This window comes from Magnolia sinica, chromosome 19 (assembly GCF_029962835.1).
Source record: "Magnolia sinica isolate HGM2019 chromosome 19, MsV1, whole genome shotgun sequence".
NCBI lineage: Eukaryota > Viridiplantae > Streptophyta > Magnoliopsida > Magnoliales > Magnoliaceae > Magnolia > Magnolia sinica.
This window is the reverse complement of record NC_080591.1, coordinates 18321276-18465454: the sequence shown is the minus strand read 5'-3', so window position 1 is coordinate 18465454 and position 144179 is coordinate 18321276. Positions and strand designations below refer to the sequence as shown.

General features: G+C 39.6%; 3 protein-coding genes across 3 annotated transcripts; all 3 read left to right on the top strand.

The window, feature by feature from the left end:
- The first annotated feature begins 35171 nt into the window (after positions 1–35171).
- On the top strand, positions 35172–44915 carry LOC131235132 (ABC transporter G family member 25). The gene is made up of 4 exons (XM_058232271.1): positions 35172–35329; positions 35553–36384; positions 43050–43187; positions 43647–44915. Exons 1-4 carry the CDS (start codon positions 35219–35221, stop codon positions 44489–44491), a joined length of 1926 nt encoding a protein of 641 aa, XP_058088254.1. The 5' UTR covers positions 35172–35218; the 3' UTR covers positions 44492–44915.
- A 34631-nt stretch (positions 44916–79546) lies between these two features.
- On the top strand, positions 79547–95229 carry LOC131235571 (monooxygenase 2-like). The gene is made up of 5 exons (XM_058232777.1): positions 79547–79880; positions 85261–85326; positions 86067–86247; positions 93507–93738; positions 94427–95229. Exons 1-5 carry the CDS (start codon positions 79660–79662, stop codon positions 94981–94983), a joined length of 1257 nt encoding a protein of 418 aa, XP_058088760.1. The 5' UTR covers positions 79547–79659; the 3' UTR covers positions 94984–95229.
- A 20564-nt stretch (positions 95230–115793) lies between these two features.
- On the top strand, positions 115794–128685 carry LOC131235569 (monooxygenase 2-like). The gene is made up of 5 exons (XM_058232775.1): positions 115794–116143; positions 119736–119801; positions 120681–120861; positions 127036–127267; positions 128070–128685. Exons 1-5 carry the CDS (start codon positions 115842–115844, stop codon positions 128624–128626), a joined length of 1338 nt encoding a protein of 445 aa, XP_058088758.1. The 5' UTR covers positions 115794–115841; the 3' UTR covers positions 128627–128685.
- Positions 128686–144179: the final 15494 nt, after the last annotated feature.

The window sequence follows — 144179 nt, the reverse complement described above, 5'->3', positions numbered from 1 at the left end:
ATGTGATGGTGATGTTTTGTCGGTGTCTACGATCAGATGCTCATACGATGATTGTAAGGGCGAATGAATTCTATACATATGGGCATCCTTACTCTTCATCGGAGTTGGTTCACCAGCTACATGGAGTGCGATGGTGGATAGATATTTATGGGCAATGACAGTGTGTATAATGTTGTGGTTGTTGATACAGTGTGTATCAAGATATTTGATGGAACAGAGGGTACCTTGACTGGGGTGAGGCACGTTCCTGACACGAAAAAGAGCTTGATTTCTCTTGGTACATTCGAGGCTATATGGTGCAGATTCACAAGTATTAATGGTGTCCTTAATGTATCTAAGGGGGCACGAGTAATCATGAAAGCGCAAGGACTCGATAATGTTTACAGGTTGATTGAGAGCACTTCAAAAGGTAGAGCCACAGTGGATGTAGTGAATTCCACCTCTGCACGTGTGTGGCATGTTGGGCATGGTCACATGAGCGGGCAGGGCATGAAGGCTGAGATGCGCGGATTGAGATACAGAGCAGGTGTAGCAGCCACCTGTGAGAAGAATTACACATCATAATCGCAGGATATCGATGAGGTACATGGACAACTTCAATATTGCAGGGGATTCGTCTTCTATTCAGATGGCTCTAGGTAAGCCAGGTGCTAAGAAGTAGAAGGTGACTACAGGCGATGTGATGGACTCGTTGTACCAGATCGTCACATGGGAGCTGGTGAAGCTTCTAGTGGGCCGAAAAGTGGTTGGATGCAGGTGGATCTTCAGGAGGATACATCATATATACAAAGCGAGGTTGGTAGCGAAGGGTTATGCTTAGAGAAAAGGGATCAGTTTCTCAGAGATATTCTCACAGACGGTATAACAGGTGTTTATTATAATCGTGATTGGTGCTGGTTGGTGTTCACTCCCCAAGTATAGGGTTGTGATGTAGTAATAAACTCAGTGAGACCGAGGTCGAATCCCAAGGGACTGAAACCTATACGTAATCTGAAACTAAATAGCACTAGAACTAGAATAAGATGAAATCTAAATCGAATAGAATTTAAGGAATAATGGTGAAATATTAATCTAAAACTTAAAGAATTTAGAGGTAGGAAACTAGGGTGCCAAGGATCCACTTGTAGCAATTGAGAAGTTACCTTGCACTGATTCAGGGACACAACTGGAATCAGAGTCCTATCTTATCCAGTTGGTAAGAAGAGATTTGTCAGATCTCTGAACTTCTCATGAATCTAATCATCAACAGATAAGATTGGTGAAGATTTGGAAGTGATTCCGTCACCTAACCATGCCCAGGAGACTATGGCAAACAACAACAATTTACCAATCTCACAGCCAATCATGAGAGAATTGTGAAAGTTAGGAAGGGTTCCATCACCCAACCATGCCCATGAGACGATGGCGAACAACGGGGCCTCCTAAGTTCACAATCTCATAATGAAAATAACATACTCAAAGCTATTGCAGATCTACTGTAATTTGAGTCACAATAAACCATTAAAAACTAAAAGTATTCCTTAATAATCAAACTAGAATCCATAAGAGTTCAATAACCATGAATCAAAACAAAACTAACACCCCAATCACGCTACAAGCTTCACCTCTTAGCCCTAGCTAAGAGGTTTAACCTAACAACATGATTAGGCTAAATCCCTTAAACAAAAATAAAATAAACAAAAGAAAAACAAAAACAAAAATAAAAAAACTCTAATCTCTCTCTTGTGCTTCACGTCTCAGCTTGGATCCCCACGATGATGCTCACGTTCTCTCTCTCTTCTTTCTTATAGGCAGGGAAGCGGTGGAGTTACGTCGGTGTGAGGAGAATGGGCGTGCAAGTTACGCAGCAAGCAGTGTTTTGCAACGAAGAGAAACCCAGCTGAATTGCGTTTGGCTTGTTTTTTCGGCCAAAGGACGCTCCAAGTGCAAGATCTAAGCCGTTCAGGCTTCTTATCCCTGGACGGCCTCACCTTGGGAGTGATTTTAACGGTCCAGATCAACCGTCCGATCACTTTCATGATCATGCAACTCCCGTGAAAAGCGAACAGCATCCGGACGTACGAAACGAAAGATTCTTGCGCTGCAACGCTCGGTGGGGCCCACTTCGCTTTTGTTTTGAAAATCCACACCGTCCATTAAATTCATGACGAAAAGAAATATGGTAATGGTGAGATTAGATTGATTTCGGTGTGGCCCACGTGGTTTTCTTCTTTACTGTCTGTCTTGCATTTGGACGGTTAAAAACCGATATCTGCTATCATTTGAAATACCGCCACCTAGGAGATGGTAATATGGGCCATGATGGTCTAATGGACAGTCCGGAATGGACCCTAGAATCGTTATGGTGGCCCACAATAGAGGACCGCAAGTCCATGTTTCAAAATTCGCTGGCCGTAATGAAAAAGGAAACTCCTTCGGTCAAAGACGGTTTGACCGTCTTTGATTATTGCGATACGCAGTGGATGCGCGTGCACTATGTGCGCACCCAACTCCAGGTGAGGTCCATCGCGATGCTCATGAGAAATCTGATCCGTCCATCCTTTTTCTCATATCATGTAAACTTATCGAGACAAATTTTGAAGCATATCCAGATAGCAGGTGGGCCCAAAATTAATGGTTTATGGGCTGATCTGACCGTTGGGCTACTTCTACAGGGATCCAATGACTTAAATTCGACGTGTACGGTTAGTTTATGATCCTCAGGTTACATATAAAGTTTCAAGCCGAACAGATGGTGAAAACCCTGTGATCTTGCATTCTGGACGATTTTCGAGCCAGTTTAACGTGAGTGACCTAATTTTCTCGAATATCTGGCGTGTAATTTCTTCGATCTCTGTCCCCTGGGGTCCGTCCCTTGTCTTGGTGATTCTGGAGCGTAATCCATACATTTAACACCCTTTTTCAGTCCAAGCTCCCAAAGTCACCTTGCAACACAAACACGATTAAAATAGGCCGTTAAACAGTATCATGTTCGTAAATACAGGTAATAACTGAGGTCTAATATGCAATATTTGATCCTCAACAGTTGGCTAGTGCGATCTCAAGCTGGAAGGATGAATGTGGAGTCTGCACTTCTGCAAGGGAAATTGGAAGAGCAGATCTACATTAAGCAACCAGAGCGGTTCGAAGTTTAAAGGAGCCGAGAAAAAAGTTTGCAGGAGGTCGTGGTACAACCTGTCGCCTAGGCAGTAGTTTATAATTTGATTCTTTCATGGTGAGTCAGGAATTGTATGTTGATGACATGTATATCGCCAATCATGACTTATCTGAAATCAATATACTATAGACTTGGTTAAGTGGGACATTCAGGATGAAGGATTAGGGGGTTGCAAAGAAAGTTCTCGGTGGTGATATTCATAAAGACTGGAAGAGGAGCAGGTTTTGGTAATCACAGGTGGAATACCTTGTGTTGCTATTGATCAATAATGTGATGGACCAGGCAAAGCTGGTGAGCGTTCCATACGTGTCTCTCCTCATGTTTTCCTCAGGACATGTCCCAAAATAGATGAGAAAAAACAGGAGATGTCTCATGAGCCTTATTCGAATGCGGTTGTGCATGCCATGGTCAGTATTAGACCGGTTATTTCACAGGCTATCGGTGTTGTAAGTAAATACTTCGACAAACAATATTGGGTAGCAGTGAGATGGTATGAAGGACTACGTCTTATCTTTTGAGAAGATATGAACAAAGTTGGAAGGGTATGTGGATTCAGATTACGTAGGCAGTGTGGATTCCAGAAAGTCGACTTCAGGTTACTCGTTTGTACTAGCGGGTGGAGCAATTAGTTGGATGTCCATGTTATCCAACAGGTGCTTGAGGAAGGAGGCGTAACTCTGGAGAAGATTCACATTAGCATGAATCCAGAAGACATGATTACTAAAGTCGTTCCTGTAGAGAAGTTAAAGTTATGTGCAACTTCTTTAGGCTTGATGATGACGTAAAATAGAAGATGGAGTGTGCACGAGAAACATTGATGGAGCTATGATGCAATACAAAAATAAGAGAAGAGGTTAAGAAGTTACACAGTTGAAGATTGAAGACATGGTGAAGATTGTTGTAAAACAGATATCTTAAATCTTGGTTCACCGCGGTGCTCGATCAGTCGAGGGACGGGCTCGACTAGTTGAAGATCCCTTCGACTGGTCAAAGTCTGTTCGACTCGAAGTCCGGCAACGATGTATTTGAGATTTCCGTAATGCTCGACCAATCGAGGAATTGGCTAAACCAGTCGAAGCTCAGGCTCGACTAGTCGAAAGTTATGCAGACGGTGCGTGGTTTATACGTGGATTGCATAAATTTGAGGCGGTTTCTAGGGAGGTGCGTTAAGTGGGGTTTCCCCATCTATAAATAAAAGTCCCTAGGGCCATTCTCAGGTATGCTAGGGTTTTCTAAAGGGGTTCCAGGGGTTCCCAAAAGGTTTTAGGGTTTTTAAATGGTGTAGCAAGGGTGAGATTCGAGGTTGTTCGAATCGGGTAAGTCTTTTCTCTTTGTAATTTTTATTTTCATAGTGGAATTTTGTCGCTTTGTGCCATGATTTTTTCCTGAAAAGGTTTTCCACATTAAATCTTTGTGTTCTCTTGTGTTTGCTTGGTGACATTAAATTACTATCCTAGATTCATATCTGTGTGATTTCGCAGCACAAATCCCCAACAGTGTAACCATATGAACAAATTAGATAGAAAATAAATGTCATGGTGTAGTTTATTTGAATTTTAGACATGATTAATTCTTTAAAATATATTCTAAAATGATCTTACCAAATAGACCAACAATGTAAATATAATAAATACGTCATTCCAGGGCCTATATAACTTTGATATCTTTTGATCCATTCGTACAGCTTGGAGCTCGAGGAATCTAAACATAAGATCCCTACGAAAACCTGATTGTTGCGAGTAACGTATCAACAACGCCACCTCTTCTGCTTGATCAATATTGGTACTGCTACTAGTATAAGCATTGGTATTCTGATCATTATCAATAGAAATTGCCACACGCCTGGCTTTTCTTGATTGAATCCCATGACCATCTGTCGATTCTTCCTCATTTTCACATGCCATCTAAGTCAACGGTGATCATTATCAATATAAATTGCCACACGCTTGGCTTTCCTTGAACGAATCCCATGATCCTCTACTGATTCTTCCTCATTTTCACATGCCATCTAAGTCAATGGTGAGTGGTACACTAGCCAATCCACATCTATATTATCACGACATAAGTAGAAAAATAGACATATTTAAAATTTAGAATTACTTATTAATTTATAATAAATATTTATATTTTCGGCTAGATATTCCTAACCGATTTCGCTAAAAACTTCAAAATTTAAATTCTTGCGAGATATTTCCAAAAGCGAGCCTTGTTACGATGTCATCAGGAACATATAGCATGATTCTGGTAATGCAGCAAGGATCGATGCCGACTTTAGGTAGTGTCGAGGTACCAAAGTGGGCCACCGAAAACGTGTTGGAATTTAACAGTTATAATACAATCTTAGCACGTGATCTACAGGGATTTAGGAAGATAAAATATCTATTTCCGGCCACCCCTATTACCATAATCTCATCATGTAATATTTCCAACCTGTACCCAATACAAAAGCACCTGAGCTAAGGTGATTCGCGCGGCTAAAGATTGAGGATGACACGCATGCTAATGTGGCACAAATCTACTCGGTCTATCCGACTCATCAATTCGGGTCCACAGTAGACATTGTCTGGCCTAAATATCAGATTGGTCCGGTCATTTGATGGTCTACACGTGCATTGAATTTGAACATTTGGTTAATTTTAACCGTCCATTTATCTCATATACAGATGGCCCATTGGATGAGCGGACCAGCGGGCACGTCCATGAGGACCCTCCTGATGAATTGCTCTGATCGTGGACACGTGCGAGACCATCCACACCCCTTTAATCTCTCCACGCGTTTTTGCATTTGTGAAATAAATGGACGTTTAAATCCAGACGTCATTATTCTGGCATTGATTCTTTTCTTAGGGTAATTAATTGTCATTCTTTTGAGTTGGGTTGGAGGCTGGATTGCGTACTGACTGCTCTGTGGGCCCCATCATAATGTATGTGTTCTATCCACGCCTTCCATCCATTTTTTCAGATTATTTTATAGCATCAGACTAAAAATGAGATAGATCTAAATCTCATGTGGACCAAACCACTGGAAAGAATGATGATTTAATACTCACCATTAAAAATATCTTAGGAGCTACAAAAGTTTTGGATTAATCTGATTTTTATTTTTCTTTTCATCGAGGCGTTTGTGACCTAATCAACGGGTTGGATGATAAATAAACATCACAGTGAGCCCTAGGAGGTTTTTAATGGTGAGCATTCAATCTACACTGTTTTCTTATGGTGTGGTCGACTCGAGACTTAAATGTCTCTCATTTTTGGGATTATAAGGTCTGTAATGATCTGAAAAAATAAATGGACGGCCCGGATAAAAGATATATATATCATGCAGGGCCCATAGAACACTATCAGTAGCCACCTTGCTACTGACGCTGTAAGTACGCAATCCGCGTCCTGCCGCGTCATCCCATATCCCACCTAACACAAACCAACCAGCTTTCCATTTCTCTTGACTTCACACATGTGCCATCATTACTCGTGTGAATGATCTGACCCATTCATAGCCATGCAGCATACATGGAAGAAAATTCAAGCTGGCTCACTAACCCGTGGGTTAATTTATTTCTCATGTGCAAAGCTGTCAGGTATATATTTTTTAACTGTCCATCTTTTCCTTACATGTTTGGCCCTTCTGACAAATTTTCCCAATTGAATCACACATAAAATCATCTCTAATGTTGGGCCCACCTTATGCACGGGTCAGATGTCCCCTCATAGAAATGTATATGAAAGGAAGTGCACGTGGGAGTAGCAATGATCATGTACGTCCACTCTCTTTCCACTGAGACTAGCCTTTCAAAATCCAACACATGTAAAGTCAAAGCACGTTTTCTATTTTCTATTTTATATTTTCTAATTTTTGTATGGTCTCTTATCCACTACAGATAGGGACCGTCGAGCGTGGTCCAGGCCCACTCAACAACATTGGTTGGATGGATGTCTTTTAAACTCAAGAATGACTAAAAAATGGTGTCAGCTGTTGGCCATTTCACTAAAGTAAACGAAGAATAAATGAAATCAATACATAGATTATGATGGGCCCACATGCTTTAATCACCTACCAAGAAGGGAAAAAAAATAAAAAATAATAAAAAAATCCCATCTCCACTTAGTTCCATAAGGTGGAATAATCAATTGCAGATGGTCCTGGTCTTTTCCTTTTTCTCTCTTATTTATTTATTTATTTTGGATATATCTAAGATATTGCAAGGTCCAATGCATCACAACCTTAGTGTGATGATGTACAATTTGGTCCAAGTGGGCTATGGATAAATGATCCAGACCATCAATCTGATGGTCTCATCATGGACATGGAAATCATAACCCTTGAATCAGTGGCATATGATATGAGTAGACATGTTAATGAAGAAACATCAACGTTTAAGAAAGAACGGCCGACGTTGAGGCCACTTAGTTTGACGGTTCCTGTTGAATCATTTGATCATCCACCTGAGGAATCATGTACAAAATATTCCAACCTTAAGTTGGAGAATTCTCCAAAAATCCCCCTGATTCAACAATCTAACCCTTCTCTTGGTGGTCAGTAATCAGATGCTTATCATAGTTTAAAAGAGTGTACTACAATAATCCACTTTCAATTGAGAGATCTCGGTACAGCTGTACACTAGTTGAGTTAACTTGACTAGACTTGGAAAATCTTGACTCGCCTTGGCTTGAAATTAAATTTGGACCGGGTTAAGTTGATTTTTGGAGTTGGAAAAAATTCCAGCCAATTTCAAGCTTGCTTGAGTTCGGCTCAACTCAGACTGAACTTCAACTTGAATTGGCTTAGATCCAACCGATTCGGTGACTTAGTTATTTTGATATTAATTTTGCTTACTAAGTATTTGATGAAATGACTCAACGAAGTATTGTTTTATGTGTATATATTCTCTGCACGATTAGCTAGTGGCAAGGAATGAATGGATACGAAACAAATCACTACAGAAAAAATAAACTTTACGGTATAAAATTGTTATCCTAACCTGGTTTTTAAACTGCCAGCCGAGTGTGTGACGAAATACCTGTAAATTACTATTACTGTTTTACACTCCGCGAGAAATTAAAAATACACTTTATATATACGAGAAAATATTGCATGGGCTTAAACTTGGCGCCTACTCACCTGAGCTGTTGATTGAACCAGGCTGAGATGGCCAGTCAGACTCAAGAATCAAGTTGAGCCGAGTTCGAGCTGGGTTTACCATTGGCTTAGCCGAGCATAGCTGCGCCAAACTTGACTTAGATCGACTCGTTAACAGCTCTGAATTTGGGTGGCATGGTCATGCATACTGCGACGCATGAGATTGACGTTGAAGGCTGGTGGACAACGTGATATATATTTTGTTTGATGAAAGATAATCGTACTGTAAAATCCCGTACTTACTGATTTTCAAAGTGTCCTTGGGTTGGAAAGCTAGGGTTTTTTTTATTCACAACCGTACATTTTCTCAGTTAATTTTGACCCACCTGACTGGTGGACGGCAATGATCCTTGGTATATAGTGTTACCTTTCTGATGGACGGCTTGGATATCGCACTGGTGGTGTGTGCATTAGCTGCGTATGGGCATACCAGAAACACCAACCTATTAATAGACGGCTAAAGATTGGATGGCTAAGATCTTCCCATCTTGGACATATGTGGGGGGCATGGTCCATCCTAGGTGTGGACTTTCTTCTCGATACAAAGGTTTGCCCCATGGTCATTCCATGTACATGCATTGTATTGGCATGCATAGCATACACGTGTGAAAAGTGGTGCGCAGGTGACCCACGTAAGTGGCTTTGACATACTTTCGTGTCCGTCGTTCAACGAACGTGTATCCTTCTGTACATCTCACAAGGTGGCTTGCTTTTTTATTCTTTTATATATATTCCTCGGCCTACTAAAAATAGATACATCCAATGTAGCCAGGGAAGAATGCCAAGATACACAAAAAAGGCCCTTCATCGGTGACTCGCACCAATAATATTTATAACCCTAAAAAGAGTCCGGTTTGGTAGTCAGGTGGGCCAGTTATGCACAGTGAATATCGACCTTTAATTTTAAAACACACGAGTATGGCCCACTTGAGCAATGAACTGAATTGATTTTCAGGAGTTCAGGTATTTTTGCCATGAGACCAACTTGACAGAAGGCCCGGATACCGAACCGTTTATCAGATTATTTTTTTAAAAAAAAATCTTAAAATTTTAATTATACTTTTCATTTCTATTGATAAAATTTCATATATCCTGAACTTATGACCAATCTTACACACGATCACAGCAATGGAGAGGAATTTTGTAATTGGATTATATGAAGATAAGAGTGGTTGAAGGTTAGACCCCTCTTCTCCTTCGACAAAGACTCGGTATAGCTGTAGAGAGGAAACAAAAAAGGTAGCTAGGGAAAGATAATTTCTTTCAAATACACATGGTATGTATGCATTTACTTAAATAAATGTGTATGTGCGTTGGCCAGTGTTAAATACAAGGAACTTCTTTGTTTCACTCCAATTCAATTAAGTATAGATTGGATACACATGTATGTTAGTAGAATGTGTGCCTTGTTGAAATCATCGCTGTAGACTCTAAGATCTATATTAGCGTTACTCTAGGATATAGAACCGTTTTGATAGCGTGCCTTGATTGACCATTGTCTTGGTTGTTGAAGACCACGAAGGAGGAGGTTGCACATGAATGGAGAGAAAACGTGGATTTAATAGTGTGTGGAATTGGGGACCAACTGCACTATATATAGTAGGATTGGCTGTGGGAAAGAATCCACTCATCGTAGGAGTCTTCCTATCACCCGTGTCTCCTTAATCCTATTTTAGGAAGAGAAGGCATGTCCCAATACAACTCTATATAGAGTTGTCCGTGTACTTCATGTGTATAATAAGCTGTGTACATCTATCAATAATGTGGGCCCCACTATGATGGTCATTCAATTGATTCAAACTAATTATTGTATTGCCAGATGGGATCATGTCATACATGACCCATAATTCCAACATGCCTTACTCAAGGGTTGATTGAATTGTTGGTGTTTTCTTCACCAAGTTGAACATATTGGAGACTAAGATCAAAGATGTAGAGTCATCTTGCCCACCAAAATTGTACTTTGCTCAGGTGATTAGTGAAAGAAAAAGATGTTAATCCTTCCGAATGAGTTCTTTTTTGCTTTGTGACAATAGACGTATGTCTACGACCTTAAGGACTCGTTCTTTCATCAACTTTTTAAGTTAAAAACACTTTTCAAATAGACAAAGATATACATATAGGGCGTGTTTGGATTCACGATTTCGAGTGTATAGTATCGTATTAATGGGGTTGATGGGACATGTCCCTCGTTTGGAAATGAACGGCGGGCGATGCATTCAACGCGCGCGAATACGCCCGAGAACCACTTTTCATCATTGATGGGATTGTACCGCCCAACCGGTTGGACGTTTAGTCAGACGTAAACAGGAAGAAAACATTTTCTTCTTTCACCGTGTTGCTGGTAATGCCCAGTATGGCCGTCTTTTGACAAATCCACACCGTCCATCATCTTCCTCTCGAGATTTAAACCATGAATGGTGAGCTTTGATCATCTGATGATGTGGCCTACTGAGATAATCAAGCTGAAACAACAGCCGAACGGACTTCTTTTGATCATTGTAGCGATCATGAGGAAGTACATAGCCACGAAAGGTCAACATGTTTTTGATAAGTTTTTCTCCCTCTACCTGATGAACGGTTTAGATCCACCTTTCACTGTATGATGGTGGCCCACAACAAAAAGACGGAACCTCTGTTTCGCAACAGAGTCGACATACGTCGACTCTGTGAAGTTTGGTGGCCCACTTATTGAAGCTTCTTGGAAAATCCACTCAGTCCATTAGATTTAGGACGAAAAACCATCCGAAAGGATGGAGTGAAATCAGCGTGGCCCATGAGGGTATTTACTCTGCCGTCCATTTTATGTTTAACGGTTGAGATTCTGTAATAGTTTACATAGAAACGAAAGGACACCTAGGCAAGGGCAATGCCCACCCTCTGAAGTGAATGAACAACTCAGATCATTCAATGGAACAGTGAGTGGGCCCCACTACACGCACGTATATATATCGTGTGGCCATTATCCGATCGTTTCTAAACATTGATCTGACATGAAATTATATGCATGCTAGAGTAATACGTACTATCCAAACATTGGTTAGTGGCACGTCTCCACTGGATGTATTCTGAATATCGCCCAACGTATCCGTGAACAGTACCGGATACAATACAATACAACCAAAACGTGAATCCAAACACACCCTTAAATTAAATAAAGCTAAATGTTGCCAATTTTTATTAAGTATTATATAATAACGTCTGTTACAACAGACAGCTTGTGAGGCAACTAAATGAATAAATAAAAATATAAATAGACAAATACCTAATACACCCATTGAAACAGACAAATCAAAGCGGGAGTGACCAACCAAGGCGGAACTTAAAACAATCATGACATATACTATCTCTACTCCTAGAGTACTGCAATCGGAGCCGCTAGGCAGTAGCTAAATTAAGTTAAGCTAAGCAAAGATAAGATAAAATAAAAGGTAGATTGATGTGTTTGGCGGTCCCAAGCTCTTCTTCGATTGCTCATTTTATAGATCGTTGAGGTGGTGAGTTAGGGTTTCCTTGTGGCTTCTGCATCCTTCACACCTACATTATTGACTTTTTGTATAAGAAAACCTCCTTAGGAAGATCGGGTAACTCTTAATCAAGAAAGTCTCCAAACAGTCTGAGGACATCAGACCTTAGATTTTCATTCATGCACATATATTCTTCCCTATTGGACTCTTGGGAGTATCTTTCGCTCAATCACTGCCGTTCATCTGAGCAACCTGGTCTAGATTACTCAATTCCTGACCGAAGGAGTGGGCTTTGATACCTAATTTGGATATGTCATCAGTGATAGGCCAATTCATATCCTTCTTTGAGCCAATTGCCCGTTCTTTCTATTCCGATCAGAGCATGATTATAAACCTAACCTGGATGATGCGTCGGCTTCTCATAATGTGGGTCAAAGTCATAACTGGGTTTGCTTGGACACCAATTTGATCTTTGGATATCCAGAATCTGCTGGAATTCTACAGTCTTTTCGAAAGTCTCTGGGAAGATCTCCCATTTTGGAAGGGCCGTGAGAGATGGCTTTGCCGAGAAGATCATAGTTGGATTTGTAATAAGATATGATCTCTCGACAGCTCTCTTATAGATGTGGTAGACACACTGCCTCATTAATGGGCACGATAATTATGGCCATGTGGCCTACACTGATTTGTTCTTCAAAAGGCAGGGCTAAGGGTTCGTGCATCTGTATTTATCATCGAATGTGTATTGCTGAACGAAATATCAACGATGATACTCTCGGGTGAGAGTATGTTTTGTGCCAGTTGCAATTTCGTGGTGTTCACACGTGGTGACCTTTGATTGGCCCACGTCAGGGCACCAAAAATAAGTATAAACAATGCCCCCCGCGTCCCTTCGTATCGAGAGATATGATGAGATGTATGACGATCAAATTCCAGCGGCCGTTTCAACATCAGGATTGGCGTCCAACCATCGCGATTTAATGTAGACGTGTAAAATTATCGCCCGTAATTGGTGACGGCCTAAGCTTAACAACTTGGCTACCATTTATTGCCTGGGTAAGGATGGAAGATTAAATTTTGATCGGCCTTGTTCTTTAGACTATTGTGGGGCCAATCTTTGTCACTGCTCTATTCCCTAGTTGGGCTTGCTTATCAGCAACTGATTCTTCGATTATGGATTCTCATAAGGTCGGGTAGTGCTTTTTAAGATATCGATCGTTAATTGGATTTTTTACTTTCGCAGCTGTTTATATCTTCCAATAAATAAGAGTCACCACATAGGACCTTCTTTACTCGTAGTGGTCCTTCCCATGTCACCTTCCACTTTCCAAGTATTTTATCCATCGCCCCGATTAAAAGTTTGGTCTTTTATATAAGCTCGCCCTCGGCAAAGCCTTTTTCCTTCACCTTCTTATTGTAAGCCGTAACTACTTTGAGCTTTTGGACTCTAAATGCTTGTTTGGCATCTCTACTTTAATGTAATAAGAGCATTTTAAATAAGAGCTACTATAATAAGCTCTTTTTGTTCTCGCTCTTGTTTTAAATAAGCTATTTGGTAAGTCACATTTTTAAAACTATAAGAAGCTCTTATTTGAAATAAGCACATTTGGTAACATGTTCAAATAAGAGTTTTTTCAAGGGTTAGTTGATGTCATTTTTTAAGATTACAAGTCCATTATAAGAGCAATTTAGACGGTTGTTTTGGTTGACCGTTGATGTGGACAATCCATTATATGGGACCCACCTTGATGTAGGTCATCCATCATATGGGGCCCACCATCAATGCTAATTGTCCTTTATGTGGGGCTCCTCAATGTCCACTACTCATGATGTGGAATGCACATTTAATGCATTCATCCGGTGGGCCCCACCTTGAAGTGGGTTGTCCATCATGTGGGGTCTATTTTTGATGTCTGCCATCCGTTGTATGGGGTGCCCCTTTTATGTGGATCATCCATCATGTTGGGCCACTTTGACATGGGCCGTCCATTAGGTGGGGCCCACTTGATGTGGACAGTCCATCATGAGGGGCCACACTTTGATGTGGACCATCCATCATGTGAGGCCCACTCTGTCCATTATGTGGGCCACCTTGGTGTGGACCATTCATTATGTGGGGCCCCACCTTAAATATGGGTCGTTCATCATGTGGGCTCACCTTTGATGTCAACTGTCCATCAACCGTCCATCACGTTGGCCCACCTTTAATGTCCATCCTCCATCACGTGGATCCCACTTTTGATGTGGACTGCCTATCAACTAGGGCCCACTTAACGTGGATGGTCCATCACGATGGGCCACACTTTTATGTGGGCCATCCATCATATGGGGCCCATCTTTGATGTGAACCATGCATTATGTGGGCTCACCTTGATGTAGACTATTCATCATGTGGGGGCACCTTCAATATGAGTTGTCCATCATGCAAGCTCATCTTTGATGTCCACAATCCATCATGTGGGCCCCACCTTTACGATGGACCGTCCATCATGTGGGGCCCACTTGATGTAGATAGTCTATTATGTGGGGGCACATTTTTATGCGAGTCATCCATTATATGGGATTCACCTTTGATGTTCACCATTAATCATGTGGGTCCCACCTTTGTTGTTGACTGTTTGTAATAGACGGTCCAACTTTCAATATAGGTCATTCATCAAGTGAGGCCACATTTGATGTCAACCTTCCATCATGTGGTCTCATCTATGTATGCCACAAATAAACGATGGACCAAGTCTGTCGCAAAAATACAGACGTTTCAGTTGGCTTTTGCAAAAAATTAAGCTGGATTTTGTTCATCGTTCCAAAAATTGGCGATGGATATGATCCGTCGCGAATTTGCCTCTTTTTGGAAATCAGCGACGGATTTGGTCCGTCGCTAAAATTTCTTCAAATTTTCACTCTTTTTTGAATATGTTCCACCTAATAATCATTTCTTCAAATCAAATACATTACCAATCCAACCCTATATATTACAAAATGCAGTATTTTAGTGTAAAGTCAATCTTTAGTCTTTAATTACACCCAAATATTATTGACACAGGAGCAAACTTCTTGTTCTAAGTGTTCTAATTAAGTCTAAAATTTATAGATAAAAAAGCAAAATCTTACCGACTTGAGGCAATGAAAAGCCGGAGGAGAAACGTCCAAATCGTCTTCCTTAACACTCTTATTAGGGTAATTGCCAAGGTAAAATAAAATGTTACAAATCTCAAGAGAAATACATAGGTCGATTGATATTGCATCTCCATTTCCTTCAGAATCATCTACATGAACATTCAAGCACAAAAAAAAAAAGGGACGTCAAGTATGGTTGCCAAAAGAACATTTTTCTATAGTGAAAACCAAAAGATTCTGATAAAAATTTCAGTTATTTTTAGTTGGTAAATCTCTAATTTCAATTTTCTCTAAAACCCATTTTAGGATTCTTTCCCTTTGATTGACTGAATTCCATGTTGATCCAATCAAAATTTCATGGCAGACAACTGGAGTTGAAGAATGTAATATAAAACATGTCGGAAAAAAATAATCCTATAATGCATTTGTTGCATTTTGAATTTCTTGCACCTGATAAACAAGCATTTATTGTAAAGAGAAATGCATATACATACAAGTAAAAGATAACACAAGTAGAGGTTGACACCATGAAGAGTATGGGTAAGGTTTTGAGTAACACAAGCATGCAAAGGAACTGAAATAGAGAGCCAAAACATGGTGGTTATGGAGAACATCTTGACTGTTGAAACTTGAAAACCATGAAATTCAATCAGAACATCAAGAGTAGCAATAAGCAGGCATACAAACCTTGTCTGCAGTTGTAACAACAAATGCTACGTTGTCTCTATCCAAAATTTGCAGGCCTGAAATGATCTGTTAGGAGTAGGCCAATGGAAATGGAATTCGTTAGTACGGGCCATTTTTCACATTTGGCTGCTCGGAAACGGCTGGAGATAACTTTTCTAGAAGGTATTGACTCTCTCATGCTGTAGATCTGATCTAAGAATGATCAGATCTAATCTTTATTAACAACGAGGGCTCAGCTTTAGATTTGATCAAATCTGGTGTAAAACCAATCAGATCGAGTTCGCGTATCAAAATTATTTGAAGACAAAAATAAGTCCTAGAAGAATAACCATTTGTTAGTCTGATTCCAACAATAAACAAGTTCATGTGAAAACTAATTGAGCAAATGGAGATACCTGCATCTAAGAACATAACATTTAATGCCAAAAGGACTGGCAGCAGCATAGATGTAGCCCTTCATTTGATTAATATATCAAACACTCAATATGAAAGCTTTCGTGTCATCAAGACACTAGTGGAAAAGAAAGAACGGGTACAACATTCCTTTTGACCATATATCCAAAACTTCTCAAGTTGACACAACCAGAACAAACTTTGAGTTGAGTTACCAGTGGAAATGTCTGTCAAGATTTAAGACATGAAATTCGATTATTTCATCAAGTCTAACTCAAAAAACTTGATTGAGAAAGTAACTTTTTAGGTGGCAACCAAACAAGCCATGAGATGATAATAATGACACCAACAGGAAAATAGTTACCAAATGAAGAAAACACCTTTGTCATGGGTTGATGATAACTTCCTCTGTCCACCTCATCTTGTCCCTCCACATAACCTACAAACAAGTATAAACAAGCAACTACACTGATTATTGAAACAAATTACACTCACTATGCAAAGCAAGGAAAGTTGCTTCTTTCAGAATAAGTAAGCATTTACTGGATATACAAATATCTTTCAGAATGAATCTGATTTAACTGCTGAAGTAGAGTGACTTGGATCTGAGCTAAAATAGATTGAAATGGATCTATTAATAACACGACCATTATGACTGTCAAGAAAACTTCAAAAAAAAAAAATCCACTTAGTTTTATCAAATTCACAGGCTTGAGTTGCACATTGATCTCAAGTCTGAAACCTAATTCAGTTGAATTGTCCAGTTACTAAAATTGGTTTCACTCCAATCACAAATCAAATGCTTTATAAGATACAAATTTGTTAATCAACCAATACTTGTATGTTGCCAATCTTTGGGCTTGACAAAATTTATATCTTAAAGCCAGGTCCAAAGTTGGCTCAAAATAATCCATATAATTGACCTTAGTTCAAAGTCAGTACCTGTAACAGCTCAGTGCAACGAAAATAATATACACATGTGAGGACATGACATCTGCATGTCAATGATATATAAGCCAATCATGGAACGCTACCTTTTTCTTATACTGGCCTACTTTTCATTTTCACATAACGGACTTGTATATGTTGCAAAGAATGAAACATGCTGCATCATAAAGCACCTGAAAAGGTTCGTTTAGTTGCACGTAGAAGAATAGGTGAATAATGCAACTTAGGTTAATGTACCTTAGTAAGGGCAGGGCTTCTGAAGCAGTCTTGAGAAGGATAAACTAGCTATCAATACTTGACTTTTTCTAGCATTCACAAGTCCCAAAACCTCATTTGTAACTTTTGTTTGGCTTGAAGCAGAAGTGGCAAAGTACCCTATCTAGATTGGAAGCATATTGAACAAAGTTGTCTGAATCTCATGATATCTATGATAAACAAATTTTGGAATACCACACGCACTAGTACAGATGTCCTACACATCCCAGTTGGCAGATTTGGGTTGCATGTGGGGCTAGTAAACCTCTTGTTTGCCTTACCCTTGAATGGTAAAAACTACAGGTTCCAGCTGAACATCTAATGCATCTGACATCAAAGTTTCTTCAAGTCATCCTATGCTTGTTACACACATTGGAATTCAAAGGATGAAAAATGCTAGAAGGAACCCATAAATTATAACAGATTTCTTGAATATCGCCATGCCTTACAGTTTTTTGAGACTACTTGCATATGTCTTGACACCATTGTGATGTGATATATATCATAGGAGGCACAACAGCATTCATACTCAATTGTATGAAATCAAATGGAGAGTACAAAACATTAATACCATCTTATTTGGGAGTAGCAGATACAAATGCAATGCAACACTGGTTACATGCCACTCATCGTTTTGTAGCTGCATTCTTTTCAGGCACTGAGGTAGAAAAAAATGCTTCCAGGGATTTTAAGGAACCACATTGACAGTCCTTGGTGAGTCTACATCACCCAATTCTTCAAAGGGAATTCATGACGATTCCATGTCCCTGTCTGAGACTGTCAAATGAATCAGATTAGTTGCACACTCATTCACCACTGTATCTTTCAGGAAGACCAGACTGTGTGGCCATTTTAGAGGAATAAGGAGAAAAAATGGAGCATGGAAAAATCAGACAAGCTAAAATCATCCGATTGCACCCTTTTGTTCCTATTTAGGATGCATTGGATGCTCCAACTGAATTGAATAGTGATAATTCAATAGAATAAAATGGAATTGACCAACTAGGTCTAGCCCCACTAAATTCATTACTAGGAACTAGCCCCAGCCCACCCACATTGCAATAAAGAACATTTTAGGCACAATTGAAGTGCATGAAATTGCAACAATGGGTTGGGAGGTCATTAAGTCAGCGACACACTCAACTCGGTTATTTCTTTTACAAGGCAGGAGAAACAGGGGCTTCCTGCCTTCCTCACATGCAAGAACAGATCCCTCTATTGTGACACCCACACATTCTCCAGACACCACTGCACATTCCAACTAGAGAAGTTGGAAAAAAGTAATGATATGAGGCATGAATTGGCAAGGAAAGTTTTTGCTTCAACACTTGCAAAATCCTTAGAAGTGCATCGATGTGGTTATACCACCAGGCACCAGCACACATTAACATAGTTTGATGATGGTGCTTTTGGAAATGCTTAATAGAAGGCAATATCATCCTTTGAAGCTAGGTATCTGAAATGGCATCAACTTACATTTCCAAAACTGACAGAAGCTCTGTGACCTTTTGTCTAGCAGCTAGTTCAAGAGGAATAAGAGCATCTTGCTTGTTAATGCATTCCTGTTAAGAATTACCCAACTTCAACAACTGAAATGGTATAGGAAAGATAAGAGAGAGAGCGGATTGGGTAGGACTTCACAGTCATATCATCGAACAATCTATGTGCAGATTTCAAATCACCACTCTGCATACCTGAAACTGAAGTGGTTCAAGCATAAACATCTCTCACTGGCATTTCATCAAATAACTGGCGAGAGTCATCAACACACCCGCACTTCGCATACACATCCACAATCGAGCTTGAGATAACTACATTCGATACGAACCCAACAACCAAAACCTGCCCATGAATCTGCCGAGTAAGCTCCAACAATCGACTTTGAGATAACCACATTCAATGCTGCCCTCACATTCTTTCCTTGCAGTGAAAGATGAAATCGAAGCGCTAACCCTAGAACTGATATCTTTTTTACAGGAAGGACCTGAAACTAGAAACCCTAACCATAGAATAACTGCAACGAAGTAGAGACGATCCTCTCCCGAGAGAGAGAGAGGGGGGTTTTGAGATCGCTCTACACGAACCGAGTTAGCTCGCTCTACTGAGCTGATTTTTGGATTTCGAAAAAATATTTCGAGCCGAGTTCGAGCTTGTCCGAGCTCAAATCGACTCGGATCCAACCTCAACTCAGAATCGAACTCGGATCGAACCAATTCAGTGACTCGGTTAGTTTGATAATGATGTTTCTCACCAAGTATTTGATGAAATGACACAACGAAGTATTATTTCATGTGCATACATTCTGTGCTGGATTGACCGGTGGCGAGGAAGGTATGGGAAGGTATGGATATGAAACAAATCACCATAGAAAAAAACATTATATTATAAAACTACTCTTGTATCTTGATTTTGGTGTTATTTACTGTGTTTGATGAAATACCCGTATATTACTGTTGTTGTTTTGAATACCGTGAGAAATTAAAGGTGCACTTAATGTGTTTGAGAAAATGCTGCATATGTTTGAACTCTGCTTGAACTGACCTGAACTACTGACCAAATCGAGCCAGCTGGCTAGGCTAAGGACCAAGCCGAGCCAAGATCAAGCTAGGGTCAGCTAGCGCCCGAGCCGAGTCTCGGTTCGACTCCCACACAGCTCTAATTTAGAGAGGGTTTTTAGAATAGGGAATGGGGAGGGAAATCATGTGGGGCCCAACTTGAAGTATATTCTATATATCCATCCCGTCCATCTATTTTTTAATTTCATTTTAGGACGCAATATCATGGCTTAAGAAGATCCAACTCTCAGGTGGACCACACCACCAGAAACAGTGACGAATGGCCATTACAAACTTTTTGTGGGACATAGATGTTTTGGATCAAGTTGGTCTTTGTATTTACCCTTCATCTAGACTTTCTTGACATTATTAACAGGTTGGATTGCAAATAACCATTATGAAAATCTTATTATAGGCTCTTTGGAATTTTTAATGGTGAGGCACTCAAATGTTTTTATCCATATTCACCGTTCATTTTGATAGTCTATTTGAAGGCATGAGTCCAAATATAGAGCCAAATGGAAAGCTTGAGTGGACCACACCACATGAAGCGATGGTAACAATGATGCCCACCATTGAAACCTTCCTAATGCCAACCATGACGTTGATTTGTTATCCAACCTGTTTATTAGATCAGATAGATATGGATTAAAGGGAAAAATAAATACGAACTCAGATTCAACAATTATGTGGCCACCAAGAGGTTTTCAACTGTATGAGTTCCAACCCCTACTTCCTGTGGTGTGGTCGAATCAATGCTTATATCTGCCTCATTTTTATGCTCATGCCCTAAAATTGTCTGTCAAAATAGATGGTCAGCGTGGATTAAACAAGAACATCAATGTGGCCCCACAAAACCCACAAAGGACTGTTCATCCATATGGATTGTCTCAATTTTTTCAAAATTTTTTTTTCAAACTTTTCAATTTTTGATGGCCACAAAATCTTAATTTCTTTCTAAAAAAAATAAAAATTTCAAAATATTTATTTTTCAATTTATTAATTTTATTCAAAATCTCAAATTTTTTTCGAACTTTTACATTGTTTTTTCTTTCAAAATGTTGATTTTTTTTCTAATTCCACAATTTTGTTTTTTTCGAATTTCTCAACTTTTTTTCAAAATACATCTCAATTTTTTTTTTCAAACTTTCACTTTTTTTTTTTTAATCAAAATGTCAATTTCTTTCTAACTCTTCTATTTTTTTTTTTCTCCAAAATTTCATTTTTTTTCAAACTTCTCATTTTTTTTTTTTATCTTTCAGAATTCAAAATCTAAAATTTTCCAAAAATATCAATTTTTTTCAACTTATCCATTTTTTTTCAAAATTCCCAAAATTTTTCCAACTTTCACATTTTTTTTCAAACTTGTTAATTTTTCTGTCAAAATACAAAATCTCAATTTCTTTATAAAAATATAAATTTTTTTTAATCAAAATTTTTTTTTTCTCAAACTTATCAATTTTATTCAAAATTCTCAATTTCTTTCTAAATATATTATTATTTTTTAAATATAAAAATAAATGAACATAATAGATATACAATACATACATCAAGGTCGCCCCACGGTCAGGGCGGAACTGTGTTGGGTGAAGCCAGGGCGGCACCTAATCCACTCTCCCTTGGTGGGTGTTACTCTAGCCATGTAGGGCCCACCTTGATGTATTTTTTATAAATCCACACCGTCCATATAGTTTATCATCTTATTTTAGGATGTGATCCCAAAAATTATGAAGCTCGAAATCACAAGTGGGCCATACTAATGGAAACAATGATAAATAACCATTAACCGGACATTTCTTGAGTTTCATGAAGTCAGTAAGTTATGACGACATTTTGACCTAAAATTTTGGTCCCATTTGGATACCCAATTGAGCAACTCTATTCCACTCATCGAGCGCTTCTATTTGACTGGTCACTTTCCCGATCAATTTTTAGAAGAGAGAGACATTGGGTGGACAAGATTAATCAACCATTTGATGGGCCATATCTCGCAATCCTATAGTTAGATTTGAGTGAAATTTAATCTAAACATCTGAAATCATTTACTCTTCAATAAGGACCAATCAGATTGTCCAAAATATGTCTAGATCTAGACAAATTGATTCTACTCTAAAAACCAACTCAACTCGACCAGAACCCAATTTCAAGCTGGGTCGAGTTGAGTCGAGTCAAGCAAGCTGACTGAGCTAACTTAGTTCGTGTCCAGCTCTAATCAGAGTCACAATAAGTAGATAGCTAGAGAGAGTTATTGGAGGATAAAAAAAAATGCCCATTCTAAAGAGGATTTGAGATATCTTAACAAGCGAATGGGAGCATTGTAATGAGTTTTGAGATGTTAGTGGATGAATGGACTGAGAATGTTCACTGAATAAGTACTACGGAGTCTTGTGATGCCTAAGTAGATGAGACACCTAATAAGCTATTGATACATGGTATGATTCATGAGAAGAGCTCCTCGTTCATCAATCAAACACAGACTTTATTTCATAGGAAAACTGGCAGGCCGAGCTCCGAGATGACCAATATCCTTGTTGATATTGAGGTTATATTTGCATTGTCTTAGGAAATTTTCATTGGTGAATGTGCCACCTCAATGGCTAAAAAATACTTTAGTGGACCAAGATATTTAATGTGGAACTTGGTATGGAGAAATGCTTTTAAGGCAGTGATAGCAGATTGATTGTTCCCAGAGGATAATATCTATCACATAAACAAGGACCATAGTTAAGGAGGTGTCATTGGAATTAGTGAAATCTGAATAATTTACCGAGGGTTGATAATATCCATACTCTTTGAGAGTAAATGAGAACTTCTCAAATCAATTTCTTGACGCTTGTTTGAAATCATATAAAGACTTGTTTAGTCGACATACTTGTTGTCATATAGACCAGGTGGAATTGTAATATAGACTTCCTTGTGCAGATCCCCATGTAGGAAAGTGTTGTGGACATCTGCTTGATGTATTATCTAATGAAGAATAACAGCAATGGCCAAGAGGCAACATAGTGTGACAAGTTTCACAACCGGAGGAAATTCTCGTGGTATTCTAGCCCTTGAACCTGCCCATACACTTTTGCTACCAAACATGTTTTAAATCATTCAATTATACCGTCAGCTCGATGTTTGACTTTGCACACTCCTTTATAGCCAATAAATGTTTTCCTGGTGGTAAATGTTGTAAGGTTCATGTATGATTATGCTCCAATACCTTAATTTTGGTTGTCATTGTGTCAGACCAACGAGGGATTTAACATCTTGAGAAAAGGATGTTGACTCATAATAGGACGAGATGGAGGAAAGAAAAGTAATGTGATTAACAGAAAAATGATTATACAAAAGGAAGTTAGATATGAGATAGGGCGTTGAAAAAGACTACGAAGAAAGTAAAGTAGGAGAGGTGGTGGGTGGTAAAGTGGGACAGACATCATCTATGAGGTGGGTAGGTCAAGTGATTGGATAATGAGAATGGTGAAGTGTTCACACCCCAAGTATAGGGTTGTGATGTAGTAATAAACTTGGTAAGACCGAGGTCGAATCCATAGTGACTAAAACCTGTACGTACTTTGAAAATAACTAGAACTAGAACTAGAATAAAATGAAATCTAAATCAAGTGAATATGAGGGAATAATGGTGAAATAAGAAACTAAAATTTGGAGAAATCAAAGGTAGGAAACTAGGGATTCAGAGGATCCACTTCTAGAGATCAAGGAAATCTATACTTGATTCATGAACTTAACTGGACTTCAAGTCCCATCTTCATCCAGTTGGAATTAATATCACTAAAGCTCGATCTGAACTTTCTTGGATCTAGTTTTCAAAAGATAAGATAGATGTAAATTAGAATAGATTCCATCACAAAATCATGCTCATGAGACAAAGAAAACAACGGAAGTAAACCAATCTACAACCAATCTGAAGATATATGAATGTTAGGAGGGATTTCATCATCCAATCATGTCCAAGGGACAATGGTGAACAACAAGGCTTCCTAACTTCATAATCAAATTAAAGAAAAGAAAATACTCAAAGTCATCGCAGATATGTTGTAATTTTAGTCACAACAAACCATTAAAAGGTAAAAGCATTCCTTAATATCAAACTATAATTAAAGAGAGTCAACACACATAAATCAAAGTCATAGAAACCAGTCCATCACACTACAAGCTTCACCTCTTAGCCCTAGCTAAGAGGCTTAGCTCATAACAAACATGATGACGCTAAAATCTCTTAAAGAAGTAAACAAAACCAGGAAAAAAAGGAAGGACTTCTTGATGCCGGCGTACACGATCTCTCTCTCTCTCTCTCTCTCTCTCTCTCTCTCTCTCTCTCTTTTCTTTGGTCTTTCTTCCTACGTGCATGGCCTCCACGGCTTCCCCCATGCTCTCTCTCTTCTCTCCTTTTATACGCACGAGAGTCGGTGCTGTGGCTGTAGAGTTGTGCGTAAGAGGCTGGAGTCGGTGGAGAAACTCCTTGCGCAACGTACGCAGTGAAAAATGCAACTGACTTGCGTTTAGATGGTGTTTGTGGCGGATGCATGGCATATCTTTGGGATCTGACTTCATGGTGTGGTTCAAGACCCCCTTCTCCATCATTTGAATGGTCTGGACAATTGATTCGATCATGATTGAGATCACATAAGAGCCCACGGAAGACGGCAGCGTCCGGGCTCTGCTTGGACGCACGGCCTACGCAAGACCTGTGCTGGGCTGATGGTGGGGCCCATGATCAGCGTCGGTAAGGAAATCTACTCTGTAAATTAGCTCCTTGACGAGATTTCGAGTGGAAATAGATGGTTTTGGATTGATTTTGATATGGTTAACTGTATAAAATCAATTCGCCATCCATTTTGCAATTTTCGATGATCCACGTTTGTATGTATGTACGGGAACAAAAGGACACCTAAGTGAGGGTCAATCCCTTCCTTTGGAGTGAATTAACGGTCCAGATCATCCAATTGACTAATAGGTGGGGCCCACTAGCAAAAACGGCGGTTCGCAGTGCGTCCCTGTTTGAATTTTAAAAATTTGAGGAAACTGGTCGGTTAGCGCACGCTGACCGACCTTGTGCGTACTGGTGTAAGGCCAGTGCACGTGCACACTGTGCACACACAATGCACATCTGGGATCCACTGTGATGTTTCATGAAATCCGATCCGTCCAGACAATTTTTCATCTAAATTTAAGGGTTGAGACCAAAATTTAAGCATTTCCAGATTCTAAGAGGGCCTCAAATTAGGGTTTTAGGTGATGATCTGTCCTTCGGGCCACTTACACAAGGATCCAATGGATAAAATTTTACCTGTACGGTTAATTTATGATTCTCAGGTTATATATGAAGTTTTAAGCTAAACGGATAGTAGGAACCCTGTGATATTGCATTCTGGACAATTTTTGGGTCCGTTTAACTTGAGTGGCCTAATTTTCTCGAATCTCTGGTATGTAATTTCTTCAATCTTGGTCCTATGGAGTCCTTTCCTTGCCTTGGTGACTTCAGAGCATCAAATCCATGCTTTTAGTACCCTTTTTCAGTCCAGACTCCTAAATACACCCTGCAACACAAACACGATTAAAATAAGACGTTAAACAGTATCATCTTTGTAAAACCATACAATAACTGGAGTCTAATATATAATATTTGATCCTCAACATGAAGGTCAAATGCAATAGTAGAGGGTAGAGGGTCAAGATCAAGAGCGTTGAGGATTAGAGGTGATGAAGGATGATTAAGGGTTACCTCAAGGATTGACATGTGAATGACAGGAGAATGTGCATCAGAGATGGTAGTTGGGGGCTTGAATGGAAATGTTTCTTCAACAAATGTCATGTTTTTAGAGGTGAAGATACATAAAAGGATAGCTGGCAAAAAATACATTTAGAAGCATGTGGTGCAAATTTGTGTCGATGAGAAAAAAGAGTATGAGTATAATACAAACATCTAAAAGCCCGAAGATGATTATTGGATGGTTTAAAAGCCCGAAGATGATTATAAGATGGTTTACATTTGAAAAGCATTTCGTATGGAGTTTTACAATCTAGATTGGGAATAGGTATGCATTGATGAGATAAGTAGATGTTAAAACACATTCCCCCCAAAATGATAAAAGTAAATGTGCTTGAAAATGCAAAGCCTGGGCAACATCAAGGAGATTTTGATGTTTGCACTCAGCAACTCCATTTTGTTTTGGGGTTTCAACACAAGTTCGTTGATTAAGTTTGCCATTTTCTCCAAAAAAAAAAAAAGAAAAAAGAGTCTTACATAGAATTGGAGAGAAACTTAGTAATCGTCGTTGCGAATTTGGAGAACTTGACATTGGAAATGATTCATGACCATGGCATAAAAAAATTGACAAGTAAATACGTTCTGTAGACACCCCACCTAAATGCTAAAGATACTACTCTTTAACCAATTGGTTGAACCTCAATATAGCTACACCTAGAATTTGTAATCACTGTGAAACAACTAGGAAAATTTAGAGGTAGAACCCCTAACTCATCCTAGACAAGGTCATCAGACCCAATCCAAAGATTTTCAACTCCCGGTGCCTCGATAGGGGCCATTGAACAACACTCGTCAAAATGCACTATCTTGTTTGTACTCTGATAAAACTACACTTATCTTCCAAATAGGACTTTAAAAGTTGGTAAAAAAGGAAACTTTAAGTATAGGCTCTTCATTAAAACAAGGAATGGCATGAATCACCCGATCTATGACCCTAAAGCTCCAAATTAGGCATGTAAAAGCCAAGGAAAAAGGAAAATTATAACCATTGGACTAAAACAGAAGGAAAGCATACCGTTGACTCATCATAAGCCGACGACCACCTAGAACCCTTTCGCACCAACCAGGGATCAGGGTTCCCTCTAAGAGATCTTGTACACTCGAAATCTGCCAAGTGTCCACCATCGCCTCACCACGAGCTAACGGTTTTGCTCTATAAATTCGACCCTCAACACCCCATTTAGATAGCATTGGAGACCCTCGAGAGATCCAAAATCAATTCAAGATGCCCATTAAGAAAGGAGGTTCTACCATATAAGAAGCCAAGAACTACCATGCTAATGCCAATATCCTGCTTGACACGAAGCCAACTACCAAAAAGCTAACTTTTTAGAGAAAGTCAGCTAGTTCAAGAGTAAGGTTAGAATTAGGGATGTCTGATCATCCCTTGTGACTAAAAAGGATGTCTGATTTCCCTTTTTCTGTCTCACATCTTGATCAAGATCATGATGTACTCAATTCCACACATTCCAGCATATCACATACCGCTTCATGCATTTTAACTGCTTTTTTACTTTTACTTATTTGTATATTTTGCATGCTTGCTTGTGGTCGTTTGATTCCATATATTAAGGCTAGGAATTTTGTTTTTGCATGCCCAATCCTCCTACAGGGCTATGCAAAGCATGGCTAGACATACATCACCATTACAGATTTGAATTCTCTTAAAAGTTGCATATTCCTTAAAGTTGAGACCATACGAAATATGGCAGAAGAGAATGCCTAACCCCTTCCTCTTCTATAACCAAAACCCTTACCCAGACCTCTACAGTTGTAGGCCAATCACGAGAGTCTTTTTCAGGGCATGGGAATTTATGATTTTCTGACCCTAAGGTATGTTTGTGAACCCTAGTCGACCATAAACAAGAACAAGCATAATCAGCTAGTGCCAACTCCAAATATCCAAACGTACCATTTTGCGCTACCTTCGAAGGAATTACACAACCAAGTGTAGACACCCCACCCTAAGCTGATAAGCTGATTGAGTTTGAACAGATGGATGGTAAACCAAAACCCCAATCCTAAACTCTAACCCTATAAGCCTAAACCCTTGGAACCCTAATCCTAAAACCCTAAGCTCAACCCAATTGGCCTAATTATAAACCCTAGATCGTCGACTCAGCTCAACAATTAACTCACACAGTCAACTTGCTGAGTTAACTCACTCGGTCAGCGTACCCAGTCAACTCACCTAATTAAGACCAAATCCAAGTTTGAACAAAAGCTTAAAAGCAAGCCCAATTAGAGTACTATGCAAAACCTCAAATATAGCAACCTTCACAACATAGCCTCTACATACTTGGAGGAGGTTGCCTACCGAAGCAAGGACTCGAACTAGGGACCGACGGCAGCCAGCTTACCGCTAGCTATGTGGCACTCCCCCTCTTTGGGGTGGCGTCCCTCGAGCATGTGGAGGAGGTTGCCTGCTAGCCTCCACACTCTTTGAGGAAGTTTCCAACCAAAGCAGGGACTCGAAGTGGAGACCGACAGTATCCAGCTTACCGCCGACTATGTGGCACTCCCTCTCTTTGGGGTAGCATCCCTCAAGCATGCGAAATCTCACTTTTTCAGACCCTAATGTGTAATTGGAGTGTATTTACTCCGATACCCATATCATCACCTAAAATTACCATTTTACCACCTGATACAACTCATCAGATGATGTCATGTGGTAATATCTAATTTTAACCCATCAAACACCTTTTACCCCTAGGATCATAAGTAATTACAAGAAAACTGGGTTTGGAGGCTAGAAATAACTTACTCCCCTTCTCAATTCAGGCACCCCACTATATTTAGAGCATTAAGAGAGGATCAAGCATCCCTCCTCCTTAGCCATCTAGCCATCCCTCCACCAAAGAGAGTGAGAGAGTTTGGACCTGGTCTAGCCTAACCTAGCCAGAGCTTAAGTCTCCTGAGTTATCTAAGTATTAATCTAAGCCACTCGATTTAGTATTGCGATATTACCGTTCAAGCTTCAACCAAGTTTCATCAAATTAGAGCATTAGCATCATACAATACCTATTCCCTTCTTAACCCCTTTACTCTTGATATCCATCATCATGACATTGCATTCCATTGTTTTCTTGTATCTAACTAGCAGGCGTAGACTCTATAGCTTGTCGATATAATCGGAGTAGGCCCACCAAAAACCTTAGTCAGTTAAATGTCATTTTGTCATATACATTATATTTCATCATTTTCATGTATTTAATTGGTGGGGGTATGCTCTGTGGCTTGCAGATATAATCGGAGCCTGCCCACCAGAAACCTTAGCTACTTAGTTATCGTTTTATCATAAGCATCAAAACAAATCAAGCATTCCATACATCATTTTCTACACACTTTGCACCATGCATTCAATCGTTTCAAACATATGCTCTACAACTTGCTGATATAATTGGATCATTCCCATTAGAAATTCAGATCAATCAATCATCATTGCAATTGCATCACATTATATTTTCTGCACACGAGAACTAGTCCTGTTCCTAAAAAATTAGTATGATCTTGTGAAGTAAAAAACCGTACAGTTATATAGGCAGAGAGGGTCTAACACCTCCCTTCTTTATAACCGCGGTCCCTTACTTAGAATATCTGCAACTCCAACTCAAAAATCATCTTAGAGTTAAGGATCTTCGGGTTCTCAATCCTAAGTGTTTTTATAGGGTCTAATCGACTATACATAGGATCAAAATAATTGGTTAATAGTGACTCTAGTAAAATATAGTACCCTCTTACTCCCCAAATGAAAGCCCTTGAGCGAGGCAACTAATGAAAAAGCAAGCTAATCTCCCATCCCTTTGGGAAATCCCTCCTCCAATATCTACACCAAGGAAACGAGGTGAAATCAATTTAATCATGTACACCTTGCATCACAAGCAAAGGGTGGCGAGCAGGGGGGACTCCTCCCTTACTCCTCGCGATAAAGGGTCGAGCCTAGCGGGTAGCATTCATAGTTTTTGATGTAGAGCGGGTCGCAGACAGTTACATGGCCAAAATGGATCAGAAAAGGCCCGGTCGACGACAGAAGTGATCCAAACCATCGGACCTTAAATCGAGCGTATCTCGCAATCCGGAATGAGTTATCTGACGTAAAATATATGATTTTGGGATAGAATGAGCTACTTTAGCCAACTAACCCGGCATAGCCGGGTTACCCAAGCCGGATTTGAGAAATACCGCCAGATCGATGGTCGTTTCTCTATTTTAATTTCGTTTTTACTATAAATAGTAAGTTTTGGTTTGATTATAACTCTTCATCCGTTGGGCTTTAGGAGTTATGTCCAATGTGAAAAGAGCTTAGAAAAATTAGGAGAACGGTTTGGTGAAGCCAAATAGGACACTTACTATTTTTGGCCGAAAACCTTGCGCACTAGTAGACATCACGACTGTCTATAAATAGTAAGTTTACTATTTATAGTAAGTCACGAATTCTAGGAGTTTTAGTTGTAGTTTGATTCTGATTTCTTTCCCATTGCTTAGTACCCCTATTTAAAGGGTTGTGAACTCATTTTTATTCATTCATTAATCAATTTCGAATTTATTAGAATTTATTTCTATTTTCTGCTTTCTTTTCTCATGGATTTGAGAAGTCTCTGTAACGAGTCTAGAGAAGTTCCGTGGATTCCGAATAGTTATCCTCTTAAGGAAGATGGTGCTCAACCTCACGTCCTTCCCTGCGTCAGTTTTAGATTTAAAATGCATGAGATGAACCCAAGTATAACAAGAATAATCATCGATAATTTTGAAAAAATAGTGTGCACCAGTGTGGGATAATCACCCTAAATGGACAATGAATCCAATGAAATGAAAGTGTGCTTTGGAAAAGTATGACAAGTTTGTTTTGCCTTTTGATAAGCATCACAAGAAGAAAAAGATGAAAAAGTAGCACATGAAGTAGATGGTATTGGAGATAAGTGAGATGTAGATGAGTAACCAAGACGCATGTGCCTAATGTTGACGCTTGTAGGTTGAGCAACGGGCATGGTTGAGAGAGGCAGGGACTGGGGGTTTATGGTAGTGGTAAGTCCATCTTGTACTTCACCTACTCCAAGCAAATTTCTTGAGGACATGTCCTAAAAAATGCAGAAGGTGAGAAAAAAAATGACATGGCAATTTGAACTTTTAGTTAGCTAACTAATAAACAAAGATTAAAATAAAATTTTGGGATGCGAAGAACATCTTGTAGAACCAAATTTGAAGATAAAGAGATCGAGCCGACATGAGTGATAGGGTGACGTCTCTAATCGGTAATTTGATGGGTAAAACATTAAAAGTCTGTATTTTGTGAAAAACAAAAACAGAGAGATTTAGTGTCATATGAGCAAAACCTTCACTATCTATGATCTAGGTGGTGGGTGAGGAATAAATTGCTGAATTACATAAGAGATAAGGTGAAAAAGATGACATGCTAGACGATGAGATCCGACAATCGAATAGAGAAGATGGGTCAGGTTGGGTTGGGTTTTGGCAGCATTGCAACAACACTCCACAGAGATGGGCTTAGGATCGACAATGGTTGGTAACGTGAGCAATGACGCCAAAGACGGAGGAAATATGTTTGGATCAACAGATGGCAGCGACAACAAAGTGATTTTATGTTTCGCGGGTTTGGACAAAGGAATTAATAAAAAAGAACGAAATATGGATATATCCAGTCAAGAGCATGATTAAGAGCTTTGAATTAAAGGCTATGATATCATGATAAAAAGGAATTAAAATATTAAAAAATTACTTGTATTTTTTAATTGAAAATAATACTGAATTTATATAAGAGAAACGGTCTCAAAAAGCAAAATAACAATTAATTACAATCTAATCTCCCTAATTAAATTAGGGTCATTTGGCACCGTAGATTGGAAGGGATTTGAGGGGGTTTCAAATCTCCTGTTGTTAATCCACGGTGAGAGCTTGGATTACGCCTAAAATTATTTCAATAGTTGTATGTGTAACATGTGTGTCACTATAAACTATCATTCTATTGGGCACTTGACCCGCTAATGATGATCAGCACTGTCCAAACATTGTCCATGTAAATTTGCACCGTCCGAACATTGTCCAGCACCATCCAAACATTGCCCATATAAATCAACGATTAAAAATCGTTGGTTAGTCACTCAGACATGATCTTATGCTTGTGGCCCATCTGAGACTTGGAATTTCGTCATTTTCGGGCAAAGCATACATTTCAGCGGGCTTACCACAACCATTATGTCAAAAATTATATATCTCACTAATTAGAGATATTAAAATTGATTAGTAATTAAATTTACAAATCCAGGGGTTTCCCCTCGGGGCTCCGAATTCAGGTGGTTCCAAATCCAAAAAAAGGTAAAAATATGCAAAAATGATGAAATCTATCCTAATATAGTAAAATGATTTTGGGCTGGTGGTGAGTGACTCTAATCTAATTAAAGTCATGGCCCTCGATAAAGTGAAACGGTGGAAGATTTTGACCCGATGATTTAGCTGACGTGGTCTGGATAGGAAGCGGATTGCGTTCTGCCCTTGCCGGGACAGTCTTTTAAATCCTGACAGGGGCTCCATGGAGCCCACATTGATAGGCGGGGCCTATCGTAATGTATGGGTTTTATCCAAGCCGTCCATCCATTTTGTTATATTATTTAAAAATATAATCTAAAAAATAAGGTAGATCTGAAGCTCAAGTTAACTACACGGTCAGGATTCAGCGCCCACCGTTAAAACTTTGTTGCTACCTGTAGAAGTTTTGATCAAGCTGATATTCGTATTTTGTCTATGTGAATAACAGGTTGGATGGCAGAGAAACATCACCATAGTCCTTATAACAGGTTCAACGGTCATTATCACCGATGCTTCCTATGGTGTGGTCCACCTGAGCCTTGACTCCGCCTCATGGATGACGTGGATAAAACCCATACACCACTGTAGACCCACATAGCCCCGGCCAGGCAAGGCAGGACGCAATCCACTTCCTTTTGGATCCAGGATCTGTGGGGTCCACTGTGATGTAAGTATTTTATCCACGCCGTTCATCATTTTTATCGTATCATTTTAAGATATGAAACAAAAAATGAGGCAGGTACAGTCTTAATTAAACCACAAAGTGGGGATTAAACTTCCACCATTAAAAAACTTAGGGCCCGTTTGGCCGGGTGGATTGGAAGTGATTGAATGGGAATAGGGTGGATGGCATGGATTTCAAGGTAATGATGGTGTTGTCAGTGGATTGTCTTAAGATCCATGTGATTGCTGTATCAGTCTGTTTGGCATGCCCGGCCAATCTCAGGATTAAACCTTCCCATCCCTTCCAAATTTGAACGGATTAGGGTGGATTGGATGAGATTTAAAGGTAATGATGGTGTTGTCAGTGGATTGTCTTAAGATCCATGGGATTGCTATACCCCGGGATCAAGTCACCCAGTCTGTTAGGCACGCTTGGCCAATCCTGGGATTTAACTTCCAATCCCTTCCAATACCATCCAATTCCTTCCAATCTGCCCGGCCAAACGGGCCCTTATTGGGAGCCGGAGAAGTTTCGGATTAAGCTGATATTTGTTTTTTCACTTCATCGGTTGGATGGTAAAATAACATCACGGTGACCCATAGAAAGGTTTCAACGGTGGGTGTCATTATCACTTCAGCTTCCTTTGGTGTGGTCCAGTGGATCCATGTATCTAGTTCATTTTTAGGATCATACCTTAAAATGATCTGAGAAAAGCGATGAACGGCGTGGATAGCCCCACAGAGCCGGGGGTAGGACGCAATCCGCGTCCTTGGATCCAAAGCAATCCGACCGTCGAAGTCCGGCGTGGGTTTTAAAACGATAGGGTGTAGCTGTCGAGTAAGCAGTATGTAATGTCAAACGCACATGAAAGAAGCTCGCGGTGGAGACAATGGACCCGAGATTTTGAATCTGTAGGAGGACGTCGACGCCCGATATTTCGATTACTATTTTGAGGAAAAGTAAAACGGAACGGCAGACGGAAAAAATCACACAAGGCTATTTCCGTGATATTCCGTTCCTTTCCAAAGTGGGCAGCACGTTCCGCGCTCACGCTCTGAGCAGTAGACGCAGGACACGTGCTACCTTTTCAAGAGGTGGTGGGGCCCATACCCAGGAAAGGCCGAGGTCGACTCTGACGTGGTGCTTCCGGAAGCCAACACGAGGCTGGCCCAACTGATGCTTTGCATTTTTATTTTTATTTTTATTTTAAAGGCTAGAGCCGAAGAAATTGACGGGACAATTGCAAGCGCACTCCAGCGATTACACTTTTATTGGCATTTGCTACAGAACGTGTCAGCCTTTCACACGAATACCGTATCCAAGCCGAAGATCAGGTAAATCCCAACTTCTATATGTTATCCGTAGAAAATCGAATCTGGGCCACACGTTTAACTTTAACATAGACCCTGAACCTTGGCTCTTTATGCTTGTTTGATTTTCCGAATTCATTGCAAGTAAATGGCCAGTAAATAATTAATTATTATAATTTCACCTTGTTAGAAAATAGATTGGTATTTTTATTAGGGTAATTTTTTTCCAGTAGACTCGACCTTCCATGGGCCTCTCTGTTTTTTGACCCCAGCAAAACCCATCTTACCGGCCTCCAATAAAGGTAAAAATATCATACTTTTTTAGTTGCTTTTACCTGAAAATCAAAAATATTTTTGTCAAAATTTTTTTTTCTGTACCTCAAAAATCTACTTTGATAATATAAATTTTACTATTAAAAAAAGCATAAAAAGTAATTGCTTACCATGTTAATTATTTCTTTTTATTTCGAAAGACTGATTAAAAAATTGGCTTAAATTTGTGGCCCCATTGCGATGTATATAACATATCGGCGTCCATCCATTTTACTAGAGAACATTGTGAGATATGAGCTGAAAATGAAGCAGATCCAACATTAAGTAGGCCACACCAAAGTAAACAGTGGTCCCAACAAGTTTTTAACAGCGGGTGTTCAATTCCATTTCTCCTGTAGTGTGGTACACTTGAACTTTGAATCTTTCTCATTTTTTGACTCACGCCCTAAATTCAGCTGAAATAAGGATAGTCCACATACATCACGGTGGGCCCCACAAACATTTCACCTGTACAAATGTACCAAATTTTGGACAGGATATCCCCCCAGAGGCCTCAATGTAAACAACGGATCGGATTCTGCCACGCGATAGGTGAGCATTTAACGTATTCGAAGTGAAGAGGAAGGAAACACGCAATATTTTGGAGTTTTAGTTGGCATAATAGGGACACAAGGACCTTGATCTCAACCATTGATCTGATACAACCTGCTTTGGGACTATGCCAAAAATTTTGTATTGGAAAATCAACGAAAGACAGTATCAACCGTCTGTTTCCGGACCTATGCAGAGTTGCTCGACTAAGAACACCAGACCAACGGTTTGGATTATGGAAAGAAGGCGCCACTTCTCGGAGAAGAAGCCAAGTAGAAGTTTGCATGTCCTCGGGTGGAGTAGCACATAAATGAGCTAAAATATTAGGAGCATGGTGTCATGGGTTCCTTCCATAAACAAATGTGCTGCGGTGGGCCAGATGGCATCAGAGGCTGCCACGTAGCAATCTCACTGTGGCCGTTTCAGTTTGACGTGGCAAGCAATGGAGGTGAATGCATATAAATAGGGGTGGGGTGGGATCTCGCTTCCTATGTTATTTACTTCTCTAGTGCTGCATTTCTAGTGTTAGAGAGAGAGAGAGAGAGAGAGAGAGAGAGAATGCCTATGGTGGGAGAAGAAGGACAGGGGGTTACAAATGGGAGATGTGAAGAGAGGGGTGTTGGCTCTCTCTTCTCGTCTTCTTTTACGACGTATCCGATTACTGTCAAGGTATATATATATATATATATGTATATAGATATATATATATATATATAAGAAGAAAAAAGCTATCTTATGTTATTCTCTTGCCGGTATTAGAAAGAGTTTGACAACCGTTGCTATCAAAAGAATCAATGATTCTCTCTCTCTCTCTCTCTCTCTCTCTCTCTCTCTATGAGTCGCATGCAATCTATTTTACTCGTTTTTTGACGTTATTTTCTCTGGCTTGCAGTTCACAGACATCTGCTACCGTATAAAGCTCCAGGAAAAAATGGGGCCCAACAGTAGTGGAAGCATCAAACGGTTGCTGGGGGGCCGAAAGCCTGATCAGATGATGATGGAGGAACGGACGATCCTAAACGGGATCACAGGGTTAGTATCCCCAGGAGAAATCCTAGCCATCCTAGGACCGTCGGGCAGTGGAAAATCAACGCTCCTAAACGTACTAGCTGGACGTCTTCAAGGGAGCTACACCGGTACTGTTCTCGCCAACGGCCGTACTATGACAAAACCCATTTTGAGAAGGTCGGGATTCGTGACACAAGACGACATCCTCTACCCACATCTAACCGTCAAAGAGACCCTCGTCTTCTGCTCATTGCTTCGCCTACCAAAGACCCTCTCCAATAAGGAGAAAGTGCGGGTGGCAGAATCTGTAATTTCGGAGCTGGGTCTGGGCAAATGTGAGAACACGATTATCGGTAACACGTTCGTGAGAGGAGTTTCAGGTGGGGAGAGGAAGAGGGTTTGTATCGGGCACGAGATGCTGGTGGACCCGAGTCTGCTGATCTTAGACGAGCCAACGTCCGGTCTGGATTCCACTGCGGCGTACCGGCTGGTTTCGACGCTTGGGACGCTGGCCAAGAAGGGGAAGACGCTGGTGACGTCGATGCACCAGCCGTCGAGTCGTGTCTACCAGATGTTTGATTCAGTTCTGCTGCTATCCGAAGGCCGATGCCTCTACTTCGGGAAAGGATCCGACGCGATGGATTACTTCGCGTCCGTCGGCTTCGTGCCTTCTTTCCCCATGAATCCTGCTGATTTCATGCTGGATCTCGCAAACGGTGAGTTTCTTTCTATCTTCTTAAATTCATTTGAATCGGACCGAGTTGACTCGGCTCGAGCGTGTTTAGCCTGTCGAGTTAACTCTCCACATCTTCTAATCGACGAGCTTCTCCGACCCCACACGTGTGTGCAAAAGGCTCATGTACAGCGCACATACGTGCGAGATCCCATCCATCCATTGGGTTATGCCCACATTCTACATTTTTAAAGGGTAGATGTGGTGAGGATAGACCGAACCATGAACCTAACCACTTTCAAACGTGTTTTGGGTGCGCCATTTCAGAGAACGCCACGCGTCCCAATCAACTGTCACTCACCATCGTCGGCTCATGGAGTTTCCACTCCCATCTTTTTCTGGTCCAGCACCTAGATAGGTTAGAGAACTTCAGCCGCTCCATGGCTTGTCCCAGCAGATGAACGATCTGGATAGATCGAGATGGTTGTACGGGTCCCACACTTAGGAATCGCTAACTCAGGCGAATCCGAGTCGTTGAACCGCTGTTCTGAGTGTGCGATAAACGGCTGGATGTGATTGCCTTTCCCGGGTTACTGCCCTTAGACGTGAAAGGTGACGTTAGGGGATACAAATAGATGAGAGTAACGCTCATATCTTCAAGCGCCAAAGGGAAACGCATCACACGTACTAATCTATCAATCTTTTACCTGATCTGGACCGTTCATAAGGTGGACCAACCGTGCACTGAATTCTCAGGATGTTTGTCGAATCAATTTCCTAGTGCTTCGTAAATGGATCTTCTGGATTTAAAGGTGGGGCCACCGTACGTAGAAAGTTGCCACGTTGCCGGATGGTGCGTTTGCTTTTGGAGCTTGGAGATGAGGCGTTTGGAACTAGCTGTCCATGTTCGATTGATACGTACCCGTAATGGCGAAATATGGGTAAGTGGGAAATGATGCTCCGTTGCATTCCACGTGTCCCTCTTGACTTGCAGTGGACGGTCCTCGACGGACGGTCCCCTTCAGCCCTTTTTCCTCTTTTTGTTTTTTGGGTTTTTTTTTTTAATTTTTAATTTTTATTTTATTATGATAATGCCTGGATATATCATATATCCTTCCTTTTCCAATAATGGCACATGTGTCCGTATTTCTCACTCTCAAAAAGTAACACCTTTTGAAGCTATTATTGTGGGGCCCACCGCCCCTTAGCTCAATGATCCGGTTCATCTACACCATACACGTTTATAAGTCCATTTCGTCACCTACAAGGCTACAACTGCTCACGAGCCCCATTATTGATGCCTTGCATCTGTCAGATGATCTTAGTCATCCATTCTTTTGGTTTCCAAGGACTTTTGCATTAGTAAATGTAGTGAAATGCTCATTTTCAAAATAATAATAATAATAATATATAATAAAACCACACACACCCTAAACGAAATAACTCTCCCCATTTTGCAATGTTTGAAAATTTTACTTTGATTTGAGAACTTAAAAGTAAAAAAATTATTTTTTATCAGCTTATAAAATGTCCACTGACCAAACGTTTTAATCAAGACCATGATCCATGTCATGTCATAGCTTTTAAAGGCAAGTTTGGGATTAAACCACCTTGAAAATGGCCACTTGTAGGGTTGAGATAGGTTACAGCATCGTGGATACGGACCAAACATCCTATTTTTGGACATTTTTAAAATTAAATTATATGAAAATAATAATAATTTTGTTTTTAATTTGATAGGGTGTAAATCCTTTAAGTGCCCTTTGGGCTAAGCTTTTGGGAGCGGATTAGGTGCGGTTCAGCCTCATCGTGGGTCCCACCTTGATGTATGTATTGTATTTCTAACCTATCTATCCATTTTCTCCAAATCCCTGTATGAGATGAACCCAAACATGAAATAGATTTAAATCGCAAGTGGATCATACCATAAGTAGTGGTGATTGATCATCGAAAACTTTTTATGGGCTAAAAATGTTTTGATGAAGCTGATATTTATCTTTTCCAATCATTCACGTTTGCGCAATCATATCAACAAGTTGAATGGCAAATATACATTACTATGGGTGTTATAGTGGGCCCTTAGGATGTTTTTAGGGCAAATTGGATGAATGGAGTAAATATAAAACACACACATCAAAGTGGGTCCTACGGTTAGGGTCACACCGTGTTGGGTGAGCCTGAGTTGTACCTAATCTGCTCACAAAACTTTTATCCTTATCTTTTATTGAACATCTGAGGATACGGAGAATCATTTCCTCTTTTTCTTTCCCTTTGTTTTATAGTTTTACTATGGAGGTACTTCTCCTTCCATGGCATTAGTGGTTCATAGTTTATGAAAGGTGCATATTTTAGAAAAAAGCTTTTAGTTGATGGATAGCAGTCGGAATGTAAATGCGGGGTTTGGCTAGTGACCCTACCACTAGCCAATGGACAGTAGTTGGTGTTGGTCTTACCATGATGTATGTGTTTCATTCATGTTATTCATGTTACCTGTTTTATTTTTCATATATCATCTTAAGATATGAGCCAAAAAATGAGGTAGATTCAAATCCCACCGAACTACATCACAAGGAAATATTATTGACTGGGCGACCACTGTTAAAAACTTCTCAAGGCCACAAAAGTTTTGGATCAAGCTAATATTTGCTTTTACCTTCATCCAGGTATGAATGACCTAATCAACAAGTTAGATTTCAAAAAACATTACAATGCGTCCCAAGGGGTTTTTAATGGTGGACATTAAAACACTATTGTTTTCTTGTCGTGTGGTCCCCCTGAGATTTAGATCCCACTCATTTTTGGGATCAACCTTTAAAATGATCTGGAAAAATAAATGAACAGCGTGAATAAAATACATACATCATGGTGGGGATCACATAGGACCAGCCACTAGCCACCTGGCTAGTGGCAGCCAGGGGTGGAAAATGGATGAGCTAAAATTCAAAATGATTTAATCATTAGGTAGGCCATATCTGTGAGTGTGTCGGTAAAAACAATATTAAAAAAAAAATAACAAAATAACAAAAAACAAAATCGAGGAGAAGTGGACAATTTTTCCTTTAGTAATATGTTTTAGTGGAGTCGTATCCTTTTTGGCTCAAGAGGATAATAAAAAGGGATTTCCAGTATATATCAACAGGGTTTTTAGGGAATTTTCTACATGCTCATCAAAAGATGGCCAGGATTTTAGCCACTTGCCATTAGCGAAACGAACTTTTGTGCGTTTTCCCGTACAACCTCTCTCGTCCTTCCTCTTGTTGCGTAGATTACACTCTCTCACTCTCCATCTACAAGCATCCTTTCCCTCTCTTCCGTTCATTTTTTTTTCTCTACCTGAGTTGCACTGCCCACCTCCTAATAAGAAATAGAGGCCCAAATGTTACAAGATGCAGGCTTTACAGGGACAAGAATAAGTACGGTACATTAATTTTAATGACCGTTGTTATGATTGAACCCACAACAACGGTCTATAAGATGGGAAAATCATGACCCTTAATTGGAATTTAGAAAATAGATGGTGGTGTCCAAAAAAAAAAACCCCAAAAATGACAGCTAGGATGTTCCAATCTGGGTGAATTCTTGCGCATTGGCGTTGGCAGTGTGGCCCGTCATGTCAGCTGTTCATATCAGTAACATGTAGTACTAGAAAGTAGGAACTCTTTGTACTCATCATCCTATAATACCTCTTATTCTTATATCCTTTAAAAAAATCTACGGTGGTGATCATTTTCTAAAATGAAAAAGGATTCCTAGATTTTCCTTTCCTCTTTTTCTTTTTTATTTTTATTTATTTATTTTATTATATATTTGGTGGGAGGCATTTGACTAGTGTCTTCTCATTATAATAATGCGTTTTGAAGCAACGATAACTTGGTGGGGCTTTTCTTTTTTTCTTTGACACCATCATAGTAATATAGAGAATATGACGGAATGAGTTGCGTGATAGAGCATCTCTATCTGTGCATATATCCATTTTGAAAAAAGAGAAACGGATGTGGCGCACTGTATCTCCCTTTGTTGCTGAAAATCAGGTCAAACGGACCAAACTCTCATGTTACTTTGTGTCCCTTTAAGGACAGAAAGATGAGAGTCATTTAATACTCTGGCGGACAATGACTATCCATATCCGCAGCTGCCGGTCGTTCATTGCCATCAGGTAAGTGGTCCAATTGAAAATTGTCACTAGTCCAAAACACATATTCCAAAACATTCCTGACTCCACTTAAAGTTGCCCGGCTTGCTGACTCAGTTGACTCAGATTAACTCAACTCACTTATCTTATTAAATTATTTTATTGATAAAATAATTAAAATTTTTACTGTTAACAGAAGACTCCACAGGCTGTTTTCCTATTTTATATCCCTTGCACTGCACTTAATTATTTTAAATATTTATTAATATTCCCTTCTTTTCTTTTCTTTTTCCTACCATAGACACCTAAAAATGAGTTCATCTCATTTTAGTTATATATGGGTGTTTGGTTGCATCAATTATCATGGACTTCCATGACATTATGCACCAAATTACCAAATATAATGGTAATTGGTACCACCAAACACACCACCCTTAGTAATAACTATATATGAGAGATCATGATCGTTGGTAATTATCAAGATTATCTTGTTATCCTTTCCAAAAAGAAATATAATCTCTAAGAGGAATGCTCACTTGCTCACTGTCTTATATGAGCACTCGTGCACACTTTTGCACACGTGTCATGGGCACAAAATTTGAACGGTCCACATCATGTGGTACCCGTTGAAACCTTATTACCTTAACTTTTAGCCCAATAAAAAACTCTGGTGGGCTATGGAAAGATGAAACAATTTACTCTGTTGATTTACATTTCTCTTTGCTATGGTCCACTCGAGTTTTGGATCAGGCTGAAAATCCGGCCCATGGAGTTTCAAGGGGTGCCGCATCACGTGGACTGTTCAGATTCTGTGCCCATAACACATGTGTGAAGGTGCGCTTGTGAGCATTCCCCTAATCTTTGATCCATAAAATGGGAAGAACTCATTTTGAGATACTTAATGATTATCAAATATCGAGTTGAGTCTCGAGTCAACCAGGTTTTCAAACCATGGTCCAAATTCCAGGTCTGTAGTTTGAGATTAGAATCATTGTACTGATTTGGTCTTAGGATTATGTGCTTTTTATACTGGGCCCTGTGATTTGGATGGCTTAGTTTTGAGATTCATGTCTGCCACGTGTATAGTGGCTATATCCATGCGTAGCTATCAGCCCACTCTTCCAGAGTATCAATTTTATTCTCATCCCACTTTGGGAGGACCAGCCAACAGCGATTACCTAGGCTTCGATTGCTTTATATAGACAAAGAAATCTTTGACCTAAAATGTCACACGTGGCAAATTTGGTATGATCATGTCCTTCCATTTAGTGTACAACAGATGCAAAAGTCAAAATAGTTCGAATCGAATTTGAAGTGGGACAGTGGGCCCTTTGTGTTGTTATTGCTTTCGGCTTTCAAAACGTGGGTTGGGCCCACAATAATTCATTGCATGCTAGAATTAGGCTCTTGCACCAACTCTAACAATAATAATATTTAATTCATAGTGCATGTAGTATTTTAGTCGGAGGAGCTTTTCCACCTCTTGTTAAGCAATGCACCAGCCACGGTTCGTCGCGACTCTACTGTACATTTCTTTGTACGGTACTGAATCTTGACCGTCCATCTAAGACGCCTTGCCATGTGATGTAGAGCCGGTTGCAGACACTTTCATGTCTAAGATTGACCTGAGAAGGCCCGATTCGAGGCGAAAGTGATCAGGACCGTCGGAACCTTAAAATAGACGTATCTCACAAACCGAAATGAGTTATTCCACTATATATGATTTTGGGGGCAAGAGAAGTTACTTTAGCCACCTAACCTTGCTATGCGGGGTTGCCCACGCTGAATTCGTGAAATTCCATCAGATTAACGGTCGAAAATTCATTTTATTTCTGTTTTATTATTTATAGTAAGTTTTAGTTGAATCATACTTTTGATCCATTGAGTTTTATGAGTCTTGCCCAACATGTAAAGGGCTTTGAAAAATGAGGGAATAATGTGGTTAGGCCAAATTGGAAACTTACTATTTTTGGCTCATTTTTATCATCAATCTAGCTATTTTTGAAATTATTAGAATAATTTATATTTTCCTATTTTCACCCGTGGATTCGAGAAATAAGGAGTTCAGATAAGCTTAATGGATTCGGAGTAGTTATCCCTGAGTAAGACGGTGATTGACCTCATCACGTCCATCCCTGTGTCATCATAGATGGCTCATGGCATAAGATCGGGTAAAGGACAACTGAAGGGAGAATCCTAGCCATTTATTAACTTTAACGCCATAAATTGGTTCCAACGGTGGGACATCCACTGAAGAGCCCACCACTCAAATAAATACAGGAACAGTCAGATATGTCTCATCCCCAACAACTAGGAAGGCGCACTCCTTAAGTGGGCCACTGAATATAGACCATTATTTATATGTTTCCTAACCGTCCATTCTCGTCATACATGTGTCCCACATTGATCCTGCACTTGTGTCCGTCAGCACTCCTAGTGCACTCTCTACAGGACAATCCAATGGTTGTTACGTAAGGATGGACGTTATAATCCAACACTAATATAGTTATAGTTGTTTATTACAATGTGAAAGAGAGGTTTATATAAAAACATTTCTTCTGGTTGTTGTGGTGTAGGTGTGGCACAGGTAGAATCACAAGGAGATACGGAGAAGCCCAATAACATAAAGCAAGCCCTTGTCGTGTCCTACAACAGCTTGTTAGCACCTAAGGTGAAAGCTTTCATTGATGCTGACACTTACAGGCTCCCAAAAGGTATATTAATCCACACCCTCCATCATTCATTAATAAACTAGAGCTTTGATGAGCCCACGACATAACAATCTGGCCCCACATCTCAGATGTAGGTATTGTTTGTGGGGTCAACAAAACCCAAGAAAAGAAGGGATAAAAAAAATGTTTCAAGATCATCATAATGGGACAGAACCATGGATGGGCTATCGTCCCAAAATCAGCTAGGCTGGATATTTTCAATATTGTTCTCCCAAGTTGAATGTGGTTCATGTACAGTCATGCTCTAATATTGGATCACCAAAAGACTTTTGGATCACAGCCCATCCACTGATCTGATTGACATCATCACAAATGATCATGACTTTTGGATGGTGGGCGATTCATTATGAGGCCCACCAGATGTATGGTCAGTCTTGTGGGGTCCCACCTTGTGTTGTGAGAAAGAAGAAAGGAATATAAAACCGATGGTTCTATTAACAGGGAGCCTAAGGTCCAGTGAGGAGGACAAAAGAAGCAATGGCTGGTTCACTCAATTCACCATCCTCCTTCACAGAAGTCTCAAAGAGAGAAGGCATGAAGCCTTTAATTCTTTAAGGGTCTTCCAAGTTGTCGCAGCTGCGGTGTTGGCCGGCTCCATGTGGTGGCACTCCGACATGCGTAATGTCCACGACCGCCTCGGTCTCCTCTTCTTCATATCCATCTTCTGGGGTGTCTTCCCCTCCTTCAACGCCGTCTTCACCTTCCCCCAAGAACGCGCCATCTTCATGAAGGAACGGTCATCCGGCATGTACACGCTCTCCTCTTACTTCATGGCTCGCCTGGCTGGAGACCTCCCCATGGAACTCATACTCCCCACGGCATTCATCACCATCTGCTATTGGATGGCAGGCCTTAGGCCTGATGTGGGTTCATTCCTCTTAACATTGCTTGTGCTACTTGGGTATGTTCTGGTAGCCCAAGGACTAGGCCTCGCACTCGGCGCAGCTATCATGGATGCTAAACAGGCGTCGACAATGGCCACAATCGCCATGTTAGCATTCCTACTCACTGGAGGATTCTATGTGCAGAAGGTGCCAGCTTGCATGACATGGCTCAAGTATACCTCATTCACCTTCTACTGCTACAAGCTGCTCATACAAGTCCAATATGGAGTAGGCGAAGCAACCGCATTGTTGGGTTGCGCCCATCATGGGAAAGGGAGCAAAGTCGCTTGCGGGTTCATCGAGGAGGACATAAGTCCCATGGTTAGCGTTGCTGCCCTCGTCATCATGTTTGTGGGGTACAGGTTACTGGCTTATGCAGCCCTTAGACGAATGAAAGTGTGAATAACAACTATGACATTTTGGAGTGGGCTACTTCTCATTGACATTACATCAACATGAAATGTTAAGAAGGTTTCGACCATTCCATCCATCCATGTAACTATGCATCCCTGACTGATCACTGGGGAATGTCTTGCAATGGCAACCCAAGTGATGAATGCAAGTGTTAGTAAAGCACATTGACAAACTACTTACTGTTAAGGAAATAGAGATGGAGAAAGGAAGACTATGACCAGAAAAATTGCATCGAAATGTCGCTTACTAGTGAATTTTTTAACCAAAACCCAGTAATTATTGGTTACTGTCAATACCTGGTAACCAATCTGCAATGCTATGTTTTCTTTCCATCTTTGTTCAATTTCTACAAAGAGAACAGGTATAAGTGTGATTATTATTAGTAGATTAGATGAATTAATTGGACCCTTCAGATTCAAGCCTTTGACACTGAGATGCGGGAAATGTGATTCATGAAGAGGGTACTTTGCAGGCACATCTGCTCATGTAGCATACTTGTGGTGAGGACATTGTGCTTGAGATTGTTCGATCAGTGTGAATTTTTGGGCCATGCTCCATCTACAATGGACCACATTCCGATTCCTTATTAACATACACCATGACTGCATAAAAATGAAGAGGGCTATCAAGATATTGAATGAAAAATATTGGCAACGATACATGCTGCTTTAGTTAGAAACAACCACAACGAATGTTAAACAAGTACTGGAACAAAGGGTATGCTTAGCAGTAACCAGACCAAAAAGCTGAACTGCAAGCAAGATGAGAAACAAATTCAAGATCTGAGAAGGGAAGGACATTCTGAATGCTTGAGCAAAGCTTGTAGAACTCGAGGTGAAATTTTCTCGGAGAAATTCCATCGAATTCCATTTAGAATAAGATGATGGGAATGTTCGTAGCACAACGATTTAGAATAAGATGATGGGAATGTTCGTAGCACAACAAGATGGGTAAAACAAGATAGTGTCAATGACAATGACTAAAAATAAAATGAAATGAGAGAAGGATGTTTGGTCCTTATAAATGGAATCAATCCAATCGAAGGATGGATCAACTCAAAGTAATGAATGAGAATTAATTACCTTGTAATACAAGAAATGAATGCAATAATCTGCTAACATTAAGAAGCAGACTGCATCACCCAATGCCATGGATGACGATGCTCAAACTAATGCCCGAACCCCTCTTCAGAAAGTAATACCTGTGCAACATGTCACAGTTTAGATATATGGTGAACCAAAAGATTATTTGGCCCATCTGACTGTCAGATTGATGGACAGTTAAAATGAGAAATATTCTGTTTCAACGAGTGTCCAAAAACCAGTGGTGGGTTATTCAACTAATCTGATTTTCGGACTTTGACTTAGCGACATTGAATCCCACAATTTAGTCGTTCTAATTTGAGTTAATGTATACCATGCACACAATTTTTTGAGTGCCCGCATATCGAGTATCATATGCAGCCCAAGTATTAATAAACTCTCTTTGTACTTCCATAGATTGTCATTCCTGATTTCAGCTTTACTGGCGCAGGGAGGGATGTGATTAGGTCGTTCACCGTCTTCCTCAGGGGATAACTACTCTGAATCCACAGCGCTATCTGGACTCCTCACAGAGCTTCCTCGAATCCACGAGGGATAAAAGCAAGAATAATTCCTAATAAATTCAAAATAATTTGATTGATAAATTTTTTTAAAAAAAATGAAATTACACTTTAGACTTGGATTCCAACTCAAACACCCTAAAAACGTGACTTACTATAAATAGTAAACTTACTATTTATAGACGACCTCTATTCTTAGTAGACTTCATTGTTTTTGGCCAAAAATAGTAAGTGTCCAATTTGGCCCAACCACATTATTCTTTTAACTTTTCTAAGCCCTTTTCATGTTGGGCATGACTTCTACAGCTCAAAGGATCAAAAGTTATACACGAACTAAAACTTACAATTTATAGTAAAAATGAAAGTAAATGAGACTTTTGACCGTCTATCTGATGGAATCTCGCAAATCCAGCATAGCAGGGTTGTTGGTTTAAGTAGGTTCTCCTACCCCAAAATCATATATGATATGTCGAAAAACTCATCCCGGTTTGCTAGATACCACTGATTTAAGTTTCTGACGGTCCAGATCATTTCCGCCTCTGATCAGGCTTTCTCTGGTCCATCTTTGCCATGAAATTTTCTGCGACCTGCTCTACATCACTCATCCTATTAGCAAATCATTGAAAACACATCCCAACATTATCATCATAGCCTTTGTCCCACCCATTTATGGTCAATCTTTAGGACCCCTGTTTTGCCAAGGAAGATACTTCCCAACATAATTTGATGAATTTTCACAATCCAACCATATGTTAAAAATGGGATCTACAACTGCACAAAAGACCAAAAGAACATGCTTCATGCAGCAAATTGTAAAAGATTACAAATATGTTTGACAAGCCTTGCCAATGTTGCAAAAATAAGATGGTTTAGTTCAAAGAAAAGGCGTGTAGATTGTAGGGTTGCTCAACGTTTCGTAGAAGAGATGGGCCCACCCAAATGTTCTTCTGCCTGTCAAGGTTTGCCGATGGCAATTGATCTGTTTCTGTAGTAGAGATACTTGAGAGCTAGAAGTGGGCTGATCCTTGCATCAACTAAGAACTGGAACAAAGATACAGTTCCATCAGTAATTCTGCAAAACCATTGAAGATCATAACCATAAGATGAAAGTGAAACTGATTCACATTGGGAGAGACTGAAGACGCGATCCTTGCCACATGGGTCAAATGTAGCATGCTGGTGAAACATTCGGGCCATTTGTCAGGTAGGACCCACCAAGAACATCCCTAGGAGAAAATATTGACTTATAAATCATCAGGTGGGCCACACATTGGCAAGAAAAATCAATGCCTAGAGAAAAATGACTAACAACAAACATGTTGATATGATGATCAGCATCCCCAATGTTACAACAAGATCTCCAACTGCATACATCTGAAAATTGCACAAACTGAAAGCTAATCCATTTCACTCTCTTACCGGCGTTCGCATACGAAGATCAATGAAGAAGAAAGGATTTGTTTATCCGAGATTTGAAAGTACCAACTAGGTTGGATCCATTAGAATATATTGTTTTCATTTTCATGCCCTAAGGGATCCTCCATGAACATGTGGGAATAGCCCATTTCTATGGACCAATCAATTGCCCAGACAAGCATTATATTAGGAAATGAAAACTATGCAAAAATGTTCAGGGCTATATGGACCCAAACCGTAGACCTACTCGGTAAAACAGGTCAAACTGATTGTTGCCGAAATAATTTGAACTGTTTCAAAGACAACAATACACTTGTGTTGATTTGGAATAAAAACAGGTACCTGCATCTGCAAATGATGTGACTGTTAATTAGAGTAAGTGATGAGCTAAAATGAAGAATGATCAAATTCTCATGGGCCCCACCATCTTAGATTCTTTCTAAAGAATTGCTCGAGAAAATTTCAGAGCCCAATCTGAAATTCTTGGTTACCCTGAAACAATTCCATGTTTTTTTTTTTTTTTTCATGTTTGTTTTTGCAACAACTTGTGATTTCATGCCCAAATCCCATGGGTTAAGCAATTGCATCCACAGTTAAAAGGGATAAAATTGAATATAAGGGTATTGACGTATGGTCTAATTGAATTTATGACCTTTGATAGAGTGGAATGGCCTAAAAGATTCATGAAACTGACCTCAATTAATTGGGAGAAGGCTATGATGATGATGATTGAATATTAGGATATTCTTGTTATTCAGTGCACTACGAATCGTAATACTGTATCTGCAATTCTAGAAGCTTCCTAAGTAGTACATTTTTTAGATAGGTTTGAGAAGATTTCTAGGATATGTACAGATAAGCTAGATAGGATTTCTAGAATTTTTCCTATATAGAGTTGAGATGCATATGAAATCTATATATTTGTATTCATTCTATTTATTCAATCCAAACAAATGTTCAACCTTTGTACCGTTCTATATCTTATTGGAGCGAGTCCTTTGATCTGATTCATTTCTTAATCCATGGCCTGCAATCCTCTAGCATTTATGAAATGTTGACTTCAATAACACCTGCCTACTAATCTCATCCCCATAGTTCATTTTCTTTCTATTTCCTCCTCTCTTCTTCCTTAATCTCTTTCTTTCCATTCAAAACCTCATTAAAAAATAAATTTATGTGCTCATACACACCAATAATAATACCCAACCTCAACATCAATTCCAAACTTTCTTTCATAGCATCCTTTGAAAAGAAGAAAAGGGAAAAGAAATGGAATTGCAGGCATGAGATGCTCTAATAAACCGTATTTGTGTACTTCCGAAAATCAATCCTTTTGATCCATGCCAATGGCATGCTCAAAGAGCTCCTCCCTGTTGCAAAAGTTGCGTTCTTAGAATCCAAGTATTCTCAGTCTTGTAACTTGCTCATCATAAGCACTACCTTAATGGCCTCATCCATTTTCAAAATTCACTATTGTTCACAATCTACAAGCCCTTTTTTTAAACTGCAATTGACAAAATACGCTTCAAAACCACATGAGATTAGGCACCCTCAATTTCTCTAGAGAAATAAGATCAAGAGAACTTGAGGGCTGAGTAAAACGTTTTTTTTTAAAGGCCGATTCTTGATATTTGATTCCCCCTTGGCACTTGTCCTCTACTTTCTCATCTAAGTTCTCCTTATCATGACTTGTGGAATGCAGGTATGGAAGGTCATTCCTTACAACTATATATCAAAGTAGTTCTCTTATCTATATTAGATAGACAGGACGGTCTCCAGGCTCGTCGAAGTTGATATGTTCTTACTACTTTCTCTGTTGGACCCAAAGAAACCAGACCACATGCGGCATCATAGCTGCATCCCCCCTCCCCCAACACCCTCCCTTCAGTTCAATCATCACCCTTCTTCCATCATTGTCTCTACCTATTTAGATCCTCCCCCTTCCACCCTCACCTTGATCATATACGAGTGACCTTGACAGTAAGGAGCAGAGACATTTCAGAGGGAAGTAATCCATCCACCAACACTTCCACCCTCCCAAACTCTATTTCTTATCTGCAAATAAAGAGTGGATAAATCTCCAACACCACCCCACAGCAGGAACCTAGTATCATGAATGTGTTGACATTGATAGAAGCCACCAAATACTGAGCTAGAGAATCTTAATAGAAGTCCAGACATAAAATTCCAATAGCGTAAGACTACAAAATGGATCGTTAGCCTTTCTACCATTTGTATTGAGGATTTTACCAAAGATGCAGGGAGGGACGTGATGAGGTGGATCACCATCTTCCTCAAGGAATAACTACTCCGAATCCACGGAGCTCTCTGCACTCCTCACAGAGCTTCCTCAAATCCATGAGGGATAAAAATAGAAATAATATCTAATAAATTTGAAATAAATTGATTGATGATATAAAAATAAATAAATAAACAATGAAATTACAACCAGCTCAAACCTAGGACGGAGTTTTAAACTCAAACACCCTAAAAATGTGACTTACTATAAATAGTAAACTTATTATTCATAGACGATCTCCATTCCTACTAGACTTCATGGTTTTAGGCCAAAAATAGTTAGTGTCCAAATTGGCCTAACCATGTTATTCTCCTAACTTTTCTAAGCCCTTTTCATGTTGGGCACGACTCCTACAACTCAAAAGGATCAAAAGTTATACTCGAACTAAAATTTACTATTTATAGTAAAAACAAAAATAAAATGGACTTTTGACCTTTGATCTGATGGAATCTCACAAATCTGGCATGGGTAATCCGGCATGGTGGGTTGGTTGACTTAAGTAGCTTCTCCTACCCCAAAATCATAAATGATATGTCGAAAAACTCATCCTGTTTTGAGAGATACGATTGTTTTAAGGTTCTGACGGTCCGGATCATTTCCACCTCTGATCGGGCCTTCTCTGGTCCATCCTCGCCATGAAAGTATCTACAACCCGCTGTACATCAACCAACCTCTTTTTCTGACGGCAAAAGCAACCAGATTTAGCAGCAGTCCATTTCTTCACCCAAATGGGCATCACCATGTTCCAACTTTGAGTTGATCCATTCTCTGAATATCTGCAATAGAGATTGTACCAAACTTGAGTATTGCCACAACACAGGCCTTCCACAGGTCTCTTTGGTCCCTTGTCATTGCATCACTCACCACAATCCTTTTCTCATATCCACCATCCAATAGCTCCTATTTTCTCTAGTTTTCCTGAACCTGTTAGAAATTGCTTACAGTCCACTCCAAACTTTCAACCTTCTCCTTTCTGTTAAACAATCTAACCAACAAAAAAACACGAGATTTATTCAAGAGAAATCTGGGGCATTCTTACTAGATCAGAGCTCTCAGGTGCACAAGATGCCACTCTGCCTACATACTCTCCACACCATACAAGATGACTTGAACCCTTTTCAATATATCTGAGGTGGGATAAAACACAACATAATAAAGATAAGACAAACACAATAACAGATTGAGTTTGTATTCTCAACACTACCTCTCAAACTCCACATTATGGGATTCAAGATCTTCAATTGCAGCTTGTCTTGAGATTAAGCTTTTTGGCATTCATTAAATCTTATCTTGAAATAGTAGGGCATAGCCGAACACTACAATCATCAAGGCACTAAACCATCATTCACGCACTAAATCCTCTCAAAGATAGAAAAACAATATTGAGTGAACTACAATCATAATGGTTGAAGATAAAAGTGCAATAGTACGTATATGGATCTGAATGTCGGTATTGGTCGGCGTATCGGCCCAGTGGAAAAATGTTACAATACGGCATCACGTATCGGTATCGGGGCCGTTTCTATTCGTATCAGTCATAAATTTTTTTAAAGCAAAATAGTATGAAAATATATTAAAAAAAGAAAGAGATATCCAAGAATCTATCTTCTTTTTTATTATTAGTATTTTGACCATGTATTCAATGTTGTATCGGACTATTCTTTGATGAGAATAACGTGTGTTGATTTAACTTGTTGAAGATCAACTAAACGGACCCTGAACATAAATTAAGTATGATTTGGTGAACAATGGCCCATTACATTGAAATACAATAAAAAGAAGAAGAAAATGAAACAAAAGTGAAGGTTTACCATTCTTTTTAAAATTTTCCATAATAGTCCAATTTACTTTGATTTGTTGAATTTCATTCAAATAATTTGTTTTGATCTTAAAATAGGTTTAAATCTAGCCTAAAATAACTTTTTAAGTTTCTTTCATAGTTTAAATTAAGAAAAAAATGTGTGAAATTTTAAAAAATAATAATCAAAATTGGGCTTGTATGAACGTATCGATTGTATATACCTCGTATCGGTGCTAATACATCCCATATCAGCTGATATGGGTCAATTTTTTCGTATAGGACCCGATACAACCCCGTATCGCATTCGCGTATCGGTTCGTGTCAATACGGATACAATATGGTATCGATTGAGACAATACCGATATTGTTGTAAAACAAATGTCTTAAATCTTGGTTCACCGAGATGCTCGACTAGTCGAATGTCTCTTCGACTGGTCGAGGATAGTTCGACTCGAAGTCCAGCAACGATGTAAAAAGACGGTGCACGGTTTATGTGCGGACGGCGTAAGTTTGAGGCGGTTTTTAGGGAGGTGCATTAGTGGGGTTTCCCCATCTGTAAATAGGAGTCCCTAGGGCCATTCTCATGGATGCAAAGGTTTCCTAAAGGTATTCCAAGGGTTTCTAAAAGGGTTCTAGGGTTATCAAAGACTGTAGCAAGGGTGAGATTCAAGCTTGTTTGAATCAGGTAAGTATTTTTCTCTTTGTAATTTTTATTTTCATAGTGAAGATCTGTGGCTTTGTGCCGTGGTTTTTTCCCGAAAGGGTTTTCCACGTTAAATCTTTGTGTTCTCCTGTGTTTGCTTGGTGCTCTTGGATTGCTATCCTAGATCCAAATCTATGTGATTCCGCAACACAAATCCCAACAAATACTCATATTCATGAGTACATAATATGTGGGTGAACTACACCCACAACAGATGACAAATGCCAAATAAAGAAAGACACTATTAATGGAAAACAAAAGCTCCAATACATGTTGAAATCCTCCATGCTAAGTTGAATTGAACATTACAGTTTGAGGATGCTATGCTCCTCTATCCCTCCTCCAATTTCAACATGTAGCGTCTGGACCACATCTACATTCACATTCGAAATTCTTGAAAGAACAAGTTTTGTCACGCCCCGTATTATGTACAGAGTGTGCACCCTAATACCCAAGTTACAGTCCATGACTTGTACATTAAATGTACATAAATCCACATACCATACATTATTAATAGGTATAATTGACATGTATTCTAAATCATCAACTTATTAATGATGGGGTTTTCCTCCTTAGGTTAGAGGAGATGTGGTGCGGTTCGGATGCCACAAACAGTGGAATCATCGCGCTGCTCGACCGGTCGAGTGAACAGTGCTCGACCAGTCGAGGGTCACTCGACTCAAAGTCCGGCAAGCTCAGTGAACAGTGCTCGACCAGTCGAGGGACTGGCTCGACCAGTCGAGTGAACAGTCTCGACCAGTCGAGGACTCTGCTAGACCAGTCGAGGTTACACAAATTTGAGTTCGGATTTTGTACGGACTGCGGAAATCTGAAGCGGTTTCGCAAGGAGTGCGAAAGGGAGTTTCCTAAACTATAGGGAAGTGGGGTCTATAGGGATGTATAGAGTTGTACATGAACCGAGTAAGCTTGATTAAGTCGCTCAACTTGACTCAACTATCATTTTGACTCAGTTTAGTCCTTGGCTTGAAATAAACACCCAACCGTCTAGAATCCTAATCTAATTTTATCCCTGTGTGTCTAGTGAGCAACGACCAATGCGAACCCAACACCTTTGCTCTCTCTGTCCAGCAACCAACACCTGACCGGACCCTAACCTACCCAGCCACCCCACCCATTTGGGCCATTTCTCTCTCCCTCACTTTGTCCAATCCGACTAGCACTGAAGTACTCTTTCACTCTCTGTCTCCTCCTCTCCTGAACTTGGCTCCAAAGCATACTTGAACTCGGCTCAAAAGCTCGAGCTACTGACCAAATTGTGCTGAGCTGGACAGTTGAGCTCGAGAATCGAGCTGAGCCGAGTTCCAGTTGGGGTTGGCTGTTAGCCGATCTGAGTCAAGTTGTGCCACACTCGACTCGATTCAACTCATGTATAACTCTAGTGATATATGTGTTTGTGCCTAGGATCTTAACTGTGGGGCCCACCTTGATATATGTGACTAGCATCCATGCTATCCATATATATTGAAAACTCATTTTGGACCAACAAAAAAAAATCTAGACCTATTCATATGAAGTTATATAGATGGTCATAAATGAGGAGAAAAAAGGAAAGCCTTTCAATCTTTCAGAGGAATAGAGGGAAAATGGCCTATTCTACGAGGAATGCGAAAAAGATAGCACCATATGCATACATGGTTTTGGCACAGATAATCGCAGCTAGCTATTCAATCCTAAGCAAAATCGTCTTCACACAAGGAACTAGCACTATTGTCTTCATCATCTTCCAGTTCATCACTATGCCAAAATCGCTATTTTGTGACAGACCAAATCTATTGTAAAACTAAATAAACGACGGACTGCGTCCGTCGCTGGTTACTGGGTCTTTTTGGTTTTACGACGGATTTTATCCGTTGTTTAATCTGCGACGGATAAGGTCCGTCACATCATAGCGATGGATAAAATCCGTCGTAAAAATAAAAAATCCGTCGGTAATATTGAAAAAATCAGTCATCACTAAAAACATTAGCGACGGATAAGATCTGTTGCTAATATGAGTAAGCGACGGACCTCAAATCTGTCGTTGATTTTCAATGTTCAGAAATTAGTGACGATTTGGTCGGTCGCTAAAATATCTGTAAATAAAAAAAACTATTGATAATTTATTATTATTATTTTTTTAATCTTGCACCTGATAGTCATTCAAAAAATAATTCACACTATTGTTTGATAAGAATCCTATTCACAAAATTAGTAACAACTCAATTCAATAAAAGTGGAAATGACCCAAGTGGCCCACTCCAAAAATTGACTTTAAGCCTCCTAACTCAATACTTTTTACCCGAAACTTCAACTGGTGGCTATGCCTTGCCTTGAATTGGCTACTTAGTATCTTCTCTTGTTCAACCTTCTTTTGAGCCCTTCCTACATATATTACAAACAACCAGATTCAATCCAAGCAAAGACTAGTTTAGTCAACCCTTCATATATTACAAATAACTAGCTCAAATCCATGAAAAGTGAATAGTTTAATCAACTGAAACCAATTAACAAAATAAAATATTAGAATTCATCCTATCCATTAGAGGTTCAGGTAAGAGCGTTTCTTAACTTCATAGCATTCACTGGGAGAGCACAATACAGTTTGAAAAGATCTTTAGATGTTGGAATCAAATACACAACAGCGCAATGCAATCTGCATTTAATGCACTAGTGTCTAACAAAATGACCAAATGAAAGTGTAGGAACTGCGAAATTCCTATTTCCCAACAAGATACACCTGCATAATAAGAAGATAGCAACAACTTGTCGGTGCTTGTAACTGCTTTCATTTATGAAACTACATCTCTATTACCATTTGGTCCATGAAATCAGACCCAAAAAAATATCTTTGATTCCCCCATCCATCCATTCAACCATCATACAGTTATATTCATAAATACATACACATAAATGTATCATGCGATTATATACATATGCAGGGGTGGACTTGTTTCAGACCATTCATCCAATGCACTCTACCATTATTTGGCCACAAAACAAAAAAAAAAAAAAAAGCCTTTTCTGGACAATCCTACCCATTCCCGACCGTTTTATCAATGAACTTTTCATTCAAGATGAGCCATTGCTAGCCTATCTTTAGTGTCCATTTACACAAAACTGGTTAAACAGGATTGTCCAACCACTGATCTTCTTTTTTTAGAGGTCCATTCCCAATTGGACCTGCTGTACATATGGTTAGGATATCATCTGCATATATGATGCATATGGTTAAGAAATAAAACTTTAGAGTGAGAATGGATCTGATTGAATAAAATATCAGAACAATAGAAAACAGATACGTTGGAATTATGCTTCAGGAAGGGCTCCTTTCTTGGATGCCTAACTAGAATATAGTTCTAAACTCTGTGATTCAACTGAAACGCTGCTCAGTGAGACACCAAGCCAAGAGAAACTCGCTCACAATTGTGACTCGGTCCAGGTCGACAAGGCTCATACCCAAATGCTCATACCCAACCGGTTGGAAGATACTGAAAAGTTACCGTCTGTATGTTTTTATGTCAGTACACATGTACATACATATTTATGTATGGTTGGACGATAGGCTACATCTGCCAGCGGATATAACTTTCAAAATGCATTTGTGTGCAACATCCAACCTGTCTAATTGGTTAACCCCACTTTGAGGATCACCTTGTGTAAAATTCAGCCCCATCCACTCATCAGGTAGACAATACTTACTATTTTGTTATTTATCAGCGGATCTACTTGAGGTTATCTGCTGGGTGGACAATAACGTATCGGCAAAGAGCAATTCTAGTGTAAATCTATATATGTATGTATGGAGTTTTGCTAAGCCCACATGTGTCTACAAGTCAGCTAATGCACCACCCACTGTATATGCTAGTATGGTAGGCCAGTGAAACATCCAAGCCATCCACTAGGTGGAGTTCATTGTGTAGAGCCCAAAGATAAAGGTGGTCCATTCAGTTGGTGTGCCATGATAGTAGAAATAAGCCCAAAGATAAAGGTGGTCCATTCAGTTGGTGTGCCATGATATTAGAAATAAGCCAAGCGGATTAGAAAACTTTGGCGTACTTCATTGAAAGGTAGGTCTCTCTCTCTCTCTCTCTCTCTCTCTCTCTAATGAAATTCTTCCATTTTGGACCCAACAAAAGGTAGGTCTCTCTCTCTCTCTCTCTCTCTCTCTCTCTCTAATGAAATGTCACTCTGCCTACATACTCTCCACACCATACAAGATGACTTGAACCCTTTTCAATATATCTGAGGTGGGATAAAACACAACATAATAAAGATAAGACACAAACACTAACAGATTGAGTTTGTATTCTCAACACTACCTCTCAAACTCCACATTATGGGATTCAAGATCTTCAATTGCAGCTTGTCTTGAGATTAAGCTTTTTAGCATTCATTAAATCTTATCTTGAAATAGTAGGGCATAGCCGAACACTACAATCATCAAGGCACTAAACCATCATTCACGCACTAAATCCTCTCAAAGATAGAAAAGCAATATTGAGTGAACTACAATCATAATGGTTGAAGATAAAAGTGCAATAGTACGTGTATGGATCTGAATGTCGGTATTGGTCGGCATATCGGCCCAGTGGAAAAATGTTACAATACGGCATCACGTATCGGTATGGGGGCTGTTTCTGTCCGTATCGGTCATAAATTTTTTTAAAGCAAAATAGTATGAAAATATATTAAAAAAAGAAAGAGATCCAAGAATCTATCTTCTTTTTTATTATTAGTGTTTTGACCATGTATTCAATGTTGTATCGGACTATTCTTTGATGAGAATATCGTGTGTTGATTTGACTTGTTGAAGATCAACTAAACGGACCCTGAACATAAATTAAGTATGATTTGGTGAACAATGGCCCATTACATTGAAATACAATAAAAAGAAGAAGAAAATGAAACAAAAGTGAAGGTTTACCATTCTTTTTAAAATTTTCCATAATAGTCCATTTTACTTTGATTTGTTGAATTTCATTCAAATAATTTGTTTTGATCTTAAAATAGGTTTAAATCTAGCCTAAAATAACTTTTTAAGTTTCTTTCATAGTTTAAATTAAGAAAAAAAATGTGTGAAATTTTAAAAAATAATAATCAAAGTTGGGCTTGTATGAACGTATCAATCGTATATACCTCGTATCGGTGCTAATACATCCCATATCAGCCGATATGGGTCAATTTTTTCGTATAGGACCCGATACAACCCCGTTTCACATTCGCGTATCAGTTCTTGTCAATACGGATACAATATGGTATCGATTGAGACGATACCGATATTGTTGTAAAACAAATGTCTTAAATCTTGGTTCACCGAGATGCTCGACCAGTCGAGGGACTGGCTCAACTAGTCGAATGTCCCTTCGACTGGTCGAAGACAGTTCGACTCAAAGTCCAGCAATGATGTATTTGAGATTTCTGGGATGCTCGACCAGTCGAGGGATAGGCTCGACTAGTCGAAGGGGTCCTTCGACCAGTCGAAGCCCTGGCTCGACTAGTCAAGGGTTACACAGACGGTGCACGGTTTATGTGCGGACCGCATAAGTTTGAGGCAGTTTTTAGGGAGGTGCATATGTGGGGTTTCCCCATCTGTAAATAGGAGTCCCTATGGCCATTCTCATGGATGCAAAGGTTTCCTAAAGGTATTCCAAGGGTTTCTAAAAAGGTTCTAGGGTTATCAAAGGATATAGCAAGGGTGAGATTCAAGCTTGTTTGAATCAGGTAAGTATTTTTCTCTTTGTAATTTTTATTTTCATAGTGAAGATCTGTGGCTTTGTGCCGTGGTTTTTTCCCGAAAGGGTTTTCCACGTTAAATCTTTGTGTTCTCCTGTGTTTGCTTGGTGCTCTTGGATTGCTATCCTAGATCCAAATCTATGTGATTCCGCAACACAAATCCCAACAAATACTCATATTCATGAGTACATAATATGTGGGTGAACTACACCCACAACAGATGACAAATGCCAAATAAAGAAAGACACTATTAATGGAAAACAAAAGCTCCAATACATGTTGAAATCCTCCATGCCAAGTTGAATCGAACATTATAGTTTGAGTGAACTACAGTTTGAGGATGCTATGCTCCTCTATCCCTCCTCCAATTTCAACATGTAGCGCCTGGACCACATCCACATTAACATTCGAAATTCCTAAAAGAACAAGTTTTGTCACGCCCCGTATTATGTATACAGAGTGTGCAGCCTAATACCCAAGTTACAGTCCATGACTTGTACATTAAATGTACATAAATCCACATATCATACATTATTAATAGGTATAATTTACATGTATTCTAAATCATCAACTTATTAACGATGTGGTTTTCCTCCTCAGGTCAAAGGAGATGTGCGGTTCGGATGCCACAAATAGTGGAATCATCATGCCGCTCGACTGGTCGAGTGAACAGTGCTCGACCAGTCGAGGGTCACTCGACTCAAAGTTCGGCGAGCTCAGTGAACAGTGCTTGATCAGTCGAGTGAATAGTCTCGACCAATCGAGGACTCTGCTCGACCAGTCGAGGTTACGCAGATTTGAGTCCGGATTTTGTGCGGACTGCGAAAATCTAGGGCGGTTTTGCAAGGGGTGCGAAAGGGAGTTTCCTAAACTATAAATAAGGGTGCCTAGGGCCTTTCTAGGTAATGCAAGAGGGTTTCCTAAAGCTTTGCAAGGGTTTAGGGCTATCAAATGTGTGAGAGAGAGAGAGGGAGGAAGCTTATGGAAGGGAGGTTATGCTCGTAGAGGTGATTTACTGTGCACTCGACATCTCAGCGCTTCTACGTCCTCGTGATCGGTGCGATTTCTCCATTTTTCTTTTATTCTCTTATTGTTTATCCACTCCTGCGTGAGTGAAGAAGGTTGTAACGTTCTACTTCATAGTGGATTGTTGATCTGGACGAGGTCCCGTGGTTTTTACCGATCTTTGAGGGTTTTCCACGTAAAAATCTCGTGTGGTGTGGTTTATGCTTTGATTTATTTCATTGCTTTATTATCCCATAATTCTGGTTTGTTTTGGGAGATCATAAGGTTTTGTGCAAGGCCCCTAACAAAGTGGTATCAGAGTTAAGTTCATTGAATGGAGTGGGATCGGTTCTGAATTATGGAAGGTGGCTCATCAAGGATGATTAGCCTCAATGGTTCTAACTGGACCATATGGAAGGCTAAGATGGAGGACTTGCTTTATTGCAAAGACTTGTATTCTCCAATTCAAGGCATATAGCAAAATCAAAGGATATGACAGATGATGATTGGAAGAAATTGGACCAGAAGGCGGTGGGGTTTATTAGATAATGGTTGAACGATTCTATATTCCACCATGTGTCTACGGAGACCTCAGTCGCTAGCCTATGGCTAAAATTGCAAGGGTTGTATGAGAGGAAGACAGCCGGCAATAAGATTTTTCTGATAAGACGACTTGTAAATATCAAGTTCAAAGATGGTGGTTTTGTGGCTAAGCACATGAATGAGGTCAGCAATATATTGAATTAGCTCTCTGCTATGAATATGATCCTGGACGATGAATTACAGGCTTTACTATTGATTAGTTCATTGCCTGATAGTTAGGAGACATTGGTGGTGTCTCTAAGTAATTCTGCGCCAGACGGAAAGGTGTCGATGGAACAGATAGCTAGCTGTCTCTTCAATGAGGAGACAAGGAGGAAGTCTCAGGGGTCTACTCAGCAAGATACCCTTGTGACACAGGAACGGGGGAGAGGAAAGAACAGAAAGGGCGAGAAGACCCGAGATAAATCAAGAGGCAAGTCGAGTACCAAGAAGGATGTTGAATGTTGGAATTGTGGCAAAGAGGGCCATTATAAGCATGAATGTCGTAAGAATAAGAACAACAAGAAAGGAAAATGAAAGGAGAAGGAAGATGAACCAGATTCCACTGCTGTCGCTTTAGATGGCGACGTTGTAGTTATTCTTTCAATAGATCATGATGTTTGTCTCACGGCTACGAGTCAGGACACCGACTGGGTGATTGACTCGGGAGCCTCTTTTCATGCGACTCCACGTAGAGACTTCTTCACGAGCTACAAGTTAGGTGACTATGGGATCGTGAAGATGAAAAATTTTGGCGTATCAAAGATCGTAGGGGTCGGTGATATTTGTGTGAAGACCGATGTGAGCTGCACATTGGTTTTCAGGGATGTGAGGCATATCCCAGACCTTCGCCTTAACTTGATGTCGACTGAAAAGTTGGATGATGATGGCTATGAAAGCCATTTTGTTGGTGGGCGCTGGAAGCTCATCAAGGGTTCATTGATCGCAGCCAGAGGAAAGAAGTGTTGCACCCTTTACAAGGTAAGTGTCAGTGTGTACAAGGGTGGGTTGAACACTACGAAAGATTCAGCTATTGACATGTGGCACAGGCGTCTAGGCCACATGAGTGAAAAAGGGCTTTAGTACTAGTGAGGAAGCGGCTCCTTCCAGACGTGACAAGTATACCTCTCAAAACCTGTATTGATTGTTTATCAGGGAAACAACATAGAGTTTCATTTGTTAAATTTGCTTCTCATGTTAATAAAGGGTATGCATTAGATTTGGTTTATTATGATGTTTGTGGTCCTATGAGGACAAGAACCTTGGGTGGGGCATTGTATTTTGTCACTTTTATAGATGATGCATCTAGGAGGGTTTGGGTTTATGCTTTGAAATCCAAGGAGGAGGTCTTTGGTGTGTTTAAATTGTTTCATGCTATGGTCGAGAGAGAGACAGGTAGATCATTGAAGTGCATCCGCACTGACAATGATGGTGAATACATTGGCGACTTTTATGAGTATTGTAAGTCCCTGGGTATACGGCATGAACAGATGGTTCCTAAGACCCCCCAGCATAATGGTGTGGCTGAGCAAATGAATTGCACCATTGTGGAGAGAATCAGATGCATGTTATCCCATGCGAAATTGCCCAAGACGTTCTGGGCAGAAGCAATGCACACAATAGTGTATCTGATAAACAGGTCTCCATCAGCCCCGTTGAATGGAGAAGTGCCTGAGAAGGTGTGGACTGGACAGGATCCATCGTACAGTCATCTCGGGGTGTTTGGATGCAAGGCATCCGTTCACGTACCAAAGGATGAGAGGTCCAAGCTCGATATGAAGATTAGGCAGTGTGTGTTCTTGGGGTACGGTGATGAAAAATTCGATTACAGATTGTGGGATTTGACCGAGAGGAAGCTCGTTAGGAGCAGAGATGTGGTTTTCTTTGAAGATCAGTGTATAGAAGACATTGGTAAGTTAGAGTAGAACCAGCCTAGTTCAGGTGAGCTAGAGGACATGGATTCGGTTATTCCTCCCATGGTGCCTTATGACGGGGGAGTACAGCAAGGTGCAGAGGATGAGGGAGTTCGTACAGAAGATGGACCGGGGGAGCAGCCCCCACTTGACCCACTTGTTAAGCCACAAGTGAGGAGGTCATCTAGGGACAGACAGCTGTCCAAGAAGTACTCGCTGCATGAGTACATTATGCTCACTGATGGGGGAGAGTCAGAAGATTATTCTGAGGCCCTAGCCGACGAGCATAAAGGGGAGTGGTTGAAAGCTATGCGAGAAGAGATAGAATCCTTACATAAGAACCACACCTATGATATGCTGAACTTGCCAAAGGGCAAGAAAGCTTTGAACAACAAGTGGGTGTTCAGAAAGAAGGTTGAGCAGAAAAATTCATAGACGAGGTTCAAGGTCAGACTTGTGGTGAAAGGGTTTGGTCAGAGAAAAGGCATAAACTTCAAGGAGATATTCTCACCAGTGGTGAAGATGACATCCATACAGGTGTTGCTTGGGTTGGCGGCTAGTATAGATCTGGAGATAGAGCAGTTAGATGTTAAAACTGCCTTCCTCCATGGTGACCTGGAAGAAGAGATCTACACGCACCAACCAGAGGGGTTCGAAGTCAAGGGCAAAGAGCATATCATTTATAGGCTGAGGAAGAGCTTGTATGGGCTGAAACAAGCTTCACGGCAATGGTACAAGAAGTTTGACTCATTTATGTTGAAGCATGGGTATGACAGAACAGAGTTGGACTACTGTGTGTTCACGCACAAGTTCTCAGATGGTGATTTCTTAGTTCTGTTATTATACGTTGATGACATGCTCATCATGGAAAAAGACATCAAGAAGATCGACAGGCTGAAACAGGAGTTGGGCAAGTCGTTTGCGATGAAAGACTTGGGCCCACCTAAACAGATCATAAGAATGGAGATAACTTATGACAGAAGCAGCAGAAAGCTTTGGCTGTCACAAGAGCGGTATATTGAGAAAGTCCTAGAGCGGTTCAATATGAATGCAGCGAAGCCGGTCAGTACTCCATTGGATGGTCACGTCAGATTGAACGACAGACAATGTCCGAAGACGAAGGCAGAGGTGGAAGAGATGCAAAAGATACCCTACGCGTCAGCTGTAGGAAGTTTGATATATGCTATGGCTTGTACACGCTCAGACAGCATATGCGGTTGGTGTTGCCAGCCGGTATCTAGTCAATCCTGGCAAAGAGCATTGGGCAGCAGTAAAATAGATAATGCGGTATCTAAGAGGCTCATCGAGGTTGAGCCTATGCTATGGTAACGGAAAACCTGTGTTAGAGGGCTACACTGATGCAGATATGGCAGGCGACATAGACTCTAGGAAGTCTACATCGGGGTTCATGTTCATGTTTGCAGGGGGAGCGGTTTCTTGGTAGAGCAAGCTACAGAAGGTCGTAGCATTATCGACCACAGAGGCCGAGTACATTACAGTCATAGAGGTATGTAAAGAGATGCTTTGGATGAAGAGGTTTCTACAGGAACTTAACCTGAAGCAGGAGCAGCACGTGGTCTATTGCGATAGTCAAAGTGTTATACACTGAGGAAGAATCCAAGTCAGCACTCCAAGTCGAAGCACATAGAGATTCGGTATTACTAGATTAGGGATACTTTGGAACAGAAGATGTTACAACTTAAGAAGGTCCATACGGACGATAATAGGATCAGGCATGATGACCAAGGCTTTGCTCAAGGACAAGTTTAAGGTTTGTAGAAATCAGGCTAGCTTGAAGAAGGTGAATTCCTCCTAAGTTGGATAGAGGGAGATTTGATGGAGTTTTCCTCCTCAGGTCAGAGGAGATGTGGTGCGGTTCGGATGCCACAAACAGTGGAATCCTGCGCTGCTCGACTAGTCGAGAGCACTGCTCGACCGATTGAGTGAACAGTGCTTGACCAGTCAAGGGTCACTCGACTCAAAGTTCCGTGAGCTCAGTGAACAGTGCTCGACCAGTCGAGGGACCGGCTTGACTGGTCGAGTAAACAGTCTCGACCAGTCGAGGACTCTGATCGACCAGCCAAGGTTACATAGATTTGAGTAAAGATTTTGTGCGGATTGCAGAAATCTGAGGCGATTTCGTAAAGGGTGCGAAAGGGAGTTTCTTAAACTATAAATAGAGGTGCCTAAGGCCTTTTTATGTAATGCAAGAGGGTTTTCTAAAGCTTTGCAAGGGTTTGCTAAAGGGTTTAGGGCTATCAAAGGTGTGTGAAAGAGAGAGAGAAAGAGAGAGAAGAAGCTTGTGGAAGGGAGGTTATGCTCGTAGAGGTGATCTACTGTGCACTTGACATGTCAGTGCTTCTATGTCTTCGTGATCGGTGAGATCTGTCTGTTTTTTTTATATTCTCTTATTGTTTATCCACTCTTATGTGAGTGAAGAAGGTTGTAACGTTCTACTTCAAAGTGGATTGTTGATCTGGACGAGGTCCCGTGGTTTTTACCTCTTTAAGGGTTTTCCACGTAAAAATCTCTTGTGTGGAGTGGTTTATGCGTTGATTTATTTCATTGCTTTATTATTCCATAATTCTGGTTTGTTTTGGGAGGCTAGATCATAAGGTTTTATGCAAGGCCCCCAACAATTAACATTTATACACCTAATTATTTTCACTTATTAACAATTCATCCATAACATTTCACTTTGTTGCGCAGCACGCCAACAATGCAGTGAACCGAGATCCAATCTCCTGTCTCACCCACAAACAATAAACAAGAAGAAATATAGACTAGAAATAGAATCAAAGCATTCCAAACAAACCACAAGATAAGATATACATGGAAAAACCCCAACAAGGGTAAAAAAACCATGGATGCAAACTTCCACTATGAAGAAAAATAAAAATTACAAGGCAATATACTAACCTCTCCTTTGGAAGTACATAGAAAACCCTTTGCCCACACCTTAAAATTATTTTTCAAACCTAAGAAAAGCCCTAGGGACACATATATATAGTTTAGGCAACTTCCCTTTCGCACTCTTGTGAAAGCCGACTCAAAAATTCACAGTCCGCATTAAATCTGGAAACAAAACTGCGTAAACTCGACTGGTCGAGCAGGCTGCACGACCAGTCGAGAGGACCCCTCTACTGGTCGAACATGAGCCACGACTGGTCGAGCACCTCGGAACCCAAAATTGATGCTCGCTGGACTTTGAGTCGAGAAAGTCCACGATTGGTCGTGTGGGTTGCACGACCGGTCGAGTAGGGGCCACGACCGGTCGTGCGGCCCCCAGATGTGGCTCCACATCTCAACAATTTCCCACTTGAAGACACATCGCCATAAACCTTCGTCTTTTACATCCGAAGTGCATCACCTCCCCGTCTTCAACCCTGAAGACTGATCAAAGCTGAACAGAGCTTCAGCTTCTCCCGTGTGACCGCCTTAGTCAGCATATCCGCAGGATTCTCACTTGTATGAATCTTCTCCAGAGCAATCGATCCATCTTTTAGTAACGAACGTATGAAGTGATATCTGACGGTAATATGATTGGTCCTTAAATGAAAGGCTGAATTCTTAGCCAAGTGTATTGTACTTTGACTATCACTGTACAGCTTGCAATCTGCTTGCTTCTTACCTAACTCTTCCATGAAACCTTGCATCCACACCATCTCCTTGCACGCTTCTGTAGATGCAACATATTCAGCTTCTGTCGTACTGATAGATACTATCTTCTGTAATTGAGAGACCTAACTGACTGCAGCACTACCCAGAGAAAAAATATAACCTGTAGTGCTTCTTCTGCTGTCGATATCTCCTGCCAAATCTGAATCCATGTAGCCTTGAACTTAATTTTCGATCCACCATAACACAACCCTACATCCTTAGTACCTACCAGGTATCTAAGGATCCACTTCACAGCTTCCCAATGTTCCTTCTCGGGGCTGTTCATGAACTTGCTAAGAACTCCCATTGCTTGAGCAATGTCTGGTCTCGTGCTCACCATAGCATACATGAGACTCCCTATAGCTGACGCGTATGGGACTTTAGTCATGTAGTCTCGTTCCTCCTGTGTCTTTGCACCTTACTCCTTAGATAGCTTAAAGTGGTTGGTTAATGGAGTACTAACCGGCTTAGCACCTCCCATATTGAATCGATCAAGTACCTTGGCTATGTATTCTGCCCGTGACAAAACCAGTTTCTTATTTTCCCTGTCACGCTTTATTCTCATGCCCATTTGCTGCTCCTAAATCCTTCATGACAAATTCTCTAGACAGTTGTCTTTTGAGATCTGAGATGTCCCTTATGCTTGAACCGGCCACAAGCATATCATCAACGTACAGAAGAAGGATGATGTATGACATATCAAACTTCTTCAAATAACAACAGTGGTTTGCATGACATCTCTTAAAACCGTTTCCCAACATAAAACTGTTGAACTTCTTGTACCACTGCTTCGGGGCTTGCTTCAGGCCATATAGACTCTTTTTCAGTCTACACACCTTGTTCTCCTTTCCTGGTGCCACGTATCCTGTCGGTTGATGCATATATATCTCTTCTTCAAGGTCCCCATGAAGAAGACTGTCTTAACATCTAGCTGCTGTAGATGTAAGTCCTCTGTAGCCACTATACTCAAGACCATATGAATCGTAGACATTTTCTCCATAGGTGAAAATATTTTAGTAAAATCGATACCTGCCTTTTGTTGAAACCCTTTCACAACCAATCTAGTCTTGTACCGTTTCGAACCATCGTGCTCCTCCTTCAGTCTGTAAACCCACTTGTTATGAAGAACTTTCTTACCCTTAGGTAGAGTGACTAGCTCTTATATAAGATTAGACTTAAGAGAGTCCATCTCTTCATCCATGGCCTGCTCCCACTTAACCCGTGTATCTGACTGTAATGTCTCTTCAAAACACTCTAGTTCACCATTATCTGTCAGCAGTAGATAATGTAAGGAGGGTGAGTATCGGACCGTGGGTATCCTCTCCTGAGTAGACCTTCTCACAACCGGTGTATGCAGTTCTGCCTCATAATGCTCCTGTGCATGATCATCCTGAGGCGTTGTAACACCCGTGTCTGGTAATTCTTCCAACTCTACAAATTCCTTTTTCTCGGCCTCATTTTCCTGCACACTATCCTTATGCATCGCTTTTTCATTGAAGACTACGTCCTTGCTTCTGATGATTTTTCTATTTTCTGCATCCCAAAACTTGTAGCCAAAATCATGCTGTCTGTAGCCTATAAACGTGCACCTCCTGGACTTCGCATCCAGCTTGTTTCTGTGCTTTACATCAATGTGAATATATGAAGTGCAACCAAATACTCTGAGATGTGCAAGGTTCACTTCTTTCTCAGTCCACATTTCTTCTGGTAGCCCACCATCCAATGGTGCTGAGGGACTTCTATTGATGAGATATGCGGCAGTATTCACACCATCTGCCCAAAAGGTCTTGGGCAACCCTGCATGTAACCTCATGCTCCTGGCGCGCTCAAGGATGGTTCTGTTAATATGTTCAGCCACACCATTTTGCTGCGGTGTCCCTGGAATCATTTTCTGATGTTTGATTCCATTTGATGCACAATACTCCTCAAATCTCTTATCACAGTACTCTCCCCCATTATCAGATCTGAGACATTTTACTGTTTTACCTATCTCATTTTTAACCATAACTTTCCACTTCTTAAATACATCAAATACATTAGATTTATGTTTTAAGAAATAGACCCACAGTTTTCTACTAGCATCATCAATAAAGGAAACAAAATAACGTGAGCCACCAAGAGATAATACCTGTGCCAGTCCCCACACATCAGTGTGTACAAGCTCCAATAAATGCATCTTTGGAGCGCGTCCCGTCTTCTTGAAGCTTACCCTCTTTTTCTTACCATACACGCAGTCCTCGTAGAATTCCAAGTCAATAGACTTCAGCCCTGGTAGCTTCCCTTTTGACAATAGCACTTTCATCCTTTTCTCACTCATATGTCCCAACCTTTGATGCCATAACTGCCCATTCACTCCAGTTGATGTGACTGCGAGTGAACTATACGATCCTGAAGTCACGTACAAAATACCTTCCTTCTTGCCTTGAGATATCACTAAGGCACCTTTTATGATCTTCCAGAAATCACTGGTGAATGTCGTCACATAACCAGTATCGGCCAACTGTCCCACTGAGATCAAGTTACATTTCAAACTCGGTACATGTCTGATATCCTTCAATTTCAAAACCGTTCTGCCTGTCTGATTTACATGAACGTCCCCCTTTCCAATAATACTGCACGACTCATCATCACCCAGGTAGACTCTCTCAAAGTCACCTGATACATAATTACGCAGAACTTCCTTATATGAAGTGACATGAAACGAAGCACCCGAGTCTATAACCTAAGACTCATTCCTAGCATCAAGAGACAAGATAAACGCCTCTGTGTCACTCTCCTTAGATAGATTCACTGAATCCTTCCCGCCTTGAGAGCTTTTTTCTTGTTTCTTGAGCGCCCTGCAATCATGTTTCATGTGTCCCTTCTTGCCGCAATGCCAACACCCGTCTTTGTCTTTCGGTCCCTTGGACTTCTTCCTTGACTTAGAACGCCTGTGTTTATTACCTCATTTGTTCAGCGATCTTCCTCTTCCTTCAACGTTTAGAGCATTCCCTGAATCCCCTAAAACTCCTGATGCCTTTCTTCTAGATTCTTCGCTGAGAATTAGACCGGCCACATCATCAAATTTCAGCTTTGTCGACCCTGAGGAATTGCTCACAGCAATCACCAAACCATCCCAACTGTCTGACAGACTGGACAAGATCAATAACGCCCTGACCTCATCCTAAAAAATAATGCCAACGGATTCCAACTGGCTCGTGACTGTATTGAACTTGTTTAAATGTTCAACCATGCTCCCACCATCTGACATCTTCATGTTGAATCACTGTTTCATAAGATGAACCTTGTTGGATGCTGAGGGTTTTTCATATATGGTGGCTAAGGCTTCCATTAATTCTTTTGTGGTTTTCATCTTGGATATATTGAAGGCAACGCTCTTAGACAAAGAGAGTTGGATCGTTCCTAAAGCCTTCCAATCCAATAAAAATCATTCATCATCTGTCATCTTCTCTGGTTTCTTCTCTTTTCCTCCTAGAGGAATATAGAGGTCCTTCTGATACAGATAATCCTCCATCTGCATCTTCATTTGAACCATCAAACTTCTCAATTTTAGTCTTCCCTTCTTCTGTCATCGCTGCCAATAAAACTAAAACAAATAGCTCTGATACCAGTTGTTGTGCGGCATGCCAACAACGCAGTGAACCGAGATCTAATCTCTGGTCTCACCCACAAACGATAAATAAGAAGAAATATAGACTAGAAACAGAATTAATGCATTCCAAACAAACCACAAGACAAGATATACGTGAAAAAACCCCAACAAGGGTAAAAAACCATGGATGCAAACTTCTACTATGAAGAAAAATGAAGATTACAAGGCAACATACTAACCTCTCATTTGGAAGTATATAGAAAACCCTTCGCCCACACTTTAGAATTATTTCCCATACCCCATAAAAGCCCTAGGGACACCTATATATAGTTTAGGCAACTTCTCTTTCGCACCTTTGTTAAAGCCGACTTAAAAATCCGTAGTTCGCGTCAAATCCGGAAACGAAATTGCGTAACCTCGACTGGTCGAGCAGGCTACACGACCGGTCGAGAGGACCCCTTGACCGGTCGAGTACCTTGGAACTCAAAATTGATGCTCGCTGGACTTTGAGTCAAGACAGTCCACGACTGGTCATGTGGGCTGCACGACCGGTTGAGCAAAGGCCACAACTGATCGTGCAGCCCCCAGATATAGCTCCACATCTCAACACACTTCACTTAAAGTAATATATGTGTTTTATCACATTGTCCATCTATTTTAGGTCATTATAGGAGCAAAAAAAAGAAAAAAAGGAGACGGATCAAATCTGCATACTTTGCTTTCATGGGGCATGAGGAAAGACGGTTTAAAAAAAAAAAACTTCCGTACAACTTGGTAAATTTTTGTAACACATTTAATTATTTTAAAGAGTTGGACTAACACCAGCATAGACACGTGGTCCAATAAAAATTTCGGAAGCAGGAAATCCCTGTACCTTATAAATAAAGGATAGGCCAGGTAGAAGGGATGCGGATTAGCTACCGACATGTTGAGTAGCAAGACTCGCTACCGAAGTGACGTCACCTAGTTCTATGGGTCCCACCATGATGTATGTTTTATATCCACAATGTCCATCCATTTAGAGAGGTCATTTTAGGCTATGAGCCGAAGAATGAGTCATAAACAAAGTTCGAGTGAACCCCACCACTGAAAACAGTGGAGAAAGTGATGCCCACCTTTAAAAGCTTCAGACCACAAGTTTTCAATCAAGCTAATATTTGTGTTTTACCTTCTTTAATGTCTGTGTAAGCTTATGAACAGGTTGGATCTCAAATTAACATCACGGTGGACCTTAGGAAGGTTTCAACGGTGGGCGTCACTCTTCCCACTGTTTTCTGTAGTGAGGTCCGCTCTAACTTTGGATCTGCCTAATTCTTTGGATAATTCTCTAAAATGATCTCTCCAAATGGATGGATGGTGTGGATACAAAACATACATCATGAAAGGACTCACATAATTTGGTGACGTCACTTCAAGTCTCTCTACTGAACCTGTGAACAGCTAATCCGCGTCCTAAATGCTATAAAGGAAGTGTAAACAATTGTTAGAAAGGCAAAACAAAGAGAGCTGTTTGCAATTTTTTATCTATATATATATATATATATATATATATATATATATATATATATATATCACTTAAAGTAATATATGTGTTTTATGTAAACAGGTTTTATATTTTTCTAGATCATCGTAGAGCATGAGGTCAATAGTAAAAGAGAACCAAGTCTCGAGTCCATCACACCAAAGAAAAGAGTGGCCACCCTTAAAACCTTCCTAATGCTCACTGTAATGTTTATTTGTCATCCAAAATGTTCTTTTAAGTAAGCTACAACGGAGAGAAAACACAAATATCAATTTAATCCAAAACTTTCATGGTTCTAATTAGTTTTTAATAATGAGTGTTCAATCACCAATCTTTCTTGTAATGTTGTCTATATAAAATTTACATCTACCTTATTTTTAAAATGATAGTATAAAATAGTAGGGAAAAATGGATGAAAGACGTAGATACTACAGATACATCGTTATGTATCAGTCAGTAGCCACCTCGCTGGGAGTCGGATTGGGCTGCTGTACCACACACCAGCTATATAGCTGCTGTAGGTACGTGTCGTCCGAAGACGAGCACTGACGATTCCTCGAGCTCCGCGTTGTACAAACGATTCAAAGGAGATCAAAGTTACATGGCCCCACAGTGATATATTTATTATATCTACACTGTTCATCTATTCTTAGAGATCATTTTAGAATATTATCCAAAAAATAAATCATATCCAAATATCATCTGGACCACACCACAAATATCAGAAGAGATAATGATTTTCACCGTTAAACAATTCGTAGGGCCCACCATGACGTTTATTTTCCATCCAATCTATTCATTAGGTCACAAAGACCTGAATGAAGAGGAATTTTTTTTTTTTTTTTTGTATTTATCCAAAACTTATGTGACCCCAAAAAGGGTTTCAATGATAGACTTTCAATTCCCCACTGCCTTTTGCATTGTGGTCCACTTGATAATTAGATCTATCTTGTTTTTTCGTCTCAAGCTTTAAGATGATCTCGCCAAATGAATGAATGGTTTGGATATAACACATACCTCATGATCAGACCCACAGAACTTGTTCGCATCAATACAGCAGCCACATCCCTGGTGTGAGGTACACCAGCCAATCCGCTTCCCTCGGTAGGCAATCTACGTCCTTCTTTCTTTGTTTGATCTGATACGACTGGCGTACCATTCGTCACTTTTTTAGTGCCAATATGACATGTACAGAACATTCTGGTCTCGAAAAAGGTTGTTCCTAACAGAGGATCATCTGCTGCCAAGATCAGGTAGATCCATGCAACAAGTGTGCCAAATAAATAAAATAAATGAATGTATGACACCTGAACCATCTTAAGTTATGGCCTACCTCTTGAACGAATAAATCAGTAAGATTTCCATGTCAGGTGCTTTTCTTGATGGATCAGAAACTTTGTATGGGTTAGAATTCATACACATCAAATAAATTGGCATGAAATACGGTGCAGTATAGGAGGCTTATTATACTGAGTACAGTACCTCCGTTTTTATGTATTTAATTGCCTCTGTTCCTTCCAGCTAGGGGTGAACACTGGTCCGTTCGGTCCAGTTCTAGGGTGAAACCAGAACCAAACCGTTCCTAACGGTTCTACGGTTTTTGGAACTGAACCTGGCTGTTGGCTCCCTAGAATCGAACCGGAACCGGGCTGTTAAAACCGGTTCAGTTCCAAGGTTACGGGCTTTTTATAATCCAACCCAATTGAATGGAGAGAGAGAGAGAGAGAGAGAGAGAGAGAGAGAGAGAGAGGCTTTTTATAATCCAGCCCAATTGAATGGAGAGAGAGAGAGAGAGAGAGAGAGAGAGGGGATCGGTTCTACAGTTCGGATCCACGGTTCGGTTCCACGTACCCCCGAACCGAGAACCGAACCGACGTAATCGGTTCTTTGATTTTTGGAACCGGAATCAGAACCGGTGCACTCTAGAACCGGACCAAACCGGACCATTTGGTCGGTTCCGATCTGGTTCCAAAGTTCTATCAGTTCGATGTGCACCCCTACTTCCAACACCGTTTGGAAATTCACATTGGCTCCTCCTAGCCACATATCGCAACGATGCACGGCAGACCATCCAAGTTATAGGATCCATATGGAGCATATCTCTAAAATAACATTGATTAACCAATCCTGACCATCTATTTGGTGGCTATCAAATGGAATTAAATATCAAGCAGTTTAAATTTGAAAAGAAAATTCAGATGGATAATATTAGCTCTCACCGTAATATACTTCTACACTCTTTGAAAAATAGAGTTGACTTTCCTGAAATCTTACAGGAATCTCTATCAAATGGCAAAATTAACTTCCATTGAGTAATTGCTTTTCTGTGCACTTGAGGCCCACTGTCATGTATAAATAGCATCCAATCCGTCTAGTGGGGTCATCCAACCATAAGAAATGGAAATCTAAAAAATCATATTAATCCAATAATCAGGTAGGCCACGAGACAGAAAACAATGGAAAACCACCCATTCTCATCCTGAGCCTTCTCTAAATTGTGGGTCACTGGGTTGTTAGATCAAATTGAATCTTGGATTTTCTCAGTTTTATGGTGGAATGTTCATGATAAATGGTTTGGATGAAATGCACGCACCAAGGAGAGCCCATATGCCTATACAACAAGTTGCCTACATGATAGGGGCAAAACCGTCAACTGCTCGATGATAACGATTTTGTTTACATGTACGTTGAATACGCTGCCAACTTTGGGGCTCAGGAGGTGTTTAAAACAATTTTGCTTTGAAAAATAGTGTTGAATTTCCAGAAATCTTACAGGAATCTCTATCAAATGGCAAAATTAACCTCCATTGAGGAGTTGGTTTTATGTGCACTTGAGGCCCACTGTCATGTATAAATAGCATCCAATCCGTCTAGTGGGGTCATCCAACCATAAAAAATGGACGTCTAAAAAATAATTTTAATCTAATAATCAGGTAGGCAACGAGACAGAAAACAATAGAAAACCACTCATTTTCATCCTCAGCCTTCTCTAAATTGTGGGCCACTGGATAGTTGGATCAAAATAAATCTTGGGTTTTCCCAGTTTCATGGTGGAATGATCATCATAAATGGTTTGGATGATATGCACGCACTAAGGAGAGCCCAAATGTCTACAAGTAGTTGCCTACATGATAGGGGCAAAACGGTCGACTGCCCGATGATAACGATTTTGTTTCTCTGTACGTTGAATACAAAGTCAACTTTGAAAAAAGAGGTGACTCAGGAGGTGTTTAAAACAATTTTGCTTTGAAAAATAGTGGTGATGGCGAAAACAGGGGCTACTTTGGAATTGTTCTATCTGATTTTTCATAATGGTCAAATTCACTTTGATTTGCCCAATTTCATTCAAATAATTTGTTTAATTTAATCTTAAAATAGGTTTAAATCTAGCTTAAAATAAGTTTTTAACCTTCTTCCATATTTTAACTTAAAAAATAAATGTGTGAAATTAAAAATAAAAATAAAATTGGGTTCGTATGAGCATATCAGTCATATATGCCTCGCATCGGCGCCAATACATCCCATATCAGCCAACACAGGTCAATTTTTTCGTATAAGACTGATACAATCCTGTATTGTGTATCGGCTTATGTCAATACGGATACGATATGGCCGTATTGGCCAATACGATACCGATATTCATATCCATGAGTACGCAATATGTAAGGGAACTACACCCGCAACAGATGACAAATGCCAAATAAAAAAGACACTATTAATTAATACAAAACAAAAGCTCCATTACATTGAACATTACAGATTGAGGTGTCAAGAAGAAAAAATGTTAGAACTGTTGTTGACAGAGATGTCTTAAATCTCATTTTGGATTCGATGATATCGAACTGGCTTCAATGTCATTGAAGCCAGTTCGATGACATCGAAGTTGGTCAATGCCATCTAGTTTTGTTCGAATTTTCGCCCTTGCTCGTTGGACTATTTTTGTCATTTTTCGATGACATCGAAGCTAGTTCAATGTCATCGAAGGTTTACGCAGATTCGTTTGTAGAAATGTAGATTTTGCGATTTTTATTTCCTATTACGATTCTGCTTGTTTCTAAAGCTATATAAAGGGTTGTATATGGAACTAGGAGGTATTTTAAGGGAATTCGAAGGCATTTTAGGGTTTCTAGAAGGGTTCTAGGGTTTCAAGGAGTGGAGAAAATGAGAGGTTTGAGGATTGCTCAAGCTGAGTAAGTCCTCATCTTTGTAATATGAGCTTTCATAGTGAAAATTTTTATCGCTTTGTACCATGGTTTTTTCCCACAAGAGTTTTTCACGTTAAATCTCTGTGTTTCTTGTGATTGCTTGGTGCTCTTAGATTGTTATTCTAGATCCATATCTGTGTAATTCCGCAACATAAATCCCAACAAGTGGTATTAGAGCTATCGTTGGGGCATATATCTGAATATGTAGGATTAACATCAATGAGAAACGCCAAGTTTGATATTGAGATGTACTTGGGCAAAAATAATTTTGAGTTATGGAAGATAAAGAAGATTAGTCTATTAACCAAGTAGGGCGAAGTTAAGGCTCTTGAAGAGCGAAAATTGACTATGAAGGATGAGAGACTCTTGATAGTAATGCTTTAGCCTCCATCCGTTTGTGTCTCACGAATGAGGTTCTCTACAATGTTATGAAGGAGAAAACTGCGGCTAAGTTATGGGTGCAGTTAGAGGATGTCTATGGGAAAAAATTCTCTGAAAATCACCTACGCTTGAAAGTACAATGGTATAACTTCATGATGATAGAAGGTGAGGATCTGGATACCCATATCAGCAACTTTAATAAATTGGTGTGCAAATTGCTAGATATGGATGAAGTGATCAGAGATGAGGAACAAGTATGTATGTTGTTAAATTCTCTTCTAGCATCGTATGAGTCATTCAAGGACACGATGTGCATCGCAAATAAAATCTTGAGTGTCGACACCATTATCTCAGCTCTTCAAGGGAAGGCCATGAGAAAGCTTAACGGCGACATGGGGGCATCTTCTGATGCACTGATTACGAGAAGTAGGAATTCTAAATAAGGTACAAGATCTTCAAGCTCTATATCTAAATCCAAGGACAATGGTAAAGGAAAGTTAAAGTGCTGGAACTATGCGACGGAAGGAAACATGAAGAAGGATTGTGCAAATCCTAAATCTAAGAGAGAAAAATCTGAGGCTTCGTACAGGAAGACCAACGCTGCCACTTTAGATGGATCGAGTGGATGTAATGGTGATGTCTTGTATGTGTCTACGATCAGATGCCCATACGATGATCGTAGGGGCGAGTGGATTCTAGACACAGGAGAATCCTTTCACATGACTCCTCATCGGAGTTGGTTCACCAGCTACAGAGAGTGCGATGGTGGATAAGTGTTTATGAGCAATGACAATGCCTGCAATGTTCTAGCTATTGGTACGATGTACATCAAGATGTTTGATGGGACAGAGTGTACCCTAATTGAGGTGAGACACGTTCCTGTCGTGAGGAAGAGCCTGATCTCTCTTAGTGTACTTGAGGCAAAATGATGCAAGTTCACTGGACTTGACGGTGCCCTTAAAGTATCTAAGGGGGCACAGGTAATCATGAAAATGCAACAACTCAGTAATCTTTATAGGTTGATGGGGAGCACTTTAATAGGTGGAGCTGCAGTGGCTGTAGCAGATTCCACCTCTTCAAGTGTGTGGCATGCTGGCCATGACCACATAAACAGGCAGAGCATAAAGGCTGAGATGCGCGAACAAAGATACAGAGCAGATGAAGCAATCACCAGCGAGAAGAATCACACAGCATATTCGTATGATATCGGCAAGGTACGTGGACATCTCCAACATCGCATATGCTCTTATTAAAGACGAGGGAGATCCATCTACTATTCAGATAGCTCTAGGTGAGTTTGGTACTGAGAAGTGGAATGTGACTATGGATGATGTGATGAACTCATTGTACCAGATCGACACGTGGGAGCCGGTGGAGCCTATAATGGGCCGAAAAGTAGTTGGATGTAGGTGGATCTTTAAGAGAATATGACATAGATACAAAGCGAGACTGATAGCGAAGAGTTATACTCAAAGAGAAGGGATCGACTTCTCAGAGATATTCGCGCCAACGGTATAATAGGTGTTTATCATATTCGTGTTGGCGCTAATTGCCTAATACGATTTCGAGTTAAAAGGATGGATGTGGAGACTGTACTTCTGCACGAGAAATAGGAAGTGTTGTTATTCATGAAGCACCCAGAGCGGTTCGAAGTTTATAGAAGCTGAGAAAAAAGTTTGTAGGAGGTCGTGGTACGACCTGACGCCTAGGCAGTGGTATAAAATTTGATTCCTTCATGTTGAGTCAGGAATGGTATGTTGATGATATGTAGATCGTCAATCAAGTCATGTCTGGAATCAACGTACTAATGACTCGGTTAAGTTGGACATTCGAGATGAAGGATCGGGGGCTGCAAAAATGGTTCTTGGCATTGATATTCATAGAGACTAAAAGAGGAGCAAGCTTTGGTAATTAGGTAGAATACCTTGAGTAGGTATGCGATAGACCAGGCAAAGCCGGTGAGCATTCCCTATGCGGCGCACTTTAAGTTTTCCTCAGGACATGTCCCAAAACAAATGAGGAAAAGCAGTATATGTCTCATGCGAGCCTTATTCAAATGCGGTTGGTAGTGTATGCCATGGTCTGTATTAGACTGGTTATTTCACAAGCAATCGATGTTGTGAGTAAATACCCCGGCAAACAACATTTGGAGGCAGTGAGATGGTTACTTCGATACATTCGAGATACAGAAGACTACGTCTTATTTTTGAGAAGACAGGAGCGAAGGTGATTGGGCATGTGGATTTAAATCCGGCAGACGTGCTCACCAAGATTGTTCCTTCAGAGAAGTTTAAGTTATGTGCAACTTCTCTGGGCTTGGCAATGGCGTAAAAGAAGGACGAAGTGTACATGAGAAGCATTAATAAAGCTATGATGCGAGGTAAAGATAAGAGAAGAGGATAAGGAGCTACGTTTGAAGATTAAAGACATGGTGGAGATTGTTGTTGTCAGAGATGTCTTAAATCTCATTATGGGTTCGATGACATCGAAGGTAGTTCCATGACATCAAAGTCGATCAATGCCATCGAGTTTTGTTTGTATTTTCGCCCCTGCTTGTTGGACCGTTTTTGTCATTTTTTTGACACAGATTCGTTTGCAGAAACGCAGATTTTGCAATTTTTGTTTCCTATTTTTGTTCTACTTGTTTCTAAAGCTATATAAAGGGTTGTATACGAAACTAGGAGGTATTCTAAGGAAATTTTAAGGCATTCTAGGGTTTCTAAAAAGGTTCTCGGGTTTCAAGGGGTGGAGAAAAGGAGAAGTTTGAGGATTGCTCAAGCTGGGTAAGTCCTCTATCTTTATAATCTGAGCTTTTGTAGTGGAATTTTCTGTCGCTTTGTGCCGTGGTTTTTTCCCGCAAGGGTTTTCCACATTAAATCTCTATGTTTCTTGTGATTGCTTGGTGCTCTTGGATTGCTATCCTAGATCCATATCTATGTGATTTCGCAGCACAAATCCCAATAAGAACTCATGTATTTTGAGGATGGTAGGCTGATCCATCCCTCTAATTTCAACATGTAGTGCCTGGACCACATCTACATTAACATTCAAAATTCTTGAAAGAACAAGTTTTGTCATGCCCCGTACTATGGATATAGAGTGTGCACCGTCAAACCCAAGTTACGGTTCATGACTCGTACACTAAGGCGTGTTTGGTCCATGGAATTGAATGGTATTGAATTGTATTAGATGGGTTTAACATCATTATTGCACAATGATTGCATCTATGGAAATACCATGGTATTGTAGCCATCCAATCCCATATTTGGGATAAAATTTTTGCTATGGGAAAACACCGGATTAAGCGAAATCATGTTTGGTGGATCATGGAATTGTAATCAATGGACCAAATTCACAACAGATGTCGTTCACTTGTACACATATATAACCATAATGTCACCTGTAAACGGTGTATATGAATGGACGACATGGATAAATGCATGCATCATTGTGGGGCCCACATGTGTAGTGGATTTCAAAATTCACAAAAATCCTGCATGAGACCAAATGCAATGCCATGGGACTAAATGCAATTCCATCCCACCTAATCCCACCCTTTCCCATCATCTCCAAATGCGGATGGAATTGCATAGACCAAATGCAATTCAATCCCAGCTAATCCCATCTAATACCGTGCGCCAAACTCCCCCTTAAGTGTACATAAATTCACGTATCATACATTATTAAGAGGCACAATTTACATCTATTTTATATTATCAACTTATTAACATTCATACACCTAATTATTCTTACTTCACTTGTTAACAATTTATCTATAATATTTTACTACATTTAAAACAATATGCGTGTTTTATCACATTGTGCATCCATTTTAGAGTATTACATTACACGAGCTGAGAAATGAGACGGATGAAATCCGCATCCTCTGCTGTCACGGGCCATGAGAAAAAATGGTAAAAAGAAAAAAGAAAAAAGAAAAAAGAAATATAGTTTATTTGGTAACATTTATTTTTTCAAACAACTGTACTAACGTTAGCATAGACACGTGGTCTAATAAAAATTTTGGAACAGGAAATTCCTGTACCTTACAAAAAGGGAATTATTGTATCTTACTATCTTTCGTATGTTTTAAGAAAATTCTAAAACATTCCCCCTTTTTTAATTAATGCACGTGCCTTTCCTGGAATCTTACAGGAATCTGTATCAAATGGCAAAATTAACCTCAATTGAGGAGTCGTTTTTATGTGCACTTGAGGGCCACTGTCATGTATAAATAGCATCCAATCCGTCTATCTGGGTCAGCCAATCATAAAAAATGGAAGCTTAAAAAATCATTTTAATCCAATAATAGGTAAGCCGGTCACGAGACAGAAAACAATGGAAAACCACCCATTTTCATAATGATCTAGCATTCTCTAAATTGTGGGCCACTGGGTAGTTGAATCAAAATGAATCTTGGATTTTCCCAGTTTCATGGTGCAATCATCAGGATGAATGGTTTGGATGATATGCACGTACCAAGGAGAGCCCATATATCTACAACAAGTTGAATACATGATAGGGGCAAAACCGTCAACTGCTCGATGATAACGATTTTGTTTCCGTGTACGTTATATACGCTGCCAACTTTGAAAAAAGATGAGGCTCAGGAGATGAATTTTAAAACAATTTTGCTTTGAAAAATACTGGTGATGACAAAAACAGTAGCTACTTTGGAATTGTTTTAAAATGGAGAGAGAGAGAGAGAGAGAGAGAGAGAGAGAGAGAGAGAGAGAGAGAGATGGAAATCTACGAAGAAGTGGTGATCGTTGGAGCAGGGATCGCAGGGTTAGCAACAGCTCTGGCGTTAAAGAAGGTAGGGGTCCGGGCATTGGTTCTTGAGAGGTCTCACGACCTACGTGCAGCTGGTGCTGCCATTACTCTTTTCCCTAACGCCTGGAGAGCACTCGATGCCCTTGGAGTTGCTACCAACCTCACCTCCATCTATCCTCCTTCCCATGGGTAAGTCTCTCTCTCTCTCTCTCTCTCTCAATGGGTGGGCATCCACTCCTAACTGTTGTCTGTGGTGTGGCCCATTTAAGTAATGGATTTGCCTGATTTTTAGGCTAATGGCGCAGTATGAAAGGTTGAATCTGATTGATGGAGTGGATGTTCAACATACACAACGGTGGCGCCCACAAAGCTCGATCTCTTTGGAAGTTTATGAGCTCTGGCCCGGTAGGGGTGTCAATGGGGAACGCGGATTGCGGACAGTCCCCGCCCGTCTCCAGCTGGGAACGGGCTTTGAGTAGCCACCGTGATGTATGCGTTTTATCCACACCGTCTATCCATTTTTCCGTATCATTTCATGGGCGTAAAACTTAGGCAGATCCAAGACACAGGTGGGCTACGTAATGGGGATTAAACTCTAAACGTTGAAAACTTCTTGGGGGCAATAGAAGTTCTGGGTCGAGCTGATATTTGTGTTTTATCTTCATCCAGGTGGGCCCTAGGAAAGTTTCAACAGTGATAATCATTATCATCAGTGCTTCCTATGGTGTGGCCCACCTGTTTCTTGGATCTACCTCAGTTTTGAGCCCATATTACGAAATGATAGGGAAAAATGAATGAACGGTGTGGATAAAACCCATACATCACGGTGGTCACTCAAAGCTACTGCCCGTTCCCAGTTGGAGATGGGCGGGGTAGGATGTAATCTGCATTAGTCAATGGTCGGGTTCGCCCACCCAGTCTTTGGGCCTGGCCCGCCTGCCTCAGGGGCACTTCCAATAATCTGACATCAGGAGTAAAAAGAAAAGAAAAGAAAAGAAAAGTTATTTCATCAACTATAAAAAGGGTTTTCGGCTCAGGTGGGCCCGGCCCACCATCCCGATGTTCTTTAGGTGAAATCTATCGTGACCACCAGGCCTGAAAATCAGTCCAATCCGAATTTTAAGTGGACCACACAATTGAAAATAATGTACATGGCAACACTCACCCTCTAAACTGTTTACTTTGTGTGCCACGACTAAATAACTAATAGATTTGATGTTTGTTCCCCGAGCCTAAGTTTTGGTGTGGTATCTAATGATTTAAGTAGATTTTATATAATCATCATAGTGGGCTTTGTAAATATTAACAGTGGATGTCTCTCTCACATTTATGTTCGTGTGGCCCCACCTAAATCACATGTCAGCTTACATTTTCAGCGATAGACTTAATATAAGATTACACATCTAATGGTCAGAGGGGAACTAACATACACATCACGGTGGCCCCCCCATAAAATAAAGGGCAGCGGCGTGCAAATCACATCAAGATGGAGATGGGTTATTATTCCACGTGGGCTCCACATTGGTGTTAATGTGAAGTCCACTTTGAACGTGTTTCAAGTAGACCATATGATTGGAAATAGTGTATAGGGCAACACTCGCCCTCCAAACTATTTTCCTATATGTGGCCCATTTGAATGACTAGTGGGGTTAATGTTTGGGTCCTAAGCCTAAGTTTTGTTGTGGGATCTAATGGTTGGAGTGGATTTTATATAATCATCACGGTGGACGTATAAATTTATATCTAGGGTGGGTGTCTCTCTTCCAACTATTTCTCTTGGTGTGACCCACATAAATCACACGAAGCATAATTTTTTTGACAATAGGCCTAACATAAGATTATAGATCTAGTGGTTAGAGTTAATCTCACATATACATCATGGTACCCCCTTAAAAAATAAAAGTTAGGTTGACTTGAGGAGGGTTATTTTTCGTACCCATCATGCCATCAGGAGATGAGTTAATTGTTACACATGAATTTTTGGAAAGCAGGTTGGTGGTTTGGGTAGGTTCCACATTGGTGTTGATGTGGGATCCACCTAGACCACCAAGTGTCTCACACCATGTTAGGCCCATGGCCTAATCATCATCTCCATCTTTGTTTCAAGTGTAATACGCTATTGAAAACAGTGTACAGGCAACACTCACCTTCCAAATTTTTTCCTTTCAAACTATTTCCCTTCTTTTGGCCCGCTCAAATAACTAGAGATGGGCATCGAGTCAAGTTGGACCGGATTGGGCCCAACTCGACTTGGTCCGAAATTTTCAATGCCCGACCCGAACTCGATCCGTTTCGGGACCGAGTTCGAGTCCTCCGAATCGATTCGATCCGTTGCACTGCTGGCCTGACCCGAACTGAGTCCGACTCGGTTAGAAAAATCGAGTCGATCGGGTTAGGTACGGTTCGGATCGAATCTTCCTGACCCCTTAAAGAGTTTCAATGGTAGACATTCAACCCCCACTGCTTTTACAGTGTGGTCCACTTGATCTTTAGATTTGTCTTACTTTTCAGATCGAGCCCGCTGAATGGATGGACGGTTTAGATATAACACATACCTCATGATGGGACCCACAAAACTTGCTGACGTCTAGCTTAGTGTGTGATACACCTACCAATCCACTTCCGGATTCTTTTATTGGACGAGGATTTCTGCATTAGGATGCTATGTGGGCCATAGTGATATTTATAAGAAATCCACACCGTCCATCAGTTGTGACAGCTCATTTTATGACATATACCAAGAAATAGGTGGATCCAAAGCTTGAGTGTGCCAAACGAGAGGGAAAACCAGCGAAGCTGGTCATTGAATCTACACTGTTTCCTCTCGTAAGGGCTACTTGAGTTTTGGATACAATTCATTTTTGGCCCCATGTCCTAAAATGAGCTCCCAAAACGGATGGACGGTATGAATTTATCACAAACATCACGATAGCACGTAAGAACTCGTGTGAAAGGCTTTCACTTGAAATCCGCATCCGTAGAGAGCTCGTGGCTCGATGCGAATAATAAATACTGGTATGAAGAGAAGCATACATGCAGTGAGGATGAGCAGGTTTTGATAGAATGCAGGCCCTGGCTTCAATGCCACAATTCAGGCCCTTCACACCATCTTATGGCATGCATTTGATGGATCTGGGCTATTCATTAGATAGTTCACATTGTGAAAAAACCTGTTACCAAAAATGAGGATATTTCATTCAACAATTGAACCACACATATGCACTAAATCTGAACCATTGATCCTTCTTTAATGGCCCACATAGAGGAAGGTTTAATTTTGATTCAAGCTATATTCAGTGTTAAATACCTGATGAATGACTCGGATCTCTGACATGTGTGCTATCGAACGGTGGGGCAAGACCCTGCATGGTAACTTTGATGGGGTACGCCCCATTCTATCAAAACCCTTTTCTCGCGTAGCCTTCTGACGAAAGCTTCTACTCAACAGCGAGGATAGCATGTAGGTTGCTCTGTCCATGAACCCTTTCCTGCGTGCAGGGCTGAGAAGATGGATTGGCTACTCCCCTTGCCACCAGCTGGTGGATAGTCAGTGCTCTGTAGACCCCACCATAATGTATTTATTTCATCCATGCCGTCTATCTATTTTTCTAGATCATTTTATGTATTAAACAAAAAATGAGGTATATCCCAATCTTAAGTGGACAACATTACAAGAAACAGTGTTGAATAAACATTGTGCAGATCGAATCGGATCGGATTGGTCCGGTTTAACTATTGATCCGAACTCGATCCGATTTACGGTCGAATCTAACTGGGCCAACTCAATTTGACCCGATCCTGGCCTTTGGTTCGAATCCGTCGAATTGGTCGATTTCTGCCCAACTCTACAAATAAAGATAGGCTTGATGTTTGGGCTCATGCCTAAATATTGGTGTAGCATCTAACGGTTATAGTGGATTATATATATATATTGAAAAGGTTCTTTGTGAGCTCGTGAGAACTTCCCATGAGGTTGAGCTGTGTGGGCCCCACCATGATGTATGTCTAACATCAACATCGTGCATTTGATGGGTCCCCTTTAAATTATGGGATATTCTAAAAATCATCCGTATGTGGAACTCATGTGGGCTATACCATTTAAAATCATGTGAAGACATGGCTAAAACATATAAAAGCACTTGGTGGGATCCACCTGAAATTTGGATGTAAACTTGTTCTAACTTCTCATCCAAGTGGGACACACATAATGGATGGGCTGAAATTGTGAACCAGTTCTCAGTGGGCCGAACAAATGATTATGAATGTTTTAATGGAGGGTAACCCTCCCAACTTTTGTATATGGTGTGGCCCACACAAGTCATCGATTGACTTGATTTTTAAGCCCTAGGCCAACCATGGAATGGGGCATCTGACTAATGGGGTAGATGTTCGACACACATCACGATGGGCCCACACAGCTCGAGCTCATGGGAAGTTCCCATGAGCTCGACTTTTCCTATATATATATATATATATATATATATATATATATATATATATATATATATATATATATATATATATATATATATATATATATATATATCATCATCATGTTGGGCATGAATTAAGGGTGGCCGTCTACTCTTGCCCCGGTGGTAGACTCTCAGGAGTTTCAACACCTGGTCAAGGGTTCGAGTACCTATAGGTGTTGAAATTCCACTAGCATGAGTGTGTTGGGGTGCGTGTGCGTGCATTAATAAAATAAAATAAAATAAAAGGGTGGCCGTCTGGCTAACCATTTTTTCCTTTGGTGTGGTCCATCTGAATCACAGGTTTGCCTAATGTAGTATTATAAATCTAGTGGCCAGAATAGATTTTACATAAATATTATTGTTTATTGTGTGCCCATAAAAAATCAAGGGTGTGCATTCCTTTCAAATGAGGCAAATCCAAAGCTCTATTGCTCTCACGTAATTATAAATTACAGTGCTTCTAGTTGCATTGAGTTACTTATATAGTCCAACCATTGATCAAGACCGTTCACTGGGTTCATCACATATTTCAAGGGCTATCATGCAAATAAGAACCATTTGATCAATGGTCTTTAATATGGACGGTCAAAAACAATTACACAAAAGTAGGTCCAATAATTTTTTTTTTGATCCATCTATTTATTAGGGCCTGTCATGGATTGCTTTTTAATCTAAAGAATCACTCTTGTTATGCAATTGTAACCATTACAACCGTGGGTCCAAAAATGGATGGCTGTGGAAGGTATAAGGGCAAATCAAAGATGGATTGGGTCATCCCATCGGTAACATTTTAAAAGTGTTTTAGGCTTAATGGATGGTTCAAATCAACGGAATGGACTGTCCAAGTGAACCAATGTAACCTGTGAGCACCATATCTGATAGCACTTAGAGTATTTCTAATGAACTTAGCTTATATCATAAATCACACTTGTGAATGGCCCGACCTTGGGCTGGGCATACTCATCTACGCCTGAATAGGCCAGTCGTTGGTGGACCAGGCAGGCCTCAGGCCTATGTTTTGCTTTGTAGATTGGGCTTGGACGGACACCAGCCCTGCCACGGTTAGCCCTTTGACATCCTTATTTATTTTGCAGGGGATCCGTTACTAGTGTAGCTACTGGAGCTCAACAGCAGGTTTCTTTCTCTGGACCCTTGGACAGGTAAAAGGAATTATAATTGCTGATTTATTTGGTACTTGTCTTGCCTAAAATCAAGCCCATCAGTGAGTTCAAACCTCAAAAAAAATGGAGGGCTGGATAAAAAGGTGACCATATCTATACTCACTAGAGTTGGGCAAGGGACGACTCGACTTGTCTGACATGTTCAGACCCAACTCGATTTGAAATACGTGGGGAGTCCATCCGACCTTAACTCAAACCGAGTCAAGTTCGGGTCACCCGGTAGCTCGACTCAAAATCCAACTCGATACTGAATCGATTCGATTCGAAACTCGACTCGTGCCCAGCTCGTGGATAGCCGCTGCACCTCACCCGACTCGGTGCCGACTCGACTTGACTCGGTACTTGTGACCAGGTCGGACTCAGTCTGGATTAGTCAAGGCGAGACCTGAACTCGGATCAGGTCAGGCAGGTTGAACTCGGTACTAAGTTGGTTAGGTCTATTTTAAAACCAGATCGAGTCGAGTTAACCCTAATTCAGTCAGACTTGACTCAATGCCCAACTCTAATTTATTACTCACGATACATGAATGGCCCACTTGATTGGGTCATGTACTATAGTGAGATATGGTTGGTACACACACTTTCATGTGTGCCAAAAGTGGATGTGCGTAGCTTTACAAGCATTTGGGATTAACAAACCTCTCTTTTTATTTATTTATTTAATTAATTTTACACCCAAGCTAGAAAAATAAAAATTCACTAATGGACTGTCTAAGCAGGGGAAGTATGGAAGTGAGGTCAGTGCATAGGAAAGCATTGCTGGAAACTTTGGCTGAGGAACTGCCACCTGGCACAATTCGGTTCTCGTCAAAGCTTGCATCCATCAGCAGCAACGAAACACTTAAAGATTCACCTACTTATGTCCTTCACATGGATGATGGCACTGTTGTCAAAACAAAGGTAGGTTCCTCAGTTTGCAAATGCATGCATGCAGTCATTGCACACGTGTCTTAAATGTACCTATGATGCAGGACAATTAACCACTTGCTCTAAAAGCTCAAATTGATAGAGCATGACAAATTAATCCCTTTATCTCATAGCTTAGGCCCCAAATCTATGGGTTAAGTCCTCCACCGAACCCTCCTCGTGAGCCCCATATCCATGGGTTCTGCCCCCTCGTGAGCCCCAAATCCATGGGCTTTGCCTCACACGAGTCATCCACCTCACACGGGCCCCAAATCCATGGGTTATGCGGGCCACCACCCCGAGTGTACCTCTGTATCCCACAGGCCACCCCACTCGAACCCGGTGTGAAAATGCTCCCACATTAATCACCCCCAGTAAGGAGTATCGAACACGAGACCTCCTGCTCTGATACCAATTTGATGGAGGACAATTAACCACTTGCTCTAAGAGCTCTCACAGGCCACCCCACTCGAACCCGGTGTGAAAATGCTATCGCATTAATCACCCCTAATGAGGAGTATCGAACACGAGACCTCCCGCTCTGATACCAATTTGATGCAGGACAATTAACCACTTGCTCTAAAAGCTTTAATTGTCCTGCATCAAACTCATTCCCGGTCTGTCAGTTTCTACATCTTTCTATAAGTCTTATGGTCCAAAATACATTACTACAGTAATTTTATTTTATTTATAAACAATTATTTGGAAATGTTATTTAGTAGTCTTACAACTCATCTTCTACCGAATATATGAAAAATGACAGGGCTTGAATGCCATCCAACTTGTCTATAACATGCAATAAAATAACTACGTCTATGCGTTGATCCTAGCTACGTGACTGAGCCTTCAAACAAATGGTAGATGATGTATTATGAGTAGAGAACGGCTCAATAGATCTCACAAATTCAGGCCTGAAGAGCCCTTATTATTATTATTAAAAAAAAAAAACAAGTCTAAACACCCAATAAATATGTAGCTTCCAATGGTCATAACTTTATGACTAGTTATCAACATTTCACGTAAAATATACGGTTGTAAAGCTATTGACGAGCTCTATGATGTGGAGTCTATTTCCTCAAAAGGATTCTACGATTGCATTTTAGTACAAAATTTATTATTTTTGGTAAGTTTTGTTTTCGTTATTTTTAAGGTTTTAAGAGTCTTATTACGGTTCAGAGTATTTATTCAAGTCATTTAAAGGTTGTTTACAAGTTTTGGTAGGATTAGGCATTTTTTTTATACCATTTTTGGTATTTTTCATATTTGGGGAAATTTCTTACTTTGAGTTAAATTAGGGTTTATGATTTCCTTTCCTTAAATAAGCATATTACATACATTATAAGTAGCAATTTCATCCATATATCACTTATATTTCTTGTTTTAGAGATTTCTATCTTCTTTTCAAAGGCTTTTCTTGAGAAGAAGATAACGAACTCTTTTCTTTATTCGATGCTCCTTTTACATTAATAAAAAACAAAAATAGTTACGCTGCAGTTCACTCAGGGAGTTTTTGGATGCTTGTAAAATCCAACTTAGGTAATTCTTTTAGCAGTAAATTGTTCACAAGGTGTAAAGACTTGATACCATATAAACCCTTTAAACCAAAAATCTTGCAATGGTTGTAAACCAAACTAGGTGAGCAGCACTTGTGAAGCCTTTACTTCTGGCAGCCAATTTTTTCGAAATCATCTTACTTCCAATGGCATTTTACCAATGCCAAACAAAAGGAAACTGCTTGCATAATAAAGATTTTATCAATATCCACAGATGACATGATGTAGTTTACCTGCAAAACTCTTTTACTTTTAAAGAGTTCACATGAGTAGGATTTTACCTGCATTAAAATAACCTATCAGGGATAAACAAGTGATTGATTGTGATTTTAGATCCATGGTGGGCAGACAATGATTTCTTGTATACATGTGAGAAGAAATAGAAAATCCAAAATTCAATAAATTTTTTTTTTTTCAATTTCCAAAAACTATTAACAATCTAAGTAGCTAATAGGAACAATATCCCCAGTCATCTAGATAGATTGGCAGACCTCATGTAATGTTTGTGTGTAAGATCAGTCACAATGTATCGTTGAGTCAATCTATAAGTGATGGTTCTATTTTATCATTTCATTGTGCAAGCATGCTAGTTCTATAGGACATGAAGTCTTCTTATTACTCTGCTCTTCGTGGCAAGCTTATGATGAGGTGGTGTTCTATTAGTGTGCACTCTGAAGGTCATGTGTTAACATGTGAAAAGGCCTAAGCGCACTAGGAAAGCAACTGATTAAAGATCTAATCATGTGCAGTTGGCTTAGATGAAGATCATAAATAATTGCGTGATGTTGATAATGCATAAAAGTATTAGATTGTAGTTCAAGGGTGTGATGATTTTTTTTTATTTTTTATTTTGAAGACATATGGTGTCCTTGGTCCTTTTGAGGTGAGATTATTCCTTGTGGATACACACAACCACCCACAACCACGTGTATCAGGTAATGCTGAAGAGGGGAGTCGAACCTACACCAGTAGGGAACAAACCCACAGTGATTGAATTACGTGACTATGGAAATGACCCACAAGATAGGATGCATATTTTAGGTTTGAGCCCGTATTTGCATCTATGGTCCCTCTCGTCTATGACTACAAAAAATAATGACACCTTCTTATTTCCATTTGTCTAGTGGACAACTTGTAATAAAAGGAAATGAGGAGATAGAGGGGATGAGAGAACATCCAAGCAGTTCTTTATGATTCAGATTCTCCCTCGTAATTCAAATCTATGGATTGTTCAGATTCTTTTGTGGAATCACAGTGAACACTTATTTATGTTTAAAGGAAACCTTTCAATTAATGCTTGATCATGCAAATTAATTTTGGAATTTTGTTGATTTGCCTTCCTGAGTTTATATGTATATTTTTTAATAACTCTTCTTTCCGTAATTCTAACACTTTTTTGGACCACTAATGTTGAGATTTTATAAAACCATCCCATGATTCTGACCTCGAACAAAGTAGAAGAGAAACATTTTCAACATCTTCAATTTTTACTTAGATCACCACCAATTTGCTAATCAGAAGAAAAAAAAAAAAGAGATAAAGAAGCAAAAAGGATTATATGTTTTGGCAATGTTGACTATGTTCACGGGTGGCAACCGAGCTTTCTTGTTCACTAAATCAAGGAATACCAGAGAACACATGGATCTTCTCTCTCGCACTCTATCATTGTATACAAAGATCTCTCTCAAGGCATTCTCTACATGTGTTTTTCTTTTTGTAAACAACACACCCAAGGGAAACTTTTTGTCCCAATACTACCAAAACTATGATTCACACAATGTAGAAAGAAAGAAGGACAAAGCAGTTTCTAGTTAAGAAAAACCTTGCGGACACAATAACCCCTACATATGTCCCTTTGAAACTATATTCGAGTGTACAATTCTATCACTCATCAAACCTAGATTTTTGCTTGCAATGCGCGTGGGCTCTCTAAAAATTAAGAACTTTAGTAAAGGTAACCCTAATGCAGGGACATGTGATGACCTAACCCTACATGCATGTATAATCAGGTTAAAGATGTCCGCATCAAACCCCGAAGTTTCAGCATCTTCACCGCAGTAGTGCTGAATAGAACAATCACCATATGGCTTGATGTTGGTCATCATTTTCATGGGCCATTGACACTTATGTCCTACCATAGTTGTTTACCTATTCTTAGCTTTAGTTGTTGACAAAGATATTATCAGTTTCTCTCTTAATACTCCGAAAAATACTAAGACTAGAGTACATAGCCAGTAATCAATCTATGGGTTGTTAGATCAACCTGTAATCTGCATTGTAAATCAATTCATCTCAAATGCAACTCCTTTCTCATAGAGGATCTCAAAATCTACTATGCCCCTGAGTAATCTCTAGATGGGCCAAACTATTGGCAGATGAGGCTTTCTGGGCCAAGCACAATAAGAGACTCAAAGGTACATAGCTTTTGGGTCCATCTATGAAACATGCTCTACTTATATTATAGTTCTAACATTGTAGGATCAAACAAAATCTCAATCATTCATATGTGTGCTATACTACTTGGAACAAGGGCTTTAAGAAGTAGATGGACAAGATCATGCTTGCCTTTCAATTCCTCAAATGTGGCCTGTAGCTTATTTTCCTTCTGTGTCAATTTCGAAGCTACCAATTGGATGGTTGGAACTGTCCAATTTATTTGACGCTTAGATATGACTGCAAGGTAGGAGGAACATACTCGGTGAACAGTCTACATTCTTTCAACATGTGACAACAGTATCATTCTGGTTGAATGACTTGTTTTTGTCCATGAAAGAATAGGATATTTTCACACACCTACCGTTATAGCACCAAAATTCTAGGTGCTAGACTGCTACAATGTGTTTGGCCAATGGTAGTAGCAACCATAGTTTTAAACAAATAAATAAATAAATAAATAAAATCCTATAATTCAAAAATTGGATAACTTGACTCAATTTCTAGCTAGGTCGGGTCAACTATAAAACCTGATGAGTCTTTGACTCACTCAACTCGATATTTTAAGTGTAACCATAGTTCCAAAACTCAGTATCTCGAGTCAAAACTTGGCTGAGTCAACAGGACTAGGCCAGATTTCGAGCCAAGTCAAAACTTACCTGGAGACAACTGATTTCTTGGTAAAATGGAAAAAAATTGTATGTGAGAACTCAAACTCAGAACCAATAACAGAGGATCCAAGTGTGCTAACAGTCCAATAAGCATTTTTCTTGTGTTTAAATTTTTTTTTTATTTCACGTACAATGAGATTAATATTTACCACCAGCCTGTGTAATTTATACTATATTTATTATAATTTTTTTATTAATAGATCAGGTTGAGCCAAGTAAAGAATTGTTGGCATCGTTGAGTCGACCTACTAGGTTGGCATCCAGTTGAGTTGACTGAAAATGAACAACAAGAGACACTATTTGCAAAAACACAAAAGGGATGGTGTTATTGCTAGGTCATTGGACCATAAAGGAAAGTGCTACATGTCAAAACCGCATATTTAAAATAGTGTAATGCTTCATATTTTTGAACAATAACAACAATTGATGAAGTTACTACTGTTATTTAGGAAAAATAGGTTGACAAGACCTTGACTAGGTCCTGCTTAATCAGAGTTTCAAGTTGCCGAGTTTCAAAGTGGACTTACAAGTTTTAGAACTATGTTTGAAAGTCTTCCTAATGCTCGTGGATTATACATTAGCCATTTAGACCTACCAAGTCATGGCCCCATCATGGATGGAGCGTGGCTTAAAGATCACACCAGTTTGATGATGGTATCCTTTTAGCTGGTTGAACCTGGACAAATGGTCATTTCCTTTTTAACTAGCAACTAAATTTGGACTCCCGATAATTTTAATTACACACAGTTGGATTGGTTTGATTTTAGTTTTTAAGGATGTCCACAATGACCCCATTATTTTATATTCTCGGTTAGGTGCATGTATGCCATGTGTACTGCATGTAAGTTCCTGCAAATGCCTTTTTTGTTGAAGCTTAGATCTATTTAGTAGATGCTTAAAAATGAGTTCAACTCATTTTGCTTGAGAATAATTATGTATTAGAGAACAAGATAAAAATACAAACAAAAAACAAGGAGCAAAGCCCCTAGACAGAAGTAGAAAAGAAGAAGAACAAAAGCCCACATCCTAAGCCAGGGATATAAACACTCACACCTCGGGCCTGGGAAGAAAGAAAGGAAAAAGAAAATGAAGAAAAGCTCACACCCTAGTCCAGGGAAGGAAGCCCACACTTAGGCCCAAGGAAGGAAGGAGAAGAAATCAAATGAGACATGCTAAGTCGCTGACAGGAAAGAAAAGAGAATCGTAATGATTGTCCAATGAACTCTTAGATTCCACTAGCACTATTCAAATCTGGATTCCCATGGATATTATTTTGAGTGGTCATGTTTGGATAGCAAGTGGAAATTTCAATTCTCTCACAATGGTCACATCATATCTTTTGCATAAGAAGTTGATGATGGAATAGGGTAATGATTTTTATGTGGAATCCGAATATTTTCTTTGCCATCCAAACATAGGAAAACACCTCATCATGAGAAAAGTTCTTCATTTTCTTTACTCCCCCCCCCCGCCCCCCCCCCCCTTACTATCCAGACTTCATCTTTGTGGAGAGATTTAAGCTTTCTAGGCATTTGCTTGCTTTTATTCAACAATGGAGATTAGGTTGCAATGAGTTGTCTTTAATTCCCTATCCTGGCGTTTAGCATGCTCAAATATTCAGATGCTCTGGTGATTGGAACGGCATCATCATCATCATCATCATCATCGAAGCCTTAACTCAATCAATTGGGGTCAGCTAATTGTCAAAATACATGAATCAAGTAATTCATCACATTGTATTATGTTATAAACCATCCGAAGATCTACGCAGTGCATAGATCAAGATTAGACCATCCATAATCAGAAACTTAAAAGAAAAAGGAAAAAAAGACAATGAAAACCATATCAAACAAATATCAACAGTCAGAAACCTTGTGTCAAAGTGCATGTGTTCTCAAAATGGTAAGCATGGCCTAACAATATAATACTTCAATGATGACCCTGGCTGTGGATTTTTGAAGTTGAATTGCAACTACTGTAATATTTCTTTTCAATGCTCTGAATTCATCTACACAGTGATAGCGTAAGTTTATTTTTTATTTTCATTTTTATTGCTGTCCGTTCCATGATTATAAGTTCACAACCCCAGCCGATTCCCATTTTGGGTGGAATAGATTTACTAATTTTTTAATTTCAGTTTCTCAAGTAGTGTTTGATTGATTACGTATTAATCAATATTTGATTAATTGGTCCAAGGTTATTGAAAAGCAAAATTTTCTAACATAGGGAGTGCTAAAAGTTAAATTCGATATTAAAAATAAATAAATAAATAAAAACAATTCTACCAGAAATACTTCAAGATAGAGCAAAATATGGACAGTCAAATCATCAAACCAATCTCAGCATGTTGGCCCCAATGGTGCAACAAATGCAAAATGAGTTCAGTATAACATTCTAGCTACTACAATGAATGCTGCTATTGCGAATCACCATCCATGTAAAAGATTCTCATATAGATTTAATGATATATAAATCTGCAGAGTCTCAAATAGGTTTAATCATATATCAACCTGCCAACTTCAATTATTATGGCTTTACTTTCAAAGAATATAATGTATTTTATTAAGTAGACTTGGCCTACCCACATGCATCGCAGGTGTTAATAGGGTGCGATGGGGTGCACTCAGCAATCGCGCGATGGTTGGGACTTTCCGCTCCCGTTTATTCAGGTCGTGCAGCAGTGCGTGGTTTAGCTGTATTCCCTGAAGGACATGGGCTTAACCATGAAACCCAGCAGTATGTAGGTGACGGTTTCAGGGCAGGTTTTGTTCCTCTCACTAATAAAGACGTTTATTGGGGCATCACCTACAAAAAATCATTAATCAATGGTGAGTTTTCTTTTCACTAATCGCTCACTGAGTGAATGGTTTATGTTTTGTGTTATTTGTGTAATATAATTTGAATCTATGAAAAACTAGAGCCTATCAATGCACTCGCGCTCTGAGGTTTTACATGTTAATGGGCCCATCGATGAGGGGAATGATCTTGCAGGAGCTGAATCGTATTGGAATGAAGTTCAATTCAGAAGAAGACCATCTTACTGGCGTATGATTCTGAAGCATCACCTTCATCAAGTCATCCTAGCCATACCATCCCTGACTTGGAAAAAGAGAAGATGGCCATCTTGCTGATGGACTTTGATCATCCAGTTGGCATGAGCCTTTTGTGGCCACCCATGAAATGTACTCTGAACTTATGAACAGTTGGGATCGGTGGATTGTCCAAGCGACCCTATTGAACTTGACTCGACGTGATCATTCCACAACTGATACATTCTACTTATTGGAGTATTTTTCAAAAGTTTGTGCGGTCATTAGCACTGAAAATAAGCCAACATGACTCATGTTACAGTGGCCATTATTTTTACAATTTCTTATATTTGGATCTAGTCATAAATGCCTACATTTGAATTATGTGGGATCCACTACCTAACTACCATTCAACAGCTAAGGTGGTGGTCCCCACTCTTATCCCTCATTGGGATTAATTGAGATTGTTTCACAATCAAAACTGCAGGAGAAGAGACCAGGGACCCGGAGCTGATACAGAAGGACGTATTGGAGAACTTGGCCAAGAACCTCCCTGAAATTTACTTGGATATGGCGCGACGTTGTGATCTGGACACGTTAACATGCGCACCATTGATGTTCAGGTACCCATGGGACGTCATATTCGGTACCATATCTAAGGGTACTGTAACGGTTGCCGGCGACGCTATGCATCCAATGACACCTGAACTGGGCCAAGGTGGTTGTTTAGCACTGGAGGATGCGGTCATCCTTGGACGGTGCATTGGGAATTCATTACTGGAGAGTAGAAAAATTGAATCGAAAAGGGTTAAGGACGCATTAGAGAGGTACGTTAAGGAGCGGCGATGGCGTGCAGCTGGGATGATTACTGGGGCTTATTTTTCAGGGTGGGCGCAGCTAGCAGGCTCAGGATGGCTCTCAAGGTTCATCAGGGATAAGATCTTCTATGGGTTGCTTTTCAGTAAGTTGGTCGATGCTACACACTATGATTGTGGAAAGTTGCCATCAATTTCTTCTCCGATCGACAATAATAAACTAGATTGATTATTTGATGATTCTTTCTGTGGTTACTATAATAAGATCGCTGATACTATGCACTGCGACTGCGGATGTCCATTTTCTCTTTGATTGACAAGCATAAACTACATTGATCAATATATTTTTTATGTAAATTCTAAAAAGACTGATAAATTAAGATTTCTTGAAGTAGTTTTAATGCAAACCTCTCACTCTCATCCTCAGAACAAGTAGAATGAGTATCATTGATTAAGTTCCATTTGAGTCATTGCATATTTTCCTTCCATTTTAAAGCACTTATGCGAAATCTGAGAATTCTATGATCTACAACTAGGAGTGCAAATGGCTCAGGTTGACCCCTCAAGTTAATGGACCTGTCCCAACAATGATTGCATATGCGTAAAAAATTTAGACCCTTGGGGAAGGTCTGGATCCAAAAGATCCAAAAGTTTGACCCATGTTACTAAATGGATTGGACCCTTGGGGCGGGTCTGGATACAAAAGGTCTAAAAGTTTGACACTTGTTACTAAATGGATTGGCTTTGAGTCCTCTTAAAACCAACCCAACCCTACCTTACCTAGACCCAGTTTTGAAATGTTTTTGATTTGTGTCATTTGAAAATGGACCTAACCCGAACCTGACGAAAGAAATAGTACTTATTTATTTGGGTTTTATTTTCTTTTGTGCTAGATTACAACAATGGTTCACTGCCTTTTTTTTCTTCTAAAAGTGGATGCTCATCCATTACCTGTGACAACCTAACCTTGCTAATCATAGGCTTTATCAATGGAGAATATACCAAAAATTATAATAATTGAACTACCCTAATTAACCATTGAATTTGGGCTACTAGCTATTTTATTCTTCACCATTAAAATTGATAGCGACTGCCAAATTGAATAGTTTGGAGCATTATTTGTATGAAAATTCTTGTAATTTTTATACCCAACCAAGACCTGCCCAAACGCAGCCCATATGATAAATGAGTCAGGTCTATGTCTTCCTATACCCAGACCCAAGCAATTAAACAAATGGTTTTGCTATTTTTGACTTGGACCTCCTAATTTTAATGGGTTGGGTCTAGGTACAAAATTTTGATCTGATTCTTAAATGAGTGGATGCAGGCGCTCTGCCGCCTAAAATAACCCATCTCATTTTCACCCTATCTACAACCTATGGTGATCTATCAGTTCCCCGTGGAAGTTGGTTAGTCTCTACTTGTTTGTTATTTTCGCAACCACCTGACAGTGTTGACCACCCTGATTAATGTTATTTTCAGAAACACCTGGTGTATACAGGTCTGTTTAGACGCATTTATAGAAAAGGGGATTTATACAAATAGGGTTTTCACACATTTGCTCTTTTGCTCATTCAAGCAATGCCTATAGACAAACAGTGATTTAGCTCAAAATGCCTATAGGCATGTGTTGGGATTTGTGCTGCGGAAACACACAGATTTGGATCTAGGATAGTAATCCAATGCAAGCACACATAAGAGAACACAAAGATTTAATGTGAAAAACCCTTGCGGGAAAAAACCATGGCACAAAGCGACAAAAATCCACTATGAAAATAAAAATTACAAAGAGAGAGGACTTACCAGATTCGAACAACCTCGAATCTAACCCTTACTACACCCTTTGATAACCCTAGAACCCTTTTAGAAACCCTTGGAAATCGTTTAGGAATCCTTTAGAATTCTCTAGAAAGGCCCTAGGGACCTCTTTTTATAGTTTAGGAAACTTCACTTACTCACCTCTTTGAAATCGCCTCAAATTTGCGCAGTCCACGCAGCATCTGCGTAACCCTCGACTAGTCGAGCTAGGGCTTCGACTGGTCGAAGGACCCCTTTGACTTGTCGAGCTTGTCCCTTGACTGGTCGTGTCTGTCCCTCGACTGGTCGAGCATCCTGGAAATCCCAAACACTTGTTGCTAGACTTCGAGTCGAGCACCACTAACAAAAAATGTGGCTTTTAAGATTTAAGATATCTGTTTTCACAACAATCTCCATCATGTCTTCAATCTTTACCGTATAACTTCTTAACCTCTTGTCTTATTTCTGCATCACATCATAGCTTCTCATGCACACTCCGTCTTTCCTTTTCACCATCGCCAAGCCTAAAGAAGTTACACAGAACTTGAACTTCTCTATAGGAATGACTTTGGTGAGCATGTCTGCCGGATGTAAATCCATATGCTCAACCACCTTTGCTCTTGTCTTCTCAAAAGTAAGACGTAGTCTTCTATACCATTTCATCGCCACCCAATATTGCTTGCCGGGGTATTTGCTCACAACACCAATAGCCTGTGAAATAACTGGTTTAATACAGACCATGGCATGCATTGCCAACCACATTCGAATAAGGCTCATGAGACATATCCTGCTTTTCCTCATCTATTTTAGGACATGTCCTGAGGAAAACTTGAAGAGAGACACGTAGGAAACACTCTCCGGCTTTGCCTAGTCCATGACATCCTTGATCAATACCTACTCAAGGTATTTTGTCTGTGATAACCAAAGCCTACTCCTCTTTCAGTCTCAATGCCGAGAACCATCTTTGCAGCCCCCCAATCCTTCATCCTAAATATCCCACTTAACTGAGTATTTAGTACATTGATTTCAGACGTCATAATTGACGATCTACATGTCATCAACATACAATTCTTGACTCACCATAAAGGAATCAAACCATTGCATAGGTGACAGATCGTACAACAATCTCCTGCAAACTTTTTCTCATCCCCTTTAAACTTCGAACCGCTCTGGTTGCTTCATGTATATCTGCTCTTCTAATTTTCCGTACAGAAGTGCAGACTCCACATCCATCCTTTCCAGCTCAAGATCGCATTGGCCAGCCAGTGCTAATCACGAATCTAATATACATCTGCTATACCGTCGTCGCGAATATCTCTGAGAAGTCGAACCCTTCTCTCTGAGCATGACCCTTCGCTACAAACCTCACTCTATATCTATGTTGTATCCTCCTGAAGATCCACCTACATCCAACTGCTTTCCGACCCACTGGAAGCTCTACCAGCTCCCATGTGTTGATTTGGTAAAACGAGTTCATCACATTGTCCATAGTTACCTTCCACTTCTCAGCACTAGGCTTACCAAGAGCTACCTGAATAGTAAACGGATCACTTTCACCTGTAACGAGAGTATATACAATATTGGAGTCGTCCATATATCTCGTCGATATCCCACGATTATGCTGTATGATTCTTCTCACAAGAGGCTGCTCCACCTGCTCTACATCCCTGTCCGCGCGTCTTAGCCTTCATGCCCTACCCGCTCATGTGGTCATGCCCAGCATGCCACACACGTGCAGAGGTGGAATCCGCTACAGCCACTGTAGCTCCACCTTTTGAAGTGCTCCCGATTAACCTGTACATGTTACCGAGTCATTGCGCTTTTATGATTACCCGTGCCCCCTTAGATACTTTAAGAGCATCATCAATACCTGTGAACTTACAGCCCGTTGCCTCAAGTACACCAAGAGAAATCAGGCTCTTCTTCATATCAGGAACGTGCCTCACTCCAATCAGGTATGCTTTGTCTCATCAAACATCTTGACACGCACCATACCAACAACCACAATATTACAGGCACTGTCATTGTCCATAAATACATGTCCACTATCGCACTCCTTGTAGCTGGTGAACCAACTCCGATGAAGAGTCATGTGAAAGGATGCCCCTATGTCAAGAATCCACTCGCCCTTACGATCATCGTATGGGCATCTGATCGTAGACACGGACAAAACATAACCATCACATCCACTCGATTCATCTAACGTTGCAGCATTGGCCTCCCTGTACGAAGCCTTAGATTCTTTTCTCTTAGATCTAAGATTTGTATAATCCTTCTTCACATGTTCTTCCATCCCACAGTTCCAGTACTTTAGCTTTCCTTTGCCCTTGCCCTTGGATTTGGATCTAGAACCTGAAGAACTTGTACCTTGTTCAGAATTCATGTCCCTTGTAAACAGTGCATCAGAAGATGTTTCCATGTCGTTGTTTTGCTTTCTCATGGCCTTCCCTTGAAAGGCTGATATAACGGTGTCGATACTCAGGGTTTTATTCGTTGTGTACATTGTGTCCTTAAATGACTCATACGATACTAAAAGAGAATTCAACAACATACATGCTTGTTCTTTATCTTTCATCACTTCTTCCATATCCAGCAATTTGCAAACCAATTTATTAAAATTGTTGATGTGAGCCTCCAGATCTCCACTCTCTGCCATGTTGAAGTTATACCACCGACGCTTCAAGTGTAGGTGATTTTTAAAGAATTTTTTCGCATAGACATCCTCTAACTTTGTCTATAACTTAGCCGCAGTTTTCTCTTTCATGACATTATGGAGAACCTCATCCATGAGACATAAACGGATCGAGGACAAGGCTTTCTTATCAAGAGTATTCCAATCATCATCAGTCATAGTAGACTTTTGCTCCTTAAGAGCACCATCCTCACCTTGCTTGGTTAAGGAACTGATCATCTTGATCTTTCATAACTCAAAATTATTTTTCCCTGAGTACTTCTCAATATCATATCTAGTACTTCAATTATTGTTAATTCTGCAAATTCAGATCTGTGCCCCAACGATAGCTTTGATACCACTTGTTGGGATTTGTGCTGCGGAAACACACAAATTTGGATCTAGGATAGCAATCCAATGACACCAAGCACACACAAGAGAACACAAAGATTTAACGTGGAAAACCCTTGCAGGAAAAAACTACGGCACAAAGCGACAGAAATCCACTATGAAAATAGAAATTATAAAGAGAAATGACTTACCCGATTCAAACAACCTCGAATCTAACCCTTGCTACACCCTTTGATAACCCTAAAACCTTTTTAGAAACCCTTGGAAACCGTTTAGGAAGCCTTTACAATTCTCTAGAAAGGCCATAAAGACCCCTATTTATAGTTTAGGAAACTCCATGTCACGCGCTAAACCCGAAAGTCGGGCTCACAAAATTCCCAATCGCAGAATCCGGTGCCGACAGCCTCCGTAGTACCCCATTCTCGGCTCCCAGCGCGCATACGTCAGATTTCGATCCTGGGATCCTACAAGGAGGATTTTCTAATGTACATTTGTCTCGTAATAAACATAACCACAAGTTTACCCAAATCACAAAGGTAACATCATCATCACATATCTATTAATATAAACATTTGAATACAGTGCTGAAAGGGAAATACATATATCGAAAATCAAAGCTCCAGAAGACCGCTGCATGCTTCATGCTCAACGCTGCTGCAACCTAACGCCACCTGCACACATCTATCATGCATAAGCTTATAGAAAGCTTAGAGGGTGGTGCAAGTGTGTGCACAAAGTAAGTGCCAAGCATACAAATATAACGTCACAATCATACAATGTCGAAAATACAGGTAAGATCATGAATCATACGATATCAGAGTAAGCGAAAATACCGACAAGATCATGAATCATACGATATCAAAGTAAGCGAAAATAAACTGGTAAGTCCATAAGTCATATAATAGCAGAGTACGCAATGCAGATAATAATGAGTCAAATATCATATACTGCGAATGCAATGTAATATGCAGATCTTGCCAAGTCCGTCTAAGCCATATAAGTGCAGAAACATAGCAATCCAAAATGTCATATACCATTGATGAAATGCAATATGTGATGCGAATGAAATGACTAAGCTGGAGTGAAGTTGGGATGATAGTACGTAGTATCGCAAGCTATGAGGTCCATCACAAGGGAATTCTATCCAAACTAGTCCCATACCTAAATTCAGATAGTCAAACATAATATGGTAAACTCCTGATCTCAGGTTAGTCGTGCGCCCTAACCAAAATTCTAGCCATTGCGAAGGTACACAACAATTAGTTGCGCACCACCAACCCGAGTGGATAGTGAATGGATGAATGAATGAGTATGCAACTCCTGCTCAGTAGCCTACCAGCACAGTAGCCTGCTAACCACTGGTAGCTTGCCCAGTGTAGTAGCTCGCACAGGCCTCAGCCCCGCCCACATCACACCCGCCCACATCAGCTTCCGCCCATGTGCGCCCGCCCACATGTGCAACAATGACGGGGTGTCATAATATCATGTCAGTCCTCATATCAAGTCCATATATCAGTACTGTTCCTCTTTGGAGAATCACTGGGGTCTATTACACTCCACACTGACTGCCGTCTCTCTAGCCGCACAGCCCAACGAGTGGAAGAGACCACACTATCCTCCTGACCAGTAGTCTGTCAATACTTACCTAGCTCGTCGATAGCGGACTCATTTGCGAGTTGGTCAAACTCAGCCTAGTTTATAGCCCCCTCACTCGGGCGGATAAGGCCACACCCCCTCCCAACCGACCACGACACAGTGGGAGACGTGGCTTACTAGTATTCGGCACTCGAGCGCTCATGTTCCACTCGGTCTAGACGTTGGGGCGTCTCCTAGCCTTGGAGGTTTAAGGACTTTCACCCACGGACATCTAAAGTGCCCAGATGCTGGAATTAAATATTTTCGGTATCCCATCTAGCCATCCACGACATGTCTGTGGAGGCCACGACCCTGATGTCACTAGGGCATACAACGATCATGTCACACATATGCGAGATGCATGAGTCACACCGTCCAGTCATTCAGCAATCCTGCACGCACCGCGCGTTCATGTGGGTAACTCCTATCAGTGAGTCCCATAAATAATCTGCCCAATGGCATATGCTATGATCAGTCACTACTCATATCAAGCATACATATGATGCGTATGGCATGAGTCATGGAATTATACTAAGCATGTTATATGGTGATGAACTATCCTCACAACGAAGATGGGCCTAGACGGCCTACACACAACAAGTATGGGCCTATGAATGGGCCCTAAGGAGAGTCATAATGCGGACATTTAACCAACATTATTCTTACAATGTGGACGTCAAACCATCATTGCTCCCAAGGCATTGCCCGCCATAAACATCATTACGTAAACCATGGTGGAATCACACATTGCAATGGACCCTATGTACATACTGTTGGGCCTCGACTCATAGGCCTCACATACATCAAATGGGCTGCATCACATGAGCCTCATATGTATCAAGGTGCACCTCAATAATGGGCCTCATATATCACATCAAGGTGAGCCTCAACAACGGGCCTCATACATCACATCAAGGTGGGCCTCAACAACGGGCCTCATATATCATATCAAGCCTAATCAAATGAGCCGAATTAAATGAGCCAAGTTGAATGGGCCAAGTCAATTCATCTATTTTTAGAGATCAATATAGAGTATTATATAAAAATGAACCATATCAAAAGATCAACTGGAGTGTACCATATTTAACCGTGGTAATAATGATTCCCATGGTTAAATTCTAATGGGCCCCATCATATGGTTTATTTCCCATCCAGTTTATTCATAAGGTTACAAAGACCTGTATTTAGAGGAAAAACAAATATTATATTGGTCCAAACCCTGTAGCCCAAGGGTTTTAATGGTGGACGTTCAAACACACTGTTTTCTATAATGTGGTCCACTTGATCCTAGATCTGTCTTATTTTTAGCCTCAAGCCTTAAGATGAGCTTACTAAATGGTTGGACGGTTCGGATGCAACACATGCATCATAGTGGGTCCCATAGATGGACGGCGTGGATGAAACAGGTGGGACCCATGGAACTTGGTGACATCACTATAGCGGCTACAGCTGGAGTGAGGTACACCAGCCATTCCACTCCCATGCGTGGGATGGTGTGGGATACAATACATACATCAGTGGGTCCCACATGGGACCCACCATAACGTTTACCTACCATCCAAGCTGTTAATAAGGTCACAAAGACCCTGATGGAGAGGAAAAACAAATTTCAAAATGATTAAAAACTTCTGTGACAACCCCAAAGGGTTTCAATGGCAGACGTTCAATCCCACTGTTTCCTGTGACGTGGGCCACCTGAGTTATGTACACACTAATTTTTGGAGTGGCCCGCTGCCCTAAGGGGGCCCACCCAATGCAAGGTGTTGATGTTCCACACACATCACGATAGGGCCCATGGCTGGGACCCACGTCCCTGGCCCGTTCACGCGGCCACAGCGCAAGACGTTGCTGCGTCCTCTCAAGGTCAGCAGCAGCAGGCACTGCAGCGCCCCTCTCTCTCATTTTTTTTAAAATTTTTTATGTTTTCTTGAGGTTTTTTGTAGGTGGGACCCGCTTTAGGGGAATTCGACCCAGCCATTAGTTTTCATGGCTCAAGATAGACCCATCAAGCCCAATATTCGAGGTATTTTGGCGTGTAGAAGCATCAGGTGGATTTCAACGGGAAAAAATATTGTTTTCTATGCTATGATGTTGAGGGTCAAATATTGCATATCAGACCCCAGTTATTACTTGGATTTATGAACATGATACTGTTTAACGCCCTATTTTAATCGTGTTTGTGTTGCAAGGTGGATTTATAAGCGTGGACTAAAAATGGTACTAAAAGTATGGATTTAACGCTCATAATTCACCAAGGCAAGGTACGGACTCCATGGGACCAAGATCGATGGAATTACACGCCAGGGATCCGCGAAAATCGAGAAAATTGAAGCTCAAGTGGCTCAAAAATCATCCAGAATGCAAGATCATGGGGTTCCCACAATCCGTTCGGCTCGAAACTTCATACATGGTCTGAGGGCCATAAATTAACCGTACACATAAAATTTTAGCCATTGGATCATTGTGAAAGTAGCCCAACGGATAGATCAGCCTCTAAAATCTTGATTTGGGGCCCGCCTGATATCTGGATATACTTAAATTTTATTGTTAATGCCTTAAAGTGGATGGGGAAAAGGATGGACGGAACGGATTTCTCACAAACATCATAGTAGACCCCACATGAGGGTGTGCATGCATACAGTGCACGCACACGCGAGCCGCATCGGACGGTCAGCCCGGTCAAAGACGGGTTGACCCGTCTCTCCTTCTCCTTCTCTATTTTAAACAGCGGACGCACCCGGTCCGCCGGTTTCACGTAGTGGGGCCCACCCCTCATCCAAATATTCCATTTGGCCCGTTCATTATGTACAGATAGGGGGTATTAACCACACCTAGGTTCCCTTTTAGTCCTATGCATGCACTCAGGCAATCCCCACCGTCAAATGCCAGATGGACGGCGGAATAGAAGATCATGTGGGCCACACCAAATCCAATTCAAAAACATTCATACCCGAATGGTTTTTCGAGCAGAATGCAGTGGACGGCGTCGATTTCTCAAAACAGCAGTAAAGTGGGCCCCACCAACGTCACAGCGCCACTGCGTAGGCTCTATTTCGCAACAGAGCCTGCGGAGGGATTTTTGTGGGCCACCATCAGGTATCAATGGTCCAATCTGAACCGTCCATTAGGAGTCCAAGGACCCTCTCGTTCAAGCCTAGGTGTCCTTTTATTTTCATGCACGCGAGCACGTGTTAATCATGATCAAAAGAAGGATGGACGACGAAATGAATTCTTCCCTGAGCTGCATCGACAGACAGCCAAAACCGGCTGTCTCCACTAAAATTTCGAGGAGAAGCTGGTGAACGTAGTGGATCTCCTGTCTGACTCAAGAAAGGGCCCCTAGAGAACATCAGCGTAAGTGAATTTGTCTCCTGCTGTAATAGGGAGTGCGTAAGAGCCTCTTACGCACTTCCAGCCACCAACTGGAACATCCTATAAGTGAGAGAAAGAACGTGAGACAAAGGGGTCGGCTTGGACGTGAACCACAGAAGGGTTGGAAAGAGAGTAGAGTTGTTTTTTTTCTTTTTTCTTTTTATTTTTCTTTTGTTTAATTTATTTTTTGTTTAAGGGATTTAGCCTACTCATGTTGCTAGGCTAAACCTCTTAGCTAGGGCTAAGAGGTGAAGCTTGTAGCGAGATGGGAGACTCTATTTTATGCTTTTAATTTAATTTAAATTTATGAGCTGAATTTGATTTTAGTTTGATTATTAAGGGAATGTTTTTAGTCTTTAATGGTCTGTTGTGATTGAAATTACAATGGGTCTGCAATGGCTTTGAGCGTGTTCCTTTCCTTTTTTATGTTAATGACGTCAGGAAGCCCTATTGTTCACCATCGTCTCCTGGGCATGGTTGGATGACGGTACCATTCTTAACCTTCATATCATGTTGATTGGTTGTTAATTAGTTTAATTCTATTGTTTACTTTGTCTCCTAGGCATGGTTTGGTGATGAATCCATTCTAATTCATATACCTTTCATCTCTTGAAAACTATATCAAAGGAAGTTCAGTCTTGATTTCTATGGTTACACCCTTCAACTGGATGAAGATGGGACTCTAAGTCCAGTTGAGTTCTTGACACAGGCATAAGATCTCCCTGATCTCTATAAGTGGATCCTTTGAATTCCTAGTTTCCTTTTCCTGAATTCTTTAAGTTTTAGATAATTATTTCATCATTATTCCTCAATTTACACTCGATTTAGATTTCATCTCATTCTAGTTCTAGTTCTATTTAGTTTCAGATTACGTACAAATATCAAGCCCTTAGGATTCGACCTCGATCTCATCGAGTTTATTACTACATCACAACCCTATACTTGGGGAGTGAACATATGACCTGCTAAATAGTCGGATTGACTTCATTTTTTGGCTCAACGCCTAAAATGATTTGGGAAATGGGATGGACGGCGTGGATTGAATTCAAACATCAAGGTGGGGCCTGCATGAGCAGCCCACCCAAAAAAGGCTTGTTGTTAGTACACCACACCGTCGGTTCAAACTTCACTGTGCAGCCATGTCCAGCATCCCTGGACGCTAGATGGTTTGGGTAACACATATATAGGGTGGGTCCCACATGTGTGAGGCCATGGTGATGGGCAGCATGGATAAAATACATATATCATGGGTGGGCCCCACATAATTTGCTGACGTCAATACCACCGTTGTATAGCTATGGTCCCCACCGTCAATCAACACATACTAGGTGGGCCATGATCAAACACAAAGAGAGAGAGAGAGAGAGAGAGAGAGAGAGGGACCCCGGCACTATGGGCCCTCCCTTTCGTACACCACAACATACATCAAGTGGGTCCCATTACATGTGAGCCCACCGATCAAAATCAATGGTGGAGATTCCTTCTCCATTAAAATAGAAGGTCTAGATGACCCCTTTCAAACTAGAAAATAAACATCATGAAGGGGTCCATGGAGATTGGCCCCATCATTGAATGATTATGTGAATCATAGTGGGCCATCGGCCACATTTAGGGTCCAAAGTGAGATCTATACCATCAATCGATAGGCCCCACTTGGCCCATCATCAAAAGAATGAAATCTAAGCCTATAGAAGCACCCACCGTTTGATTTTCTTGGTCCGATGGAATGTCAAGTTCCTTGTGTCTCACTTTGATGGAAGGTGATGAGAGATGAAGGGCTAGGATGATAGATTTTGTGATAGCAAGTAGGCCACACAACACAGTTTTCTCTCTTAGAATTGCTTGGACATCCAGTCTTCTTTTGGTCTTAATTGCTTGGAAAATGTGAAGAGAAAGAGAGAGAGAATGAGTGGTTGTAAGGGAGAGGTGATGGATGTGAGTTGATAGTTGTACTTGACATGTATAGGTGTGTAAGAGAGAGGGTGAGACAGAGTTGACTTTGGGGTTGTTCTTGTACTTAAATGAGGTGATTGATTGATTGATTGGTTGGTTGATTGATGGGACATGATGTAGAGATTCTATTGAGATTTGACGCGTGGTGTTTTCCTCGAACTGAATGCGGGCCCACATCTCCTGGCCTGAGTATCTCATCGGCGTGTAATACGCGGCGTTGGAACCGTGGTGACGATGCGGTCGCAATGGTACAAGTCTCGAGTTGAGCTGACTCTGAAATATGAGACACGACTTAATGTTGTGCGTAACTGCCGATAACAGATCGCTAGTCACCGGAATTCGACCGGGAGGACCGCGGAAGTCTACGAAACAGTACGGGCTAAGATACGGGCCTTACACTCCACTTACTTACCTCTCTGAAATCATCTCAAATTTACACAGTCCGCGCAAAATCCACACAACATCTGTGTAACCCTTGACTAGTCGAGCAAGCCTGTCCCTCGATTAGTTAAGCGTCCTGGAAATCCCAAACCACTTGTTGTTGGACTTCGAGTTAAGCAGATTTCGACCAGCCGTAGGGACCCTCAACTAGTCGAGCTAGTCCCTCGACTGGTCAAGCACCACTAACAAAAAATGTGGCTTTTGAGATTTAAGACATCTATTTTCACAACAGCATGTCTCGCGAGGGTGCATCCAAATGGGCCATTATTACTTTCACCACATGGGCTTTTGGATCACCAAAGCTTAGTCCCAATGGTACAAATGATAGCCACCATTTATTTGGTGGCTATCAAATGGACAATCGAGATTAAATATCAAGCACTTTAAATTTGAAAGGAAAATTCAGATGGATAATATTAGCTCTCGCCGTAATATACTTCTACACTCTTTGAAAAATAGTGTTGACTTTCCTGAAATCTTACAGGAATCTCTATCAAATGGCAAAATTAACCTCTATTGAGTAATTGCTTTTCTGTGCACTTGAGGCCCACTGTCATGTATAAATAGCATCCAATCCGTCTAGTGGGGTCATCCAACCATAAGAAATGGACGTCTAAAAAATCAAATTAATCCAATAATCGAGTAGGCCACGAGAAAGAAAACAATGGAAAACCACCCATTTTCATCCTAAGCCCTCTCTAAATTGTGGGCCGCTGGGTAGTTAGATCAAATTGAATCTTGGGTTTTCTCAGTTTGATGGTGGAATGATCATGATGAATGGTTTGGATGATATGCACGGACCAAGGAGAGCCTATATGCCTACAACAAGTTGCCTACATGATAGGGGCAAAACCATCAACTGCTCAATGATAACGACTTTGTTTCTATGCATTGTTGAATCTGCCGACTTTGAAAAAACGATGAGGCTCGAGAGGTGTTTAAAACAATTGTGCTTTGAAAAAGAGTGCGGATCCGATCTTTCCTGGTGTAACTCCTGACTCCATCGTTTTCATTGGCCCAGCTTCATCCCAGTGCCACATAGGCAATTTTTTAATACATTAAAAAAATAATCCTATATAATTATCTAACGGAGACTGACGGAGAGAGACCCGTACTGTCCGGGCAGGGCTCTGTGGGGTCCACCGTGATGTAATAGCCTTATCCACACCGTTCATCGTTTTGTTCGGATCATTTTAAGATATTATCCAAAAAAACGTGGCAAGTCCAAGGCTTAAGTGGACCACAAAGTGAGGATTGAACGTCCACCAGTAAAAACTTCTTGCGAGCTGGAGAAGTCTCGGATTAAGCTGATATTTGTTTTTTCACTTCATCCATGTCTAAATGACCTTATTAATATGTTGGATGATAAAAAAAACATCACGGTGGCCCTTAGAAAGGTTTTAACGGTTGGTGTTATTATAATTGCTGCTGCCTTTGGTATGGTCCACTAGAGCTGTGGACCTACCTAATTTTTAGGATCATATCTTTAAATGACTTGAGAAATGCGATGAACGGCTTGGATAAAACTCTTACATCACGATGGGCCCCACAGAGCCCTGCCTGGACGCACTACCGTCCGGGCGGGGGTAGACTCAATCCGCATTTGAAAGAGAGGGTCTCTCACGGCTCTTCCTAATTTGGGTTTTCTACTATCGTATTTTCACTGAAATCTTCCTTTTTTATCAAATTTCATAGATTTGATTTTCAAAATCCTTCCGGTTTTAGAAATGCTTTCAATCAAAACTTCCTTTAGAAGAAAAACGCTCATTATTCATGACCCCTCCTTCCTCAATCTCTCTATATCTTTTTCTCATGCCATCTCGAGTGCCTGTATGGTTAATCACCTCAGAGTTTCAACACGCTGGCCGCCGATAGCCGATCTCCGTGCATTGAAGTATATTTCATCCATTCCTCCATCGACAATTAATTCACTCTATTTACATGTATTTTTTTATAGATTATTTTAATTGGCTTCATATACATGCAATGCATACATCAAAGTGGGCTCCACGGACACATCCCACTCAGGTTGTTTTACTTTTCTCATTCAAAATATTCTTGTGGCTCATTCGGCTTCCCTTTGTAGCACAACATCCACTTTCTGCAAGAAATTTTGCAACACCGAAGGTCAGATCACTTGGAATGGTGTGTCATTTTACTGCTAAGTATAGATAACATACTATCAATAAGTTCTGCTTCTGTTTGGTATTTTGGCTCATGATTTTACTTAGATGAGAATTTATTTATTTATTTATTTTTAAAATTTCTTGGATGAGAAATTGTTTGGTTTTTTGGCTCATGATTTGGATTTTTGTAGGGATGGTGTGAGTGAAGGCCAGTTCGATGCAATTAGGAAGGTGATTTTCTATACTTGGGTCTAAGTTGCATTGTCCTTCTATATGAATATGTGGGAGCGTGTGCACCCAAACTGACTGACCCAAGTTAATCAAATTTACTAATCGAGGTTGGATTCAGGCTCATGAAAACTGACAATAAGTCATGCCGAGATCAGATATATGAATTTATAGTCTTTTCCTTTATTTGATTATATCTATAATTTAAATCATATAAAGGCCGTCTTCAGGTGTGGGATTCTAATTTTAAACCTCTCTGTATCTAAAGTCATTTTGGTTCTAATTCTGAACCTCTCTGTATCCAATTCCCTTACTCTTGTCCAGATACGGATGCACCCTCAGATAGTTTTGGTATGGATTCTTATTGGTGAATTATTTGCTATGCTATTTATTAAGTAGTATTTATTGTTTTTTTATTTTTTATTTTGATAGACCAGGATGTAGGTACCTTGGAGCAGTAACCAAGCTGCACATTGTCCCTAGAAACATCCCTTTCAAAGCAGAATGTATATTCTATAAAATCAAGAGGGTGGTTTGGTCTTCGATGATTTAGTAATTTATATGTGGCAGAGTATTGCTGCTAACAGTGAAACCTGGCAGAAATTCATCAACTGTAAGTTCTCATGCCCTTTTTTATATTTCTTTTTTGATGTAAATCACATCATTGAGTGGGCCCCTTCTTTCATTGACTTGTATGAGAAGAAATGCATTCTTATTGGGTCATTGAAAGTCATAGGATTTGCTATCCAAATCACAAACAATTGTTGAAATGTAATTAATTTATTTTTATTATTGTCTTGTAGGTTACAGGCAGAGACAGACGATGGCTAGATGGAGGAATTTCTTTTATATGTATTCAAAACATTTTCAACATATTATTGTAAATATTATACAATTTTCATTGTAAATTAATACAATTTATTTAGTATTCATTTTTTATTCTGTTGTGCAACATTATTTAGGTTCTAAATATTTAAAAACAATACAGGTTTCAATTAAACATAAACAATCAAATAGATCTGTCGGGAGCCCTTATTTATGCCTTGATAGATCTGTATCGACGTATACCAGTGCTTAGATATGTCTAAACGACAATTCAACAAACCTTTTCTGGCATTTTTTCATATATTTCCTGGCGTTTTAGCAACCTTGTGGTGTTTTGCCAATCATTTGGCGACACTTAAATATACTTTTACCGGTGCTATGATATGTCTAAACAACACTTATGCAAGCCTTTACCGACGTTTCTGCAAATCTTTACCGGCGTTGTGGCAACCTTTTGCAGCGCTTAAATATAATTTTACTAGTGCTTTTTACAGATTTTACCGGCGTTTTTACATCTTTTAGTGGCGCTTTTTACAGTTTTTAGCGGCGCTTTTTACATCTTTTACCAACGCTTTTACTATTCTTGCCGTCGCTTCTCCATTTTCTTGTAGTGTTTCTCCATGGCAAGTCCAAGACCTTATCACAGTAAATGGTGGAACTGTAAATTTTTTTTATTTTTTATTTTTTGTTATCTTGTCTTATAGGTTGTATGCAGAGACAAATGCTGGCTGGATCAAGGGATTTATTTAATAAATTTTTTTTTAAAGCATTGTTGGGTAATTTTTTTGTAAGCATGCAAAGACAAATGTAATATTTTTTTCTATAACATATGGTTGAATGATAAAATTTAATTGATCCAATTCTAACTGACTAGCACTGTTGTGCTTATTTCCCCCATATCTAAATAATAACTGGCTAGCACGCAGAGACAAATGTAATTTTGGGGTTCACGCCCTTTTGGAAGAAATAAGAGTATTTTTCATTTCCTTTCCGAAAAAAAAAAAAAAAGAAAGAAAGAAAAGAAAAGAAAAGATGATGTAGAAATGTGGAATGCTATAACTCAGATTGCAACATAGAAGCTTTCTAACAGCACTTGGCAATCAACATGTTTGGTTGGATTATCACAACTTGCTAAACTAAATAAAATCACATATCCTCACATCTTGAATACCTCCATAAGCCATCAGAGAGAACTTGCTACTCTTTAGTAGCTTAAATGAGTTGATCTATCAGGGCATGTACTATAGAAAGTATAGATTAGATCCGTAGCATTGATTCTATAGCTATCTAATTTGTAGCCATAGATAGTTAGCTACGGCTTTTATCCGTATCCTGGTTGATTATATGCTCTTTTCAATTTACTTGGCAACCCCATCACTTTATCTAATGGAATCCCGTTACTTTATCCAGTAATCTCGTCACTTTGTCTAGTACCCCTTTCACTTTATCTAGTGAAATTTCGTCACTTTGTCCAACAACTCATTCACTCAGTTTCGTAAAACCCCATCAAATAGTAAGATACAATATCATCTCTTTATCTAGTAGAACGTCATCACTTTGTCCAACAACCCAATTACTCTGTGGAGTGAACCCTCTCACTTTGTCCATCAACCATGTTATTTCATCTACTGAATACCGTCACTTTGTACTGCAACCTAGTCACTTTCTCTAGTGAACCCCGTCACTTTGTACTGTAATATCGTCAATTCATTTAGTGGAATTGTTCGGTAACCCATCACTTATTTCAACAATCTAATGGTTGGATTGGATTTTTTTTTAAAAAGTATAATGCTTGACCCTTTAAAAATAAGGGTGGACATCTCTCTCCTTAACTATTTCCTTTGATGCATTTATCTAAGCCTAATATTGGACTCAACAATCAATGGTTATAGCAGATCTTACATAAACATTGCAGTGGGCCCCGATAAAATCAATAGTCGCACCCTATACAAATATAAATATTTGGAAGAGAGACATCAACCCTTGAAATTTATATGACCCACCATGATAATTATATAAAATGGGCAAGTTACTTTGTCTGATGGAACCCCATAAATTTGTCAAGTGAAATATTGTCACTTTGCACAGTAACACCGTCACTTTGTCTAGCAGAATCAAGTTACTTTTGAAGAAAACTCATCATTTTGTCAAACAAAACTCTATCAATTTACTTAACAATCTCATCACTTTATCTAATGGAATCCCGTTACTTTATTCAATAATCATGTCACTTTGTGTACAATAAACTTGTCGCTTTGTCTAGCACCCCTTTCACTTTATCTAGTAAAATTTAGTTATTTTGTCCAACAATCACTCTGTCTAGTAAAACATCGTCAAATAGTATGATACAACATCATCTCTTTATCTAGTAGAACGTCATCACTTTGTCTAGCAACTAAATTACTTTCTGGAGTGAACCCCGTCACTTTATCTAGCAACCACATCATTTTATCTAATGAAACCCCATCGTTTTGTCTCGTTTAACCTTGTTACTTTGTTTAGTGGAACCAACTTACAAAATGACGGTATTTTCCAAACAAAGTGATTGTGTTACACTATAAAAAGTGATACATGGTGCTCAAATAAAGTAGCAAACATGCACTACACAGAGTGATTGTTTTAGTAGGCAAAATGACAAAGTTATGCTACACAAATGACGGGATTTCTTTTGTTGTATGCGTGAGATATGAAACTTCCATGGAGTTCACTATAATGTTTAAATATTGTTCATATCTTTCATAAGGTCGCTTTTTTTTTTTACTATTGAAACACAATAATATGGCATAATTCTTTTACTTTAACCAGCAACCCCGTTAATTTCTTTAATGTAACATCTGCACTTTTTATATTGTAATCCTATCACTTCTATTTTAATCCCCAACATATTCTCTAGCTAACCGTGTCACTTTTAGGCTAGGATGGACCCATGGCTTGCATGGAATACCTGGCTAAAAATCCAGTCCCTCACTTTCCATCCAACATAGCGGTGACTTTCCAGAAATCTCACGGGAATCTGTGTCAAATGACAGAATTAACCTCCATTGAGGAGATGCTTTTCTATGCACTTGAGGCCCACTGTTATGTATAAATAGCATCCAATCCATCTAGTGGGGTCATCCAACCATAAAAAAATGGACATCTAAAAAATCATATTAAACCAATAATCACGTAGGCCACGAGACAGAAAACAATCGAAAATCACCCATTTTCATCCTGAGCCTTCTCTATATTGTGGACCACTGGATAGTTAGATCAAATTGAATCTTTAATTTTGTAGGTTTCATGGTGGAATAATCATGATGAATGGTTTGGATGATATGCACGCACCAAGGAGAGACCATATGTCTACAACTAGTTGCCTACGTGATTGTGTTAATGCCGTCAACTGCTCGATGGTAACGATTTTGTTTCTCCGTATTCAACGTACGCCGCCAACTTTTAAAACAGACGAGACGCAGGAGGTGTTTAAAAGAATTTTGCTTTAAAAAATAGTGGTGATGACAAAAACAGTGGCTACTTTGGAATTGTTATTTCTGATTTTTCCCATAATGGACCAATTCACTTTGAATTGTCAAATTCTATTCAAATAATTTGTTTAATTTGATCTTAAATAAGTTTAAATCTAGTTTTAAATAAATTTTTAAGCTTCTTCCATGATTTAATTAAAAAATAAATGTGTGAAATTAAAAATAAAAATAAAATTAGGCTTGCATGAGCTTGTCAGTTGTATATGTCTTGCACCGGCGCCAATACATCCTATATCAGCTGATATGGGTTAATTTTTTCGTATAAGACTGATACAATCCCTTATTGGGTATCCACTCATGTCGGTATAGATATAATATGGCCATATCGGCCAATACAATACCAATATTTTTATTCATGAGTATGCAATATGTGAGTGAACTATACCCGTAACAAATGATAAATGCCAAATAAAGAAAGACATTATTAATGGAAAACAAAAGCTCCAATACATGTTGAAATCTCCCATGCCAAGTTGAATTGAATATCACAGATTGAGGTGTCAAGAAGAAAAAATGTTAAAACTCATGTATTTTAAAGATGCTAGGCTGCTTCATCCCTCCATTTTTAAGATGTAATGCCTGGACCACATCTACATTAATATTCAAAATTTAAGAAAGAATAAGTTTTGTCACGTCCCATACTATAAATGTAGAGCGTGTACCTCCAGACCCTAGTTACGGTTCATAACTTGTATACTAATGCGTGTTTGGTCCATCGATTTGAATGGAATTGAATTGTATTAGATTAGATTAACATCATTATTGCACAATGATTACATCTATGGAAACACTATGGTATTGGAGCCATTCAATTCGATGTTTGGGATAAAATTTTTGCAATGGGAAAACACCGGATTAAGCAAAATCATGTTTGGTGGACTATAAAATTGTAATCAATGGACCATATTCACAACGGATATCATTCACTTGTACACATATATAACCATAATGTCACATGTAAATGGTGTATATGAATGGATGGCATAGATAAATGCATGCATAAATTTGGGGCCTACATGTGTAATGGATTTCAAAATCCACCAAAATCCTGCATGGGATCAAATGTAATTCCATGGGATTAAATGCAATTCCATCCCACCTAATACCACACTAATCCTCTCCAAATGCAAATGGAGTTGCACAGATCAAATGCAATTCTATCCCAACTAATCCCATCTAATACCCTACGCCAAACTCCCCTTAAGTGTACATAAATTCACGTATCATACATTATTAAGAGTCACAATTTACAACTATTTTATATCATCAACTTATTAACATTCATACACTTAATTATTTTTACTTCACTTCTTAACAACTTATCCATAATATTTTACTATATTTAAAACAATGTTTTATGACATTCTACGCATCCAATTTAGATTATTACATGGCATAAGAAGAGAAAGGAGACGGGTCAAATCGGCATCCATTGCTGTCACGGGCCTAGAGAAAATACTGCAAAAAAATATAATAATAAGTATATTTGGTAACATTAATTTCTCCTTATAATTTCTCCTAACGTTAGCTCAGACACGTGGCCTACCGTTTCCTTATAAAAAGGGAATTATTGTATCTTACTATCTTTCGTATATTTTATGAAAATTCTAAAACATTTCTCTCTTTTTTAAATAATGCACGTGCCTTTCCTGGAATCTTACAGGAATCTCTATCAAATGGCAAAATTAACCTCCATTGAGAAGTTCGTTTTCTATGCACATGAGGCCCACCGTCACGTATAAATAGCATCCAATCCATCTATTGGAGTCATCCAACAATAAGAAAAGGACCTCTAAAAAATCATATTAATCCAATAATCAGGGAGGCCGTGCCATAGAAAACAATGGAAAACCACCCATTTTCATAATGATTTTTCTTTAAATTGTGGGTCACTGGATAGTTGGATCAAATTGAAGCTTGGTCTTTCTTAGTTTGATGGTAGAATGATCATGATGAATGGTTTGGATGATATGCACGCACCAAGGAGAGCCCAGATGTCTATGACTAGTTGCCTACATGATAGGGGTAAAACCGTCAACTGCTCGTTGATAACGATTTTGTTTGTATGGATGTACGTTGAATACGCCGCCAACTTTGAAAAAAGAGAAGAGACAGTCACACAGTGATGTTTAAAACAATTTTGCTTTGAAAAATAGCGGTGATGGCAAAAACAGTGACTCCTGTGGAATTGTTTTTAAATGGTGAGAGAGAGAGAGAGAGAGAGAGAGAGAGAGAGAGAGAGATGGAAATCTACGAAGAAGTGGTGATCGTTGGAGCAGGGATCGCAGGGTTAGCAACGGCTCTGGCGTTAAAGAAGGTAGGAGTCCGGGCATTGGTTCTTGAGAGGTCTCACGAGCTACGTGCAGCTGGTGCTGCCATTACTCTTTTCCCCAACGCCTGGAGAGCACTCGATGCCCTTGGAGTTGCTGCCAAGCTCACTTCCATCTATCATCCTATCCATGGGTAAGTCCCCTCTCTCTCTCTCTCTCTCTCTCAATTGGTGGGCATCCACTCCTAACTGTTGTCTGTGGTATGGCTCATTTAAGTCATGGATTTGCCTGATTTTTAGGCTAACGGCGCACTACGAAAAGGTGCATCTGTTTGATGGAGTGGATGTCCGACATATGCAACAGTGGGGCCCACAAAGCTCGAACTCTTTGGAAGTTTCATGAGCTCTGGCCACTGGTGTACACGAACCGAGCTAGCTCGGTTCGAAGCTGTGTTCGAGCCGAGTCGAGCTGATTTTCTGAGCTCGAAAATGGGTTCGAGCAGGCACCAGCTCGACTCAACTTGAATTGAATACAGCTCGAATCGAACCAGTTCGGTGACTCGGTTACTTTGCCATTGATGTTGCTCACCAACTGTTTGATACAATGACTCAACGAAATGTGGCTGGTTGCAAGGAAGGTTGACTTTCAAGAAATCTCTAAGTGGATCCTTTTTCTTCTTCTTCTTCTTCTTCTTCTTCTTTTTTTTCGTTTTGAAGTTCCAAAATCGTGGTTATTTTTTTCTTACGGACAAAGCCAAACGCACTCGTTCGGAGTATGGATGTCTGACTTGAGATAATTTGTGGAAATGCCTGTAAAATCATTGCTTCTGTTTGCAACATAGTGGAATTTTGAAGTTGCAGTTCAGGTGTTTGTGGAAATGCCTCAATGGCGAACTCGGCCCGAGCTGCTGACCGAACTGAGCCAAGCTGGCCAGTCAAGCTCGAGGACCGAGTTCGAGCTGAGGTCAGCCAGTGTTCGAGCCGAGTCGAGTTGAGGCCAGCTTGACTCGATGTACACCCCTAGGGGTGTCAACGGGGAACGTGGATTGCGGACAGTCCCCGCCCAATCTCCAGCTGGGAACGGGCTTTGAGTGACCACTGTGATGTATGCGTTTTATCCACACTGTAAATCCATTTTTCCGTATCATTTAAGGGTATGGGCCCAAAACTTAGGCAAATCCAAGACACAGGTGGACCACGTAATGGGGATTAAACTCTAAACGTTGAAAACTTCTTGGGGGCTACAGAAGTTCTGGATCGAGCTAATATTTGTGTTTTATCTTCATCCAGGTGGGCCCTAGGAAAGTGTCTACAGTGATAATCATTATCATCAGTGCTTCCTATGGTGTGGTCCACCTGTTTCTTGGATCCACCTCAGTTTTGAGCCCATATTCCGAAATGATAGGGAAAAATGAATGAACGGTGTGGATAAAACCCATACATCGGGGTGGTCACTCAAAGCTACTGCCCGTTCCCAGTTGGAGATGGGCAGCGTAGGATGTAATCTGCATTAGTCAATGGGTCGGGCTCGCCTGCCCGATCTTTGGGCCTGGTCCGCCTGCCTCAAGGGCACTTCCAATAATCCGACGTCAGGAGGAAAAAGAAATGAAAAGAAAAGAAAAGCTATTTCACCAACTATAAAAAGGGTTTTCGGCTCAGGTGGGCCCGGCCCACCATCCATGTTGTTCTTTAGGTGAAATCTATCATGTCCATTAAGTGTGTCACACATTTTAACCCAGGCCTGAAAATCAGCCCAATCCGAATTTTATGTGGACCACGCAATTGAAGATAATGTAAATGGCAACACTCACCCTCTAAACTGTTTACTTTGTGTGCCACGACTAAATAACTAATAGATTTGATGTTTGTTCTCCGAGCCAAAGTTTTGGTGTGGTATCTAATGATTTAAGTAGATTTTATATAATCATTATAGTGGGCTTTGTAAATATTAACAATGGATGTCTCTCTCACATTTACGTTGTGTGGCCCCACCTAAATCACATGTCAGCTTAAATTTTCAGCCATAGGCCTAATATAAGATTACACATCTAATGGTCGGAGTGGAACTAACATACACATCACAGTGGCCCCCCCATAAAATAAAGGGCGGCGTCTTGCAAATCACATCAAGATGGAGATAAGTTATTATTCCACATAGGCTCCACATTAGTGTTAATGTGAAATCCACTTTGAACGTGTTTCAAGTAGACCATACGATTGGAAATAGTGTACAAGGCAACACTCACATTCCAAACTAATTCCCTACACGTGGCCCATTTGAATAACTGGTGGCCTTGATGTTTGGGCCTCATGAAGCCTAACTTTGGTGTGGGATCTAATGGTTGGAGTGAATTTTATATAGTAATCAAGGTGGACCTATAAATTTATATCATGGGTGGGTGTCTCTCTCCCAACTATTTCTCTTGGTGTGGCCCACCTAAATCACACTTTAGCATAATTTTTTTAGCCATGGACCTAACATAAGATTATACATCCAGTGGTCAGAGTGAATCTCACATACACATCATGGTACCCCCCTAAAAAATAAAAGTTAGGTTGTCTTGAGGAGGGTTATTTTCCATACCCATCACCCTATCAGGAAAGGAGTTAATTGTTACACATGAATATTTGGAAAGTAGGTAGGTGGTTTGGGTAGGTTCCACATTGGTGTTGATGTGGGATCCACCTAGACCACCGAGTGTGTCACACCATGTTAGGCCCTGTGGCCTAATTATCAGCTCCACCTTTATTTCACGTGGGCTACAGGATTGAAAACAGTGTACAGGGCAACACTCAAATAATAGGCTTGATATTTGGGCCCATGCTTAAATATTGGTGTAGCATCTTATATATATATATATATATATATATATATATATATATATGTATATATATATATATATATATATATATATATATATATATATATATATCATCTTGTTGGGCCTATAAGAATTAAGGTTGGATGGCTAGCTTACAACTTTTTCCTTTAGTGTGGTCCATTCGTTTCATGGGTTAGCTTATTTTTTTCACCTTTGCCTAATGTGGTATTATACATCTAGTGGCGAGAATAGATTTCACATAAGCATTATTGTTTATCGTGTGCCCATAAAAAAATCAAGGGTCTGCATTCCTTTAAAACGAGGCAAAACCAAAGCTCCGTTGCTTTCACGGGATTATAAATTACAGTGCTTCTAGTTGCATTGAGGCACTTATATAGTCCAACCATTGAGCAAGACCGTTCACTGGGTTCATCACATATTTCAAGGGCTATCATGCAAATAAGAACCACTTCATCAATGGTCTTTAATATGGACGGTCAAAAACAATTACACAAAAGTAGGTCCAATAAAAAAAAAATTGATCCATCTATTTATTAGGGCCTGTCATGGATTGCTTTTTAATTTAAAGAATCACTTTTGTTATGCAATTGTAACCATTACATCCGTGGGTCCAAAAATGGATGGTTGTGGAAGGTAAGGCCAAATCAAAGATGGATTGGTCATCCCATCGGTAACATTTTTAAAGTGTTTTGGACTTGATGGACGGTTCAGATCAACGGAATGGACTATCCAAGTGAACCAATGTGACCTGTGAGTCGCTAATATCATAAATCACACTTGTGAATGGGCCGAACTTGGGCTGAGCATACTCATCTACGCCTGAATAGGCCAGTCGTTGGGTGGGCCAGGTAGGCCTCAGGCCTATGTTTTGTTTTGTGGACTGGGCTTGGACGGACACCAGCCCTGCCAAGGTTAGCCCTTTGACATCCTACTTATTTTGCAGGGGATCCATTACCAGTGTGGCTACTGGAGCTCAACAGCAGGTTTCTTTCTCTGGACCCTTGGACAGGTAAAAGGAATTATAATTGCGGATTTATTTGGCACTTGTCTTGCCTAAAATCAAGCCTATCAAGGAGTTCAAACTTAAAATAAAAAAATAAAAAAATAAAATTGGAGGGCTGAATAAAAAGGTGACCATATCTATAATCACTAGAGCTGGGCATGGGACGACTCGACTCGGCAAACTCGACTTGTCTGACTTGTTCAGACCCAACTCGATCTGAACTAAGTGGGTGAGTCGATCCGATCCAAGTAGACTTCGTCCGATCTGAACTCAAACTGAGTCGAGTTCGGGTCACGCAGTAACTCGACTCGACTCGAAATCCAACTCGATACTGACTTGATTTGATCCGAAACTCAACTCGTATATATAAAACTCAGATATGACATTTCAGATTTGAGATGTCGTGCACTTGATGGAGAGGCTGCAATTATGGCAAGTGCACTTATGTTTTGAGTTGTGATTTCAGCCCGTGGATAGCCACCTGACTCAGTGCAGACTTGACTTGACTCGGTACTTGTGACCATGTCGGACTCAGTCTGGATTAGTCAAGGTGAGACTTGGACTTGGATCAGGTCAGGCATGTTGAACTCAGTACTGAGTTGGTCAGGTCTATTTTAAAACCAGATCGAGTCGAGTTAGCCCCAATTGAGCACAACTTGACTCAATGCCCAGCTCTAATTTATTACTCACAATACATGAGTGGCCCACTTGATTGGGTCATGTATTATAGTGAGATAAGGTTGGTACACACTTTCATGTGTTTAAAAGTGGATGTGCATGGCTTTACAAGCATTTTGGATTAACAAACCTCTCTCTTTTTTAATTTATTTAATTATTACCCCAAAGCTAGAAAAATAAAAATTCACTAATGGACTGTCCAAGCAGGCAAGGGATGGAAGTGAGGTCGGTGCATAGGAAAACATTGCTGGAAGCTTTAGCTGAGGAACTGCCAGCTGGCACGATTCGGTTCTCGTCAAAGCTTGCATCCATCAGCAGCAACGAAACACTCCAAGAGTCTCCTACTTATGTCCTTCACATGGATGATGGCACTGTTGTCAAAACAAAGGCAAGTTCCAAGGTTCTTTCTCCCCCCCCCCCTCTTTTTTTTAATTAATGACTCAGTACACTGCAGGAGTAAAAGATGTAAATGCATGCACGCAGTCACTGCACACGTGTCTTAAATGTATCTCTTATGCAGGAGGATTAACCACTTGCTCTAAAACCTCGAATTGATAGAGCATTGCAAATTAATCCCTTTATCTCATACCCAGGCCCCAAATCCATGGGTTAGGTCCTCAGCCGAACCCTCCTTGTGAGCCCCAAATCTATGGGTTCCGCCCCCTCGTGGGCCCCAAATTCATGCGCTCCACCTCACACGAGTCACCCGTCTCGCACGGACCCAAATCCATAGGTTATGTGGGCCACCCACCCCGAGTGTGCCCCTGCATCTCACAGGCCACCCCACTCGAACCCAGTGTGAAAATGCCCCTGCATTAATCACCTTTGGTGAGGAGTCAGAACACGAGACCTCCTACTCTTATACCAATTTGATGCAAAATAATTAACCACTTGCTCTAAAAGTTCGAGCTTTTTAAGCAAGTGGTTAATTGTCTTGCATTAACCTCATTCCCAATTTGTCAGTTTCTACGTCCTTCCGTAAGTCGTATGGTCCAAAATACATTACTGTAGTAATTTTATTTTATTTATAAACAATTATTTGGAAATGTTATTCAGCAGTCTTACAACTCATCTTCTACTGAATATATGAAAAATGACAGGGCTTGAATGCCATCCAACTTGTCTATAACACGCAATAAAATAACTATGTCTATGCGTTGATCCTAGCTACGTGACTGGGCCTTCAAACAGATGGTAGATGATGTATTATGAGTAGAGAACGGCTCAATAGATCTCACAAATTCAGGCCCGAAGAGCCCTTATTAAAATAATATTAAAAAAAAAGTCTAAACACCCAATAAATATATAGCTTCCGATGGTCGTAACTTTTCGACTAGTTATCAACTTTTCATGTAAAATGTACTGTTGTAAAGCTATTGATGAGCTCTATGATGTGGAGTCAGTTTCCTCAAAAGGATTCTACGATTGCATTTTAGTACAAAATTTATTATTTTTGGTATGTTTTGTTTTCGTTATTTTTAAGGTTTTAAGAGTCTGATTATGGTTCGGAGTATTTATTCAAGTCATTTAAAGGTTGTTTACAAGTTTTGGTAGGATTAGACATTTTTTATACCATTTTTGGTATTTTTTATATTCAGGGAAATTTCATACTTTGAGTTAAATTAGGGTTTATGATTTCCTTTCCTTACATAAGCATATTACATACATTATAAGTAGCAATTTCATCCATATATCACTTATATTTCTTGTTTTAGAGATTTCTATCTTCTTTTCAAAGGCTTTTCTTGAGAAGAAGATAATGAACTCTTTTCTCTATTCGACGCTCCTTTTACATTAATAAAAAACAAAAATAGTTACGCTGCAGTTCACTCAGGGAGTTTTTGGATGCTTGTAAATTCCAACTTAGGTAATTCTTTTAGCAGTAAATTGTACACAAGGTGTAAAGACTTGATACCATACAAACCCTTAAAACCAAAAATCTTGCAATGGTTGTAAACCAAAATAGGCGAGCAGCACTTTACTTGTGAAGCCTTTACTTTTGGCAGCCAATTTTTTTTGAAATCATCTTACTTCCAATGACATTTTACCAATGCCCAAACAAAAGGAAACTGCTTACATAATAAAGATTTTATCAATATCCACACATGACATGATGTAGTTTACCTGCAAAACTCTTTTACTTTTAAAGAGTTCACATGAGTAGGATTTTACCTGCATTAAAATAACCTATCAGGGATAAACAAGTGATTGATTGTGATTTTAGATCCATGGTGGGCGGACAATGATTTCTTGTATACATGTGAGAAGTAATAGAAAATCCAAAATTCGATAATTTTTCTTTTCAATTTCCAAAAACTATTAACAATCTAAGTAGCTAATAGGAACAATATCCCCAGTCATCTATATAGATTGGCAGACCTCATGTAATGTTTGTGTGTAAGATCAGTCACAATGTATCATTGAGTCAATCTATAAGTGATGGTTCTATTTTATTATTTCATTGTGCAAGCATGCTAGTTCTATAGGACATTGAAGTCTTCTTATTACTCTGCTCTTTGTGGCAAGCTTATGATGAGGTGGTGTTCTATTAGTGTGCACTCTGAAGGTCATGTGTTTACATGTGAAAAGGCCTAAGCACACTAGGAAAGCAACTGATTAAAGATCTAATCATGTGCAGTTGGCTTAGATGAAGATCATAAATAATTGTGTGATGTTGATAATGCATAAAAGTATTAGATTGTAGTTCAAGGGTGTGATGATTTTTTTTATTTTTTTTTGAAGACATAGGGTGTCCCTGCCCCTTTTGAGGCCAGACTATTCCCTGCGGATACACACAACCACCCACAACCACGTGTATCAGGTAATGCCGAGGAGGGGAGTCGAACCCACACCAGTAGGGAACAAACCCACAGTGATTGAATTACATGACTATGGAAATGACCCACAAGATAGGATGCATATTTTAGGTTTGAGCCCGTATTTGCATCTATGGTCCCTCTCGTCTATGACTACAAAAAATAATGGCACCTTCTTATTTCCACTTGTCTAGTGGACAACTTGTAATTAAAAGGAAATGAGGAGATAGAAGGGATGAGAGAACATCCAAGCAGTTCTTTATGGTTCAGATTCTCTCTCGTGATTCAAATCTATTGATGGTTCAGATTCTTTTGTGGAATCATAGTTTTTTGGGTCCATCTAAGAAACATGCTCTACTTGTATTGTAGTTCTAACATCGTAGGATTAAACAAGATCTCAATAATTCATATGTGTGCTATACTACTTGGAACAAGGGCTTTAAGAGTAGGCCGACAAGATGATGCTTGCCTTTCAATTCCTCATATGTGGCCTGTAGCTTATTTTCCTTTTGTGTCAATTTCGAAGCTACCAATTGGATGGTTGGAACTGTCCAATTTATTTGATGCTTAGATATGACTGCAAGCTAGGAGGAACATACTCAGTGAACAGTCTACATTCTTTCAACATGTGACAAAAGTATCATTCTGGATGAATGACTTGTTTTTCTCCACGAAAGAATAAGAGATTTTCATACACCTACTGTCATTGCACCAAAATTCTAGGTGCTAGACTGCTACAACGTGTTTGGCCAATGGTAGTAGCAACCATAGTTTAAAAAAAAAATTCCTATAATTCAAAAATTGGATAACTTGACTCAATTTCTAGCTAGGTCGGGTCAACTATAAAAGCTGATGAGTCTTTGACTTACTCAACTCGATATTTTAAGTGTAACCATAGTTCCAAAACTCAGTAGCTCGAGTCAAAACTTGGCTGAGTCAACAGGACTAGGCCAGATTTCGAGCCAAGTCTGTTGGAAACTCAATGGCGAGCTTGACTCAGTAAAGTCTTGTCAAGACTCGACGAGTTGGTTCATAAACTCGGTTGATTTGGCATGATTATATTGAGCCACTTACCTGGGGACAACTGATTTCTTGGTAAAATGCCAAAAATTGTATGTGAGAACTTGAACTCAGAACCAATAACAGAGGATCCAAGTGTGCTAACAGTTCAATAAGCATTTTTCTTGTGTTTAATTTTATTTATTTATTTCATGTACAATGAGATTAATATTTACCACCAGCCTGTGTAATTTATACTATATTTATTATAATTTGTTTATTAATGAATCAGGTTGAGCCAAGTAAAGACTTGTCAGCATCGTTGAATCGACCTACTAGGTTGGCATCGAGTCGAGTTGACTGAAAATGAATGACAAGAGACACTATTTGCAAAAACACAAAAGGGATGGTGTTATTGCTAGGTCATTGGACCATAAGGGAAAGTGCTACATGTCAAAACCCCATATTTAAAATAGTGTAATGCTTCATATTTTTGAACTATAACAACAATTGATGAAGTTACTACTGTTATTTAGGAAAAATAGGTTGACAAGACCTTGACTAGGTCCTGCTTAAACAGAGTTTCAAGCTGCCTAGTTTCAAAGTGGACTTACAAGTTTTAGAACTATGTTTGAAAGTCTTCCTAATGCTCGTGGATTACACATTAGCCATTTAGACCTACCAAGTCATGGCCCCATCATGGATGGAGCGTGGCTGAAAGATCACACCAGTTTGATGATGGTATCCTTTTAGCTGGTTGAATCTGGACAAATGGTCATTTCCTTTTTAACTAGCAACTAAATTTGGACTCCTGATAATTTTAATTACATACAGTTGGATTGGTTTGATTTTAGTTTTTAAGGATGTCCACAATGACCCCATTATTTTATATTCTGGGTTAGGTGCATGTATGCCATGTGTACTGCATGTAAGTTCCTGCAAATGCCTTTTTGTTGAAGCTTAGATCTACTTGAACTCATTTTGCTTGAGAATAATTATGTATTAGAGAACAAGATCTCTCATACATAATTTTATTTTTCTTCAAGAAAACACGCAAGAAATGACTATCTTATTATTAACTCAGGGTTAAAGCACGGAAAAAATACAAACAAAAAACAAGGAGCAAACCCCCTAGACAAAAGTAGAAAAGAAGAAAAAATAAAAGCCCACATCCTAGGCTAGGGATAAACACTCACACCTCGGGCTTGGGAAGAAAAAGAAAGGAAAAAGAAAATGAAGAAAAGCTCACACCCTAGTCCAGGGAGGGAAGCCCACACTTAGGCCCAGGGAAGGAAGGAGAAGAAATCAAATGAGACATGCTAACTCGCTGACAGGAAATAAAAGAGAATCTTAATGATTGTCCAATGAACTCTTAGATTCCACTAGCACTATTCAAATCTGGATTCCCATAGAATCAATTTTGAGGGGTCGTGTTTGGATAGCAAGCGGAAATTTCAATTCTCTCACAATGGTCACATCATATCTTCTGCATAAGAAGTTGATGATGGAATAGGGTAATGATTTTTATGTGGAATCCGAATATTTTCTTTGTCATCCAAACATGGGAAAACACCTCATCATGAGAAAAGTTCTTCATTTTCTTCATTTTCTTTTCTTTCTTTCTTCTTTTTTTTTTTCATTTCCCTACTATCCAGACTTATCTTTGTGGAGAGATTTAAGCTTTCTAGGCATTTGCTTGCTTTTATTCATCAATGGAGATTAGGTTGCAATGAGTTGTCTTTAATTCCCTATCCTGGCATTTAGCATGCTCAAATATTCAGATGATCTGGTGATTGGAACGGCATCATCATCATCATCATCGAAGCCTTAACCCAATCAATTGGGGTCAGCTAATTGTCAAAATACATGAATCAAGTAATTCATCACATTGTATTATGTTATAAACCATCTGAAGATCTACGCGGTGCATAGATCAAGATTAGACCATCCATAATCAGAAACTTGAAAGAAAAAGGAAAAAAAGCCAATGAAAACCATATCAAACAAAAATCAACAGTCAGAAATCTTGTGTCAAAGTGCATGTGTTCTCAAAAAAGTAAGCATGGCCTAATAATATAATACTTCAATGATGATCCTGGCTATGGATTTTTGAAGTTGAATGGCAACTACTGTAATATTTCTTTTCAATGCTCTGAATTCATCTAGCGTAAGTTTATTTTTTATTTTTTTATTTTCATTTTTATTGTGGTCCGTTCCATGATTATAAATTCACAACCCCAGCCGATTCCAATTTTGGGTGGAATAGATTTACTAATTTTTTAATTTCAGTTTCTCAAGCAGTGTTTGATTGATTATGTGTTAATCAATATTTGATTAATTGGTCCAAGGTCATTGAAAAGCAAAATTTTCTAACATAGGGAGTGCCAAAAGTTAAATTTGTAAAAAAAAAATAATAATAATAATAAAACAATTCTACCAGAAATACTTCAAGATAGAGCAAAATATGGACAGTCAAATCATCATACCATCTCAGCATGTTGGCCCCAGTGGAGCAACAAATGCAAAATGAGTTCAGTATAACATTCTAGCTACTACAATGAATGCTGCTATTGCGAATCACCATCCATGTAAAAGATTCTCAAATAGCTTTAATGATATATAAATCTGCAGAGTCTCAAATAGGTTTAATCATATATCAATCTGCCAACTTCAATTATTATGGCTTTACTTTCAAAGAATATAATGTATCTTATTAAGTAGAATTGGCCCACCCACATGCATCGCAGGTGTTAATAGGGTGCGATGGGGTGCACTCAGCAATCGCGCGATGGTTGGGACTTTCCGCTCCCGTTTATTCAGGTCGTGCAGCAGTGCGTGGTTTAGCTGTATTCCCTGAAGGACATGGGCTTAACCATGAAGTCCAGCAGTATGTAGGTGACGGTTTCAGGGCAGCTTTCGTTCCTCTGACTAATAAAGACGTTTATTGGTTCATCACCTACCAAAAATCATTAATCAATGGTGAGTTTTCTTTTCACTAATTGCTCACCGAGTGAATGGTTTATTTTTTGTGTTATTTGTGTAATATAATTTGAATCTATGAAAAGCTAGAGCCTTTCAATGCACTCGCGCTCTGAGGTTTTGCATGTTAATGGGCACATCGATGAGGGGAATGATCTTGCAGGAGCTGAATTGCATTGGAATGAAGTTCAATTCAGATGCTTGGATGATCCATTTATTAATCCAGACTGTCCATTCTATGCAACAAAAATTTCATGATCTTCCATGAAATAAAATAACAGCAACCTGACCATTCTAATTATTCAATCAGCTGCCTAAAAAGTGTATGGCATATGATTCTGAAGCATCATCTTCATCCAGTCATCCTAGCCAGACCATCCCTGACTTGGAAAAAGAGAAGATGGCCATCTTACTGATGGACTTTGATCATCCGGTTGGCATGAGCCTTTTGTGGCCGCCCATGAAATGTACTCTGAACTTAATGAACGGTTGGGATCAGTGGGTTGTCCAAGCGACCCAATTGAACTTGACTCGACATGATCATTCCACAACTGATATATACTACTTGTTGGAGTATTTTTCAAAAGGTTTGTGCAGTCATTACCACTGAAAATAAGCCAACATGACTCATATTACAGTGGGCATTATTTTTACAATTTCTTGTATTTGGATGTAGTCATAAATACCTACATTTGATTATGTGGGATCCACTACCTAACTACCATTCAACAGCTAAGGTGGTGGTCCCCACTCTTATCCCTCATTGGGATTAATTGAGATTGTTTCACAATCAAAACTGCAGGAGAAGAGACCAGGGACCCAGAGCTGATACAGAAGGACGTATTGGAGAACTTGGCCAAGAACCTCCCTGAAATTTACTTGGATATGGCGCGACGTTGTGATCTGGACACATTAACATCTGCACCATTGATGTTCAGGTACCCATGGGACGTCATATTCGGTACCATATCTAAGGGTACTGTAACAGTTGCTGGCGACGCTATGCATCCAATGACACCTGAACTCGGCCAAGGTGGTTGTTTAGCACTGGAGGATGCGGTCATCCTTGGACGGTGCATTGGGAATTCATTACTCGAGAATAGAAAACTTGAATCGAAAAGCGTTAAGGACGCATTAGAGAGGTATGTTAAGGAGCGGCGATGGCGTGCAGCTGGGATGATTACTGGGGCTTACTTTTCAGGGTGGGCGCAGCTAGCAGGCTCAGGATGGCTATCAAGGTTCATCAGGGATAAGATCTTCTATGGGTTGCTTTTCAGTAAGTTGGTCGATGCTACACACTATGATTGTGGAAAGTTGCCATCAATTTCTTCTCCGATCGACAATAATAAACTAGATTGATTATTTGATGATTCTTTCTGTGGTTACTATAATAAGATCGCTGATACTATGCGCTGCGACTGCGGATGTCCATTTTCTCTTTGATTGACGAGCATAAACTATATTGATCAATATATTTTTTATGTAAAATCTAAAAAGACTGATAAATTAAGATTTCTTGAAGTAGTTTTAATGCAAACCTCTCACTCTCATCCTCAGAACAAGTAGAATGAGTATCATTGATTAAGTTCCATTTGAGTCATTGCATATTTCCCTTCCATTTTAAAGCACTTATGTGAAATCTGAGAATTCTATGATCTACAACTAGGAGTGCAAATGGCTCAGGTTGACCCCTCAAGTTAATGGACCTGTCCCAACAATGATTGCATATGGGTAAAAAATTTAAACCCTTGGGGAAGGTCTGGATCCAAAAGATCCAAAAGTTTGACCCATGTTACTAAATGGATTGGCTTTGAGTCTTCTTAAAACCATCCCTACCTAGACCCAGTTTTGAAATGTTTTTGATTTGTTCATTTGAAAATGGACCTAACCCGAACCTGACGAAAGAAATAGTACTTATTTATTTGGGTTTTATTTTCTTTTGTGCTAGATTACAACCATGGTTCACCGCCTTTTTTTTTTTTCCTTCTAAAAGTGGATGCTCATCCATTTCCTGTGACAACCTAACCTTGCTTATCGTGGGCCCAATCAATGGAGAATATACCAAAAATTATAATAATTGAACTACCCTAACCATTGAATTTGGGCTAGTAGCTATTTTATTCTTCACCATTAAAATTGATAGCGACTGCCAAATTGAATAGTTTGGAGCATTATTTGTATGAAAATTCTTGTAATTTTTATACCCAACCTAGACCTGCCCAAACGCGGCCCATATGATAAATGAGTCAGTTCTCTGTCTTCCTATACCCAGACCCAACCCATTAAACAAATGGTTTGGCTATTTTTGACTTGGACCTCCTAATTTTAATGGGTTGGGTCTAGGTACAAAATTTTGATCTGATTCTTAAATGAGTGGATGCAGGTGCTCGGCTGTCTTCCTATACCCAGACCCAACCCATTAACCTGTCTCATTTTCACCCTATCTACAACCTATGGTGATCTATCAGCTTCCCACCCTATCTACAACCTATGGTGATCTATCAGCTCCCCTTGGAAGTTGGTTAGTCTCTACTTTTTGTTATTTTCACAACCACCTAACGGTGTAGACCACCCTGATTTATGTTATTTTCAGAAACACCTGATGTATACAGGTCTGTTTAGACACATTTCTGCAAAAGGGGGTTTATACAAAAGGGGTTTTCACACATTTGCTCTTATACTGATTCAAGCAATGCCTGGGCTTTTAGATCACCGAAGCTTAGTCCCAATGGTACATAATCTTCCTACAACCTTCAATTCATCTTGAAACTTTTTTAGTGCAAGGCCCTGTCCGAGCTTGGTGCCTAGTCTCCTGATATTTGAACAGCCGTGACCAAGCTTGCCTATTTTGTCCTGAGATAGGCCCACTTTGGACCGACATGAGGCCAGACTTGGAAAAACCCTAGTTTGCTATTAGGGGTGTCAATGGGCCGGGCTCAGGCCTGACAAAATCATAATTTTGAATAGGCCTGGCCTGACGGCCTGGATGGAAGAGTTCAAAATCCGGGCTGAGACTAACACCAGGCCCGGTTTGTTGACAGCACTATTTGTTATGAGCCCGTCCCCATTGATAGCCCTAGACATATATATAAAAGAAAAAAAGGCTGTAAGACCGTTACAACCTGTATCGTAACCGTAATGGTGGTGGCTGTTACGGCCACTATTTATTTTATACACACACACACATGCACGTGTGTATGTGTGGGGTCATGATTTGGACAGTTTAGTTTGAGTTACCCACAAGTATAATTTGGTAGTGCCTGCATTTCAACAACCACAATCTGCCAGACAGAGACAATGTATCTCTTAAGCTTAAATTGATAATTTATTATAATATTGAGATTTGTGATATCCATATATGCGTGCACAAGGCAGTTCATGTACATGCCAGCCATGTTTCAAAGTGGCACATGTGCATGAGATACTAGCTGTCCATCAGGTTGTCCCACCATGGAGATGCCCTTGATGAAAATCCAAGCCCGTTAATTGATCAAATCATTGGACCTATTAAAGAATCCAAAATCCAAACTCATAATGAAGGGATGGTCATATCTGGCCAACTGATGAACCTCCAGTGGATGGTCAAAATGAAAAACAATGACCGGTCAGATTTCAACAAAAAATTCCATTAACCAGAATTTAGGGGCCTGTTTGGTAAAAACTCTCGAGTAAAATAAAAAATTGAAAAAAAATTGAAGCAGAGTTCTATGAAATTTTTATTTTTTTACTTACTTTCCAAAATCTAATTCTGTATGTGATGTTTGTCGACATGAGTGCAGGGTGGCCCCGAATTGCGTATGCAACATGGAAATCAAATATGAGTTGCTTATAAAACTTGGAATCACCACTAGCCAACCTATGGCCATAGATTCTGAGTAAAGACCTCCATAAAGAAGAATGTAAAGGTTATGTACAGTCTCTACTTTGTGGAATTTTGGGGTATTTTCGGTGATTATCGAGCTTTAGATACTGTCATTTGATCACAACCATGGCCATGGAAACAATGCACTCGATGTCAATTACAATTGAGGAATCAACTGTTGATTGAAAGTAAATAAATAAATAATAATAATAATAATAATAATAATAATAAAAGAAGCAAGATGTACTCCGTTAATACAGTAAGGCTTGTTGCATTGATGTAGAGTAGGCCGTGGACCTATTCTTGGCATAGATAGACCGAAAAAGGCCCGAATTGAAGCACATATACTCTGTTAGATCCAGACCCAGTCCTACGTGGTGGGGCATGGCCTAATTGGGCCTTAGGCATGTCTGGATTGAAGAGATTCAATCCGGATAGGGAGAAATTGACTTTCGAATTGCAAATCATAAATCAGCCATAACTTTAGATCTAGGCATAATCATGGGATGGACAAACTATGAATTTTGACTCAAAGAAGCCATCTGATCAGCAGGTTGTGTTGCTCCATTTTGTGAGAAAATAACTACTTCTAAATTAAAATCACAGTTTTAAGAAAAACTTAATATTTATGGTAAGTTTTAGGTTAGACGTATTTTCTTCGTCTTCAAGTATTAGTATATGTAGTCTTCTTAGGACTTGCTTCTTATCATGCTAGGAATCATCTAACAAAACTAATTACGACTTTTTATTTTTAGTAAATTTTACTATTTTGGGTAAGTTTCAATTTAGTTGCATTAGGATTCTTAATTAGGATTTGTGTTTTATTATTTAAAGCATTGTAATTTCATTTCAGATATACATATCAATAAAATATTTTGAATTTTCCTTTATTTTTTGTGGATTCAAAAGCCATTACACCTTGTGGATTCAAGGTTCATATCATGTAGAGAAGATGGTGTTCTTCCTCTATACATTTTACACTCATTCCTTATGTCAATTGGTATTAGCAAGGCCTTTCCTCGGTTCGATGACATCTAACGAAGGTGTGGGCAACAATCCTATGGACGATACTCTTGGGAATAATCCTATGACAATGGTGGCATTTGAGCCTTTTCAGCAGGAGAATCTACAAGCCATGCATGGACTGCATGGGGCAATTAACCGTTTGAGGGAGATCTTACGGTAGACTCGTGTTCAAGATGACGGGCGACCTGATATTGGCATTGAGGCTCACAATCGTCATGTTCATGATGCGATATCAATGGTGAATCCCAGGACAATAACTGAAGATGGTGCATCTAGCGATGAGGAGATTGATGATTTGACTCTCTTGTAAGAAGAGCGAAGAGGTGTCAGGTCGGATCGAGATAGGGATTTCAGAATGAATGTTGATCTCCCTAGCTTCAATGGCCATCTTCACATTGAGCACTTCCTCGATTGACTTTTTAAAGTGAAGCGATTCTTTGATTATGTAGATTCCTAAGGAGAAAAAGGAAAAACTTGTAGCCTATAAATTGACGGGTAGAGCCTTTGCTTGGTGGGAAAAACTTCAACTTACTTAAACCAGGTAGTTGAAATCACAAACCAGGTAGTTGAAATCACTAATAGGAGTGGATATAGCAATTGATGAGGACACGATTCCTTTCGAGCAATTATGATTAGGTATTATTTCAACAATATTAGGATAGTCAATATGGTAGATGATCAGTGAGAGATTATGTAGAGGAGTTCTATCGCATGTCTATGAGAAACAATTTAGTTGAGATTGAGTCGCAATAGGTGGTCAGATTCATTGGTGGTTTACATATGTTGATCCAAGACCGGATCCAAATGCAACTCCGGATCCAAATGCAACTCGTCTGAAAAATGAATGAAGAAATTAAATTGTTCACTCGAGTAGAGATGCAATCGGAGTGTCCCAAATATACAAAACAATGTTCCAAATAAGGTATCTACTTTTGAAACTTCACATGATGCATCCCTATCACGGGGGAAGGAATCTGTGGGGGGTGTCCTCGATCTCCTTCAACCACGAACTGAGATTTGGGGAGTGGCCAAGTTAGACATCGGAGAGCAACAATCGCTACTACTAGTCCAAGTAAAATCCCTAACCCCTACAATCCGCCTCTACCGGATAAGTGCTATCGATGTGGCTAACCCAATCATCGATCTCATGTGTGTCATCAAAGGTAGATGACTAATATAGCCATTAACAATGGGGGAGCAGGATGTGGATGATGTTCAAGAAATCGATGACGCTGAGCACGTTATGGATGATGGAGATTGAGTTGAATAGTGTTGAGGGTCAAATATTACATATCAGACTCCAGTTATTGCCTGGATCTACGAACATGGTACTGTTTAATGGCCTGATTTAATCGTGTTTGTGATGCAAGGTGTATTTACAAGCTTGGATTGAAATAGGATGCTAAAAGCATAGATTTAATGCTCATTAAACACCAGAGCAGAAGACGGACTCCAGGGGATCAAGATCAACGGATTTACATGCCAGAGATCCGAGAAAATCGAGAAACTGAAGCTTAAGTGGCCTAAAAGTCAGCTAGAATGCAAGATCACAGGGTTACCATAATCTGTTTGGCTCGAGACTTCATATAAGGCATTAAAACCATAAATTAACCGTACAAGGAAAATTTCAACCATTGGATCCCTCTGGAAGTGTCCCAAAGGGCCCACCTGATCACTGGATACACTTAAGTTTTGGACTCAACGTCTTAAATGATCTGAAAAAAACTGATGGACGGAGTGGATTTCTCACATAAATCACATTGGACCCCACATGTACATGTGGGAGTGCACAGGCGGTGCACTCCCGCGCCACACCAGACCGCTGACATCAGTCAGCGGGCACTAACCTGATCCGGCTTTTTGCGTAAACAGCGTCTGCAAGGTGCGGACGCTGATTTGAGTTGTGGGTCCCACTCATCATCCTATTTTATGATCCGATCCGTTCATTCACTCCAGGTGGTGGGCATGACCATCTCCTAGGTGACACAATTTCAAGAGACAACGGATATCAGTTTTCAACTATCCAAGCGAAAAAACGACGGTACAAGAGAAACTCTGTGGGCCACACCAAATCTGATCCAAATATAACCATGTCTAAATTATTTTTCGAGATGAATCCAATGGACGGACTGGATTTCACCTATGACATCAAGCATGGGTCCACCAACGTCACAGTGCAGCGTCTGTGTGAGCTCTGTTTCGCAGCAGAGGCTGCGGCCGATACAGGTGGGCCACCATCACTGATCAAATGTCTGATCCAGGCCATCCATCTTATATTTCATTCAAAAACGTCCCAAGGGACGTTGATATTTTGGAAGGAAAGCAAGGGGAGTGAGAGTTGGGACGCTGACATCTTAGTTGCGTAAAAAGCTTTCGCAGCAGCTTCTAAATATGTGCACAGTGCGTAAATGGCTATTCCACCGCCTCTGGCTGTGAGCGAGGAGTCGGTTCTCCATTCCAGCCGACCTACACATACTATAAGAGGAGAAGAACGTGAGGAAGGAGGGGAGATGAGAGCAAGAAGAGCGTAGGGCTGGCCATATGCTAGAGTTCTTTTCTTCCCTTGTTTTTAATTTCAGATTATGATTTTATACGTTTAAGAGACTTTAGTTTAATCATGATTATGATTGGCTAAACCTCTTAGCTAGGGCTAAGAGGTGAAGCTTGTAGCGTAATGGGAGGTTTTTTTCCTGTGCCTTTTGTTATATATATACTACCAAAAAATTAAGCAAAGGCTACGGACTATGATCGCTTTTTGTGACGGATATAAACCGTAGCTATATTTACTACGGATTTAATCCGTAGCTAAAAGATTGCCACACCATTAATAATTAATGGCTGTGTAAGGGGCTTTATCGGGCCCACCAAAATATATGTATTATATCTAATCCGTTCATCTATCTTGAAATATCATTTTAGGGCATGAAACTAAAAATCATTTAGATCGAAGGCTCAAGTGGGCCACATAGTAGGAAACATGGAGATTAAATCACATGTGCATCCTGTGGTGTGGTCCACTTGGGCCTTCAATCTACCTAAGTTTTGGGATCATAAATTAAAAAATATTATTAAAATTAATAAACGGCATAGATAAACCACATACATCATGGTGGGCCCCACGGAGCACCTGACAGGACCGTCATTCACGGTGCCTTGAAATTCGACGCCCGGAATGGGCGCGCGCTCAAAACAGAGTCGCGCCCATCCAAAACCCAATTCCCCTCTCTCTCTCTCTCTCTCTCTCTCTCTCTCTCTCTCTCTCCGTTCCCTAACCCTCGCTCTCCCGATCTTTACTCCCGATTCTCGTTTTTCCCTACCTCACCTGCTCCATCTCTCTCATTCTTGTACCTCTCTCTCCAATGCATCTCCACCATCTCATTCTCCTTCCTCTCTCTCCAATGAAGCCGTGAATCTCCTCCCCAAATCACAACCCTTGCCCTTGTCAAAATCGCAGCCCTTGCTCAAATCACCTACCCAAATCGTAATCCCAACTCGATCTCATTGCCGCTACCGTAGAGGATAAACCCCCCTCAAATTTGCCTACCCCTGCCGCTACTTCCAGCCCCATTTCTCTATTGCTGAAGAAGTTAAAGAATCCATAGACAGGTATTTGATTTTTTTCCCTTTCTTTGTTGTAGGGTTAGTGTTTTTTATGCTTTCCTTTTTTGAAGGATGGAATCCGTGTACCAGAGATGGTTACATGGATGAAGAATGGTTTAGATACTCAAATAAACCCCGCCCAAATCTGTCTGTACCAAAGATGGTTACAAGGATTATAAAAAAGCAGGAGATGTATGCTTTGTAGCTTGTTATTAGGAGAAATCCTGTCTGTTGATTTGTTGGGCTTTAGATGGAAAACGAAGGTGTAATGGTCTGTATTAGAAAGGGGAAAGTTTTTTAACTGCTTGCTATTATTTTTTCAGTTAGATTGGCCTTTATACCATGGGCCATCCATACTAGTGCCAACCATTTGGACAGTCAGGATTCACTGACTGTATAGCCACATTTACTGTCGAGTTGGCAATGGACCATGAGTTTTGTTCATTACACAACTGGAAAGCTCCTATAGATATACTCATTGAATGCTGAAATACTTCCCTCTTATGAAACTTAATGTTATTTTATTAGGTATGGATTTGCATGTGAGATGATTTTCTTGGACAGTTTTTAACTAAATTCTTAATATGTTGACCCTTTTTTTTAAAAAAAAAAAACCTTTTGTTTGGCTTTGATAAATTCTTAGCATTCGATAATATATGAAATTAATTCATTTGTTTGGGATTTTATCTATAGCCTTTGCCCATTTTTCTAGTAGTGTTTGTTTGTTTAGTAAGAAAGGTTACATTTATATATGATTTTTTTTTTTTTGAATTTTATGGAATTTTATCTACCACAGTAAAAGATCACTTGGGGCTTAGACATTTTTTGGCTTTTTTTTTTTAAATTAAAAAAAATGGGAATTTTCATTTCTTTGAGAAACAAACAAAAATACCTATTTTCCTGCTTGACACATTCAGTCATATATACTGATGGTACTGTATTTTGTTGTTGTTTTTTCGTGAAATGGCATCTAAATGTAGGACACATTTGGGTTATTTTCCTCTTCAAAGAAATATCCATTTGCATGCATCCATTGCATGTATGTATGTATGCATGAATCTGTGGATTTGGCACTTTAGGTGGTGTTGGACACATTTGGGTTATTTCTCCCTTCAAAGACTCAACCAATCCCTTTTTGTGGCATGCACGCATGTGTCATGTATGCATGTATAGTTGTGGCATTGTATTCTTTTTCTTTTTCATACAGTGATGTCCTAATGTAGGATATTTTGGGTTATTTCTCCCTTGAATGACTGAAGTAAATGCATTTAGCCAGCCTGCATGTATGTTTGTATTGGTATCTTTTGCTTTTTCATACAATGGTGTTCTAATCTAGAATATTTTTGGGTTATTTCTACCTTGGGAAAGGCATTTTGTATGCTCTTTCACGGAGGGTTGCCCTTAATTTAGATTAGTCTGAATAATCATGGACCTTCTTTTGGTGGGGCCTCTTTTTTCAACACCAATTTCATCTTCTTATATTTCACAAGATATATAGATGTATGAAATTGTTATAGTTCTCTGATTTCAGATGAAAATGATGATCTATATGCTGAGCTTTGGCATGCATCACAACGGGGCCCAACCTAATGTGTATATTAAAAATTTTCAATTATGGGAGGCAGAAGAATTGACAAATATCCATTATGGGAGGCAGAAGAATTAAGAATTGACACATCAATCATGTTTTGTTGGCAAGCATAGGAAAGATCACCAAGAGATACAATACCCTGCCATCTTTTTTCTTTCTTTTTTTTTTTCAATAATTCATTTTCAGGCTCATGTACTGGACTAATGAGTCATAACTTACCTCATATTCCATCGTGACACAGAACATTGATCATCCTGATGTGTTCATTGAAGTTATATTCTGACGAAACTGTGCGAGTTCACTAATTTGCCTCATATAACATCTTGTAGCCCCTTTTAACCGAGTCAGATGATTGTTAGAGAACTATGATTTCAACATAAATTGCCCTGGTAAATTTTCTTGAGACTTTCTTCTCTTGTTCCTTTGAGGCAGGCAGTGCATCTCGATCCATAACGATCTTATATCTGAATTCGTCCTCTCTCAATTGCTAAAACTTCAATTTTTTTTAAAATTTTTTTTATTTTCTTTCCAGGGCACTGACTTTGAATAGTTCACACATGCATTGGATTACTTCCATATCTTGGTCTAGTCTTGCATCAATATAAAAGGTAAGTGATCCATTTGTTGAATATCTGTATTTGATTATAATTAATATTTTTCTTTTTGGAAATGCTCCAATTGGCTATGTACATGGGAACCTTCCTATACACATAATTGCAGTTTGGACACATCAGTAGTTCATATCATTGATCTAAACTGCCCATGTGGTCTAGCTTACTCTTCATTGGCCATCTTGAAAAATCCATTCATCTTAATGGTTCTTACCATCCGATCCATAGCATGAAAAATGGATGGCCATATTCATTTATAATAAGAAAAAAATAAAATAGGTCAAATTATCAATTTCAATCATCAATTCGTGGTGTCATCCTCTATTTGAGTTTTGCTTGTGGTTTTGAAACAATTGCTTGCAATGAATGTTTATGAGTACTAGGTGGCCTATTAATGAAAACGATGTCTTCATCCATAATACGTCTGTTTATGATTTGACCAACTTTCAAATATGTATGTCCTTTTGAACCTTCCCTAATTGCATAAGTGGCTGAGCCATCTCTGTATGTTACACATAATTTGTCATCCACTAGTTTCTGTAAATGAAAATAAGAGGATTGATCTTAACAGTATGGTTGTCATGCACATAGAAAATACTTGCAATGAATGTTTATGAGTACTAGGTGGCCTATTAATAAAAATAATGTCTCCATCCATAATACGCTTGTTTATGATTTGACCAACTTTCCAATATGTATGTCCTTTTGAACCTTCCCTAATTGCATAAGTGGCTGAACCATCTCTGTATGTTACACATAATTTGTCATCCACTAGTTTCTGTAAATGATCCATGTTGTATGCCGTAATCTTCTCTTCAAATGTGATCTTTTGAACAATTTCTAATGGTAAACCGATTTCATGAATCCATTTATATGTATCCCCAGTAATTACACTATGAGAAGAGAACCCTGATCCCTTCACGATATTTGGTGCAACCAAATACATCCTAATTTTGAGTTGTATTATCAAGCACCCATGGTTTGGAATTGGCAGGAGATATATGAAATAAGAGAACCTAACCTAAACCTATACTTATAACCTAAACCTATTCTCAAATCCCAAAACCTATAACCTAAACCTTAACCTAAACCTATAACCTATAACCTATAACCTATAACATGAATCTATAACCTAAACTCAATTCCCTAAACCTTAACCTATAACCTAACCTAAAACTATACTTATAACCTAAACCTATAACCTACAACATTAACCTTAACTTATAACCTAAACCTATACATATAACCTAAACCTAAACTTCTAACCTTAACCTAAACCTATTCTCAAAATCCCAAAACCTATACTTATAACCTAAACCTAAACCTTAACTTATAACCTTAACCTAAACTTATAACCTTAACCTATAACCTATAACCTAAACCTATACTTATAACCTTAACCTAAACCTATTCTCAAATCCCAAAACCTATAACCTAAACCTAAAACATAACCTATAACCTATAACCTATACTTATAACCTATAACCTAAACTCAATTCCCTAAACTTTAACCTATAACCTAAACGCAATTCCCTAAACCTTAACCCATAACCTAACCTAAACCTAAACCTAAACCTAAACCCTATAACCTTAACCTAAACCTAAACCTATAACCTAAACCTAAACCTAAACTTATAACCTAAACCTATTCTCAAATCCCAATACTTATAACGTACATCTCTTGTCAAGAATGCACATGTGTAGTTCATCAAACAATATATTATGTGATATCGTGTGCATGATATCTATATTGTAATTACAGTTATCTATAATAATAATAATTTGTTCATTATAGTGCATTCACAATAGTTATCATTGTGGTTATAGTTATTCATTATGTGACAGATTTTCAGGTGAGATGATCAAGTTTTAAAACAAAATAGTCTGCGATTTTGAGAAGCAATTCCCAGGATGTATGCGTGTTTTAGGGGCCATTTGCACCTTGGAAGCATACAATGGAAGGTAAGGAAAACCCTCGAGTTCCCTTCTTTGAATCATAAAAAGGTATTTGTGCTGAATCCCATGCATTAGCAATATTAGGTATGCTCATGAGCAGGACATGCATAATTCCGTAAAAATTGATGGAGCAGACCCGGATGTGCGTCGGAGCCATTCGGATATTAAGCGGGGGTCCCTGGAAGGTGGGAACTGCTGTTATGATCATGATGAAGCTGTCTATTTCCTATGGATAACATTGGAGTAGCCTGGCCATTTGGACAGGCCGTGTTTATGTATTTAGGGACCACACCTTTATCCTATAACCTAAACCAATTCTCAAATCCCAAAACCTATAACCTAAACCTTAACCTAAACCTATAACCTATAACCTATAACATGAACCTATAATCTAAACTCAATTCCCTAAACCTTAACTTATAACCTAACTTAAACCTATACTTATAACCTAAACCTATACTTATAAGCTAAACCTATAACCTACAACATTAACCTTAACTTATAACCTAAACCTATACATATAACCTAAACCTAAACTTCTAACCTTAACATAAACCTATTCTCAAATCCCAAAACTTATACTTATAACCTAAACCTAAACCTTAACTTATAATGTTAACCTAAACTTATTACCTTAACCTATAACCTTAACCTATAATCCATAACCTATACCTATACTTATAACCTTAACCTAAACTTCTAACCTTAACCTAAACCTATTCTCAAATCCCAAAACCTATAACCTAAACCTAAAACTTAACCTATAACCTATACCTATAACCTATAACTTAAACTCAATTCCCTAAACCTTAACCTATAACCTAAACGCAATTCCCTAAACCTTAACCCGTAACCTAACCATGCACGCACACACAGGAAAATCTTGATCAAATGTAGGTCAGACGGCAGAATAGAAACACTAGTGGGCCACACCGAATCCAATACAAAAACGTCCATATCCGAATGGTTTTTCGACGTGAATCCATTAGACGGAATGAATTTTGAAAGTGCTATGTTGAGAAACCCTAAGTATTGTCAAATTTTGGTTTGTCAAACCAATTCAAGTTTGTATCTTGATTTGTATTAAGCTTATGCATTTATTCACAATGAATCTTCGACATTCGTTTTGTTTGTGCTGAATCTATCTTACCGATATCTACGACGAACTTACCAAGATCTTCAAACTGGAAGAAAGTGAAGACTTTTATATATTGAGTGAAGACAGAGTTTTCAAGAACATTGCGGTTCAAGATCTGGAATCAGAAAAGTCCAAGAACTCAAGACCTAGTTGAAGATTATGCTTGGTATGTCGAGTTCATTCTTTGAAGATCGCAAGAATTAAAGCTACTGAAGTGATCGATAGATTAAGTGTTCATATGTTCTATCTCACGAGTAAGGTATGATTGACCTAGATTGACCTTAGATCATGATTAGATCATTTCATACTTTCGGTCAGTCATTTTGGTCATTTTATAAGTGTAAAATTCTGTTCTTTCAACTAGCCCTAGCACTGGCTCGACCAGTCCTAGTATTTCCTCGACCAGTCCGGGATTTGTTATGAATTTTTGAAATTTTTCTGTTGGTCTACGACCAGTCCTTGAAACTGCTCGACCGGTCATGTGTATAGTGCTCGACCAGTGGTGCAGTGCTCGACTCGTTTTCCAACGAGTAATCTGGACTCACACGACCAGTCATGTGGTGTCCACGACCAGTCGAGCAGGCCACTCGACTAGTCGTAGGACCCACAAGGCCAGTCGTGCAGCTAAAAAATCTTATCGCGCCAGATTTTTGAAAATCTGTTTGGATAAGGCCACGCGTGCAAACCAATTTTTTACCTATAAATAGTGCTCGAATTTTAGAGTTTTCTATTCAATTCTTATCATTTTTAAGCAATCACTTTGAGATAATTTTGAGTACATTCTAAACTATTTTGTGCATATTTAAGATTCTTTAAAGTAGTTCTTGTTTTTTATTTTGATTCTCTATTCCATTCTCATTTTGAAAAGGGATATTTGATTTACCCTTCCTTGAGATCAAAATCAATAGAAAGCCCTTACTGATTTAATTAAAAATCATCTAGACATAGAACCCTATACACTTGTGAGACTGAACGTTGAACATCTACGTCATCATCAAGTTGGTTCTACCGGGCTGCTTCAGAATCGTCATACAAATAAGTTTTTACTTTTTCTGTAATTCAATTTATTTCTGGTTTGTGAGATTGTTCCAAAAAATCTCTATTTTGGTTTTTTCTGAGGTGATCTAGAAAATCTCAAAGCAAGAGGTTTTGAATTATGTAAGCCCATCTAAAGATACAATTGTGAAGGTTTTAGGTAAATCTTGAAAAACCTATTTTGATTAGTGAACGCTAATATCCCGAGGGAGTGGATATTAGGAGTGGAGTAGTTGTGTGGTTATTTATTAATAGTTGGTGTACACACAAGCAAACTACTATAATTCTTTGTGTTTGGTGGATGTGTGATTTATTTCTTTATCTTTTATGGTTTAAGATTGTAGGATATATTTGTGGATGTGAATGTTGTAATCTTTATATTTCAGCATTGTGTGATGAATGTTATGATAGATTAGTTTCTATTTCTTTCATATCCTCTTGAGTTTGAGTTTTTGATACTTACCCACGTTCTAGTAAGGTTGTCCTGCCATAAATCATTGGTTTTTAGTGTTAGGTTATCCTTAGAACCAAGTTTGTATCAACCTCTCAATACTTGATTTTTGAGGTTGTTATTTCCTTTTGTTATTTGCATTCTTTTTGGCTATCTGTTGTCTATATTCCAGTTATTAATTTTTGTTTGGCATAGTCCTATTCCCCCCCCCCCCCCCCCTCTAGGACAAATAACTCGACCTTTTCAAGTTGTATCAAAGCCTAATAGCTTATTTATTTGGATTTAATTCCTGAGCTAACCGATCTGAGCTTTTAAGATGTCAAATTTTGATAGCCTTTCTATTACTAGGCCTCCACCTTTTGATGATTCTAATTATGCTTATTGGAAACCCAGAATGAGAATATTCTTGAGGTCTCTTAATGAGAATGTGTGGCAAGCCACAGTAACTAAATGGACTCCACCTATTGTTGAAGTTCTAGGCCTTGATGAAACTAAATCTCTAAGGGTTGCTCCCTATAACGCTTGGACCACTCTTCAGAGAATTGAGAATAGTGTCAATGTCAAGGCTTTAAATGTAATTACTTGCACACTATCACCAGATGAATTCAAAAGAATTATATCTTGTGATACTGCGAAACAAGCCTGGGATATCTTAGAAATGAAACACGAGGGTACGACTACCGTCAAGAAATGTAAACTACAAATCCTCCCCACTAGGTTTGAGGAAATACATATGGAAAAAATTGAAACATTCATGGACTTCTATACTAAGTTGAATGACATAGTCAACTCTATGTCAGGTCTTGGAGATAGCATCCCAGAAAGCAAAGTCTGTGCAAAGATACTACGCTCACTACCTGAAAGGTTCAATTCAAAAGTCACGGTCATTCAGGAACTTCGTGATACAGACCATATGCAAGTTGAAGAACTGGTTGGTTCTTTACAAACCTACAAATTAAACTTTAAAGCTCTGAAAGGTAAATCTATCGCCCTTAAGTCTTTTAAAAGCATGTCTCATGAAAATAACAATTCCGATTTAGAAAATTTTAAAGATGATATGGCCCTTTTAGCTAAAAAGTTTTACAAGATTTTCAAAAGTAAAAAAAGGGTTGATGTTCAAAAACCTACTGAAAAGAAAAGATCATGATCAAAAAATTGGAAATCTTTAAAAGACAACCAATGCTACAATTGCCATGAATATGGGCATTTAGCGAACAAATGTCCTAAAAAGAACAAACCTAAAAAGAAAGGTATGTTGGATACATGAGATGAATCTTCCTGCTATGAAGCCTCTTCTGAGTCAGAAGATTCTGAAACTGAGTCCGGTAATGATGTTAAAGCCCTAATGATTCTATCCAAGTTCACTTTCTCAGATAATGATACAACCAGTAAAGAAAATCTAGGAAGTGATCATGAGAATGAAGAAGATCTTCAGGATGCTTATGATGCCCTATACATGAAAAGTTATAAAATAACTGTTAAGTTAAAACTACAGAAAGAAAAGTTTTTAAAGTTGAAAGAGAATTTTGATAATTTGGTTTTGAAAAAATCACGCCTTTCAGATTGCTTTGAAAAAACTAAGTGTGACTTAGATTTCAAAACGTCCCAAGTTGAAAACTTAAAATCTGAAAATGAAAACCTA

Excerpts from the sequence above, each read along its gene's own strand:
- LOC131235132 (XM_058232271.1), top strand. The coding sequence starts at position 35,219 with ATGCCTATGGTGGGAGAAGAAGGACAGGGGGTTACAAATGGGAGATGT. Across the intron at positions 36,385-43,049 it reads CATGCTGGATCTCGCAAACG|GTGTGGCACAGGTAGAATCA; the intron begins GTGAGTTTCTTT and ends GTTGTGGTGTAG. Across the intron at positions 43,188-43,646 it reads CACTTACAGGCTCCCAAAAG|GGAGCCTAAGGTCCAGTGAG; the intron begins GTATATTAATCC and ends TTCTATTAACAG.
- LOC131235569 (XM_058232775.1), top strand. The coding sequence starts at position 115,842 with ATGGCAAAAACAGTGACTCCTGTGGAATTGTTTTTAAATGGTGAGAGA. Across the intron at positions 119,802-120,680 it reads TTCTCTGGACCCTTGGACAG|GCAAGGGATGGAAGTGAGGT; the intron begins GTAAAAGGAATT and ends CTGTCCAAGCAG. Across the intron at positions 120,862-127,035 it reads GCACTGTTGTCAAAACAAAG|GTGTTAATAGGGTGCGATGG; the intron begins GCAAGTTCCAAG and ends CATGCATCGCAG.
- LOC131235571 (XM_058232777.1), top strand. The coding sequence starts at position 79,660 with ATGGAAATCTACGAAGAAGTGGTGATCGTTGGAGCAGGGATCGCAGGG. Across the intron at positions 79,881-85,260 it reads ATCTATCCTCCTTCCCATGG|GGGATCCGTTACTAGTGTAG; the intron begins GTAAGTCTCTCT and ends TTTATTTTGCAG. Across the intron at positions 85,327-86,066 it reads TTCTCTGGACCCTTGGACAG|GGGAAGTATGGAAGTGAGGT; the intron begins GTAAAAGGAATT and ends CTGTCTAAGCAG.